This window comes from Ochotona curzoniae, unplaced genomic scaffold (genome assembly GCF_017591425.1).
Source record: "Ochotona curzoniae isolate NIBS_2020 unplaced genomic scaffold, NIBS_Ocur_1.0 contig_2599, whole genome shotgun sequence".
NCBI lineage: Eukaryota > Metazoa > Chordata > Mammalia > Lagomorpha > Ochotonidae > Ochotona > Ochotona curzoniae.
Genome location: NW_024465520.1, coordinates 6,566,451 through 6,710,629, shown reverse-complemented (window position 1 = coordinate 6,710,629; position 144,179 = coordinate 6,566,451). Strand labels below are relative to the sequence as shown.

Here is a 144,179-nt window from a genome sequence, read left to right as displayed (position 1 = left end):
CAACGACTGCGCTTCGTCTATATAGGATTGGGCAGGGGGACAATTTAGAAAAAAAGAACTCATCTGTTTAAAGTCCAGGACAAAAATATTTTAAAGAGAGCAGAGGGAAAAAAAAAAAAAAAAAAAGAGCTGCCATCTCCTGGGATAAGACTGATCTCTGACAGGCGAGCTGGGAAGGACCCAGGCAGAACCTTCTAGGTGTTCTGGCACGTGCTTCACGGGGGAGTCCAGAAGCTGACGCCTCACACCTGTGCCGTCCAGTGAGCGGGGTCCAAGCCGAGCAGTTTGCACGGTCTTCTCATCTGGGGTGCATTTTTGGCAGACTTTTAGGTTTACTTTCAAACAAATGCATTCCTCATACAGACGGCTCCCGGCGGATGACGGCTTGGTTCAGTGGTTTGGATTCTGCCATGGTACAGAAGGGCTACACATTCAGTGGAAGCTTTTGGTTTTGATTTTTGAGTTTTCCTGCAGTGGGCAACGCGCACCAGAGCTGTGTGGCATGCAGCTGAGCAGCCGCAGCTCCTGCTCAGTCCACACTCGGGGAAGCCAGATTCAGTTTCCTGTGCTGCCGCGTGTGTGTCCAATGCACACTCACTTTATGACGCTGTCGGTCTGTCAGGGCTCCTCGTGACGGACTGCCGTGGCAGGCGGAGCAGCACTTGTGTAACTCCAAAGCGTCACGGAAAATGAGATTAAAAGATGAGGTTATGTTGGTGCAAGATATTTTTTTTCTTTTGAAACCCACGCATAATAACTGGTTTTCCTCTATTGGCATTTTTTGTCCCCATGAAATTTTGAAAGAATGCTTGTATTCTTTCACCAGCTTGACTTCAGCTGTTGGTCATAATTAAAATAAAAAAGGAAAGGCAAATTATTCTCTTGCGTTAATTAGAGAATGCTGGTGAGTGTGAGTCCTGGGAGAGACTCAGGCAGTTTGGAACTTTGCAGGCTGGGGAAGTAGCTCCTGGGTGACCATGGGACCCAGCTCCACGGGTCACTCACCTCCCTACATGTAGGCCTCTGCACTGCCATTACGTGGGTGCCAGTGTCAGCATTTAAGGAAATCACTTGAGCGGAGCACTTTCTGCAGAAAAGAAAACAAAACTACAAGGCAACTTGGAGAGACAGACAAGAACAACAGCCTCTTTCTCAGCAAGAAACAGGAACAAATTGCTGATGTGTACAGAAAAAACAAACAAACAAACAAAAACCCTGCATTGTAACAGCAACAGGCCAGAGGAAAGAAGCAACACAACACCTTGGCTATTACACAGCTCCAGAATGTCAGACGTGATGTTCTGGAAAAGGCAAAGCTACGGGGATGAAAAGCAGTTGAGCAGTTGCTGAAGGAAGGTAACAGGAAAGAGAATCGACTACAAAAAGGGCACAAAGGGATTTAGGAGTGATAGAGTTATTTTAGGTCCTCCCAAGAAATTCTATACCTAGAAAGGAGTGTGTTTTCCTATATGTAAATTATGCCTCTATATTAGTTTGCTTCATGTATGTACACACACACACACACACACACACAGAGGATGGTCCCATTAGGGTTATCTAGTAGCAGATCTATAAAGGTGTCATACAAGTAGATACTTAGGGCCCGGTGTGATAGCGTAGTGGTTAAAGTCCTCGCCTTGCACGCCCCGGGATCTCAAATGGTTCAAATCCCAGCAGCTCCACTTCTCATCTAGCTCCCTGCTTGTGGCCTTGGAAAGCAGTTGAGGATGGCCCAAAGCCTTGGGACCCTGCACCCATGTGGGAGACCTGGAGGAAGTTCCTGGCTCCTGGTTTCAGTGGGTGCAGCACTGGCCAGTGTGCTCACTTGGGGAGTGAATCATCGGCCGAAGATCTTTCCTCTCTGTCTCTCCTCCTCTCTGTATATCTGACTTTCCAATAAAAATAAATAAATCTTAAAAAAAGTATATACTTGGGGACTTGGGTGGTGGCCCAGGGGCTAAATCCTTACCTTGCATGTGCTGGGATCCCATATGGGTGCCAGTTTGTGTCCCAGCTGCTCCCCTTCCCATCCAGCTCCCTGCCTGTGACCTGGGAAAGCAATAGAGGATGGCCCAAATCCTTGGGACCCTGCAGCCACATGTATGACCCAGAAGATGCTCCTGGTTCTTACCTTCAGATCAGCTCAACTCTGGCCATTGCAGCCACTTGGGGAGTGAAACAGCAGATGGGAGATCTTTCTCTCTGTTGCTCTTTTTCTCTATAAATCCACCTTTCCACTAAAAGTAAATGAACGTTTTTTTTTTTTTGAATTTTTAAAATTATTTTATGATACAGTTCCATAGGCTCTGGGATTTCCCCTCTATTATTGCAATCGTTGTAGTTTTTCATAAGCAGTCATAAGTCCATCATTCTGCTACTTAAGTGTATCCAGACATCTGACGTTGTGGCCATGGACAATGGCAGAGAGTCCAACATTCTATTGTCAAAATATATTTAACAGTTTTATTGGAAGTCCATCTTTGATCTGGACGTAGAGATGCATACTGCATTTTATCCTCACATCTGGATACATCCAGCCATTGCAGCCAGTTGGGGAGTGAATCAGAGGACAGAAGATCTTTCTCTCTGTATCTCCTCTCTGTAAATCTATCTTTCCAATAACAATAAATGAATCTCAAAAGACTAGTGGCTACTAGGATTCCGCCTGTATTCTACATTAAGAATCTGTGGCAGACTGTGTTTGCAAAAAAAAGTTCTGCTGCTAGAAACATGAGAAACCATGGGCAAAGACTAATACATACCAGTGAGCACCAGTTGAGGGTTCTTAAAGACAGTGATGCTGACTTTGTTGTTGGTCTTTTTCAGCTGTAGTTTACTAAGAGACATTAACCGGAAGAGGAAAGCTAATAAACAAAGGAGACTACGGATACTGAAGTTCCCATAGTCACTCCACAGAAGTGGTCTCTGTCTTAGAAGTCAGTCCCAGCAAGAACTCTGCACCTGATATGGAGGGCATCACCCTTGTCAGCCTGGAAGAATTCACACCCCTGGGGTGAGCAGGTGCATGGCAACACTGCCTTTTGTTAATCCCAAACACATGCCTGATGGGCTGGCCTTGGTCTTCACACGGCGTCGGGAGTGCCACACTCCAAGGAGTTCGGAAGTTCTGCAGAGCTGGCTGGGTAAATCATTCTTGGAGCATCAGCTCAACTCCAGCAAGCAGACAGCTCTCCCAGAATCAGGTTTGCGAGTACTTCTGTCTGAGTGCCCCTCCATGGGGCCAGCCCCCACCAGGTTCCTCCACAGCTTCTTACTGCCTTCCACCTGAGCGTGCCACCGTTTCCTTACTGGGCCTGCATGGTGTTATGTTCATAAGAAGATTTAGGGTTTGCTAACACATTTTTGAGACTATGGGTGCTGGGGTCCTAGCAGTGGGTATGGATGACACAAAGGTGTGAAGAGAACAGCTCCCCTGTGTGGCAAGGCCCAGGAGAGCTTCCGGCTGTTAGGCAAGGCCCAGCAGAAGTCTCTCTGACCACCTTGACGCTGTTTCACCCCCTGGCTGCATGGACACTCAAGCACCCCACTAACAATTCTGTATCCTCTTGAGGCATTGTTGTTTGCCCCTGTGAGACAGTTTTTGCAGGCTTTTGCAACTGATGTGAGCTTGAGAGTTAATGTCACTGATAATGCCTTGGTGAGTGGGCCTTTGACAATTTACACACAGGAGCACATTTAAGCCCATGCCATTTCTGGACACCTTATTGTGTGCTAACTATTGCCTCAGAACCTGGCCCAGACATACAGCATGCCCTCTGCGAAGGGGCTTGATATATATGTCTTAAATACTAATGCAAGGGATGGGAGTGAGAGCTGAAAAATATAGTTATTGTTATCTCAAAGGCTAACTTGTCTTTGCAATTTTTAGGAGTGTAGAAAATGTAATTGTTTTAGCCACTTTTATAATTTTTAGCTAGAGGAATTAAGGATGCTTTTATTAAAGAAAAATGCTTTTGATTGTTGCTTTATTGTTTATGGGGTTGTAGGAGTCTATAGTTGTAGGTAGATTTAACATTTGAAGTTTCTATTTTAGATTTTAGGTTTTTCCCTTATAACCTATTTTCCCATTAAATAATGGGTGAATTGTAGAAATAGAAATGTGGTAGGAATATACTACTGATTAGCAGGTAGTCATATGTGCCTTGGCCTTGGAGTCCCAGCTGTTGCTCCATGGCTACTGTTGAAGAATGAATAATGGCTTGCTTTGAAGAATATGAATACAGTATTTTGCAGAATTATCTTTAGGGGCACCTGCTTAGCCTTGAAGTGCAGACGGAATGACCAAAGTCTGTACATGCCCCCCTAGTCTTGAAGTAAAAATAGAATAGTTGCTTGTGCAGAAGCTTGAGAGGGGTTTTGAGTAAATAAAAAGGACAGCTTTTTCTTGATATGTTGTGGGAACGCACCAAGTGTCTGTGTCTGTGTCTTTCTTTATCGCCGACTCCACGCACCCTTCCTGAGCAGAGCTCGGCTGGAGCTGGACTCCAGCATATGGGGATTTATTCATTCGTTCATCTATTGGATGGTGTGAAAGTTCATGCTTGCAGCTTCTACTTCATATCAAACATGCGGATGGCCTGAAGTCCAGGCCTCCTAAGCCATGCACCCTCACCTGGACTATGGCTCCAGTAGGCTCTGGGCAATCCCTAGTCCAACTCCAACTCCATCCTACCAAAGCTGGCTCATGGATCCATCGACATCACCATCTTACCGCAGCTACTCCAGATTCTGCAATGATTTATCTGTGTCATTGTTGTTGCTGGAAAGGCAGAGATACAGTGAGAGAGATCCTCTATTCTCTGGCCCACTCCCCAGGCAGGGCCGCAATGGCTGGAGCTAAGCCAACCTGAAGCCAGGAGCCAGGAGCTTTTTCTGGGTCTCCTACATACGTACAGGCTTTAGGCATCTTCTACTGTTTTCCCAGGCCACAGGAAAGGAGCTGAATGGGAAGTGAAGCAGCTGGGACATGAACCACACACATATGGGATCTTGGCAGATGCAAAGCGAGGACTTTAATCACTAGGCCATAGTGCTGGGTCCAATTTATCTGTGTCTTTAAGAGAAAATTTAAACTCAACAGTGTGGTATTCCTGGCTGAGTCCTGTGATCCTGACCTCAATGACAGTGTTCCCTTGAAACTCAGTAGGTGGCAGGCACTGCTGAGCAATTTACATTGTCTGTCTTTCCTCCTCCTCACAGCTCTGTGAGGCACAGAAGCAACTCCAGAGCCAGGAAGAAGTGAATGGGATCGTTGTGGTGAGCCCAGAAGGCATGGCCCTCAACAGCATCGTGCACAGCGCCATGACCACGCAGGACACCAACACTGTGTGCAGTCAAACCCCAGAACCAAGGCAACTTTCCTTGAATCTACTCTAAACAAGATGAAATTATGGTTGCACCAAACAAAACAAAACAAACAAACAAAAAAAGAACTAATTCTGAAAGCTAATCAGAATCCAGCTGAATAAGCCATTGTCTCGGTTGCACATCTTTCCTTCATTGAATGCTCGCATGGGTAACAATGTCAATCATGTCAACTGACTAGCAGGTGGAATTACCTGGGAGCCCACTCAGCCCTATTCAGTGACGAAGGGTGGGTGCTCAGTTCTGCCCATCCCAGCCAAGGAGCCTCTCTGCTTCACAGGGGTCCCTGAAGTTCCAAAGAGGGTCCAGTTGGTTCACTTCCAGTATGGGAGCAAGAGTTTGTGAGAAGCCCGTGCCTAGCTTCTTTCTGGCCTTCCGTTCACCTTGTCATCTGTTTTTCTTTAACTGAAAGTACCTAAAATGCATAAAAAATAATTCAAATTGCCTTATGCCCTCTGTCCCTGACCTCATCTCCTATTGCTGTCTCCTTGTCTATTGGACTCCATTCTATTCCACCTTTCTCCCCAGTGGGAGCATTTGCACCTGTTGTTCTGATAGGTCAAAGGTGAGGAGTTGAGTCAAGGAATCAAGGAGAAAGACAAGGCACCAATGGCCTGGTACCATCAGAGAGCTTCCTGGCATGCTGGGGGCACTTCCTACCAGCGGCTGTGGTCTCCAGGAGCAAATCCATGGCAATCTGACAGAGACAGGTTCACTGAACTGCCTGTCCTCTAAGAAGCAGCCCCACTGTCCGTTAGAGAATCGATGCGGTTCACACGTGTCTGGTTCCCACAACCCCAACAGAGGGGAGAAGAGCAAATACTGCATCATGAGGAACACAGCTCTAGCTTCATCAGACCCCAGTCCAGTGCTCAGCAAGGCCCTCCACATTCCACACTCGTGGGAGCGCCATTCAAACTGTGCCTGCATAAGAGGGCAGCCCTGCCTGGCGGCAGGATCTCCAAGAAGGAGGCATTGGAGGTATTCCAATGGGTTCGACTCCAATGTCCCTGATCTGGTTAGAACATTTTCTACCTTCCTATCACAAGGCAATCACGGGACTGATGATTCCCTTCATGGCAGACCTCCCGAAAGAGGCTTCCAAGATCTCAGCCATGGCCCTGTTAGGTAGAAGGGAAGAATTCCCATAACAAGCCAGCTGCGCATTCTGTGCCAAGGACATTTCTGAAGTTGAAGAACAATCTCTATTTATGTGCAGCATGGAAACAGGAGCTTGTTTTGCATTGTGTCTGGAGGCAGAAAGGAGTCAGGTAGCAAGCTGGCAGCACTTCTGATATTTTCCTGGAGCCCAGAGCTCTTTGGGCTTTGAGGGGACAGAAACAAATCCATCCATACAAAGGACTAATGACTGAATGGGGAGGAAGCCAGGCCATTACACACCGCGACCATCTACTTCAAGGTGTGTGTGGAGTTACTATGGCAACACATATGGAATAGGTGTGTCTAAGCAGATCATTCATCAGAAACGCCCCCTTGAGAGTCTGTTAGATATGGGACATGGTGAGAACCCACAGCACTGTGAGGCAAGAAGCCTTTCTTTGAATAACAAGCCAGAGGGATTACAGAGGCATGACCGAGACCCAGTCACATTGGGATGGTGTGGGAACCACTTATCAAAAGGGATTGCACATGAATATTGCTACCGGAACAATTTATTCAACTTCCTGGTTATATGACAGGTTGAAAAAAAGCAGGTGACCAGGAATAGATGTGAAGATAGGGACCCAAGGGAGGCCAGGAGATACTGCCAGGGCATGAAGACCCAGCCAGCCTGCCCATGCCTGATGGCCAGAGTGTCACTCCATAAACAACCAGGTAACAACAGCTGTGTGTTCTGTACTGCTGCCTTCAGCTGGCTAATCTCATTTCCTAACGCACCTTTCAATATGACCCATCCTATACTATTTGGATGATATAAGGTCACTGGTTTCACTTGCTTTGCATTACCTCTGTTGCATACAGAAGGAAAATAAATTTCCAGCACATGTTCATTGCCGGTAGAAGTTCTGGCTCCTTCTAGGGGACGCTACTGCCTGCTTGTTGATTGATGACACAGATCCATCCAAAAAGAATAAACCCCACAAAGACTTGTCATACCTGGGATAGGAACCTTGGCACAAATGACCCTGGAGCACCAGTCATATAAGGGGGTGATAACTGATCATTTGGGGGACTTGCCTATGTGCCAGACACTATACCAAGTCAGGACAGGTAACTCCCTGGAAAGGGAGGTGAGGGCATTGCTGTGTCTGTGAGAATCACGGGGCACAGGGGACCTTCTGGAAGAGGCACACAGCAGCTAAAGGTGATCAAGGGCAGTGTCACCGGTGCCTTCCACAGGCTTCTCCCCTCTACTCTGTGCACTGGAGCTGTGCTGGAGGGGCTGAACTCATCTGTGCCTGCTGCTTCCACTTGGATTTGGCCAATTGGGAGCCCTAGAGGAAGATAAGCCAGGGGGAGGAGACCAAGCTGAGGTGTAGTTCTCTGGGATTCCTCTTTCCAGGGCACGTATGGTGCTGCTTACTGATGCACACAGCTCCTGTTAGGAGTCCCAAGCACTTGACTCATTCCTCTGGGTTCTGGTAGCCTCCTCTCTCATGATCCCTCCCAGCCCTGGAGGACAACAGCACTACCAGGGCACAGTGCTACCACAAGTTGTTTTCTGTGCACCCTATTGCTCCATGTCCAACCTGTCCTCCTTCATCCACTTCCACTTGCTCAGGAGTTCATACCTCAGGCACAGTCCTGAGCAATGGCGAGTCTGTAGACAGATGGAATGTTCTAGAGGTAGATGCAGGGGAGGTTCCCAACACAGGATCCCAGTATGGGCGAGCTCTCTGTGTCAGGAGGAAGATAACACTGCACTGTGGCACCAGATCATTTCTCAACTCAGGATCCTGAAACTGAAGCAACTCTTTCTGAAAATATACAGATGACAGGACACGGAGCAGCAAGATCACAGTTTCTCTTGTTGACATTCGCAACGTACCATGTCAGAATTCATCTTGATTTGTTGGAACATGTGATATATCAGCTCTGAAAGAAAAGGACTCATAATATATGGAATGTGAAGGCTCCAGAGGATTTTATCACTGGGTATCCAGATACAATTTCAACAATAATGGGCAAATAAGAAAATAGAAGAAAATTATCAGACTGTTGCAATAAGTGTGCTATTGCCATCAAAACCTAGCTCCAAGGAAATACCCACCATTGGTACTTTACCATGTTTCCTTAAGCAAGATTGAATTTGATCTGATGATGGAATCATGGTTATTTTTATCTGTGGCTTATCTTAGTTTTGTTTGCTTTTGTTTTTACAATGAACACCTTCAAATTTAGTCTCTCAAATTGATTATCATTTTCCAAATCCAATTAGATAAATTATAATGTCACAGATTTAGAAATTTCCTCCAAGAAAACAACTGGTAATTAAATGATGGGATTCTTTACAGAAATGAAAAATTATAAGTTAGAAGTTCACATAAGATTGATGAAATACATTTTAGTTTATCCTTAATGGTCATTAAAATTATTATTTATATCAGTGCTTACTGACATGGAAGACTGTAACATTGAATATAATATACTAGAGTGTATGAAAGAGTGCATAACTTGTGTGTGTTGTGAATAAACATATTGTCTTCTGAAAGCTGCAAAGAGACCATAGGGACAGGGCTGGGAGGGGAATGGTGGGCCCAGTTGGAAGTCCTTGACTATCAGACTGGGAAATCTTCAAGTGTGCATGAAATTTAGGAAGGCTGTGAGTTTTCAAGCAGCTAAAAAACTCAACATCATTGGAATTTTCAGATGCCTCGTCTGAGGACCCAAAGCAAAGAGATGAGCTTTCCAGCTACTGTTCGCATCTGGGGGAATGACTGCGTCTATGAGGGACAACGAAATGATGAGTGAGAGGCCTTCTCCAAGAAATAAAACATTTGCTATTTGAATTCATGATGTCTACCTGCCAGGAGTAGGCCCACCAGCCTGTTCCAACTGCAGACACAGCCATACCTTCCAGACACTCAACACTCTTCCATGCGCAAGGAGAGTGTCTATGAAGCTGGCCACTGAGCTATTGGCGAGTCACACTGTGGTGACTGTCCCCCCTTGTCCCAGAGCACATGTGTCCAGAGGCACATCAGACACCACAGTGGGCAGGTGTTATTACTGTGCTCTCCTCCTACCCAATGTAAAGATGAACCAAATTCAGGCCAGGCTGTGTAAATGTCCTGTGAAGAGCTTAACAGCTAGTAAATTGCAAAGCCAGAGCCAGGGAAGGAAAAACACGCGGAGCACCCACCAAGGGTTGGGCACTTGGCCAAGTGCTCATTACACTTGTTGGTGCCTCATCATCCAAGTAACTCTAAATGCCACAATCCCAATCCTTTTCCTCTTCCCATTTGATGGACCAGGAATCAAGGCTGAAGCGGATGAAATCTGTCCCGAAGTGGACAGGGAAATTTGAGGATTGAAACTCCTGCTTAACTCCAAAGCCCTATGCTGTAATTCTCTGGGACATCACACAAGAGCAGAGGAAGGGACCAGAATCCAGTGCAGCACAAATGATTGACACAAATGAATCAAAAGATTCTGATTTACTCTCCAGTACAATAAGGATCAAATCTGCTCTCCCATCACTCAGTGCAAGGCCCTCCTAACAGCTTTCCTATCTCTCTCTCCTCCCAACCCCCTTAACTCCACACCCCTGCAATGCTTGGAATCACAGAAGGGCTTGGCTTTTCTGATCACAGTGGGGAAGAACTCCATGTTAACAAACCGTTAACCAGAACCCCAACTGCCAGGGTCAGCACGGTCCCTGAACAGGCTAATTCTCCACCTTCAAGCACTGGTATCCTATATAGCAGCAGTTCATGTCCCAGTTGCTTCACTTCCCATCCAGCTCCCTGCTTGTGGCCTGGGAAAGCAGTAGAGGATGACCCAAAGCCTTGGGACCCTGCACCCCCATGGGATACCCAGAAGAGGCTCCTGGCTCCCAGATTCTGATCAGCTCAGTTTTGGCCACTATGGCCATTTATGGAGTGAATCAGTGGATGGAAGATCTTTCTCTCTCTCTCACACTCTCTGTGACTCTGCTTTTCAAATAAAAATAATATATATGTATAGCTTTTTTTTTTTTTTTTTTTTTAGCAAAAGAATCCCAACTGCCAGAGAGAGACGGTTGTATGATGCCTATTTCCTTAACAATCCTACCATCTGTGGTAGCTAATTAGCAGAAGGACTTATGAACAGAATTCCAAAGCCTCCAATGAAAACGCAGGCTCAGGCCCCATGGAGCTTTTGGCCTCCCTTACAGGCACAGAGGATCTGCACAGCACATTTTGTGGCCGGTTTCCACCAGGGCCTTAGGTCTAGTGTCTTCCATGTGCAGGAAAGTGGAAGAATATACTGCTTGCACACACTGCTTCAGGTGTCTTTCCTGTTAGTTCACAGCTTTCAGGGAAGGGACAAGATGCTAAAGGACAATAGGGTTTGGGAGGCCCTAGTGTCCTCATTGACACTGAAAGAAGAGTTTGATCCATCTCTCAACTACATTTACCTGATTTTCTGAATATTCTTTGTATGATCCCACAGTCCAGCTACCCTCAAAATAACAAAAACCACAGGTAATACTGACAAGATGGGAAAAGAATCTTACCCCCCCCCACAGTGAGAGGCAGCTGTCCCTGAAAGGAACAGCCCTTAGCCCCTAGCTACCTGGCCAACGCGCCAGGTATCTGTACTTTACTGTAAACCCTATTAGAGTCTCTCCGTGAGCCCATTGAAGTCCTGTTCATCTCCCACACATGGTGTCTCTGCTCTGGCGCTTGCATTCACAGGGGCACAGGGAGAGGTGAGAGAATACAAATGCCACGTGAGACAAAGGAACATAGCAAAATGAAGTGTCTTTGAGACAATGTGGCTGATGCTGTTGTGTGAAGTCCTGGAGGGGCAAGACCACCCCTGTGAATCTGGGAGCCCCACCCTCACTCCAGGGGAGGGTAGCTGGTGGGAGATAGTCAATGAAACAGGTACAAGTTATAGGCAGGGAGGAGGCAGCATGGCAGAGAAAGAATAGCCCGGGAGAGACATCTCACACCCCTGAGCCACCTGCTTCTGCAGAGCCTGTGATAACATCGACTTGGACCTGAATTTGCTTCTGAGTTCCAGAGGTTCACAAATGAAGCCCAAAGCGGTATCAGGTGGCTGCAGCAGGGACACGAGGTTGCAGCCAGTTGGCAGCTCCTGAACTGGTCAGAGTGAAATGAGACAAGATGCAAAGTGAGTCTTGCTTGCTGCATCCTGCCAAGACCTGGTGTGCCTTGGAAACAATGGGCGAATTCTCCACACTTCCCAAAAGCCCTCGAGTCCTTGGATATGAGTGACACTGACCTGTGACACAGCCTCTGGGTCTCAGAGGGTGGAAAGGACACTTGCCTGAGCATGGTGAGACTCCTGCATTTAAGATGAGTGCCTCAGCTGCTATTTTGGAAGCGCTTTGTCACAGTGGAACTACAACATCTTCTTTTTCAATACTTCTTTGTCATTGACACTCTATGTTGTAAAAGACAGTTTTTTGTTCTTTGTTTCAAGAGGTAGCCCACCTACCCATTACCCTATGTCTGTAATACTGACTGTAGAGTAGGATTATTTAATAGATATTTAGGAAACAAGCCAGGATCGTTGATCTTTATTTTGAAGGTTGCCAGGCTTGTTGCAAAAGCATGGAGCAGCAGCTGACGTGGTGGAGTGCTATAGTGCCTGTACTGGAGAGGCTCCGTGGGCCAATGTGTCTGGAAATAAAGGGCAAGGGGACTGAAGTGCCCCCAACCACATCTCCCATCGCTTCCATCCCCAAGCCACCATTTATCACGGTTCTCAAGCTCTTCCCAACAACCAGCCTCCCCACCCACTCCAACCCCCCCCCCCCACACACAAATAAAACCTTGTTCAGTTTCAGTGTTTAGCTGATTGTCTATGTTTATTTCAAATTACGATTTCAATAGCAATCTGAGTTATCCTGGACTCCTGTGTTTTGAACCCACCCTCTGTGCTCCATCCCCTACAGTCACAGCCTAAAATCAGGCCCCTGGTAAGTTCTCTCCTACACTATTAGGAAAATCTCCTACCCTTCCTCCCATTCATCCTGCTGCCTAATGGGGTTTTCTTAATGTGTAGTTGAATGTGTCACTCCCCTTCTTTAACAGCACCCTGCAGTATTCAATCTTAACTTTCCTTGCATGGCATTTCCAGGCTTTCATGATCGGACCCCTGCTTGGTATTCTTAGGAAAGGGAGTGGAGTTCTTTCTGCCTCTGTGGAGGGGGAGCGGGAAGCAGAGGTCTTCACACAGGGTTTCAATTGTGGAGCCCATGGCTCCCTGCAGCTGTAGCTTCTCCAGATCACTTCTGCTTTCAGGAATCTTAAAAAATATAGTTCTGTCCAGAAATGCACTCCCTTTATCAACTCGAGCCCAAGGGTGGACCTGTGAGACAGCATGGATTCAAATCTTTATCCTGGCAGAAGTCAAAACGTGATGAACATTTTCTTATCTTCTAAAAGCTTTGAGACACTAAAATAGAACCTATGATTTTTAACTGCTAATCACCAGCACTAATGAGAAGTTGTTGACTTGAGAACAAATCTATTCAACAATAACAACAACAAAAAAAGAATGCCATATAGGCCCAATTGAGTTTAGACCTGCTAAGATTGTGGATTTGAGCTAAGCAATTGCTTGTGTCATTTGCTTTGTACTTTAGAAGGAAGCCCACGGGAGGAATGTTTCCTCTTTGGGCTTTGAGATCCACACTAAGTGCTTATTAACAGTGAGCAGACTTGGTGGCAGGCAAATTCTGATGGGCAGGGAGAGACTCACACTGGTTTCAGAATGAGCCAAGGATCCTTTGACCCAGGTGCAAGTACTTCAGGTTGCCTGCCTGTTCTTTCATGACAAATCACAAAATCCCTGGCACGCTCTGCCTTATACAGATTCCTGCAAAGGATACGCTCTTAGCAAAACACCCAGGGAGGTGAGGTTCACCTGCTGAATTGCAGCTCCCCACTTGGGACCCTCTAGGACATCGTGCCATGGTCATGTGGGAACAGAGTCAACATTGCAAAGTCATCAAACCTGGGTGAAGGCATCAAAGGCCTTATGAAGTGTGGCCTGTATCAGAGGTTGTCAAACTATAGCTTGTCACCTGACTTTGTAAATTGTATGCGCTATTGCTCCTTTGTGCTTCAAAGCAGAGTCAAGTGGTTCCAACAGAGACAGTCAGCTCTCAAAGATGAAAATATTTTCTACCTCACATTTGATGGCAGGAGTATATAGACCCTGGCCTAGAACAAGCAACTTAGCCTTAATCCTATTAACCAGAGAATCTTGATAATACCGATCCAGAAAGTTTTATAGTAATACTATAGGTATCAAACAAAATACGTGAGTGCATTTGGCAAACTCTACTTTAAACAAGGATGTCCTTTACTAAGAGGCCCTACCAGAGCCTTTAAGAGGCCAGGCAGGGAAGCTGGCATGCAGTTTCCAAATTAGTTTAAACTTGGGATTCTACTGTCATAGAATAGTGTAAAGAATTTGCCTTGTTAGATGCATGTGTGTACCTTAGGGGTACACCCCTAGGGATGCAGGCGGTTGAAAAGGAATCAATTTCAAGATCCTAATTCCATACTGACTTTTTAACAAAACTGATCCACATGAGAATAAGACTGCCTTATCAATATGGTGGTCTTCTCCCCTCTGGAAGACAGAGACTCGTACCTCGCTCTCTCCACATCTTACCACATGTATACCTCTTCATGGGGGTCCGAGTACTCTGGATTACCTGGTCCTTAAAAAGACAAATTATGAAATGCCTAGGGCTCCCCATCTTATACAGATTCTATTAAGCCTAAGGCTTTGCATCCACGAGGCGTGTCAGGGCATGCTCTGAATTTAGAACAGTAGCAGTGGGGCAAGTTTGCGATGCAAGCTAGCAGATATATGGAAGGAAATGCATAGGTAAAATTTTTCCTTTATTTTTTTTTCTGATTTGGTGCTTTTAAAACAATAAGCTTCTGCAACTTACTTCTTTGAGTCATACTATGAAATATTGATGCCATTGTGATCATGTTAAATTTTTTATATTTTCCACTCCTATTAATAATAAAAATCCTTAAATTTATGGTGAAAATTTTTAGATGGTAACTCAAAAGTGTGTGAAGGATCTATATATAATTTCTCAAAATTCTTTTAGAAGGGAAGGGAACAAGCACGTTCGGAGACATGTTTTTGTTTGTTTGTTTGTTTTTGCAAGGCATAGAAACGGATCTTATATACATGTTTTCACTCTCAATGATCCAATCAGGGTTGGGCCAGGCTGAAGCCAGGAACCAAAACTCTATGCAGGGCCCCCAAGTGGCTGGCAGTAACCCCAGTGCTTAAGCTGTCCTCTGCTGCCTCCCGGGATGCACATGGAACACAGAGTAGTCAGGCCTCCAACCCAAGCCCTTTGACACGGATGCAGGTGACCCTAGCAGCAACTGAACCAGTAAGCCACATGGCCGCTTCCTCACCCGCTCCTTTATTTGCAGATTTAGGCAGAGTAACAGAGGGAGAAAGAACAGAGAGCTCTTGCATCACTGGTTGGCTCCTGAGGTGCTCCCAGCAGCCAAGCTGGAGCCTCATGGTCTCCCGCAGTCCCCCATGAGTGGCAGGAGCCCAACTAGCTGGGCCATCTTCTGTTACCTCACATGTGCTTTAAGCGGAAAGTGAAACTACTGAGACACAAATGGGTGTGGTATACTTGCATTACAAGTAGCAGGTTAACCTGTAGCCCGACCCCTCCTTCCCTTTTAAATTTACTGGAAAGGTAGACAAGATAGAGATTGTCTCTTTCAGGATCAATTTCTCAGCACTCACCTCAAGGCACACTCAATTAGATGGACCTGTTCAAGAACCCATCCTTAGGGTGCAACATGCAACGGCTACTTGAGTTACTCTCAGCTCTCTCTCTCTCCTCCTGGCATCCTTCTCCAGGCCAGTCTGATCAATGACTCCATGTTCTTGCTTCCCTCTCCAAAATTCCCAACTTGGACCCCTTAGAGAGTTTGATGAAGACATTCACTTGGAGAGATTTTTCCAGCGGGAACCATAGGGGGCAGTAGTGAGAGATGGCCATAGCGGGGAGAGCTGCGGTGCTCCCTGACATCATCACTGGCTGTTGGTGCACCTCTCTCCCACGCAGGCCATTTTTCAGTGAGCAGTGTGTGTTTCAGAAGCTCTACACAAGGAACCTTTCCCAAGAGCTGCCTCACAGCACGGCTCTCTACCCCTGTGCCTCAGGAGACCGAGAGCGCGTACAGTCACTTCCTGTCCCCTGAAGGATTCTAGAACACTGCTGTGCCGTCTGCCTGCACCACCCACGCCCAGCCAGCTTGTGGTATTTGGGGCTCTCTCACTTTTTTCAGAAGTTAACGAACAAGCTGGATGGACTGAGTTTGTGGATTTCCTCTAGGCTCACAGTGAAGTGGAGCCACGTCGCTAGCAGAAAGTGAGAATTCCGACCGCTATCCATCCTGTGAGGGAAGCCCGGGAATCAGGGCCAACCAACTTGCCCTGTTGATTAGGCTGGTGTCCTGCTTCCAAGACAAAGCCGCATCCACAGGGACTGCTCTCAGAAGAGTCCAAACTAAGAGCCAGGAGTTGTTGGCTTCTTGGAGTCTGATTCCTGAAGGCAAAGGCTCTGGAGCACACCAGAACCCCACCTACTGATTTCCTTAACCCACCACTAGTCCACTCAGGTTCCCTTGCTGAAGGGTGGATGTTTGGCACTGCAATGAGGATGCAGATTGGGGAGCCAGCATCCCCTGTCTGAGCGCCTGGGTTCAGGTCCCAGCTACTTCATTTCCAATCCAGCTTCCTGCCAATGCACATCCCTGGAGGCAGCCGATGATGGTGAAGACAGCTGAGTTCTATAGTAGAGATTCCAACTGAGTTTCTAGTCCATGCCTTTGACCTGGCTCAGTTCTACTATCTGGGGACTGAACCTTTGGGTAGAAGGTCTCTGTCTGTCTCTTTCTAATAAAAATTTGAAAAGGTTTTACTTTGAAAAATATGAAAATAATTCCTTCACATCAGCACAAACATGTCACAAGGTAACATTGGCAGAGTTTCTGAAATCAACATACTTCATGATTCTGAAATCCAGTGATAGCCGATGTACTGAGCTGCAGTTCACACAGCTGGCCAGGGAATGGTCCTAATGTCCTCACTGCTGCTTTGCTGCAACACAGGCCGCAAACTCTGATGGGTGACAGCCCGCCTGGGCCCATGGCCTTCGCTCATGACAATAGCACTTGTAGGCCTCACACGAACACCCATCATTGCCAAAGAAAAGAGTCTTGCCAAGTAGAAAAGGAAAAATTTTCTTTCCCGGAAACAACAGCAAGTGTCTCGTTTCACAGACTGGGTTATATGCCAAGAGCCAATCACTGGATTCAGGCTATTGAGGTCGATGCCTACTGTGGCGCCACAGTAAACTTTACCCAAACCAACCACAAGCTCGATGCTTTCCTTCTCTTGAGACACATTCTTTGCTCACTAGGTCCAGACTGGTCCTAAGTATCATACTGAGTAATCTGATGTCTGATTTTGCCTCACCTTCCGTTTTCTCCCTTGAGTTACACGGCACAAGGCCAGATGTAACTGGACAGTCTTGAACTTTCCAGCCTCCAGAAGCCAAAGCCACTTTTTCTGTGTGAATTACCCAGCCTCAGGTCACGTGTCGCAGTAGCAGAAAATGGACCAAGACCAGAGCCATTCATGGTGAGCAGGGGCCTTCTGGATCCAATGGCCTGGCATGTCCTTCAGTATTTATAGCTTCTACACTTCAAATTGCGTTTCAGTCACCCTGGCAGTGGTGTGCTATTTGCATTGCCTGGGTTTTCTTTGCCCTGTTGGTCCACCAACTGCATACTAATTTTCTAAAGAAGATACTAACATTGGAACCGGATCAACATTATTCCCATGGTTCACAGCAGGAAGATACACACAAGCATTTGCACGTTCCTTGGTCCCATGCAGGGGGACCGTCTGTGCGAGCTGATGTTGTTAAGTAGAAAGTCTGAAAGTTTTTTCAAACTCAGTGCTGCGACTTGATGCAGGCTTTTCAGTTGTTTGAGAAAAAAAAAAGAATCAAAACACAGTTTAGAACCATTAAAGTCAAGTTTGAAAGCAACATTCTTGGATTTGTGTGTGAGTTGCTAGCATTTCTGCACCAAGAACCATGATAGTCCATGGCCAGCTCTTCTTTTAATCACAACAAATCTGAAAGATGCATTATAACGGAAGGAAAGTATTCCCCATCATGGGGCCTGGTTGGTTTTAATACTAACTCTTTGCTAAAGAGCAACCAACATGGAATGGCAGGCAGTCTGTAAGAGATTACATGTGCGTCCAGTATTATCGTCAAAGAGTGGGTGACTACATCCCATCTGTACGAAAATCAGAGTTGAAAGGAAGTCAGCTCTGCCCTTCCATTATCCAGAAGGTAAAACTGAGGCTTTAAGAACTATATTCAGAGTCAGTTAGCTTGCTAATGGCAGAGCTGGGGAGGACCTGAGAATCCAGAAGGCAGGTGATGCTGGGGATCACCAGGGCTCTTGCTGTACTGCTCTTGCTGTCTGTCCTGCTTCTAGGGTCTGTCCATTTGTAGCGCTCAGGGAATGCAGCTGAGAACATCAAAGAAGGAAACAAGAGCTTTGTGAGAGCTGCCCTGCCTGGAACTCAGGCTTACACTGAACTGAGACTTTAATGTAGCATATTAATGAGAACTATTATTTGTTGAGGATGTGTTATAGTTTCAAAGGTTGCATTAGGCCTTTTACAAAGCTCATCTCATTTAATCTTAGCCATAACTCCAGGTGGTAGGCATAATTGCCCCAGTTCTACTGATACAGAAGCTGAGGCACAGAGAATTAAAAAGGTTTAAGCTGAGCCACGGAGCTGCATTCAAACCGTTTGTCTGACTTGAAAGTCGCTATGCCTAAGATCTGTAGCATCCTTTATTTATTTAATCTATCTTTCAAGTGTTGACTAGCAGAGAAATATCAGTAAATACAATTAAGAACACTTTCCAGATTGTCTGACCTCAGAACCGGCTTTAATTGCACATTAATAATGAAGCCGTCGTCGGAAGGATGAAGATGTTTATAATTGCATTGATCTGTGAATGTTCAAGTCATCTTTGGCCCCCTCTCTTGTTTAGGTTCTGATTTGTTTGTTGTCTCTGCTAGATTCAAAAGAGCCAAGGGGAACTCAATAAGGGCTCTTGTAAGGTTTGGGGTCCACCCCTGCCGTCCTGCAGGGGGCCTTGACTTGGGGGAGATGGGCAGCAGTTTCTTCGTTCAAGCTGTGAGTTAGGATCTTAAGATACAATGCAAGCAGGACCTGTCTTCGGACTGTAATGAACGACTGGCCTTAGTTCTACTTCCTATGGTTGTGGAACGCCTTGTAAAGCTGACAAGCATGTTGGGAGATGGTTAAACAATGCTCAGGGCTCTGGTCTTGGTGCTTTTCTTCTGCTTCAGCAGACAATCTGAGGCTGGGTAATTCACACACTAAAGTGACTCACGTTTCTGGAGACAGGGGAGTTCAAGAGGCCCAGCTACATTGGGCAGGTGTCTGATGCTGTGTGACTGGGGTAGGAAATGGAGCGCGAGTGGGCACATGCAAGAGAGTGCAATGGCAATAGCCTGGCTTTGCAAGAATCCACTGTGGGAAGAGGCTGCAGGAAATAGGCTCCAGGCTGGTGAGAGTGAGGAATACATACATAAACATATTAATGTTAATACTATTAATATTAATATTTACACACATAGGCATGACTAACTCCTGTGGTTTGGGATCATGGTATTTTTTTTTAAGATTTATTTATTTATGTATTTGAAAGCCCAAATTACAAAGAGAGAAATTTTTCATCCTCTGGTTAACTCCTCAGATGGTCGCAATGGCTACCTGGGTTGAACTAGGCTTCAATGCCCATTGACATGTATGAGAGCTGAAGGGGATGTGGGACAAACTGGACCAGAGTCTGTTGTACATACTGGCAAGCATGGGAAACAGGGCAAGGGGCAGGCATGGTGAGGGTTATTGGGTGTTGCCCAAACTAGGCTGCAGCTTCCACTGGTTTACGTGCCAAGTGTGTGGTGGGCAGGATTGGGATGGGTTCCAACACCCATTGGTTTGTGTTGAAGATGGGGCTAGAGGCAGAACTGACCCAGCAATGGCAACCATCAGCATATGCATAAGCTGACTGGGGCAACAGTCTGTGCCCGACCCTGTACTGGCAAGTACACACAAGAATCTGGTCTGGGATCACTTCAAATGAAGGTTCTTTGGGGATCCACCCAAATGAACTACCGAACTCAGAACCCCAACCATGAAGAAAATTACAGGTTCCGTGGGCTGACCGTGGAGTGCATATGTCAAAGCTGAGCCACCTCAGTGGCTCAGATGGAGCAGTGGAGAGTACATCCAAGTGCACATGGAGGATATGACAGGACATTGGAGCCTGCAGAGGACACCTAGTACCACAACAGAGGACAGAACAAATTGATCAACTACTCCAGCCAAGTGTTGGCAGTGAAGATCTGGGCAAGTGGAGATGCTAAGGTAGACTGTGTCAGCCAGTGCATTCTGAAGACATTTCATCGTGCTTGGGATGGCGAGATCGGCAGCAATTCAGAACAGTTGAACTATCAAAACCACTTGGCAGTGCCCTCAGAGCATGCCCCACATGGGGGATCCTGGGATGTTGGGAAGGTGGGTGGGGCTTCTCCCTTTGTCTCTCCCCTTCCTCCAGATACAGGAAGGAAAAAAAAGAATGTGGAAACAATGGTCTTACCCACTTTCCTGTAGCCCTTGACCCTTTGAGCCCTAATCAACTATGTAAAGATCATCAAAAAAAAAAAAAGAAAGACCTTAAACTCCACGTTAAATAGGATATAGCCAAACTCCCGCCATGAGTGTAATGGTTAAGGTCCTCACCTTGAACACGCTAGGATCCCATGTGGGCGCCTGTTCTAATCCCAGCAGCTTGTCTTCCCATCCAGTTCCCTGCTTGTGACCTGGGAAAGCAGTCGAGGACGGCCCAAAGCCTTGGGACCCGGCACCCACATGGGAGACCTGGAAAGAAGTTCCTGGCTGCTGGCTTCGGATCGTCACAGCACTGGCCATTGCGGTCACTTGTGGAGTGAATCATCGACGGAAGATCTTCTTTTCTGTCTCTCCACCTCTCTGTACACCTGCCTGCCAGAGGCCAGCTCCAGCCGAGCTCGGAGCTCAGGAAGGGTGCGTGGAGTCGGCGATAAAGAAAGACACAGACACAGACACTTGGTGCGTTCCCACAACAGATCAAGAAAAAGCTATCCTTTTTATTTACTCAAAACCCCTCTCAAGCTTCTGCACAAGCAACTATTCTATTTTTACTTCAAGACTAGAGGGGCATGTACAGACATTTGGTCATTCCGTCTGCACTTCAAGGCTAAGCAGGTGCCCCTAAAGATAATTCTGCAAAATACTGTATTCATATTCTTCAAAGCAAGCCATTATTCATTCTTCAACAGTAGCCATGGAGCAACAGCCGGGACTCCAAGGCCAAGGCACATGTGATTACCTGCTAATCAGTAGTACATTTCCCACCACATTTCTATTTCTACAATTCACCCATTATTTAATGGGAAAATAGGTTACAAGGGAAAAACCTAAAATCTAAAACAGAAACTTCAAATGTTAAATCTACCTACAACTATAGACTCCTACAACCCCATAAACAATAAAGCAACAATCAAAAGCATTTTTCTTTAATAAAAGCATCCTTAATTCCTCTAGCTAAAAATTATAAAAGTGGCTAAAACAATTACATTTTCTACACTCCTAAAAATTGCAAAGACAAGCTAGCCTTTGAGATAACAATAACTATATTTATTTTTCAGCTCTCACTCCCATCCCTTGCATTAGTATTTAAGACATATATATCAAGCCCCTTCGCAGAGGGCATGCTGTATGTCTGGGCCAGGTTCTGAGGCAATAGTTAGCACACAATAAGGTGTCCAGAAATGGCATGGGCTTAAATGTGCTCCTGTGTGTAAACTGTCAAAGGCCCACTCACCAAGGCATTATCAGTGACATTAACTCTCAAGCTCACATCAGTTGCAAAAACCTGCAAAAACTGTCTCACAGGGGCAAACAACAATGCCTCAAGAGGATACAGAATTGTTAGTGGGGTGCTTGAGTGTCCATGCAGCCAGGGGGTGAAACAGCGTCAAGGTGGTCAGAGAGACTTCTGCTGGGCCTTGCCTAACAGCCGGAAGCTCTCCTGGGCCTTGCCACACAGGGGAGCTGTTCTCTTCACACCTCTGTGTCATTCATACCCACTGCACGGACCCCAGCATCTGCCTTTCCAATAAAATAAAATAAATCTTAAAAAAAAAAAAAAGTGTAGTAGGAACTTCTGTTTTTTTAGGTGAAACAAATGGCAGAATTATTCTTGGATACACCCACTTGACCATGACATCAGTAGTCTGTGCCAGAGCTTGTGAAGGCTTCTGTATAAATAAAGTAGACAGCTTTCTCGCATTGTCCATTATGATCCTGAAATTGTAGTAGTTCATTTCTTTTCTACACCTAATCCACGCACCCTTCTCGAGCTCCCAACTCAGCCTGAGCTGGACTCCGGCATTTTCCTTTTATTTTGTTTCTTTTATTCTCTTTCCCTCCTCCCTTACTTTTCTCCAGATTTCTTTATTTTTATTTGAAAGGCAGATTTACAGAGAGGAGAGGCAGAGAAACTTCTTCCATCTACGAAATCACACTCCCTCCGCACTCCCTCCTCAAAACATGGTTCTAACAGTCAGAGCTGAGATAATCCAAAGCTAGAAGCCAGGATCCCCTTCCAGGCCTCCCACATGGGTTGAGTATCCCAAGGATTTGGGCAACCCTCACTATTTTCCCAGGCCGTAAGGAGAGAATTGGACCAGAAGTAGAGCAGCCAGAACACAAACCAGCGTCCATATAGGATACCAACATCGCAGGGTAGAAGAGTCGCTTGCTGTACCACCATACCAGCCTCCCTCCTTCCATCTTTTTTGAAGATGTATTGATAATTTGAAAGTCAAAGTTATATAGAAAGAAGGCGATAGAGGGAGATCTTTCCAGACGGCTGCAATGGTCTGGGCTAGGGCAGGCCAAAGCCAGGGGCCAGGGCTTTTATCTGGGTCTCCTACATGGGTGCAGGAGTCTGGGCCATCTTTGGCTGATTTTTCCTAGTTGGGAGCTGACATGAACGCACACCCATATGGAATGCCAACATCGCAGATTGGCTTCCCTCCACAATGTCTGCCACTCTTCCACCTTTCTTACAGAAGATTAGGGAAAAGAAAAGAAGTGAAGTGAGAGAAGAGTTGCAAAGAAAGAAAGTAAAGACTAGAGAGAGAGTACTTGCTTTGTACCTGGCACTATTCTGAGAGCTCTGCATGTGTTAACCTGTACATGTTTTAAGTAGTGAAGGCATGCCTGCTCTTTTTCCATCACAAGAAGAAACAAATGGTTAATTAGTTGATCAGGTAAAGCGGAAGCCTGCATGCTTCCACCCCTTGGTAAAATCACACTCAAAAAAATTTTTTTGTGTTTTACTGAGTAGCTTTTTTTAAAAAAAGAAAAAAAGACTTACATATTTGAAAGAGCGGGGATGATAGTGATAAAGATAAATGGGAGAGAGAGAGAGATCTTCCATCATTGGTCCACTCCACAGTGGGCTGCAATGGCCAGGGCTGAGCAGGTCAAAACCAAGAGCCTTGAACTTCCATCTGTGTCTCCAGCTCGGCTGGCCAGGGCCCAGCACACGGGCCATCTTCTGCTGCTTTCCTCGATGCAATATGAAAAAGATGTGCCTGAAGCAGAGCAGCTAGGACTTTAACTGGAGCTTCGATACAGGATTCTAGCCTCGCTAACAGTGCCTTCTTCTGCAGTGTCACAATGCCAGTCCAACTGTGTGAGCCCTTAGAAGCATGGACTTTGTATCTGCTCTCATTAAAATCGTCTGGCCTCTCTTAGCATTGGTTTTCAACTGATCCAAATCCAACTCAAACTTTCTCAAGCCAAAAGGGCTTCTATTGAGTCCCTTGTCACTAAGGCATGGCTGGATCAAGGCCCATTCGAGATACAACTGAGCTTTGAGTGTGTTCTTCTGTCCACCTCTTGGCTCTGGTTTCTGCTGTGCAAGGGTTTTGTTCCCCAGAAGGCTTCCTCCCCACTGTTAGGAAAAACTGCTTCCAGTAGTTCCAAGCTCACCTAGGTCCTGCAAGCAGAGAGAGTCATACAGACATCCTCTGTGTCCCAGTGACCACAGATTGTGCCAGAGGGAAGTCCAGGACGGCAAAAGATGGGGACCTCTGTTGGCAAGATAGTGCAATAGGGGCTGGGGAAGGTCAAGGGGGGAACTCAGGCCCTCCAGAACTACATAGGGGATGAAAGCCTGGTGCCCCAAATAGAAAAACAGAGCTGTTACGCGGCAAGTGGAAAGAACAGAAACTTGGCAGAACCAACCGGCATCCAAGACATTGTCAGACAGCACCACTCTCTTCCCGCCGCTGTCATCCAGAAGCCACCACCCCTAGCCCTCTGCCTCTGCATCAGTTCTGCCAAGTGTTCTCTGCAGCTTTCATTTCTGCTTTGCCACTCCCCTCTCTCATGGCCCCTTCCCCACTTAGACTTGCATGCCAATCATTCACATTTTAATTTGATTTTTTTTTTTGCTAATGTACCATGTCTCCCAAATAATATTTGTATTTAAAGCCTAAGTGAGCCATTACAGCATTTATTCCCAGCTTAAATTAATTTTAGTGCAGGCATGCAGGGGAAGGGACGGCCCTTCCCCCACAACGCACCAGAGGCGACCAGATGTGGGTCTTTCTCTATGCAAGCTGTTGTCTCAGCCTTCCACTGCTTCCCCCTTGCCACAGCCAAGAGAAGAGCATCTGATTGCAGCCCATATCCAGAGAATTCCTTCCACAAGCAGTCATAGAGTTTCTTTTAGGCATGAGACACATGGGCAGCCACTTTCCTTCAAGGGGATTTACTGGTTTAGGTTCTCTGGTTACCCAAACCAGTTGATGCAGCCATAGTCATCTGACATCACCATATCCGAGCAGTCCTTTTGCAGTCTTGCCTAACACTTCATACTTGTTTACACCTGCTCTCGTAATCTCAGCAAAAACACAGCCCCTCACCCTGAGACATTTGGACCACTTCAAGCCTCTTCTTCAATCTGGGAAGTTAATCTTCCGGATGAGCACTGCCCGCAGCAATAAAGGAGGGCAAAGCAGTGTAGACAGGATGACAGAGCAGCCTCTCAGATGCTATACGTGGCTGGAGTTCACGGAAGATAACATCTCTTCCCCAGCGTTGGACAGAGGTGGCACTCACAAAATCGACTGAGAGCTTCCACCTGGGGACCTCTGCTGCTGGGTCCACCTTTGGTTCTTAACTACATTCTGCCCACAGGTGGCTCACTGTTGCCCCGGCAGTACTTCTTGATGACAAAAGGGGACACTCCCTACCTCTATGCCAAAGCAATACAGGCTAAGCCTCTATCCTTCATGCCAAGCAATCACGTGACATGCCCAGGGAAGGGGACTGTGTGACCCCTGCCTCTGTTGCTTCCACATTCTTCCGGCTGAATTTGCATTAATTCATGTAACCTACATAAACCCTCAGGAAAAGGCTCTACAAATATAGGAATACTAAACAACACACACATCACCAGAGCTATTTTCCCTCATTTTATTGGCGGCATTGATCCCCATGATCTGGTAATCAAGAGCAGCTTTCTAATGCTTCACTGTAAAACACTTTGTTAGAAAATATTGCCTTGCTTGGGCCTGGCGTGATAGCCTAGTGGCTAAATCTTTGCCTGGCACATGCGTGATTCCATGTGGATGCCGGTTCATGTTCTGGCTGCTCCACTTCCCATCCAGCTCCCTGCTTGTGACCTGGGAAAGCAGTAGAGCACAACCCAAAGCCTTGAGACCCTGCACCTGTGTGAGACACATGGAAGAAGCTCCTGGCCCCTGGCTTTGGATCAGCTCAGCTCTGGCCATTGTGGCTACTTGGGAAGTGAACTAGCAGACAGATGATCTTCCTCTGTCTCTCCTCCTCTCTGTAAATCTGACTTTCCAATAAAAAATAAATAAATCTCTTTAAAAAATAGCACCTTGCTTTCCTTTCTTCTTAGGGCATTCTCTGTTGACCAACAGTATGGTAGGTGCGACTTCAAGGCACTAAGTTTATGCTTCCAGGTCTGCACAGATCCTTCTAGAACCCTCTACCAGCAAAGAGTCCATTACAGCGTGTGTTGGCATGAGGGTCAAATAAGCTTTGGGGGAGAAATGTTTACAAGAAGATTTAGTACCCGTGCACAAGTGAGAGTAAAGCGATGACTCTGCAAATTGGGGCTCACACTCAAAGTTGGCCCCCTGCTGCCGACCCCCTTGGCTTTCCCCTGCACTCTCAATCCCCAGGGCTCCGGCTAGAGTTGGGGAAGGAGGCTGAAGCAATAAAACAAAGGAGAAAGGCTTCAGGAATACCTTTGTTAAGCTTTAAAAGCAGCAAGAAGTACTCCCTTGTGGCTCTTATTGCAGAGCACGGCACAAACTAAAAACACATGACTAGCCCCATTTCGGAAGGGCACTGTGTGAGCCGGGCATCATTGTCCAGGGCAGCACAAAGCCAAGTCCCTGAGCTCGGAGACAGGCCCAGGGCCATCTGGGCGGGCAACAGGCAGGGAGCAAGTGCAGAACCACACAGACTAGGAAAGCGCATACTCCTCTAGCCCCCTGACTAGTAACTCGCTTGGAGGGGGAGGAGCAGGAAAGATGTGCTGCGAGAATTTCTGTAATTCTGTGAATAGAGCCAAGTCCACTTCTAACCATCCCTTGATTAGTATTTCTGTGACCCTGCTCCCATCCCTCCAGGTCTGATGGAGAAGTGAGAGGTTCACAGTTGTGATAAAAGGCATGCATTAATTGTCTGTGGGGTAAACGTAACTTGACTCTTCATTGCCCTGTTTTTCTCTCAAATCGGCAGGCATTTGGAATCAGACTGGTTTGGGGGGTTGGTCTCACAACATACACCTTTCTCAAGAAACCCCTCGAAGCATGGAATGCCACAGCAGTTTCAGAGGTTATAATATTGGTTTCAAACCACAGTGGGAAATGGGACAGGCCAAATGTGTAGCCAAGCTTCTACTGGCTGCCCTTCTTTTAAGACAACGATTTGAATGCCTGCAATTATTTGCATTTTTGATACTAATTGCTCCTGCCATTGGTGCAAGCAGCCACTTTTGGGTGCAATTAGCCCCTCCTGGGAACAATTACATATAAAAACAGTACTGCACGTGCAGCTAATTGTGACAAAACAAAAGGAGGCTGAGGAGGACAATTTGGCTCATCAAGTCATAACTCAGGCTTCACACAACGCGCTACAAGAGGGTGGGGACACGAGAGTGACACCTCTGGGTGTTATGGGCTGGAGCTCCCTGCCACTGTTCACCAAGGTTCTTTAAGAGGATTAAGTTATGCACTCATTTTTTAAAAAAGATTTATTTATTTATTGGAAAGTCAGATATACAGAGAGGAGGAGAGACAGAGAGAAAGATCTTCCGTCCAATGATTCACTCCCCAAGTGACCGCAACGGCCAATGCTGTGCCGATCAGAAGCCAGGATCCAGGAGCTTCTTCCGGGTATCCCATGCTGGTGCAGGGTCCCAAGGCTTTGGGTTGTGCTCTACTGCTTTCCCAGGTCACAAGCAGGGAGCTGGATGGGAAATGGAGCTGCCGGGATTAGAACCGGCACCCATATGGGATCCCGGGCGTGTTCAAGGCGAGGACTTTAGCTGTTAGGCCATGCTGCCGGGCCCAAGTTATGCACTAATTGAATTAGGAAAAAGCACCTCACCACACTGCTGCTTGACGTTTTGCTGAAGTGAGTTCCAGGCAGCCTGTCAAGCAGAGCCCCCGAAGGAAGAAACCAAACCTTCAGAAAAATACCAGATTCTAAGGAAACTATGGTGCGTTTCTTTTCAAGAAATAGCAATTAAAAACATTTTTTTTTGAAAGGCAGAGTTACAGAGAGAAAAAGAGAGAAAGAGAGAGGAGATCCTCCATCCGCTGGTTCACTCTCCAGATGGCTGCAATGAGCACTGCAGGACCAGGCCAAGCTAGGAGCCAGGGGCTCCATCCCGGTCTCTCAGTGTGTAGCAGGGGCCCAGGCAGCTGAGCCATCCTTTGCTACTTTTCGCAGGGCATTAGCAGGGAGCTGGATTGCAAGTGGAGCAGCTATGACTCAAATTGGACTCCACATTGGATGCTGGCCTCATAGGTGCTAGCTTTATCTGCTACATCGGAACAATTGCCCCCGGTGGCTTTTTGTTTGTCTACAACAAACACTGTCACACCCAGTGCAGTAAATTCTAACACACAACTAACTCCCTCTTCCTTTCTCTACTAGTCAGAAACAGAAAGGCAATGCAGCTGCTGCAGCTGATGCTGTTATGAACTGTTGTTTGGAGTCCAATCTCAATTGGTAGAAGGCATCCTACACAATCCATTTCATGATTTCCGGGCAGCCCACGTAACAGACAATCGTCATATTACCCTCCTCTGCCTGGTTCACATTTAAGATGGGAGTGCGTGTAAGTCCACCATCAGCCTATTTCAATTGAAATCAATCTCTCTCTCTCTCTGACACACTAACATGTACATACACACACACACACACACCACCACACTGCTAACCAATTCTTTTCAGGGAAGGCAATTGACCGCATAGGCCCTACAGCCAGAGTGTCAGAGATGAGAGTGCAGCTCAGCCACTCACTGAGCAACTTATTTAGCCTCATTGTGCCTCAATTTCCACCTCTGCAAACAGGGAGATTAATAGCTCCTAACAGGGCTGCCACAGCCCCTGAAAGGACCAGCTCACTAAACACCCAGAAAGGGGTCTAAGCAGCCCCCTGTGTGTTAGCTACTTTTGTCATCACTGACAACCTGTTGCTGCAATTATTCTTTTTTTACATTTATTTATTTTTATTTGCTAGGTAGATTTACAGATAAGAGAGAGAAAGATGTCTTCCATCTGCTGGCTTGCTCCCCAAAAGGTCACAATGACAAAAGATAAGCAGATTGGGCACCAGGAGCCTGCAGCTTTTCCCAGATCTCCCACATGGGTGCAGCGTCCCAAGGACTTGGGCCGTGTTCCACTGCATTCTCAGACCACAAGCAGAGGGAGCTGGATCCAGAAGTGGAGCAATTAAGTCATGATGCCAGCAATTGCAAAGGATTAGCTTGCTACACCACCATGCCGACCCCACGATTACTTACTCTGCTATGCCACAACATCAACCTCATAACTCTTTAACTCAAGAACAAGAATGTAAAACAAAAGAATGTCCAACTTTTCAAGTCATCTCAAGCAGCATTTAAAATACATGCTAAGAGCAAGTGACTGATTCTCCTTGCTGTTGATTGTAGATCAGATTCTGCATAATGAGATATTAATCTGAAAAAGATTGATAAATTACAAATGATTTTTACACTACTTGGAATACCCACATTCTATATTGGAGTACCTGGTTGGGGTCTCAGTTACTCCACGTTCTAGCCAGGTTTTGCTGATGTGTACCCTGCAAGGCAGAAGGGGAAGGTCCAAGGACTTGGACCCCAGCCATCCACGTGGGAAGTCAGGATGAAATTCTGTCCTTGGCTTTGCCATTGGCCAACGCTGCCTGTTGCAGACATCTCGGGAATGAACTAGCAGATAGATCAATCACCGTCTCCCGCTTGTTCTGGCTTTCAAATAAATGGGAAAAGCAAATAGAAACAATGGAAGAATTCTAAAGGTCAAGGTGTAGGAAGAAATTAACCAGTTTTGCGCCAAATAAATCCAGCTTATTTCTACATTTTATTTCTTCTTCCATTGACTGTGTCTGTCTCTTTTACCATTCCTCCTCTGATCCAATCTTGCAATTTTGCTGGTATCCTCAGCAATAAGTTAAATAGATCTTTGACACATGCTCATCATATTTTGTCCAGAGTGAATTTTGCTTCTTTAAATTGTAAATTATTTGCAAGAATTCGTGAGCTCCCTGCAGGTAGGGCTCTGTCTTAGTCACTGCGGGGTGTACATTCAGTGTTTCACCCATTTCAACCTGCATCCAAATGAGCTTTCCTGGGGAGAGGTGCACCGTTGGGAGTTTCTAGCAGCTGCTGGCTCCAGTCCTGAGTACGAAGACTGAACCTGAGAAAGGAAGGTACTTAAAATGTCTACATAACATTTATCGATGTCTCTCACTCCCCACCACACACACACACACACACACACACACACACATCATTTATACAGAGGATGTGATTTGGATGGGGCCACAGTTAGCCAATCTTGCTCATCACAGTGACCTAGTTAAACAAGAGAAGAGATGAAGAGTGAAGAGATGAGAAGAGATGAGAGTGCATCCAACAAGAAGGAAACAGTCAGTTAGGATATTCAAACTAAGCCACCTGCAATGACCCTTAGCTAGAGTCCCGCTTGCAAGAGCCCAGTCTGGGAGGGTGGCACTGTCTATTCCCAAAGGCCCTGGGGACTCCCGCTAGACAATCTGCAGCTTCAGAGAAATGAATCATTGTTGGCTCGATGGCATACAGACCGCTGTAACCGAGGAAGTCAGACTTCGCAATCTATCTTCACATGTCTATAGTCAGCAGGCAAGTTCTCCAAGCAGTGTAATCATGCTGCCTGCATATGAATTTATGTAACTTTGGAAAGGCTTCCCCAGTGGTTCTCCTTAGAATTGGAAACTTGAAACAACACATGCAGTTGCTAGCCCTGGGTCATCTACACTTCATCTTGCGTAGAACCGGAATAACAGCCTTTTGGCTAGTAGCCCCACAGGCATGTTACCATTTAGGTGAGTCGAAACCATCAATGTGGATTCCTTAAGCCATTCCAGAAATATTAAGCTGTCTATACTCTTTTTGGGGGCCCTGCAAACTTTCAAAGATAGCAGGTTGATTTTTTTTTCTTGTTTTTAAGATCTATTTATTTGGAGCTCAATTGGCTAATCCTATACCACCAGGCGCCAGCACCCTTATAGGTTCTAGTTCACATTCTGACCGTTTCACTTTCCAATCAGTTCCCTGCTTACGGCCTGGGAAAGAATCAGAGGACAGCCCAAAGCCTTGGAACCCTGCACCGACTAGATACCCAGAAGTGGTTCCTGGTTCCCAGCTTTGGATCAGCTCAGCTTCAGCTATTGTAGCCATTTGGGGAGTGAACAAGCAGATGGAAGCTCTTTCCCTTTCTGTCTCTCCTTCTGTATAAATTTGCCTTTCCAATAAAAATAAGTCAGTCAGATTCATTTATTTATTTCAAAAGCAGTTACAAAGAAAGGAACAGAGAGAGAGAGAGAGAGAGAGAAATCTTCCATTTGCTGGTTCACCCTCCAGACAGCCTCAAGGCAGGAGTTGGTCCAGGCCCAAGCCAGGATCTTAGTTCTGGTCTCCCACATGTGTACAGCAGCCTAAACCCTTAGGCCATCCTCCACTGCTTTCCCAAACACATTAACAGAGAGCAGGCTTGAAAGTGGAAGAGCTGGGTCTCAAACTCACGCCCATATTGGCTGCCAATATTATAGGTGGTGACTTAACCTGATATGCCACAGTGCTGGCCAAAGCAGTAGTTTCAGTTCTTTGTAATTACAGCATCAACATATGAGAACTGCTTTTCAAGGAAAAGTGCTGGCTATTGCAAAGTATCCATGCATCCTGCCCCTTTTCCAGTCGCTTGGACCTAAGTTGGGCAATGTTGCCTCCAAGGTTAAAAATAACAAAATACACACCTAATGGCTATAATTAAGCAATCAAAACATTATCAGTGGACGATTATGGGGTCAAGTATTGTGGCTCAGCTGGTTAAGAGGCCACTTAGGATGCTGACATCCCTTAGCAGAGTGCCTAGGGTTGGGTCTTGCCTTTGTTTCCTAGTCAGCTTTTTGTTAATACACCAGGGGGCAGCCAACGATAATGCTTGGGCTCCTGCCACCCACACAGGAGACCCAGATGACATTTCTGGTTCCTAGATTCCACCTTACCAGTTCCTGGCTGTTTGGGACAACGGGGGAAGGAAGCAGCAGGTGTAAGTGGTCTCTATTGTTCTATGTCTCTCTCCACAATAAACAAATGACAGTGAGGTTTCCTTTGGTGTTTTATAAAATACTTATTATTAAAATGATAAATGACTTCAAAAAATGAAATTTCTTGCAAAAAAATTTCCTTAGGTAAGGATAACACTTTTGCTTCTGCCATCTGTTTGCTCCCTGTCCTAAGACCCCACCTTATCCTCCCAACCTGGCTCCTGCTCCTCCTTTCTCAAAGGGAACCACTATTGAGTACAGCACCTTTCCTTCCGGCTCTCTTCTGAATGTATGTATGTAGCTTTGTCCTTTGTGCAAGGTATTCTAAGTCTTCCCTACCACTCTCCTAGTTGTGGTCCAGCGACATAAGCCAATGCCTGCAATACCCACATCTCCTCTGGGGTCCCGTTTGTGACCTGGCTGCTTCACTGCTGATCCAGCTTGCTGCTAATGGTCTGGAAAAACAGATGAACATGGCCAACCACTTAGACCCCTGCACCCATGTAGGAGATCCACTGAAGCTCCCAGCCCAGCACTAGACATTGTAGCCATCTAAAGAGTAAACCAGCAGATGGAAGATCTGTGTGTGTGTGTGTGTGTAACTCTGATTTCCAAAATTTAAAATGAAATAAAAAAGCTACATGGTGCCAGATATGATGGCAGAATGGCAGATCTTCGCGACTCTGTGGCTTGCCCACGTGTAGGGCACTTTCCTGGCTTCCTTGCTCCCCTCCAGCTATTCCTTCCTTTTCAGTTTCCTTTGCAGGCTTTTCACCTCCCAGACCTCTGAACTCACACCCCTTCCAACTGCTTCCATCTCCATGTTCCCTCCCTTGGTTATCTCATGCTTTCCCATGGTTTTAAACACCACCGAGGTGCTAAGGTATCTAAGCCAGATCTTCCCCTAACTTCAGATTTGGCATTTGGCTTTATGCACTGTAAGCATTTCTGAGCTGTAGTGGAACTAAGAGAGAGGAAGCTTTTTAGAATGATCGGTACTGCAACCAAGATGATGGAAGCTTACTTTCTTGGATTTGATTGATGAGCTCTTAATCAACTTTATCATGGGATAGTGAGATTAGAACACAGAAAGGGAAACCCCAATTAGAAGCAGGACAGTGTTGTTCTGCACTCTTAGTCTGAAAGTATTAACTGACTGTGTGTTGTAAGGCAGGCCTGTGCAGAGAGCAGGGTGTTGCTGACACAAGGAAGGCAGTCTAAGAGAGAGGAGTCACTGTCCACCTGTTGCTCTCCCCATCCTGCTGGGCAGGTGTCGTCTCCACCAAGCATTGGGATCTGTGCTCTGATACCTGTACGTTATACACAAACCTTGCAGGCCTCTCAAAGAACACCTGTCAATCAACAGCCACATACAGAATCATCAGAGCAACAACACCGTTCACTGTGCACCTGGCAGTCAAGAATGCCTTGGGGACAATCAACTTAGTCTTTAGCTCTTCTGTTGGGGCGAGTAGTACGAGTTCCATTTTCCAGAGGAAGGAACTGAAGCTCAGTAAGGTTCAATGACTTGCTCCAGAAAGAGGCAGAGATAAGACAAAGAGGCACAACTCACAGCCTCAGCTGTCCTCCAAGCCTGGATCAAGTTAAAACAAATCAGTCTTTTGATGCCAGTCAACGCTGAGGAATTGAATAAGTTAAATTTGTGTCCAGCCAGGTTGAAGACAAGGCCCTGTCCTGAGATGACCAAAATGGGTGGTACCATGGCAAAGGGCTTTGTTGGGAACCAGCAAATGTTATATCTGTCCCAGTTTGTCCTTCCCACCCCAAAGCAGACATGCAGCAACAATAGGGAGCACAGTGTTTAGGTGACAGGTCTGAAAGACGCAAAGGATTCACAAATTTGCTGGAGATGTTGGCTTTCTTCTCCTTGTTTGTTCTGTATCCGTTGCCAGGAATTGGGCTGCTGGAAACATACCCAGGATTTGGTCTCCAGGATGACCTGCAGCAGTATATCTGTTAGTAAAGAGAATACCTCTGGCCTTTTCAGCCATCCTTATTCAGAGGTTTCTGCCAGGGGCCCAAACTGTTGAGAGTTGGGGGACATTTTAAAAAGCAAGACATCACATATCAATGAAAATGGCATCAAATTCATGCACCTAGGCTGGGAAAAGCAGGAAGTGATCGTCTCAGAAGGGCAATGAAAATACCCAATATGGCAAATGAATAGTGGCTGCTGAGTGTTGGCACTGTGTGCCAGGAACTTGGTATGTGCACTTTTAGATCCTTCTCCCCTGGACCCAAAGAGGTGTGAGTCATGCAGTGCCACTCTCCTCTGTGATGGCTGCTGAGTCAGGATCTTTCTCCTTGTAGCCAAGTTGAGATCACTTCTAATTCTGATGTCAGGCTAGTGTTGCTGCAGCGATGGCTGTGCCCTGACAGCAGAGCAGAGACCCAAGATGGAAGGAAAATGAAGGAGCCCAGGGCAAGCTGCCATACCAGGAACAGATGCCCTGGAAGTCAAGCAAGAAACATGGATTTGTTCATTCACCCACTTATTCCTCATTCACCAGCTACTTTGTGTCAGGCGCTATACTAAGAACCTTAAACATATTTCACTTGCTTAGATAGGAGGCAGAGAGACCAACAAAGTTCGTATCAATTGATTCATTTCCACAAATGCCCATGGCTGCTGGGACTGGACTGGGCAGGGCTGGAGCTCAGAGCCAGGATCTTAATGTAGCTTTCCACACGGGTAGAGGAGACCCAGGAACTTGAGCAATTACCTGCTGTCTCCCCGGATTGGCATTAGCAGGCAGCACAGGCAAGACTTCACCCCAGGCATATCAATGCTGGATGCGGTACTCACTAGCTTCACAGTGTGGACACTCATATTGAGATATAAAGGACCAATTTTTCTAAGAACTTTCCCAGAAGAGTGACTTCAAAGACATTGGAATGGGATTCAGAAGACATTTCACATGTTGATGTAGTCCATTTCAAAACATGTATGACAAGGATGCATTTGTTTTAATGGTACAAGGAAGGCTCATGCTGACTACCCAGTTTTATCTGTAAGAATCTCTTGTGAAATTCAGTCTTCTAAACAGAAGGAGTAAAATCACCCCTAGGTCCTCATACCTGTGTTCTGTTAAATGAAGGGTAGAGACTGACCAGCTAAGACCTTCAGCATCAGCATTCTAGACTGGCTAAAGGTGCAATTTCAACTTCACCTGGAAGGAACTGCCTTGTCACAGGTAGCTCCCACACCCTGTACCACATCCGGGCCACCGACTCCAGTCTTCACTCTGAGCTCGGAGCAGAAGATAGAAAGTGTCTGGTTAGGCGTGGTCACATTGGCAGACAACAGTTAATATGAAAGGAGCCCAACTCCGCATTCCTTTAGCTGTTGCTTTTCTAGTTTTTTTTTTTTTTCATTCCATGACTTGTGTGATTGTATCATATACTAGGTGATTAAGTGGAATATTTTCCTTGGTGCAAAGAAAAAAACAGTTACTGCTACACCCTGCAAAGTTTTCTCAAAGAACATACCAGATCTGCTGAGCTGACATGGCTTCCCCTCCTTCAGTCATTTTCTATTCCTTTCTGTTCTCTCCTTGGAGCACCGCCTTATTACAGCTCCTGGCTCTCTCATTGTGCAGTTCAACCTTTTGATATTGAACTCACCTTTCCTTCTGATAGGACCTGCAGCCTCTTCTTTTCTCTTTTCCAACTCTGCAAAGATAAAAATCTCAGCCCTCAATGAAAATTGAGACTCCGATATATAGTACACCCAGGAACTAGCTTAATTGGCAAAAATTACTTAATTACCGAATGGGCCAGATAACTGACCCCAGCCCAAATCCAAGATGAGATCCAATCGAATTATTTTCTCTTTGTGATCTCAGTATGGCACCATGGGCACTGCCTTTTGAAGGCGGTAAGAAATGCAGCTCAGCACATTTCATGGGGCAACAACTATTTTAACCAAGAGCTGATTGACCATTTCAAACTTTTAACATGTCTTCCCCTGTGCTGACTCTACACTTATGACTTTTCCCATTTTCCATTGAGGAAAAAAAAAAAAACAAACAAACCAATAATTCTAGAGGAACTCTGATCGACCTAGGATACAGACTCCTTACCCCGCAGCACCTTATCTGCCTTTGCCCCCGTTAGCATTAGTATGAGAAAGACTATTTGCAAAGATGTTCACAAAGCTACCTCAGCATCTTGGGCTTCATTTGTTAAAGAATTATTAACACATTTAAAAGAGAGAAGAGGTTTAAGTATTATAGAGAAAGACACAGAGAGAGAGAGAGAGCTATTTGATGACTGTCTCTCCCAGATTGCCCCAGTGGCCAGCACTGGACCAGGTTAAAGCCAGGAGTCAGGAGCTTTCCCTGGGTCCCCCACATAGGTAGCAGAGGCATGGGTTATATTCCACTGCCGTTAGCATGGTGCTGGACCTGAAGTGGGGCAGCTGAGACATGAACCAGCACGCATATGGGATGCTAGCAAGACAGGCAGTGACTTCACGTGCTACATACACCAAAATGTCAGTGCCAGCCTGAGCTTCATTTTCGTAATATTTTTCAGCTGTTGATTAAATGAGTCACTGGTCTGACAGCCCATTGATTCACAAACAGAGACATATAAAATTGGCAATGACTCAAACAACATTTGTCATTGGTCACTGTCAGAGCTTGTGGCTAACAGACAGCTTGGTACAGTTCTTTGTCTGGGTGCCTCTCACTTTTTTTCCTACCTTGTTCTACAGGCTTACAGATGGTCAGAGTCTAAGAAGGAATCCTGAAATTTTCCTCTGCTTTTCAAAATATATTTTTAGTTCATTTTAACCTAGCAGAGATGCCAAGCAGCACATGGAGCGGTAGGCTGTGTGTCCCTGAATGGGAATGGAGTGTTACAAAGCTGGAGAGACTCAGAGCTATTCCTGATATTGTCAGCACTAAATGAACCGAGTTATGTTGGAGCAGTGGTAGGCAAGCAACAACCTGGGGGCCGAATCTGGCCTGCAACCTGCTTTTGTACAGCTCAAAAAGAAGAATAGCTTTTACATTTTTAAATGATCGTAGAAAGGACAAGAGAAGACTAATAGTATTTTGCGAGGTAAAAGTGATGTGGAATTCAAATTCCATGGTAAGATTTAATGAAGAACTCAAACTGCCAATTCATTTAAAGAATATCCAAGGCTGTTTTCATGTTCAGTGACATACTGAATGGTTGCAACAGACACAATATGGTCCATATGGCCTAAAATATTGACTTTCAAGTTCTTTACCAAAAATATTTTACCACTGCCTTAAAGTATAAGAATGCCTACACGTGTTGGAAGCTAAATTTCTTTTAGTAATCCCATGATGGGAACTGTTATCTGTGAAAGATGTATGGATGGTATTGCTAGTTAACCTTTGTTGATATTTTACTATCTCCTGGAGCTCCTGTTGGATGTGCTCAAGCATTCTCTCACCTAATCCTCACCATCTTGGCAGGCAAATCATGTCCTGGCCTCCATGGTACGGATGAGAAAGAAGGTTAGGGAGAGTCACTAATTTGCTTAAAGTCACTCTTAGCAAATTTTCCAACTGGGATTCAGAACCAAGACTATCTCGTCTTAATGTCTATAGCCCTAACTGTGGTGTCACTTCTCAGATGCCCATTGGCAGGGACCACTGCCTTGCAGATCTGGGTTTCAGCACAGGAATTTTACAGAGAAACACACCTTTAAGCCATTGCGTGTACTGCCATATGAACTGAATTCTCTTTTTATTTGTCCAAGTTAGCTTGTGCTTAATAAGTCTGTAAATCCCCCCAAGGTTTCTTCCACGTTGCTTGGAATTCAGTCCCAACCCTCTTGTGAACTGTTTTTGAGGCAGGGGGCGTTACTGTGCTCTGTAGATGGAAATATCCCCAACTCTTGGTCTAGCTTGCTTTTAAATGCAGTGACCAGAAAAGAATTCCTAGGCAGGATAGTTCTCTCTTTCAGTTCCCATGTCTTTCCTAATGGTTTTCAGCCTCTTATTGTTATCTTGGCTTATCTTGCTGGGGGCTGCAGACGCAAAAGGGGGCAATGTTTTCCATTTACAGTGACCGCCCAAGCATAGCCCTGAAACAACTTGGTCAGCTCCGAGCCAAGGATCCTGTTACATTGCTCATGTTAGTTTCCTCTGAGTAGTTTGGACAGCATTGTCCTGCAGAATTCAAAGACGTTAGGTAGTTTGCATTCTACTGTGCAAAAGTCATGCACAAGCGCTCTGTGTGTGTGTGTGTGTGTGTCCTCGCTCTGGGAAAACTGCCCAGTGAAGCAGGCAAGACCTACAGTGCTTTGCAGTAACTGAAGCCGCCAGACGTCTTTCCAGGAATCCCGGATGCCACCTCCTCTCTCAACTGGAAGTCAGGAGACTTTGTTCCACACTTGTGACTCCAGATACATCTCTCACCAATCAGGCCATCACTCCTTGGGGAGAGCATCACCTGGGCAGGCGGAGAGCACGTGTCTGTGAAGGACCCCTATCTTCCCTAGGAAGAAAAACAACATTTTGAATTAAATACATTTTATTCCTGTCTTCTTCTCTCCCGCCCTCAAACATAATGGAAACCCATGGGAGAGAAGTCACCGTGCAGGTTTTCTAGCAAATGTCCCTGGCATTTCTCAGCCTCATAGCCTGAAGGATGCATTTCTAAAAATCATCTCTGAATCACCAGAGTTCACAATCCCATCATTTTCACTGTTCACTGTTGCTTAGCCTGAAGATGAGAAATGAAAAATGAGAACAGCTCTCTGATTGATGCCGCTTCTGTGATAACCAAGACAAGGCTCACTGGCTTTTAAAAGAGAACGTTCAAGACCAAATATTTCATTTGGGCATATTTGAAGAGCTAAAATATTTCTATTGCAACTCTTTGTGAGAAAACATTGTAGATATGAAACATCTGTTTTTGGTTATGTCAGTTCAAGACTAATATTTGCACAGGGCAGGGAGGCCCAGTGAGGCTGTGTTGTTTTAAGTACAATGATGTCTACATGATGGGTTTGGGTAGAAATAGTCACCTTATTAGCCTAGTTGAAACATTCCTAACATATTTGGGAATGTATATATTTGTAACATGGACTTCCTCCTTTTATTCTGGGGGGACAGACAACGTGTGTGGGCGATGAGCGCAGCGACAGACACACCCTGCAGGCTTGAGGTCAGGGCAAAGTGCCTGGGAATAGACAAGAGAGCCAGAAGTGCTGAATGGAATACTCTGCAGGAGGGCTCATGCACAGGCCCCTGGGGCCCTCAGCAAGGATGACCATGGCTCCTGCCACTGCCTTTGCTGTGGGGATTGTTCACTGTTATCTATGCCATTGCGTCCAACTTGCTAGTGAGTAATTCATGCATGTATACTCACCAATATACCCATGTACCCCTATTTATTTTTGTTCCATCCGTGTACACACCAATGTAAGTTCATGCTGATATTTATGATGCTAAACTGGCACCATATGGTTCCTTCTGGCCTTTCATCCTTGCTGATTTGCAACTGCTTTTTCTGATAGACAAACCTAGCTCTCGGTATTTGTGATATACTTTCTTATTCCATTGTATGTGCATGCATATTGGGTGATTGGCACATCTTAAATACATGACCATGTCTTAACCACTGGAAGTTGCAAATGTAATGCTATTTGGCAAAACAGACTTTAAAACAAACAAGCACAACAGTTCATTGTCAATTACAAACAGGGGCTGGCATTGTGGCACAGTGGGTTAAGCCACTTCCTGTGATGCTAGCATCCTGGTGCTCTGCTTCTGATCTAGCTCCTGGATAATACACCTGGGAAAGAGGAAGACGGCCCAAGCACTTGGGCGAACAGAATGGAACTCCCAGTCCCTGGCTTTGGCCTAGCCCAGCCCTGCTTGTTGTGATCATTTGTCAAATTGGCCAGGCAGATGGAAGATCTCTCCCTTTCTGGTTCATCTTCCTTTCTCTCTCTGCCTTTCAAACAAGTAAATAATTTAACAAGTTTAAAAAGGGTCTTTATGGTATAATTAAGGACTTTAGTAGCCTTGCTTTGGGCTATCCAGGTGAGCCCTAAAACCAATGACAAAGATCCCCCTGGACACACGAGCGTGCAGAGGAGAGCTTCTCAGAGGGGAGAAGCAGAGAGCCTGCCGAAAGACAGAGATGCGAAGGAGTCCTCCGCGGGACTCAGAGTCCACAGCCCTGATAACATCTTGATGCGGGCCATCTGGTTTTCAAACAAGTGGGAGAACAAGCTTTTCTTGTTTTAATCTGTTAGGCCTATGATAATGTATTACCACAGTCTTAGGAAATTAATACGACATGTAAAGAGTTTCAAAGTTTTTAACCATTTCCTTGTGAGAAACAGATATAGCCGTTGCTCCTGCCGGGCCATGAACCAGCCCTCACATGGGATGCCGGCTGTTGAGGAGCGGTGGTTAGCCAGCTGTGCCACTGTGCATTGCCCTTTTTCCTAGATGTTATATACCTCTGGCTCAAAGCCTCTTTCAAGCTAATTTTCTTACACTGAAATGGAAGGAGAGAAGTTAATTTTCTTCAGAGACGCGCACTTATTCCAATAGTATAAATATATTTTAAGATTGTCTTTATGCCTGACACAGTTAATTATCTTCACATGCATGTTGCAAAACTGGCCACTCGGGGCCAGTGTGATAGCTCAATTGGCTAATCTTCCATCTCCAAGAGCCAGCAGCCTTACTGCTCCACTTCCCATCCAGCTCCCTGGCCAGGGAACGCAGCAGAAGATGGCCCAAACCTTGTAACCCTGCACCCACCTGGAGACCTAGCAGAAGCTCCTGGTTTTGGATCAGCTCAGCTCTGGCCACTCAGCAAGTGGACCAGTGGATGGAAGATATTTCTTTCTGTCTCTCCTCTCTGTAAATCTGCCTTTCCAATAAAAGTGAATAAATCTTTTAAAAAAGCAAAACCTCACCACTTACTGATGTATTACTAGATTCATAGTTGGTTCTATTATTCCTTGTGCCAAACTTGAATCCAGTGTGATCCTGATAACCAATGGGAAACGCTCCCCAGTGCATCCTCTCAGGATTTTCTTTATTATTTTTGGTACTTTGCATTTATCTACAAATTTTATAATTAGTTTGTCAATTCTCTGTCTTGTTCTTGCTCACTCTGACACACACACATCTCTGCCAGCTTTTAGTTTTTTTTCTTTTGAAAAGTAGCAAAAACACAGAAAAATGCCAATAGCTAGTATACAACTTGATACATTTTTTCTGAGTTAACACACCACATTAACCAGCACATAATGAGTACTTTGCGCTAATCCGTGTAAGCTAGACACAAAAGACACTGTGTGACTTCCATTTCCACAATAAGGTTAGACAAATATAGAGACCAAGAGTAGAACAGTGGACATAAAGTACCAACAGGACAGCAGGAGCACCTCAGGGAATCCTTCCGACAAAGCACCTCAAAGGTGCCACCTGCAATCCTGGCATCCCACATTACTGACACAGATACTCCACTGCCAATCTGGTTCCCTACTAAGGGTCTGAGAAAAGCAATGGTCCAAGCGTTGGGCCCCTGAACCCATGTGGGAGACCTGGATTAAGCTCTCAGCTGCTGGCTTCAGCTAGTCCCACACAGTTATTGCAGCCATCTATGGAATAAACCAGCAGATAAGATCTCTCTCCTCTTCCCTCTGCAACACTGACTTCCAAATAAATAGCTATATATTAATATACTAAGTTAAATAATATATTAAATATACATACATTTAAAAATATACCTGTGGGCCTAGTGCCATAGCATAATGGTTAAAGTCCTCACCTTGAATGTGCCGGAATCCCAAGCGGGCGCCAGTTCTAATCCCAGCAGCCCCACTTCCCATCAAGTTTCCTGCCTGTGGCCTGGGAAAGCAGTCAAAAATGGCCCAAAGCTTTGGGACCCTGCACCCATGTGGGAGACCTGGAAGAAGCTCCTGGCTCCTGGCTTCGGACTGGCTCAGTTCCAACCTTGCGGCCGCTTGGGGAGTGAACCATTGCACGGAAGATCTTTCTTCTCTGTCTCTCCTCCTTTCTGTATATCTGCCTTTCCAGTAAAAATTAATACATCTTTCCAAAAGAAGTATACCTTTTATCTGGTTTCTTTTTCTTCATTATGTTTGTGGAGTTCATCCATGTTGCTGACAATAGTTCTATTCATTCACATTGCTGCCTTTATATTTTGCTGTGTGACTATAGCAATGTATTCATTCATTCTTTGGCTGGTAGACATTTGGGCAGTTCTGTTTCAGGATATGACGAATTTTTCGGTGTTTTAATAGACACACACACAAGTATTTTCACTTGTATAAACACCTAGGATTACGTGGTGTTTTGAGATCTGTGCATGTGTAGTTTTAGTAGATGGTGCAGAGAGCATTCCAAAATGATTGCATTATTTTACACTTTTAATTGGCGGTGTAGTGCTGCTGATCTCATTAGTAGCACTTGGCATTTCCTGTCTTTTTCCTTCTTTGCTATTCTGATAGGTATGTAGTAATAGCGCATTGTGGTTTATTGTTTAAAATTGCACTAAAGTACAAATAAGGCTTGTCATCCCGACCCTTTTTAAAGGTATAGCTCAGTATCATTATGCCTGAGTCCCTGCTGGCCTGCAGAGGGCTGCTCGGGGCCGTGTAAAGCGTGCAGGCATAGGTTTATTTCGCATCCTACAGGCTGGGGGCCAAAGGGAAGATGCCCACTGCTTCACTGCATGGTGGAAGGGCTTGCTGCTTCCTCCCTTGGTGGCAGGGCAAAGGAGGACACATCAGAGAGAGCAGCAGATCAAACTACAAGCCTTAAGCCCTCCCCCACTTTTAAAGACTTATTTATTTTTTATTGGAAAGGCAGATACACAGAGAGGAGGAGACACAGAAAGATCTTCCACCTGCTGATTCACTCCCTAAGTGGCTGCAATGACCAAAGCTCAGCTGATCTGAAGCTAGGAGCCAGGAGCCTCTTTCGGGTCTCCCACATGGGTGCAGGGTTCCAAGGCTTTGAGCCGTCCTCTACTGCTTTCCTGGGCCACAAGCAGGGAGCTGGATGAGAAGCAGAGCTGTCAGGTTTAGAACCAATAGCCGTATGGGATCTTGGAGGGTTCAAGGGGAGGACTTTAGCCACTAGGCTAGTGCATCAGGCCCAACCTCAAGCCCTTTTATAACCAACATTATTCATGGAGGTGAATTAAACATGGGCCATCAGGTGCCACTTTCAGGCCACTGCTGCTCTGGGGGTTACTTCCAACGCATGCCATTGACAGCACACAGCCAACACACAGCTCCATCACCAGCTTCCAGACCCAGGACCCTTTTTAACTTGTCAAATGGAAACTCCATAGCCATCAAATAACTCATTTCCTCACACTCCAGCCACGGTATAGACATTCGACTTTCTGTCTCTGCGGATTTGATCAGGTATACACGCACACAGTACTCGTCTTCTGGGACCGGGTTATTCCGCTCGTCACAATGTCAGGCAGGTATATCATGTTTTAGTATGTGTCAGCCTTTACCTCCCTTTCTAAGGTGAAAACATCGCGTGCACACGACTCGCAGATCTGCTGCTTGGTCAGCGGAGAGCCGAGCCGCTTACAGCTTCTGAGTCTGCTCTGAAGATGGGTAAACACCTACTTGAGTTTTTGCATTGAATTCATACTGGATCCCAGGATGATCCCAGGATGGGATACAGTATGGTGGTACAGTATCCCAAAATGGCTGCACCATTTTTCCCTCTCCCCAACAGTGTAAAAGGATTCTATTGCCGCATGCCATTACCCACATTTTCCTGATCTTTTTGTTTGTTTTTTAATAGAAGTGTGATAGTAAATTGTGATCTTAATTCTCCTTTCTTTTCCCTTGTAATCAGCGAAAATGAGTGTGTTCTCCGGTGACCACTGAGCTTGGGATTTTTTTTTTATGAAGTGTCTGTTCAAGTCCTTGTCTCTGCTTCGTGCACGCTGTCATTCTTTCTCAGCATAGGCCGAGGTTTATCTTTATAGCCTTAATGAGTATTTTGTCAGGTGTGTTTTGCAAGTATTGTCTTTTTCTGTGGAGTGTCTTCTCCAACGGTAGGAGGAATCCATGGTTTATGATGCATTTCCCAACATTTGCAGATGTTTGTCTTTTCTATGAAACATCTGTATTATTTTCCTCTAGCTTTTTCATGAATTTCTCTATCTCTGCCCTTAACATCTGGCGTTGTGACCTAACGGTGATACCAACAGATCGCGTCCCTCTCTCGCACGTGTTCTACACCAGCTCATGCCACTGGAGCTTGGCTCCCTGCCTACACGGACAGTGTAAGAACTCAGTGTGACCTGATTCCAAAACGTCAGTCCTGTAAGGAAGGTTTCCCATCCACTGGGAACTGACAGCAAATAAATGCTGAACTCAGTTGCAGAAGTCATCCCATGAATCGAATCTCTAAGGAACAGCATCAGGAAAGCTTCACTTTAACCTCCCAGATTCCACCTGGAATCCCACGTAGCAGTCCTGAGGACCACCTCTGTTGGCTGCTTAGTGTTGTTTACTTACCTCTAACGTGTGTATTTTTAAAGGTTTATCTATTTTTATTGGAAAGGCAGACATACAGAGAGGAGAGAGATCTTCCATCCACTGATTCACTCCCCAAGTGGCTGCAATGGTTGAAGCTGAGCTGATCTGAAGCCGGGAGTCAGGAGCCTCTTCCAGATCTCCCATGTGGGTGCAGGTCCCAAGACCTTGGGCCATCCATAACCACTTTTCCAGGCCAGAAGGAGGGAGCTACAAGGGAAGTAGGGTAGCCGGGATATGAACTGGTACGTATATGGGATCCTGGTGCATGCAACGTGAGAACTTTAGCCACTAGGCCATTGTGCCGGGCCCACTAATAATATTTTTGACCTGCAATGAAAGTACCCGATGGCAGATCTCTTTGCGCTTTCATCCTGTGGCTGGCCTCTTTAGTACTCATTGATATGAATCTTCACCAGCCTGAAACTGGCAGGTAAAATGAAGCATCAGAGGCATGGTCTGTGAGGAACCTGCTATGCACACAGTCACCTCCCGAGCCCTGAGTCGGGATGCGGGAATGGTGGCCGTGATGTTAACTCTTCAAACAGCACCTACGTGTGAATCCGTACTTTAAAAACCACTTCAGATAGAACACACCCACTGCCGAACTTACACTTTTAGTTCTGTAATCAGTATGTTTCTAGGCTTACAGATCATTTTTTTCCTAGAAGTTATATCTCAGCCCTACTGAAGAAAAACGAAGCATTTTAAAGCCACTTTTGAATACTATTTGGAGCAGGGGGAGGCAGCCAGTTACCTACATTAAATTTCATCGCTGGTCATTGGTCCTGAGATGAAGAGTAGCTGCACCGTGTCTGGGGGTGTCCCGACGGAGTGTCTGTACACCTCCCAGGTATCAACAAGAAGGAAAGCAGTCTTTTTTTGTTAACAACCATGTTCCCTTTCCTCTTGAAATTCTAGCAAACCACAAAACAGCAAGCTCTCTCAAGCGTAAATTTCCTGGAATGAAATGTACTACATGTGACTCCAGAAACCTCTTTCTGCATCTGGTGAAACAGAGAGGAGTGAAAACACGCAGGGAATTGTCGGCGTGTGAGTGGGACACGCAGGGAGGTATGAGAAATCCCTGCAGCCCCCAGGGCACTGTGTAACGTGTTACTGCTACACACCTGGCAGAGCAGTTCCCTGCGATGCGGCCGATTCGGTCATTATTACAACAGCGATATAATAAGACATAAAGTGAGTCCTTAAGTGCTTATCTCACTATCAGTGAACCAGAAAGCTTAGGACCCGAGGGGCAGCCCGACTGCTGGTGAAGGTACAGTCTGCAGGGCCAGCACTGTGGTGTAGCATGTTAAACTGCTGCCTGTGGGCACTGCATCCCGTTTGCAACTCAGGTCCTGGCTGCTCCACTTCCAATCCAGTTCTCTGTCAATGGTTTTGGAAAAGAGCAGAGAGCGGCTCAAGGAATTGGGCCCCTGAACGCACATGGGAGACCCACATGCAGCTCCTGGGTTGGGTTTGGTCTAGCCCTGGCCACTGTAGCCATTTGTGGAGCGCACTAGCAGCTGGAGGACTTCTGGGTCTCTCCTTTTGTAATTCTGCCTTTCCAAGAAAGAAAAAAAAAAAAAAAGATACAGTTTGCCCTTACCGGAGGCTGGTAGTAGCAGCTTAACCAAATGAGGTGTGTACTTGCCTTGTCTAATGGGAGTCTGGGGGCAGGCTAGTGAAGCCCCTACAGCAAACACGTCCTTTTTGTTCCTGCTGCACCACAGTCCTTAGCGCAGACCCAAAGAGCTCTCTCCATCCCCACTTTCACAGTGCACAGGAAGGATCCCGACGAGGAGGAGGACAGGCCAGGGGCAGAGCATCCAGGGACCTGCCCTTTCCCTCTGCACTGTGCGGACAAAGATACAGAACCAAACTACTTCCTGTGAGGTGATGCCTGTCCCTGCACAGTGGCCAACTGGGCCCCTCGCCGAAGGGCAGGCGGAAGCATTTTCAATCACAGCTGTTACTCCAAGCAACTTCATGATTCTGTTGGCAGTCCCTCTTCCGCACATGCAGCCCGCCTTCAAGGCAGGGGTCCTCAGCTTGAGTCACGAAACTTCCCACATATTAAGATAAAAACGAAATAACAGCTCACAGTCTATGACCACCAAGGACGTCAGAAGGCAAACCAGTATGGGAGACAACGCTGAACAGCACACAGTGTATTTAGAGATTGGAACACATACATGGCACACGGCAACAGGTCTGGAATGTTTAAGGAAATATTTGCAGCCACAAAGAGTGGTAAGCAACAGAGATAGATGCCCAGGAGCAATGCAGAACAACAAGGCAAGACTTTTAAAAATGAGCAACAGATTTGTAGCAATCAAAAACAACATACATATTTAATTCCAGTGGAATCTAGAAGCATGAACTGGAACACGCAGCTGAAGCATAGACGTTTTCAAATCAACAAGAAGGACATTTACCAAGAGACCTCCATCAGTGTCACCGGAAGGACGGATGTTAGGAACACCGAGAGTGATCACAGAATGGTGACAAACAGGAAACACACGAGCATCTACGAGAAACGGTCTAGAGAGGAATAGCCTAAAGTGTTCCAAGCTCCTTGGCGTGTCCGGATGTAGAGTTTAACATATCATTTAATTTAAAACTTTGATGTATTAAATATGTGAGATAAAATTTTAAGGGGAACACGGAATAATCACTGAACATATATATCCCCCCAAAAAAGGGGGAAAAAAAACTGGGAGAAGAATAATACATTTTTTTTTTTCAAAGCAAGGATTAAAAAAAAAAAAACCACTGAAAACTAATACTAATAAAGTATGTTTAAACAAGTTTAAATAATGTCAGTAATTAAAATGAATTATAAGTGGCATAGACCTGTCAAGTGAATAGATCTTTTGCCATGTTGGATAAAAAGTCAAAAATCCAAATGCAAGTACATGAACTTCGTAAGATATACAGCTAAAACGGGAAGACATGGAAAAGTCGGAAAAGAGGTACAGGGTGGAGAAAGCTATGTTAATTAGCTACTCAAAAAAAAAGAAGAAGATATGTAATAACCACTTAATATCTGATTTAAAAAGTTCAGACAAAAAGTTACACTAGTGATAGAGGGAACATATAGTGCTTTTAGTTTTCTTTCTAATTAACAGCTCAAGTCCTCGCACCAGGATCCCAAGCGGGCGCCAGTTCTAATCCCGGCAGCCCCACTTCCCATCTAGTTCCCTGCCTGTGGCCTGGGAAAGCAGCTGAGGACAGCCCAAAGCCTTGGGACCCTGCACCCGCATGGGAGAGCTGGAGGAAGTTCCTGGCTCCTGGCTTCGGATCAGCTCAGTTTCAGCCATTGTGGCTGCCTGGGGAGTGAATCATTGGACAGAAGATCTTCCTCTCTGTATATCTGACTTTCCAATAAAAAGAAATAAATCTTTTAAAAAAGAAATTCATAACATTTCACTGTTAAATGGGCAAATCTAGAATAAGAACCCCTAGTTCTTTACTGTAGAAGCTGAAGGGAAGCAATGAGTGGATATGTTCAGAAGATAATACTGTATTACTTTCTGCAATCAAAAGTAACTTTGCTATCTTAATTAGCCTAAGAATTACTTTCACAATTAATATACTATTTCTAAAAAAGATGGGATAAAAGTGAAAATTTTAGATGCCTGAGGTACTGGGAGGACTTAAGTCAGGTTTCACTCTATTTGAGGCTAAGTCAATCTGCATTTTGTTCCTACCACAGTGTTTACCAAGTTGTACACTTTTTTAAAAAAAGATTTTTTAATTGGAAATTCAGATACACAGAGAGGAGAGACAGTAGGTTGCATACATTTTTTAAAAAAGATTTATTTTTTATTATTTTTTTTATTGGAAAAGTGGATATACAAAGAGGAGAGACAGAGAGGAAGATCTTCCGTCCGATGATTCACTCCCCAAGTGAGCGCAACGGGCTGATGCTATGCCGATCCGAAGCCAGGAGCCTCTTCCGGGTCTCCCACACGAGTGCAGGGTCCCAAAGCTTTGGGGTCTCCCACGCGGGTGCAGGGTCCCAAAGCTTTGGGCCATCCTTGACTGCTTTCCCGGGCCACAGGCAGGAAGCTGGAAGGGAAGTGGGGCCGCCGGGATAGAACCGGCGCCCATATGGGATCCCGGGCGTTCAAGGCAAGGACCTTAACCATTGCGCCACCGTGCCAGGCCCCATAGGTTGCATACATTTTAACAACTTCTCATTTTTGTTTCACTCCAAGCCAACTGACTTACTCCCAGCTTCCAAGGCTTACAGGTCCAAGGCTGTGGTTTGCCACACATTCCTATTTTATTCAATAAGAATGGAAGAATTTTTAAAAGAATGAACGATGGCATCCCAACTGTAATATGCTACTAACAGCCTCGCGGTGCTATCATTCTGGATGCTTGCATCAACACAGGTACTGCTGGGCTTTTGATGACACTGCTCTCACTACTCTGGTGATTAGGTACCCTCAAAAAAGTAAAAAAAAAAGCAACAAGCTTGTAATTCTTATTTTTCTACTGTTGAGAAGCCTTTGGATTCAGGTTCAAATACATTGTTATTCCTAAAACTCGATATTCTCCCCCTACATACATATTTTTTTCTCTTTGAAATAATTTTGTTGTGCGGTAAGCAGTGTGTAGATGAAACAGCAATAGGTCATTATGTGTGTGTTTATATAGATATGGAAACTAAGGCACTGGCTGTAAAGCAAACAAGCACAGGCTAAGTTGACCAGAGCTCTGAAAACAGACAGTGAATGCAATACATAACAATCTAAAGTGTAAAGTCCAGCTCATTATGCAAAACACAGTTTTCACTGTTGTTTCAATTTTGGAAAAAGAGTACTACTGTGTTGGAAAAGTAGGAGTAATTTAAGATTTATTTTATTTTTAAAAATGTGGAAAAAGGCAGGAATTCTGAATTCTTGTGAATTTATATACTCAACAGATGCATTTCAGAACTGTTTGCTTCTTGACTGTCCCAAATATTCACTTGGTTGGCCTGTCTAGTTCTTCCACGTGCTGAAGCCAACAGCAAAAGAGTAAGCATTGAATGCGGTTATTTCTAACTGTGCCGAACCATGATAATCAAAGTCTACAAAAGGAAACTTAAAAAAAAAAATATGACAGTATATCGATGAAGCTCCATGTTAAGGTCCTTCTTAAAATTTTCATTTTTTAAGGTTTTATTTTATTTTTATTAGAAAGTCAGAAACACAGAGAGGAGGAGAGACAGAGAAGATCTTTCATCCGATGATTCACCCTCAAGTGATTACAAGGCCCAGAGCTGTGCCGATCTGAAGCCAGGAGCCTGGTACATCTTCCAGGTCTCCCATGTGGGTGTAGCGTCCCAAGGCACTGGGTCATCCTCGACTGCTTTCTGAGGCCACAAGCAGGGAAGTGGATGGGAAGCGGGTTGCTGGGATTAGAACGGGCGCCTATTTGGGATCCTGGCACATTCAAGGTGAGGACTTTAGCCACCAGGCGTTCGCGCCAGGCTCTTTTCTGTTTTCAGTTTAAACGCATTGAATCATAACACATGTAAAGAAAAGCACAGGGCCTGGTGCCATAGCATAGCAGTTAAAAGTCCTCGCCTTGAACGCACTGGGATCCCATATGGACCCCAGCTCTAACCCCGGCGAGCCCATTTCCCATCCAGCACCCTGCCTGTGGCCTGGGAAGGCAGTGGAGGATGGCCCAAAGCTTTGGGTCCCTGCACCCGCGTGGGAGAGCCAGCAGAAGCTCCTGGCTTCGGATGGGCGCAACGCCGGCCATTGCGGCTGCTTGGGGAGTGAACCATTGGATGGAAGATCTTCCTGTCTCTCCTCCTTTCTCTATATCCTCCTCTCCAATAAAAATAAATCAATCAATCTTTAAAAAAGGAAAAGCACAAACTACATGTGAACAGTAAGATTCCATGTGCACAGTTTGCATCCGCGTACCCAGCACGCTGGAACTCCTGCTCACTCACAAAACGCTGAAACTGAAGGATGAAAACCATCACCAACATCTACCCGAATGCAGAGCAGTGGACAAGGACAAGCGGTGGAGCTGGGCCAGGTAGCAGGCACTTGGGGCTCCCATCCGGTGCCACGCGGGTATTATTAGGACTTGAGAAGAGGCTTGGTATCAACCTGGCAGGTCCCTAACACTCTCTCCTACAGAAATTTCCAACCCCGCCCCTCTGGGCTTGTGCATTTCAAAACAAACAGCAGGAAAGCACAGGAAACTTCAGAACCCATTAGATTGTTTAGCCACGCTGGTTTTTTCCACACGAGTACATCTCTGCCATTCTTTGACCTCACACGGTAACTTTCACCTTGCTCCGTAACCGTAACGTGCAAAAACAAATTTTCGATGTTTTTCCTCCTTTCCCTGAATTGCCAGATTGTTGTCAATGTATAACGGAAGGCACTGCTGTGGGACATCTCCAAGTCCGTGCCTTAGTCTCCGCCTAAGAGGCTACTAAGACCCGAGAAGGTTCCTTGGCCACCCAAGTTCACCTTGTACAAATTGTGTTCATACTTGGGTTCTCCACTTTCTCTTTATTTTCGCATAAATGTTATGATTTTCATTCAGTGAACCCTTTTCTAAGTCCGATGCTTTATATTTTCCACGATTTTTTTTTTTGCCCCATTAGTAACTTTCCCATTTCCTATCAAGCAGCTTGCACAGGTCTCCCTTGGTTTTGTTCGAGAATTTAGTCACACAAAGTGATTCACGGCTCTGGGCGAGTTCCTTCGGGCGGCGAATCCAGAATTCCAGGCCCCTGGTACCCAAACGAGGCAACAATGGAAGATCTGCACAGCTCAGCAACATTCCCGAGAGCTGCGGGGCGCCCGCTCTGATTTCAGGAGCGCGCCGGCCAGGAAGCCCTTTGTGGCCCAGGGGAAACGGGGGAGAGGGAGAGTCAGGGCAGGGCACCCCGACGGAGGACGACACCTCCACTGGGCGTGGGCAGCTCCGTGCCCCTCGCCGCCCTCGGCCTCCAACAGTCAGCGCTCGGCATCCCGTCTCCAAGGCAACCCCAGCACCCGACTCCGAGGCTCAGGATCCCGCATCCCCAGCCACCGCGCCCCGGCCGCTCGGAGGCGTCCCAGCCGCCGCCGCCCCGGCTCCCCGGGATGTCCGGGGCGTCGTGAGGAGAAGCCCCCCCGGGGCCCACCCGCACGCTGAGGGGCCGCCACGCCCCGCCGCTCCCGGGCCGGCGCCGCACGTGGCAAGCGGCCGTGATTGTCTCGGCGGCGGCGGCGGCGGCGGCGCCGTATCCCTCCGCGCCCCCGCCCCAGCCGCCCGCCTTGCCGGGACCCTGTCGGAGTCGGGGGCCGCGGAAGGATCGCACGCACGCGCGCGCGCGCACGTCCCGCCGCGGCGGCGGAGAGCTGAGGGCGACGCGGTGAGGAGCGGGCGACGCGGCAGGCGCCTCGGCTCCCTCAGCTCCCTCAGCCGCTCGGCCGCCTCAGGCCCGCAGCCGCCCCGCAGCCGCCCCGCAGCCCCGCGTCCGCGCCGCCGGCTCGGCCGGCACCTGGCTCGGCGCGCCCGCCGCTCGTCCCTCGGCGCCGTCCCCGCGTCCTCCCGCCGCAGCTCCGCGGGGAGGGGGCGGTCGGTGCCTGCGCAGAGCCGCCTCCCGCCCGCCCCCGCCCCGCCTCCCGCCGCCCGCCGCGCCTGCTGCTGCTCGCCGTCCGCGCTGCAGTGCGAAGGGCTCGAAGATGGCCGGTTGGCAGAGCTACGTGGATAACCTGATGTGCGATGGCTGCTGCCAGGAGGCCGCCATTGTCGGCTACTGCGACGCCAAATACGTCTGGGCAGCCACGGCTGGGGGCGTCTTCCAGAGCATAACGGTGAGGACCGGTGGCGGCGGCGGCTCGGGGAGCGAGGGCCGAGGCCGGCAGGTGTGCGGGGCGCCCGGGGATGCGGCAGCGGGGGGCGGCGGCCGGCTCGGAGCTGACCGCCCGGGCACCCGGGGGGCTCCGGCCGCTGCCCGGGAGCCCCGAGGTTTGCACGGCCCGAGGTCGAGGGGCAGCAGGCGGGGAGGATGGGAAGCGGGGGGCCCGGGCGGGGGGTCCCCCGGGGTCGCGGGGGTGTGGGAGGCGGTGGCGGCTGCCCGGCCCCCGGGATTCTCGAGGCGACTTTGCGTAGGCTGGCCGCTGTCTCGGCCTCCGCGGCAGGCGAGCAGTGTACGCGGACCACGTAGGTGGATTCGTGAATCTCGACTTCAGCTTCGGCTCTATAGGGCTTGCTTTAAAAAAAAAAAAAAAAAAAAAATCTCCAAGATGGCGAACTGCCATTGATTTCTCTGCTCCTCCTATGGAGATTCATCGATATACCGTTATTCCCCGTTACGCAACCTAGCTCTAAGAAAAGGAGAGTGGTTTTAATGGGCTTTCGGTAAATCGGTGAGGACCGAGGGACGCTTCACTTCTGCGAGTCCCTCCTCCCTCTGCACTGATGGGAGTGGAGACACTGGTGCGCGTTTCTGCCCCACGTTGCATGCTTGTCCCGGGACTGGATCGTTTTTTTTAACTTGCTGGCCACATGTGCGGGAATATTTGTCACCTTATTGTTCGGCCCGTTTCTCCCCAAAGCTCTCTCTGAAATTGTGACAGTCCTGTCCAATACGAGATCGCGTGGTGAACCATCTTATTCCCGAGCGCTCTTGCTGTCAGCCGGCAAAGCACCGGTCCCCCGTTAGGAGTGCTCATTGTGCCTTTGCCTCTCGGCACAGTATCAGATGGAACTGCAGAACTAGGCTCCTCATCCTAGCACTTGCAGGCCTTCTGTGCCCGCAGCAGACTGCAGTTCTTGCAGAGAATTGGCATCTGGCGATGAACTTTTTCCCCTGCAGTCCCCTTGTCTTTGTGTGCGAGTTCCCGCTGTCTGGCTGGAAGGTTGCTGGAGTGTGCTTGCAGAAGGCTGGGGCCTGCTATGACTCGGCAGTTCTGATGGGGGCGACGCCTTTCTCATTCGGGGAATGTTAGCATGCACGTTTTTCTGCTTTCCGGTCCTCGGGGGGCTGCCTCAGTTTCTTTACCTCGCCCTCCGTTTTCTCTGTTCGCTCCCTGCTTGCAGCCAGCATCCTCTTTGCATTTGCCCAGCAAGAAAACTGACGACTAAGATGGGAGGGGAGGGAGAGTTGGAGATAGAAAGGGGGGAAAAAAAGAGCAGTGACTAGAAAAATAGGAGGCAGATAGGAATATGGAAATGTGCTGATGTTGTAGGGAGTGGAGTTCGGGGGGTGTTCAGGCTCCTCCGAGCAGAGGAGCAAAGTGATCTGCTAAAACACGCTCCTTACTGTGCGAGACTCTGGAACAACTTTCAAATTTGATGCGACTGACTGCAGCGTAACCAAACACAGGAGACAAGCTGTTGCTGAAAAAGTATCGGCTGTTTGCTGATAGCCAAATCTGGACAATTACATAAGCACCTTCAGGCCCCACCTGATTTGCTGTACCTTAGTGTGTGGTGTCACTGCCAGATATTTAGGGCTCCTTTGTATGGCCTGGCCTTCGGGTAGCTGACCACAGGTTGTACCCTGCAGGAGGGCACTGAGTGGTGATCGCACTGAGCTGTCCCGCAGCATCAGGACAGACCGAACCCATCCTGTGGAGCCTTGAAAGGAATTAACTAGAACTTCATGTGTTTCCTTCCCTTGTTTTTTCTTTTGTTTTCTGTGGAGGCAGCCGGTAGAAATAGATATGATTGTAGGAAAGGACCGAGAAGGTTTCTTTACCAACGGTTTGACTCTTGGCGCCAAGAAGTGCTCAGTGATCAGAGATAGCCTATACGTGGACGGCGACTGCACCATGGACATCCGGACGAAGAGCCAAGGCGGGGAGCCGACGTACAACGTGGCTGTGGGCAGAGCTGGCAGAGGTAAGCGACGTGGCCCTCCGGGCAGAGCTGCATGCAGGTGGACGCAGGGAACAGTTGCTTTAACATTTTGAGTACAGTTAGTCCATAATGGCTATTAAGGTAGTTTCTGTGAACTGCCCAGCACTGAAGGGAGTCATGCTTCAGGGTCTCCCACCCGGTGGGAGCTGTTCAGACAGCTGGCCCCTGCCTCCTGGCTTTCTTCTTAGAACGTTCCTATCAATTCCTCATTTGCTGCTGTGCACTTCGAATGATGATCCTGTGGTGAATCAAATGGTCGATTGTTCACATTCTTTGATTCTGTTCGTGTTTTTTCAATCTTTGACTTTGAAATCCCTTTCCGGTTTTTTTCCGTGTTTGCATTTTCATTTCGCTGCCCAGCATAAAGAAGCAAAGTTAATAGTGGTTCATTTTCCTGTTGGAAACTTTGCCATTAGGTGAGCATATTGAAGGAAAGTGCTCACTTACTAAAATATTTTCGAAGTCTAAATGTGTCTGACATTCAGATTTGAAAAGTAGAAAATTATGTTTATATTACTTGGTCCAAAAACTGCTGAGTCCAGATTCTTGTCTTACTGCACTAAAAATCTTCCTGCTTTTTCAGAAGAAACACTGAAATTGGGGTTCATCACAATATTTAGCTGATTTAGAAATACACTTTATAAAGTGTGTTAACCTGGATAAGCATTTTGAAGAGGACTCCTGTGTAGCTTCGTGTAGCTGACTTGGCACATCTAATTTTAAGACTAGCTCTACCACGTGAAGAGATTTGTGAAGCATGGTGAGCTAGAATTTAATTTTGGGCTTCTATCATCATCTTTGATTGTTCCAATGGGTACATTTATTCAGGTGTGAGTTTATGGTCAAATTTATCTATACGAAAAATGAATGACTTTGAAATAGTAGAGATTTTCTCAACATGAGCTGTTCTGAGATTAGACACATGATTTTTTTTTTACTAAAGAGCACGACTGACATCTAGTGGTTGTGAATAGAAAATGACATACTTGTGCATCTTCTGCAGATTGTTGAATTTGCATCAGAGAAGCACCTGTTGTTAGAAATAACATGCCCGTTTCAGAATTTTAGAGCCAGTTGAAACCAAGGCTACCTGATTGGGGAATGTTAGTAACAAGCACAAGGTTTAAACTATTTTAACTTGGCTTTTTCTGAGTGACCCATGACATGCTGTTTGAAATTTGGTCTTAATTTTCCTCTGGACGTGATAGACACATTTAACTTTAATGGTAAGACATAATAGTTTGTACTTCCCAAACGTATTAAATCTGGGGAGCATATGTAAGTAAGCATTCACATTTTTTAAGATTATAATTTTTTTGGGCCAATATATATTCTAACAACTAGAATTGTTTTTGTTCTAAAATGGAAGGTAAATGAGCACTTTCCCCCCATCCCCGATGTGAAGGTGCCTGTGTAGAACTCGCTCTTGCCTTGATTTGGCCAAGGGCCACCCCGGCGGTGGCTCCTGCTTCTAGTGTGTTACTGGTTTGGAAGCTTTCCACTTTGGACACTCAGTTGACTTCAGTGCTCGACAGTTTATGGAAAACTAACTTAATGTTAACTTATTAATCGGGGTTCTGTCTGCTAAAACTTATGTGACTTCCTTGATTAACACTTCTTTTGAAATACTTTTCTTCTTTCTCTTTCAGTCTTGGTCTTTGTAATGGGAAAAGAAGGGGTCCATGGAGGCGGATTGAATAAGAAGGCATACTCAATGGCAAAATACTTGAGAGACTCTGGGTTCTAGCTGCTAGGCAGACTGTTAAGTATTAGGGGAAAATTGCTCTTAAACTTTCCTAGCCGTAAGCTTAAGTCTTAATTCTGGAAATTTTATTAGCAATGCAGGGTGATGGGGTATGAACCTGTGTCTCCTTTGTATCCCTCTGTTGGTGGGGAAAGGTGTCTTTCTTTCTGCCCTCCCCCCCTTAAATAATTCTGTTCACTTTTGTTTTGTTTCCTTGTGTACTCCAGCATTGGTTATAGTCATGGGAAAGGAAGGTGTCCACGGAGGCACACTTAACAAGAAAGCATATGAACTCGCTTTATACCTGAGGAGGTCTGATGTGTAAGCAGCCTCTCCCCATCTACCTAGCAGCTGTCTTCATCACCACCCCAATTATGGCCACAGTGCTACCAGACTGTAGATGGTAGCTAACTTTTCTTTACCTGTTTTCCGAAGTCATGATTCCTGTTTGCCCAACGAATCACTTGTATGTTAACCACTGTATGTAACCAGCCCTTCCCTGGCAGCGTAATTGCAGCACAATAATGATTTGCATGATACCTTGAAATTGGGGGGAGGGGGCATGCCAAGTTGGGCATTACATTGTCTTAGCAATTAAGGGATATTGATTACTGAAATAAGTTACTATTGAGCAAGGTGCCGGTTGTACAATCTGATTTGGTCACTGTCTTTTCAGCACTTTGAGCATTAACTTGGCTCGTTTAGTCTTCCTTTTGTAGCGCATGGTTGGGAGGGAAAAGTGCATGCGTCTTTCCTTCACTCCTCTTCCCGCTCCTTCGCACAGGAGGCCTTTGGTTTGCTTCCATCCTCATTCATGCAGTGCCTGGTTGATGTAAGCGATTGCTATCCCTTTCGTTGACGAGCTGTTGAGAGCTGCAGTAGCTTGCTTTGGTATTGTTGTTGCACTTAAGTAGGGACAGACCTTTTCCAGTAGTGTCTAAAGGATGTGTGAAGAGTGCAACTACAAACCAAGAGCAAAAGGCACTTCCTCCCGTGACCTTACCAGACGGATTGAGCCCCCAGGGACAGTGTGTCATTGCAGTAGCTCAGATTTTGTTCCTTTTTCTTTGCACACCAGTTCTACTCTTTGAGTAAAATGTTAGGAGGCTGCATTATGGACATTAGATATCCCAGCATAACCATCTGGAGTGTGTCCACTTTGTTCTTCATAGGACCAATTTTGATTTGCAGCTTGAGTTTTTATATGAAGTTGCATTATTGTGGACTTGGCTGTCTTGTGACTTTTTTCATATGTACTCTGTGCCATACAATTGTTAAAATGAACTGTTGCTGTTGTGAGATGATTTTAACTGACCTATTAAGGGTATCTCTTGAATGGCACTAATTTAGGGACATTCTAGTATTTGCTTCTGTTGTTTGGGCCTTGTGGATAATGTACAGATTTAAAAACAAATCTTGTTGCTGATTTGTCCATTTCTTTCCCTGCACTTTGTTACATCTGGGATACAGTCTAACTCATCTGATTTAATATGCATTTAAACAAATGCCATAACTATTAAAACACCTTGTTTACAGACAGATGAAATAAATTTATTCCAACCAAATATTCCAGACTCCTGTTGTTTATGTAAACCGCTGACTTGCTGTTACCATTGCTTATTGACACAAGGCGGGGAATGGAGAAAATACCCCCAAATCTGCTGCAGGCACAACATTGCTAGCGAGCCCCTTGTGTTAGCTGACTCCCGCATGCCCACAAGAGCTGGCACTGGGCCACGCAGGACGCTAACCCATGCCTCTTGGGATCTGCATTGGCCACAGGCAGGAAAAGAACCCAGGCATCTGAGGGTGGGATGTGGGCATTTTGACCAGTAGGCCAAATACTGTCTAAATTTAATAACCTTTGGCCTATTAAAAATGACTCCAGGTCATTTCAGGCTTCTCTTCAGCCTTAGGTGAGAAAAAAACGACTTACCTCCTAGGAAATAAATACTGTGCCCTGTTCCTGGCTGTGGATGTGAGATCTGATTGTAAGCAGTAAGCATGGCCATCGTAGGTTCTCAGTTTTGAACCATCACATTCCCTTAGCTGTAGAGGCTGTACTGGCAGGTGATGCAGCCAGCGGGGGCCCTCCTCTGTCAGAGGTGACAGTCCTCTTCACAGAAGAGTAATGAGATGCTCCTAGGTTTTCTGGTTGTTGGAGTAACCTGTGCCTATGGGGTGAGTATGTAAATTTCAGACTATTTCGGTAATACACATCACTTCTGCAACGAACCGACAGGCAGACACGCGGAGCAGTCAGGGCAATAGGCGTTCTCAAACTGATGGCTCTGAATGCTAGCTGTGCCAACTCTGAACTTGGGGAAATGCAGATAAGAAAGCTTAGGTATTACATTTCTAGGAACAGTCTCCTAGTTTGATTCATTTTAACTGTATGCTACCCTTTGAGAAAAACAGCCTCTTCCTTTTTCCCTTACTGAGAATATATATGGATGCCAGGATTTAAAAAACTTACATGCCAAAATACAAACTTCTAATTCTACTTTCCGTGAGAGCTTTAAGTTTAAAGTACCCATGTCTGCTGTACATAGCAAAGTTTTTGTATATCTGTGTAGGGAGGTAAAAATACGGGAGACATGGGATTTGGGACTGCTTTGGTAGTTAGGCATAGCCTAGAAATTGTGTATTAATCATAAGCTAGAATCAGTTTAACCTTCTAAAATTGCTGGCAGAGGATTTGGCAAAAAAGTTTTGAAGTTAGGTTGTAATTTGAGCTTTCATAGTAACGGCATATTCACACATCAGTTGTCGAACTATTAGAGTGAAGTTAGAGGGAACAATGGCCAAAATTATGGAATCCTCCATAAATGAACCTGCAAGTGAGCAATCTATGTGTTGAAGGTACGGATGGATGTACGACTAATTCAGATGGTAGAAGGTTGAGTTTATCAATAAAATAGTAAAATATGAAACTAGTTATCCCCCACTAGCAATTTAAATAGAAAAGCATGGGAAACACATGCATTGCATTTCTATAAATTAAGCCTAAGGAAATGGAACTACACAGATGACTACGCCAAAATGTCCATCTGCCGGCACTATGTACAATGATCAGTCTGGGAAAACTTCAAGGGCGACAGGCTAAATGAGTAACTGTCATAGGGAAGAAAATCCCCGAGTGAAAGTGCTCATTAATCAATGTTAAGTAGTATGAAGACAAACCAGAAATAGATGTTTGAGTAAACATAAGCATTTTTTTTTTAAGATTTACTTATTTCCATTGGAAAGGCAATTTACAGAGAAAGATTTTCCGTCCACTGGTTCACTTCCCAACTGGCCGCAACAGCTGGAACTCAGCCAATCCGAAGCCAGGAACCTCTTCCAGGTCTCCCACGCGGGTCCAAGGACCCAAAGCTTGGGCTGTCCTAAACTGCCTTCCCAGGCCACAAGCAGGGAGCTGGATGGGAAATGGGGCCACTGAGATAAAGGTTTTACAAGATTTTTAAAAATACACATTTTTTTGTATATAAAAATTTGGATTTTTGCTTATTTACTTCGTCTTTATTCACGAAGGTGATTGCTTCTACTATAAAGCCACAAAAGATTTCAAGTGAATATTAAGTAAACCAGTGATAATCCTAGCCAGTGCTGTTGGTACTTTGTAAATTTTGTCATACTCAAAAGTAACTTGAGTTTCAGTAAAAATTTCTGTTTCAGAAACATGCCTAAAAGAATTAGATCACTGTTTTTCTACTCTATCCTGAAAGAGTTCCAACGAGTGGGTGGAAAAGTGTCCACACTCTGCAAATGACTGCAACAGCCAGGGCCACGCCGGGCCAGGCTGAAACGAGGAACTTCCCCCAGGTTTCCTATGTGGAGGCGAGGCGGGGCCCATCGGACCCCTCTATGCTGCCTGCCCCATGCCCACGTGCCCCGTGCCCACGGGGGAGGCTGGCTACCTCACAGTGGTGGCCCCAGACCAGAACAGTGATCAAAACTTGAATAAAGGCTGAGGAATAAGCATGCAATAAACAGCCTCATGTCACAGTGACTTTCAGCTTTTTCCTTTTCTAAAATATCCAATTTTGGGTAATGTTTTTTTTTTATTTTTAAAGCCAGCTATTGGACACTTGTTTCAAAATGGTGGGCTTTGTGTTTTACATATTTGAAATACAGAGCAATTAAAAAATCTTGAGTTTGCTAGGTCACTCGGCAGGCAGGGCTGGGCCAGGCCAAGCCAGGAGCCTGGAGCTCTGGGTCTCTGGGTGGTGCTTGAGGTATCACGTGCTGCTTCGCAGGGTGCCCCCGGGAGAAAGCTGAATGTGAAGGGCAGTAGGCAGGCCTTTACGAGCTGTGAGATCCGCTGTGGTGTCACAGAATCACATTGAGCTCTCTTTTTTTTCTTTATACTCGCTTTTGTTAAATCAAAGTCAATAAATGACCAAACGGGTTTTAAAACCTTAGGGGCACACCATAAGTCAAATTTCAACCTCTATAACTACCGTGGTAAATGGACATCCCATTTCTTAGATTGTTATTTTATGGGGGTCGGAAGGATAAAGAAGTAGACCTAACAGATGTTGGATACAATCTTGATTTTTTTCAAAGTGGAACTACCTATTTGTGTAATTATAAAAATTTCTTGGAACCAGTGTGGTGGTGTAGCAAGCTAATCCTACTTTTGCAGCACTGGCATCCCATATGGGTGCTACCTCGATTCTTGGTGGTTCCACTTCTCATCTGGCTGTCTGCTTTTGGCCTGGGCAAGCAGTAGAGGATGGCCCAAAACCCTGCACCCACGTGGGAGACCTAGAAGAGGCTCCTGGCTTCAGATCAGCTCAGCTCCGGCCATTGTTGCCATTTGAGGACTGAGCCAGCGGACAGATCTTTCTCTTTCTGTAAATTTGCTGTTCAACTAAAAAAAATTTCATAAAAGCAATTCAGAAAGTAAAATTTCCCTTCATAATGTCACATGTTTTTAAGTGCATTACTTTTTTTCACAACAAAAAACTCATACCTATTATACATGTTATTGTATAATATGCTTTTATTCATTAACATTGACCCAGGTCAACACCAATGTAGATATACAAAAAGTGTCTTCGAGGCGTTTCTGTACATTATATAAAGAAAAACTGCATAGATTTCAATTTTTTTTGCACAAAAATAAACACCTTTTAATTTCTTTACTTAATTCTCCCAAGGCAGCGTGGCAGTCTCAAGATGCGCTGTGATGTGCAGCAGGTGCCAGGGTACCGTGTTTGCAATGATTTGAATTACAGCCAGCTTCTTCAGGGATTCACCTGTCAGCAGTTACTGTTACAGAGTTCCAAGCTGCAGTGTGTGTGAGCTCAGCCATGTCTGCATAGTGTCATGCATATAAATAAGGCTAATATGCAAAGTAAGTCTCGAGCACAAACTCATTCATAAAGTGAAAAACATGTTTATTAACTTCCCAACTCCATTCAAACAAGGCCATATAAAAATTCTTAGCATTTTGGTTATACATATCTTCTACATAGTTACAACAGTGTATAATATAATTTAGCTATTCATAATACATTGTTTTAATACATCATTAGTTCTGTTAAATGTAAGCACTTTCAAATACTTGAACAATTTCCTCTGAACACACTTTAGCAGGGCTAGATAGCATAAGATGCTCCTTATTAAGAGGTATATGATCTGAGTATTAATAGTTGCTAAAGTTTGGTATTTTATGCAGCATTTTCTTTTTTACTTTGATCATAAACAACAACAACAAAAAATCCTTAAGGATACTGAAATTCAGTGAGTCAATCCAGAGACGTGACTAACTGCTGAATCAAATTCATAGATAACACTATAGTGCTACTATAGACCTTATGAGGTCAAGATTGCCGGGAATTCAAAGGTGCCAGCTTTGAGTTTCTCTGGGGGTGCTGATAAGGAAGATGCTAGAATGCCTTGTTGCCTCTCATCTGGAGAAATACCAGAACCCACATACTCTAACTCGGCCATTCTAGGTAACTCAGTGGAGGCAAAGCGACTTAGCTCTTGCTGGTTGCTGCAGCACTGACTGGGTGCAAAACAGAAAATTTGCATACGTTGATCTGCATCTTAATTACAAGCTGTATTAAAGGTTTTTATAAAAATGTTTTGGCTATATTTCATCCCCAAAGAGCTCATTTGATGCTTGAGTTACAGCACCAATGTGTTAATTACTTATTAGTGAAATGAACGTATACTCCTGAAGATAACTACTGGGTCAAAAGGTTGTTTCAGTAATTTGATTAAACTAGAATACTAAAAAATAAGTTACCTCTACAGAGATCTCTGAAGGGATCAAAAATGAAATTATGTACCTAAAAAATGTTACGGGAAACAAACCCATCACCCGTAAGATTAGACAGTGTTTGCTATGTTGTAATCCCATTCATTAGGCTGCAGCTGGACCACAACACTACGCTCGTTGACCTCGTTTTCCGCATCGCTGCTGTCGCTCCCCTCGTTGTCTTCCTCCTCGTAGTCTGAAGACTCGGTCCCGTTCTGATGGGAGCGGGATTCCGACAGCGCTCCAAAGGACTGGGCGCTGCCGGAAGCTAGAGGTCTAAGTAAAGGGGTGTGCTCTGACACCTCGTTTTCCTCTTGACTGCTGTCTGTGTCTGAGTCGGAGTCTCCTTGGGAAGGAACAACTTTCTGCTTGCACACTGGACAGGTTTTTTTGGTTTTAGTCAGCCAAGGGTCCACACATTTGCAGTGATAAGCTGTGGAGGCAAAGGAGACATCTCCGTTAGCACGTGGTTCAGTGTTTGCCATGCTTGGTCAGTGTTCTGAAAGGCATCACGCAGGAGCAGTAGAAAAGCCTGAGAACATTTATAAATACACCTTCCTCCTTTGAGGGACCATTAGTCCGCAGGCCGGATGATGCCGGCTTGTTGATATTTTGGCTCACCTCCTACAATATCCAAGCTAAATACAACGTAATCTATTCGTAAATGCAAAGCAGCATATAATTAGTCATACCATGGGAACAGGGAAGGATTCGCAGCTTGTCTCCATCTTCATATTCATCTAAACAAATAGCACATACATCATACTCATCTCCTGTAACATAAAATGATAGTGATTAAAACTACAGAAATATTGCTAACTTCCCAAACTTAGTTAAATCATCAATTTATTTAAATACTTTTTGGTTGATTAATCACTTTTAAACAAAACCTTTTGTCTGTTTTCAAGAAGCTGTTCTAGGGCCCAATGTGGTGGCCTAGTGGCTAAAGTCCTTGCCTTCAACGTGCCGGGATCCCATATGGTCGCTGGTTTTAATCCCGGCAGCCCCACTTCCCATCCAGCTCCCTGCTGTGGCCTGGGAGAGCAGTCGAGGACGGCCAAAGCCTTGGGACCCTGCACCTATGTGGGAGACCCAGAAGAGCTCCTGGCTCCCGGCTTTGGATCGGCACAGCACCAGCCATTGTGGTCACCTGGAGAGTGAACCATTGGACGTAAGATTTTCCTCTCTGTTTCTCTTCCTCTCTGTATATCTGACTTTGCAACAAAAATAAATAAATCTTAAAAAAAAAAAAAAGCTGTTCAAGGTCATAGGCCTAAAGTTTCAACTTTAACATAGACTGAGCGGATTTAAAATAGGTTTATCTTGTTTTGCTTTGTGAAAGATTCCAATAGAATGATACTTTTATTAGATTTTTTTAAAAAAAGATGTATTTATGTTTTAACTGGAAAATTAAATATACAGAGAGGAGAGACAAAGATCTCCTGTCCGCTGGTTCACTCCCCAAGTGGCTGCAACGGCCAGAGCTGAGCCAGTCCAAAGCCAGTTTCGAAATATTTCTTGCCACAGGACAAAATCTCCCTATTGCGATTTCTCAAAGAAAACATACCAACATGTACTCAAAACGTATTTAGTATATTAATGAATGAAAGCAGATGTACAAGAGGAGCGAGCTTCAATCCTCAGCAGTTGGCAGGTCCGAGGCACTGGGCAAGTGGCTCGGCCTGTGAACACGCTGCCTGCTCCTGCCCGCGGCGAGGATGGCGTGAGACCCCAGGCGCAAACCGCATGCGCAAACCGCTCAGCAAGTGATATGTGTTACTAGTACCTGTCTTTCTTACTATTGAGCTTATCATTTTTACAATCATGAGTTTATTTATACATTTTTTAGGATTCAAATAATTACAAGGTTTTTAACAAGATTTATTTTACTTATACATTTACTTAAAAGGCAGAGTTATAAGGGAAAGGATGAGACAGAGATCTTCATTTGCTGGCTCATTCCCCAAGTAACTGCAACAGCTGCAGCTGGGCCAGTCTGAAGCCAGGAGCCAGGAGCTTCTTCTGGATCTCCCTCATAAGTGCAGGGGTCTAAACAGTTGGACCATCCTCTGCTCCCTTTCCAAGCACAGCAGCGGGGAGTTGGATCAGAAGTGCAGCAGCGGGGACTCAACCAGCACCCATATGGGACGCAGGTGCCCAAGGCAGCTCAATGCTGGCCCTGACAAGTTTGTAAAGGAACTGTCAGTCTTTTAAATGGAGCAGCTTTTTCAGGTTCTGATCAGACTCAACTGGAGGCTAGCACTCCACAGCAAATTAACTCACATGCTTTTTTTGTCAGGAATGAAACGATAAAGCATGTATTAGAATCCTGGAGTTTGTAATCCTGGTCCTTTTTATTTATTAGCTATGAGACATGTTTAAATTTCTCAAAAGCTAAACAAATATTAACATACCTATGTCTTAAGGTTGTAGGCATCTTTTTCTTTAAAAAAAAAAAAGATTTATTTTTATTAGAAAGTCAGATATGCAGAGATGAGGAGAGACAGAGGAGATCTTCCATCTGTTTGTTCACTCCCCAAGCGGCTGCAATGGCCGGAACTGAGCCGATCCAAAGCCAGGAGCCCAGAGCCTCTTTCAGGTCTCCCGCACAGGTGCAGGATTCCAAAGCTTTGGGCCATCCTTTCTGCTTTCCCAGACCAAAAGCAGGGAGCTGGATGGGAAGTAGGGCTGCTGGAACATGAACGGGCACTCATATGGGATCCCAGTGCGTGCAAGATAAGGACTAGCCATTAGACTATGATGCCAGGCCCAACTGCAGGCATCTAATAGACAAAATGCTAAAGGAGAATACTGAAAATTGCACTTAGCATAGACAGTATCTCCTAAGCGCTTTTCATGTGCTACAAGCAGCCTGGTAGGCAAGCTGGCTTCTCAGATGCTGTACTGAAGGCTGGGGCTCATAGGCTTCTCTCGAAAGCCTCCTGTTCTGTCCCACTAGATGAACTAGCTTACAAAGAGCCAGACCTTGGCAGTGGTCACTGAATCTGCTTGTTGTACTTACGGCAATTATGTAATTTACTTAAATATTTAGCAGCTCTTGAGCTGTGAACACAAAAAAACTTCTGGTTGTATTTGAAAGCAAGGTTAAATGCATTACAAACATTTAAAAAGCTAACTGTTCCCTACAAACACCTTACTGCATAATGTGCTTAAACTGGGAATAGCTAAGAAAACTGCAAGAATAGGTTAAATCTATGTATCAATATAAAGCAAGAATGAAAGCAGAATCCACTACTTTTTCCATTTTTAAATACCTGAAACTAAAATTTTAGAAGATGCTTCATACACCTTGACAAATTCAAATTCAGGGAACAGTGGGTTAAGCCGCTTCCCAATTCTGGTGACGCATATAGGCACCTGTTTGAGTCCCTGCCATCCACTTGGGAGACCCAGAAGAGACTCCTGGCTTGAGCCTGGCCCAGTGCCAGCAGAGTAAAGAAGCAGATGAAGATTTCTATCATGTGTCTGCCTCTGTAAATCTGACCTTCAAAACAAAACAACTCTTAGGAATCCAATCTGTGTGTTCTCACTGAAGATGATACTGTTCTACGTCAAACAATCCTATGGATTTACAGTTCACGTAAGATAAGTTTAAGGTTTTACATTTTTATAATCTTTGATTACAAAACATCTGATTATGGTAATAAAGATGAAAGTGCTTTCACAAGTGCTTATTATCGGAACCAACTAGGAAACTATTACTGAAAACCAGTGTTTCTCAAAGCGTACAAATTTGCCCCTCCCCACTCCAATCCCAAGGACATTTGATGGTACCTGGAGATATTTCCATTTTGCACAACTGGGTGTTAATGCTACTTGCATTTAATAGATCAGGAATGCCGCTAAATGACCTCCAATGCACTAGGAAGTCCCTGAAACATAACTATCCCATCTAAAATGCCAGAGTGCCGAAATCTAAACATCCTGATATAAATCCTTCCCAGCTGCTACAACCTGCTAGAAACTGTTAAGTGCAGGCATTGGGGACAAGAGTGGGATTCATGTCCAGTGTGTGAGACAATATGGAAATGCCTTTATCTGGAATGCTTTGGCATTTAACATATTTTTGTAACTGAGCTAGCATTGTGGTGCAGTGGGTTAAGTCCGAGAGGCCAGCATCCGGTTTCCGCACTTGCGACCCACTCCCTGCTAATGTTCCTGGGAGAGCAGCAGGAGGACGGCCACTTGGGCTTCTGCCATCCACAGGAGAGACCCTCTTGAAGCTCCTGGCTCCCAGCTTTAGCCTCACTGAGTCCCAGCCAGTGTGGACATTTGGGAAATGAACCACCAAATCAAAGATTCATTCTCTCTCTTCCTCTCTAATACTGCCTTACAAATAAATAACTAAACCTTAGAACACTATAATTGCAATGAAACTGATTTAAAATTTTGTTTGAGAAGCAGACAGCGAGCCCCAGCTCTTGGTTCACTCCTCAAATACCCTCAATGACCGGGGAGGGGGCTGCGCTGGGCTAAAGTTGGAGCCAGGAACTAACTCAGATTTCCCATGTTGATGGCATGAACCCAGTTCCAGGATTCCTCACGGCAGTTTCCGGGGCCTGGATCAGCAGGAAGCTGGAAGCAGGAATTGAACCCAAATCCACAGGGGTGTCACGTGACTGTTGTAAATGGAGGCTTAGCCACTATTTGAGAATGTTATACCAGTGTTCCTCTGGTTATTCCCCATATAGCTCAAGCCCCTAATGATATACTGACCCATCACCATAGAAGCCGCACAAGGACGCAGGCAGGCACTACAGCCTGGGCACGGCCTCAATGTCTTCTTCCCTCGCACAGGCTGGGAATATCCACCCCACGGGCTGTATAAGCCTTGCAAAATCATTTGGTCTGGCTCTACCAAGGCAACTGCCGGCAGGACTTGAAGTTCAACAAACTTACAGCACACTAATTTTAAACTACATAATCCTGTATGGCCAGAGGTATCCAGGGAGGAGGGGCTTGAGCCATTCACATTTCCACAGCAAGGTACAATTTCCCAATCCTCTAGCAGGTCCTTGATCTAGATCTGAGAACCAGGTTTCCTGCTTATTCATCTCCGCATCAACTGCTCCTGGCGCCTTCTGCAGGAATTGCCCCTAGTTCCGATTTTGCACAGCAAAAGATTCTCAATGTTCTTTACAGTTAGCTATACGTAGAGGGTCCACCAGCTCCAGAGACAATTCAAACCAGTATCTAGTCAGTGCGGCTTATTTACAAAAAACATTTACACTGCAGAAAAATAGAGCAGTGCTTGATTTTTATAATCTTTAGTTATTAAGAATGTTTAGGGTCCGGTGTGATAGTATAGTGGTTAAAGTCCTCGACTTGCACGCCCAGCATCCCATACAGTCGCCTGTTCTAATCCCGGTGGCCCCACTTCCCAACCAGCTCCCTGCTTGTGGCCTGGGAAAGCAGTCGAGGACGGCCCAAAGCCTTGGGACCCTGCACTGGCGTGGGAGACCCAGAAAAGCTCCTGGCTCCGGGCTTTAGATTGGCTCAGCTCCAGCCATTGCAGTCTCTTGTGGAGTGAACCATTGGGTGGAAGATCTTCCTCTCTGTCTCTCCTCCTCTCTATATGTCTGCCTTTCAACAAAAATTAATAAATCTTAAAAGGATGTTTAAATATTTTAACTGCATTTAACCTTAAAAGTAAATATATATTCCTTGCCCAGAGCTTGTAAATAATCAAAAGAATTCTCAAGCAAACTTGGCTTTAAAAATATTTTACCCAGTGCTTTTTGTTCAGATTCTCTGGGGGTTGGTATGGAGGAGTGAAGAATAGAAGGCAACATTTAAAGTTTTTATTTGCGAGAAAAAGCTGCTATGTTTCCTTTACCAGCAGTACAGGGAATCGCAAGGCCAAGTTTTACTTTGAAGCCCAGCCCTGGGCAGACTGATTGTAATGCCCATAGATTTCTTGTGAAATCTATATTTAACCCTGGACAGCCAATGTCTTTTAGATTTTGTGTCAGGGAAACCTATTCATAGTTCATTTAATGTGTGGGCTAGTTTGTTACACAATTAAACAATTAAGTTGGGCCCAGCGCAGTGGCCTAGCGGCTAAAAGTCCTCGCCTTGAACGCCCGGGATCCCATATGGGCACCAGTTCTAATCCCGGCGGCCCCGCTTCCTATCCAACTCCCTGCCTGTGGCCTGGGAAAGCAGTCGAGGACGGCCCAAAGCTTTGGGACCCTGCACCCACATGGGAGACCCAGAAGAGGTTCTTGGCTTCAGATCGGCATAGCATCGGCCGTTGCGCTCACTTGGGGAGTGAATCATTGGATGGAAGATCTTCCTCTCTGTCTCTCCTCTCTGTATATCCGCCTTTCCAAAAATAAAATAAATCTTTAAAAAAAGATTTAAGTTTTTCCCCCTACATTATTATCATGAAAATATCAATAATCTATAAAGAAAACAATTGCCTGTTACCTTAAAATATCAATCATTTTTTATCATTTATATTTTGGGGATCCAGCTGCTTCACATACTTTTAGAGCAAGCCCCAGACGCTCTGCCTTAAAGGCTTAGTAGGACTATTAAATGATAGTATCAGGGTTTTCCAGCAGATGCTGTGGGATAACCAGTCCCAATGTTCCAACTTGCAGAAATACATTAATTGAAGGATGCAGGAAAATGTAATTTCAACTGAAAAGTAGTTTTGAAGACAATAATGAGTAATGGAAATATTTATAAGGAAGCTGGTTACTTCAGTAGCAAGAAAACAACTAAGAAGTTACTTTGCTTTCTACCTGCTAGTAATCAGCAAGCCGACATGTTAAGACTTTTATGTATCGATCAGCACAACTATTGCTAATGGAGTTGATGATGAAGAGGAGGAAGATTTAAAATGATCACGTCGGGGCCCGGCGCGGTGGCGCAAGTGGTTAAGTCCTCGCCTTGCACGCCCGGGATCCCATATGGGCGCCGGTTCTAATCCCGGCAGCCCCGCTTCCCTTCCAGCTCCCTGCCTGTGGCCTGGGAAAGCAGCAGAGGACGGCCCAAAGCTTTGGGAACCTGCACCCGCGTGGGAGACCTGGAAGAGGCTCCTGGCTTCGGATCGGCATAGTATCGACCCGTTGCGGCTCACTTGGGGAGTGAATCACCGGATGGAAGATCTTCCTCTCTGTATCTCCTCTCTGTATATCCACCTTTCCAATAAAAAATAATAAAAAAAAAAAAAAATGAAATGATCACATCTCTAAAGTGCAGCCATCAGGAGAGTGCCAACCTTTACATATATGAAGGCATGTCAAAAGTACAGGGAAAATGGGAACATTGGGCTTTTTTTTTTTCTTTTTTTGGTTTGTCGGGGCCAGCACCACCTGGCCTGGGGGAACAGGGTTCCAATTCTGACATATATGTATATGAGGGGCTTTAACAAGTTCATGGAAAATACACACTTATGGGGAAAAAAGAAAAAAGCTACGTTCAGATTTCATAGCAACTTTTCTACAGATCTGTTTAATTGAAAAAGGGAGTGTGGTGCGGGGGAGGAAAGAAGAAAGAGACGGACGGACTCATTTTCCATCCCCGGTTCATCCCCCAGAGGGCTGCCATGACGAGGGTAGGGTCAGATTCAAGTCAGGAACCTGGAGTTCCATGTTAGTCTCCTATGAGGGTGGCACTACTGCTGCATAGCCTAAGTGTCTTCTGCTTTTGTGGTTTCTGCCCTGCTTGCTTGGCTGGGGGCTGTGTGAACTCCAGGCCTGACAGTCTGTGTGACACCCGGCAGGACACCTGCAGGTCAGGGAGGCAGAGCACTCCTCAGGAAAGAGGCCCCTGGTGCTAAATAAGACACAACGCCCATACAGGTTGAACATCCATAATCCAAAAAATCTGAAATCCCAAATACCATGTTTTCCAAAAGTTTCGGATTGTGGAGTATTTTGGAATTCAGGTATTTAGAGTTGGGATGTTCAATCCATAGATGCTATGTAAATATTCCAAGAGGAAAGCAGAGATGGTCCCCCAAGAAACCATTGAATTTATCTGGACAATAAGATGCTGGACTCTATGCTTAATATATGCTTGCAATGAAAGAATCTTCACTGAATTTGAACTGTAATACTGCAACAAGGTGGAGGAATCCACCACAGGGGGAGGGCACGGGGAGGGGTTGGGGGAATCCCAGAGCCTATGAAACTGTGTCACATAATGCAATGTAATTAATGAAAAAAAAATAATAAAAAGAACTACTGAAATATGGTGGCATTCAGAAGTGTTGCTGTCATTTTTGTAACTATTTTAAATTCTCTGTAGCGCACATACCCCCCTTTCCCTCCTGCATCTCGGCACCAAGCGAAGGACTGCGCTGCCTTCTCCAGGTCCATAGTAACCAACTCCTCAGTGGCTGCAGCGACGCAGAGGTAAGCTCAGCGTGCGGCTGCCAGGCATGCCTAAATCCACCAGGGGGGATCATTCCAAGAATAATATTCACTCACCTTTCTTGAATTTATGTATAGGGAGTTTCTTAAGCTGATCTTTACGAAGTCTGTTTCTTCTGGCTCTATGTCTGTCCTGAACAAATTTCGTAATCTAAAAATAAAAGAAAAAATAATACATTCAGATACTAAATACATAAGTACAAAATGGTCACTTAATAAATAACAAATTTAAGATTCTGGGAAACTGCTATAAACCAGTACATTATGCTTAATTCACAATCACACTGACCCTTAATTAAATCATTAAATCACATTAGTGAATATTTAATCCATAAAGTATCCTTGGAATTTTTTATTCACTGACCTTGGTTATATTTTATTTACTAACAGACATTATTATAAGTAATATGGAACTATTTGTTTGCATAACTATAAATGTCAGACTATAGACTCCAAAGATTGAAACTTATCAAGAACAGAAGGTTATGACTATAATAAATTATAAGTCAATACATTTCTACTAGTCATTGTAATTTTAGTTCTAGCAGTATAATGGACAAAACACCTGCACTACAAATACACAGAAATGCTAATAAAATAGATAAAATGCTTTAAACTTTAACTGGTATATCTGCAAGAATAAAAGCAAAGTCCACTGAGGCAGAATCAAGTAACAAAGACACTATTCATAAAATAAAATTAGGATGAATATAACTATCAAGTTAAGAACTACATCCTCAAAAACAAAAAAACAAACAAACAAAAAACACTGTTAAAAAGATAAAACAATTCATGAAACTGGGACTTTTGCTTTTAAAGATGTATTTATTTATTGGAAAGTCAGATATACAGAGAGGAGGAGAGATAGGAAAGATCATCCATCCGATGATTCACTCCCCAAGTGAGCACAATGGCCGATGCTATGCCGATCCGAAGCCAGGATCCAGGAACTTCTTCCGGGTCTCCCACGTGGGTGCAGGGTCCCAAAGCTTTGGGCCGTCCTTGACTGATTTCCCAGGCCACAAGCAGGGAGCTGGATGGGAAGTGGAGCTGCTGGGATTAGAATTGGTACCCATATGGGATCCCGGGCGCATTCAAGGCGAGGACTTTTAGCCGCTAGGCCATGGCGCTGGGCCCAAAAAGTAAATGCTTTCTTAAAAAAAAAAAAAAACCTCCCAAGGAGCCACAATGGTGGAAACTGAGCCGATTCAAAGCCAAGAGCCAGGAGTCTCTTCTGGGTGTCCCACGTGAGTGCAGAGTTCAAAGGCTCTGGGCTGTCCCCGAAGGCTGGATGGAAAGTGGGGCTGCCAGGATTAGAACTGGCGCCCATATGGGATCCTGGCATGTGCAGGTGAGGAATGCATCCGCTAGGTTACTATGCCGGGCCCTAAATGCTTTCTTTATGCACATGAATAGTAACTCCTAAGAGAAGGCCAACCAAGAAAGACAAAACTACAATTTAAATAAATAAATAAATAAAAAATAAATAAATTTAAATAAATAGGAATTACTCCAACTATATGACTATAATAAATGTAATGAGTCAATTCAAATAAAATTTTAAGGACTTATTTATTTGAAAGGCAAAATAACAAAATGAAAGGGAGGGCAGGAGAGAGATCTGTGCTGGTTACTGCCCCAAGGCCCAGGCCCGGGCTCCCTCGGGGGCGGCGACAGCCAATGCACTCACGTCACCAGCTGCTGCTTTTCCAGCTGTGTTATCTGCAGGAAGCCAGGTCAGAAGTGACGCTTCGGGGACTCACACAGCACTCACATTTGGGATGAGAATACTCCATACAGTGGTTTAAACCACTGTGCCACAGTGCCCACTTCTAAATTCACTTTTATAAGGAAAAAATGCAACTGTATGCTATTTGGAAGGTTAAACTGAATGACACAAATAAAAAAAGTGGAGGACTAAAGTTATGCCACGAAAATCCGAAGCAAAAGAAAAGTTGGTGCATCAGTTAAAATATATTTAAGGCAAAATTTATCATTAGGGAGACACTTTACCTAGGAAAAAAACTATGGGAAAACCCCAAAAATCCCAGGATCAGCAACTTGAAACGCTGGTATTTCCTATCAGAGTGCCACTTTGAATCCCAGTTCCTGGTTTCTTATCCCACTTCCTACTAATATGCCTGGGAAGGCAGCAGAAGATGGCCCAGGTATTCCTTGGTATTCCCAGGTATTCAGGATGGAATTTCAGGCTTATAGTTCCTGGCTCTGGCCCGGCCCAGATCTGATTATTGCAGCCACTTGGAGAGTGAACCAGCAGGTGGAAGATACATCTGTTTGTCTGCTTCAAATGAATATATACACCTTTTAAAAAATTAAAAATTAAATACATTATTAAACATTAAGACACCGATTGGGATGCTTGCCCTTACCCAAGTGCCTGGGTTCAAGCCCAGCTCTGCTCCTGGTTCTGGGACCTGTCCAACGAGCACCCAGGCAGGCAGCCGGTGAGGTCTCCAGTGGCTGCATGTCTGGCCTCCAAGGGAGAGAACTGGACTGCTTCCGGCTCCACCCACCCCAAACAGGATGAACTCGTATAGAAGGCTTTCTTCATTTAATGAAATATTTTAGATCCATCCATGCTATCTTTAAAAAGAATTCTGTAAGCTTGGTTACCCACCATGAAAATCACGATGAGGATGAGGCAGATGCCTACGATGATGAGGAAGGGGATCAGGTAGTACTCCAGAGGAAGACTGAATTCTGGAACCAAGACAATGTGGCCTCTAGAAGAAAGCCAGAAACAACAGTTAAGAGCTGGCAATTAAACTGCTTTAAAAGCATGTACACATTAAACTACCACACATAGCTCTTTTTCCAACACATGATGTTTGATAATTTCAATCTATTTCACATAGTTTTCAAAACAACCTGCTGTAAAATTAAAAGAATCTCTTAAGAGTGCTTAAAGGAAAACAGCCAAATAACATTTACTGAGTCTCTCCGAAAGAGACATCGTTTGCTGGATTTAGTGTTCTGGGCAAAGGTCACATTTTTTATCCAACACAGGATTACAAGTCGTCGTGGTACCTTGGGCAGCACCTTGGCAGCAAGTCAACAACAACTTCCACCTCAACCAAATTAAGTCCTCCCGTGGCAAAATTCTACAACCCTTTCCGATCAAAATACACTCATTTCTCCCAACTGTTTTACACGATGCTGTTTCACCAGATAAAAAGAACAAAGCCCCTGGAACATTCATTCAACTCTGGAAAGTGAAATGAAAAACCGGTTAGTTAAGAAATTTCCAAGCTGTGGCTTCCTCTCTGTTCTCCACCGTTTGAAATGTGCATTGTGTGCGGGTGAGGAGCCGCAAGCCGCACCTCTGTTATCAGCCATTATGGTTACTGACCACGTCATCAGTGTGTGGCTTCATCACACAAACGGATAGAGACCCCGAGATGAAACCGTGTGAGAAGGAAGTACACACTTTGTGTTGCATGAGCAAATTTTACCTGACATAAAACTCTGTACTAAACATTTCCTGATTTAGGAAAGGATCTCTATAATGTTCATTAATATGATTTATCCATCCATAGGTCTACTGTGCCACTGCAGGATGGTGCCGGCAGTGCCACTTTGTGACCCACCGTGGAGTGCCACAATACGAAGTTAAAACAGCAATTTGCAATATAAATGGGGCTAAGAAACCAGGTTGACTCTTAGTATTCCTAGAATACCACAGACTTTAAGAAAAATAGCATGAAAGCACATTTTTTTTTTACTTTGAAACTGTTCTGCACTCTTCCTTCCGTTATTTATTATGCTAGTATTTAAGAAGCTCAAGCAAACTGAACCAAAAACAAAAAGAAAATACCAGAAATTCCCCCTCAAAATTTAAACACTTTCAAAAACCTATCACAATTGCTAAAATATAAGTTGCTTTTTATTTCAATCGCTTCCCAGGAGTCTCGGGGATGACAAGGAATTTCACATACATTTCTGTACACTGACTGACATGTGGTGGGGGGGGGGGGGCTTCAAAACATCTGTGGAAATTGTACATTATGGAAAAAAACTATAGATTTCAAAAGTTTTGCACAATATATATATTTGTATTCATATATTCATTTTTCACAAACTTTTTCAGGTGTCCTTGCATTATCAGAAAAATCACAGCAGCAGCAGGCTTGGGCTGATCAATTCAATGCCACCACCTTCAGACTGAGGCCAGCTCCTTGGCGCAAAGCTTCTGCAAGTGCTGAAGCCAATGGCACCACTTGTACCTGTCGTGGCTTTTCCATGAGTTGCTAATCCTCTACCACATCTCAAACCCCCATCCCACCAACCTGCTGTGCAGCAACATTGTGAGAGTTAAAGCAAGACTACAATATGTCCTGACTTTAACCCACTGCAGTTTGATATCTCGGTAGCAAAAAGGCCTAGAACCTCTTACATTCTGGTCTTTTTCTCCCTTCTCTTCATATGTTTAGGACTTTCTACGGCACACTTTGCCTGGCTGAGATGAATAGTGTACTATGAAACAAGCTCCAGCGTTCCTCATAAATGAACAGAGCTACTAGGTGGGAATAAATAAACCAAAAGAACAAATCAGGGACTCCAGGCAAACTAGAAATTAAGAGTCTTTACTAGAAACTAGAAATGTAATCAGTTTCACATTTTTCTAGAAGCTCTGTGTAGGATCAGCCTTGGTTCTACATTTAATTTTCTAAATATCCCATTACTAATCACTTGCTCTATCTCAAATCATTTTAGTCAAAACACATTGTTATAATTTTAAATGCTCTAAAATTGGCAAAAAGTTGTAAGCATTTTCAGTGAAAAGCTCAATTCAAGCTCAAAACACATTCAAGATACCAGTTTTTCTTAAATCAATATTGCTAGTGGTGGACATGGTGGCATGGATGACACAGGGTGAAAACTACAACAGAACATCACTCATTTGGCTTCATTTCAATTTCCTTGATCTGCCCAGGTTTCCCACAGCTGAGCCTGCAGAATCATCTCTGTCCCAGAGCTGGGTTTATGTGCTTTTGAGAAGTAGGTAGGTTGAACATCTTGCCAATCTTCATGTCCACCTCTAAATACTGTGCAGCCCAGCTAAGACTTCATTCCAGAGTCCTAAGCAACCTGAGTACAGGGCCTACATTTCAAACCAATAACCCATCAAATCCCTCACTTCCTTGGTTGACACAGAAGTTCTATCTCACTGTTCTTTCCAACATCCAACTCTCAACCATGAATCCTAAGTGGCTTTCCATCCCTGCCATCTGTGCTACAGATCATGTCAAAAAGCACTGCAAAGTTGCTCTACAGGACAGAGGCATGGTGGTTATTTTCTTAATACTTTTTTTTTTTTTGAAAATCTAGAATCTTACTTTAAAAAGGACATGAGAAGCTTTCTCAGTAAAGTAAGGAACAAGACAACAACATTTATTATCTTCAACACTATGTAGCATGATATCAGAAATATTACAAATGCAGTTGGTTAAAAGGAAGCAATGTGAAATTTAAAAAGAAAATGATGATTATGTTTGTGCCTTGTAGCACAGAAAAATAAGATGCATACTTAAAAACAATTAAGTGAAAACTCTATGGTCCTCAATTTAAAAATAGAAGCAAAACAATATACACTAATGATTTGTTGTATCTTTAAAAAAACCCCATGCATTTCCTAGCTTTGTCCGATAAAAGACAGGAAAGAGGGACATTTAAATGTGGAGTACATTGGGGACCCCGAGATGACATCAGGTGGCCATCCCCACTCCCGGGTATTGACTGGGTTGACATGGAGGGGGTGGCTTCTCCCCGTCTCTCCCTCTTTCCCTAGATGGAGGAGGAAGAAGGAGAGCACTGAAAACAATGGTCTCACCCCAAGCAGCGGTCCACATGGGCACGCACCCTTCTCAACCACGTAAACACCAAAAGATGGTAAAAAGAGCGGAGTAGGCAGTAGACAATTATTAACATTTTTGTTATAGTTCTCAGTCAAAACAAAGTGCATTTTTGGAAGAAACACTGAAGGGTTCACTAAACTGTTTTCTATAGTATTAAACGAGAAATTTTTGTCTTAGGTTAATTTCAGTTCCTTCTATATTACAGTTTTTTTTTTAAAGAAGTTTCATATAGAAGTTTTTATTCCAAATCAAACTTTTAAATCTTAAAAACTGATTTCTTGTCTTTGCAGAGTTAGTCAGTCACTGCTACTACTTCTGGAGTCTGCTTACAAAATAACAAATTTCCTTTTAATAAAATAGAAACATTTCTTCAAAGAGAATGTCATCTAAATGTGAACTGTATAAGAATATATAAAGGTTTGACTAAAAAATGGCAGATTCTGTTATCGTTTTAGCAAATGGCTACCTTTCCCTCAACATGCTTTCAATACACTATATAACCACACACAGGATAGCACAGTTAAATCTTTAAATCAAAGACATAGAAAGACAGAATTAAGCAAAATAGTTCACTCAGAGACACAATCTTGATTATATCTAATATCACAGAATTCTCCCCTCATATAAAAAATTTAAGTTACATGACTCTTTTATATTACTTACCCTTTTTCATATGTAAATTCATCTTTTAGGGAATTGGCTGACGATTCACCAATAAAGACAGATGGAATGTCAATTTTCTTTAATACATCAACTATATAAAAGAATAATAAAATTAATATTAAAAGCCCATATTTACAATGCAGTTTTACCTCTTTCATAAGAGCAGCAACTGCAAACAATTACAATCATCTTAGACTTTCCATTGCTGATTTTCTAGATCACAGATTTGTACTCATCATCGAAGTGATTCAGAAACACTGTAACATCTACAATCACAAAGACTTGCATATACATACTGCCTCATCTATTCTCTCAATAGTCCTACAGCAGCAACACAATTGTACTTTTAATATTTCTATTTCCTTTTTCCCTCTTCAGATATGCCTTTTAAGAAATATTTGACAGGTAGACAGAAAGACATCTGTTGATTCATTCCTCAAATGCCCACACGGCTAAGACAGGAACAAATGGAAGCCAAGCACCAGGAACTCAATGGAATTACTTGGGGCGTTACTGCTGCATGCCGGGGTCTGCACTAGTAGGATGCTGACATCAGCAGCCAGAGCACAGTGCTGAACCCAGGGAGTACAATAAGAGAGCAAGGTCATTCAATCACGAGGCTAATTATCTGCCCCACAGACAAAACAAAGAGAAGGAGAGAGGGGAGGAGAGAAGGGGAGAAGGGGAGAAGAGGAGGGGAGAGGAGGGAAGGGAAGGGAAAGGAAGAGAAAGGAAGGGAAAGGGAGGGGAGGGAATAAAGCTTCCACATACCCATTTCCAAGAGAGGTTTAATCCAGGTAGTGATCACTTTATAACAGCTTTAGAAATAACACCACTTACATCTAGCTTTCCAGAGCTAAAGGCTGGGAGGAGTTAATAAAGATATAAGGAGAGGAAAGCTGAGTAAATGTCTACTTCCTCCTATTCCTGGAGGCTATGATAAAGCTTTGTGTTTTGAGTGGTGCTTTCTCAAAAAGTTTGACTTACACTCATATTCAAATCCAAACTGAAATGTCATCAAAAAATAATCTGGAGAAAATTAGGCATTACTCAGACATAAAAACAATTCTCTTAATGTTAACAATAAGAAAAAGCAGTTCTATTATTAGCTGTGAACTAAATAACAGATTTGGCTTTAGTTAAATTCCCCTTTTTATACTACAATCTTCAAAATAACTTTGTTCTACATTCTAAATAGCAACGCAATATACATTATGCATTTAAAAGGGGTGGCAGGGCTGGGCACGGTAGCCTAGCGGTTAAAGTCCTCGCCTTGAATGCACTGGAATCCCATATAGGTGCTGGTTCTAATCCTGGCACCCCGTTTCCCATCCAGCTCCCTGTTTGCGGCCTGGGAAAGCAGTCGAGGACAGCCCAATGCCTTGGGACCCTGCACCCGCGTGGGAGACCTGGAAGAGGCTCCTGGCTTTGGATTGGCTCTGCTCTGACTGTTGTGGCCACTTGGGGAGTGAATCATTGGATGGAAGATCTTCCTCTCTGTCTCTCTTCCTCCTCTCTGTGTACCTGACTTCAATAAAAAAAATTTTTTTTTTTAATTTAAGAAGGGGGTTGCAAGAAAATAAAAATAGCCATTTCTATCCAAAAACAAATGTTGTATTAGAAGTAGAAAGAATTGTTCTTGTTTTCCATTCTTGGAAAATACTACTACTATGATTATATTGATAAAACAAGAAAATGAAGATTTCTTTTGCATGTATTCCTGGTTAACGGAAGGCGCCAGGCTGGTGTGTGTATCAGCCTGCCTGAGTAAACCCACACTGCATGTCCTGGTTCGGCTGCAGGTGTTCTTCCTGGAGCTAAAGAATGTTATCAGCTCGCTAAGGAAACCACTCTGTACCTGGCTCAGACTCGGGCACTTCCCACACGTGAAGTGTTAGAAGCAGGGGGCTTTTAAGCTTCCTTTGCCTTTCACCTGTTGGATGTGCTATTCAGGAAAACACCCACATTGGAACTAAGACTTGGAAAGACAGATGCAGGCCCTTTCTGACAAATTCATGGTTTGCTTTCCTCTCGTGAGCAGCAGAAAAGATGAAAATGGATAAGACCTTTACAACAATTTCATTTGGATATATGACATGTTTATAACATACTTCCACACACAAGGATGGAGCAAAATAATATAAAATGTAATCCAAGCAATAAGCCAAAATCCAAAATTCTGATCTATTTTTGAAACGTAACAACTCATACCATTTCCATGGCAATGGCAGAATTGGACAATTATGTGCTACTCTGTATAGTGGACACATTCTCCTTGCGAACATGATTATGATTATCACAAAAAGATGTTGAGGTATTACAAAGATTAATTAGGTGCCTAAAAGGAACTGACACCCCTGCCTTGCAAATTTTTTTTTTTAACTGAAAGTCTTTCTAAATAGTTTATAAAGAATGAGCAATTGGGCCCGGCGCGGTGGCGCAAGTGGTTAAAGGTCCTCGCCTTGCACGCCCGGGATCCCATATGGGCGCCGGTTCTAATCCCGGCAGCCCCGCTTCCCTTCCAGCTCCCTGCCTGTGGCCTGGGAAAGCAGCAGAGGATTGCCCAAAGCTTTGGGACCCTGCACCCGCGTGGGAGACCCGGAAGAGGCTCCTGGCTTCGGATCGGCATAGCATCGGCCCGTTGCGCTCACTTGGGGAGCGAACCATCGGATGGAAGATCTTCCTCTCTGTCTCTCCTCTCTGTATATCCGCCTTTCCAATAAAAAAAAATAATAAAAATAAATCTTTAAAAAAAAAAAAGAATGAGCAATTTGTTCAACTTGAAGCGTATCTAACCCTTGCTAAATCACGGGCCCATGCCTTTAGCAACACAGAGTAAATAGCTTGCTTAGTAATTCTACTGATCTAAGCGAAGCTTGAATTAGTACTCGTGGTCATTTCCAGAATATCCGCGCTTTCTGTTCTACCAGTAATATCTACAGATCTACCATGTTATCAGTTGGGACAAATTTTTTTCTTTGTGAACTGGAGGCAGTTAAATTAGAAGAGAAAGGTGTCCACCCTGCAGTACCAGCAGTCCTAGCTTAAGTGATGCATGGACTCCCTTCACCAAGCAGTCCGGGAGTTCCCACTCAGTGCTTGTCAAACAGTTCCTGAAACTCTAGAACTTCTTAAGGGCACTTCAAGGGTCTGTAATCAAGAAAATTGAATCATCTAGAAAACTGAAAAAGTAATTTAAAATATGTGAAACTATGGGACTAATTTCTACTTTTATGTATTATAATCTTACCCCATTCAGAGTTAGAAGGACAAACCAACCCCTTGTGGATCAAGGAATGCAAGACATTTGCTACTGAGGATGTAGCTGCTCCAAGCCCTAACCACTGTGCCGTGGACTGTATCAGTCCACAGCGTTCTGTCCACTCTGCGTTCCAAGCTGTGCCTTGCATACATGAATCAAGAGATTCTACGGTTATACACTAGGAGTAAAAAAAATAAATAAAGGTTTTCACAAAACACATACTGCTCCGGATTTATAGAATTTCACTCAAGTGAAACACAACTTAAAAGTCACTGTCTGCTTAAAGGCACTTATTTCACTAAAATTGCCTCCCTTCCCTAAAAGCTAATAAACAGTAGAGAATAAGAAACAAGAAGTTTCTAGTACACTGGGAGGTGAAGGTACATTGCAGCCCACATTGTCACTGCCGAATACAAGGAGGACTCCCAATGAAACAATTATATAAACCTTGACACTTTGCTTATATCCACAATGCCAAGAAACACTTAAATAGCAGACAGTTAAACACGTAACTGTTCCTGAAGGACTGCAGCGCTGTGACAGCACAGGGAAACGGTGTGAGGGACACCTGGAAGGAAGAAGAAAGGAAGGAAGGAAGAAAGGGGAGGGGGCGAATCCTTGTATCTACAAAACTGTAACATGGAAAATAATAACAATAAGAAGCTAAATGTCATTTAAGTGAACAACTATAGAAATGCTAAATGCAATATCAAGGGACTAATACTTAAACCGGCAGAAGAAAACACCAGAATATAGCAGCCTTAGAATGCCACCCCCATGGAGAGGTTCCCTGTGGACCTATATTCTAAAACTTAATGTTGTAAGTCTCCATTAAATCACAGAAATTAGTTGTTAGAAATCTTAACTCAGGGCCCAAGTGGCCTAGTGGCTAAAGTCCTCGCCTTGGAACGCGCCAGAAACCCACATGGGCACCGGTTCTAATCCTAACAGCTCCACTTCCCATCCAGCTCCCTGCCTGTGGCCTGGGAGAGCAGTTGAGGACGGCCCAAAGCCTTGGGACCCTGCAGCCACGTGGGAGACCCGGAAGAGGTTCCTGGATCCTGGCTCCAGATCGGCATAGCATTGGCCGTTGCACTCACTTGGGGAATGAATCATCAGACAGAAGATCTTCCTCTCTGTCTCTCCTCTCTCTATATCTGACTTTGTAATAAAATTAAATAAATCTTCTAACAAAAAGAAATATTTAACTCAGAGATTTAATTAAAACTTTGACTCTGGTTTTAATCAAAACATAAATTTCAAAACACAAAGATTTAAAAAAAAACTGTAAAAAGAATAATTCCATCGACTAAAAATAGAATTATCCCAAAAGGGTTAAGAATTGAGAATCATCTATAGAAAAGAAATTTCCCTTTTTAAGCAGAAAACCAGAGGAGGAAAACCTACTAATTTTTAGTTTCAAATGCTCTTCAAACAGGAGAGAAGAAAAGTGATACCTGTACTTACTGTCGTTGGATCCCATGCTAATGAGGTCGTCAGAGTCAACATTGTGAACTATGGCTGCTTTGTACCCTGCTCGCTGGGCATTTAAAACCTGCAAGTGACCAACAATCATGTTAGGATAGGGACAGTGTCTTGTCATTATGTGCTTAAAGTTCAATAAACATCATTAAGCCTACACTACATCTATCAACAATATATATTATATATCCAGGAATGCTTCATACACACACACACACACACACACACACACACACACACACACGCACGCACATGCACACAGGATTAAGCCTCAAGTGGTCAAGAATGTATAGTTTCCTGATTTTATTCACGGCAGTAACTGATACTAGAAACACAGGATAGGAATACCAGCTGAAACCCTGACAGGATCGAGTGTAAGAAGCCTGATTTTGGACTCTTGTGGTGACGCAGGAGACGAACCCAGTGCCTGCACCAGTTCAGTCTCCGTAAATCCAGCTCCCTGCTAAATAGCCTGGAAAACACAGTGGCTCCAGTGCTTGAGCCGCTGCTACCCACGTGAGAAATCTGGAGGAAGCTCCCGACTCCTGGCTTGAGCCCGGCCTACGCCTGGCTGTTTACGGCCATCTAGAGAGTGAACCAGAGGATGCAAGATACGTGTGATTGAGTGTGTGTGTATCTGTGTGTGTATCCCTCTCTCTGTAATTCTGACTTTCAAATAAACAAGGCTTTTTTTTTTAAAATAAACTGATACATTGATCATTTGGTAGCATGTTATTTAACTTCGTGTTGTTGTAAATTTTCTATTTTTCTCTCTGTTGTTGATTTTGTGTAATAGAGACTATCACACAGAGATGTGAAGATACAATGCAGTGTGCACCTCTACTTCCAAACCAAAGATGCACTCCCAATGAATCTGCTTCATGTATCTTGACAACAGGATGCTGCACTCTGCCACTGTCCATACCTACAATGTCAGGTTACACTGAAATGGCAGAATGAGGGGCTTATGGCTGATTGTAAAGGCTATACTGCTGTGATGATATGGAGGAAATGGGGGGTAGGTACTTGGGGAGGGGGAGAGGAAGCTCTCACAGCCTATGGAACTGTATCACGAACAATAAAATATTTTTTAAAGTAAAAAAAATAAATTCTCAAATTAAAAAATAAAAATAAAAAAACCAAACAATCCTATCGAGCACGGAAGGGCTAGAGGCCTATTGTGATCAGGACACATCACAACTCGGGCACGCAAACCCCATCTCTGCTACGTATCAGTGGAATACATCTAAGCAAATTACTTCTTTCTTTCAGAAAAAAAATCTCCACTCTCTTAAATTTCACAATATTTTTCTCATACGTAAAATAATACTTTTAAGATAACGAATGCCATGCCGAATAGAAATTAGTCAAGTAAAAACATTTATTAGCTTTTAATATTTTTACATTCTTTTTAGAAGTTTCAACAACAGTGCGAAGTTGCTTACTGTGGTTCTACTTAGCTATTTCGTCTTCCTAAAGTTCACTTCCAAAACAGAAACATTTGCACCAAAAGAAACCAGCTTGCTCCTCAGTTGCTGAGGATGGTGCAGTAGATGGCATGCCCAGCAGCCATGGGGATGACAGTGCATTGGGGCGTGCAGAGGACATCTACCCCACAGCACAGGATGGAAGGCAGAACAAATTGGACAGTTTTCCTGGCTGTGTTGACAAGTATCTGGGCGAATGGAGAATCTAAGGTGGACTATGTCAGCCAATGGACCTTGAAAGGGTTTCCTCAGCTCTGGAACAATGAAATCAATAGCATCCCAGAATTATCAAAACCACCTGAACAGTAAGTACCCTTGGAGCATGTTCCACATTAGGGCCCTGGGATGACATTGGGTGGCTGTCCCCCATTCCCTGGTACTGATGTGGCTGGAATGCTGCGTATGGCTTTTCTCCTCTCTTCCTCTAGATATAGGAAGAAAAAAAAAATGGAAATGATGAGGCCCCAGCACCTTAGCCTAGCAGCTAAAGTCCTCACCTTGCACGCACCAGGATCTCATCTGGGTGCCAGTTCTAATCCTGGCTGCCCCACTTCCCATCCAGCTCCCTGCCTGTGGCCTGGGAAAGCAGTCGAGGACGGCCCAAAGTTGGGACCCTGCACCCATGTGGGAGACCCGGAAGAAGTTCCTGGCTCCTGGCTTTGGATTGGCTCAGCTGCAGCTATTGCTGCTGCTTGGGGAGTGAATCATTGGACAGAAGATCCTCCTCTCTGTATATCTGACTTTGCAATAAAATAAATTAATCTTTTTATAAAAATTAGGAATGATCTCATCTACTTTCCCGTGTTCCCTGATCTTTCTCATCCTAACCAGTGATCCACACGGGCAGGCATCCTTCTCAACAATGCTAACCATCATCAAAAATAAAATGTTTTAATGGCCTGATTTTATTACATGAAAGACGTGAAAACTACCCAAATGTATTACTATGCCTTCTATTAAAAATGATATTCTGTTACAAATAAACACAGACCTAAATAACCTTATATTTATACACCACTCATAAAAATATTTCCATATTACATGAAACAAAGAATGGTAGGCAAGCATTTGTGTGAATGTGTGCTCATATTATATATATAAAATCTTCAATATATGGAATGCAGTTAAATATTTTTGAATACATATTTGAAGCATGTAGGTATACATTTAAACTATAAAACTATGAGCTATGATAGTTATAGCAACTTGAGATACTTATGAATATATATAAAGTTCTTGACACTAAATATGGTAGGACAATCCTGAAATACATTGCCTTATGATCACGGATCATAATGTGTCTCTCAAAGAGATTAGTTAACACTTTTAAGAAACAGTAGAATTAAATTTTCAAAAAGTTTAGGTCTAACACGAGCATTAGTTCTATTTTGATCATCCATCCTGGATGACTCAAAGCTCTGCTGTGATCCAATAGAAACAAAACCCGAGTCAAGTTCAAGAGTCAGGAAAAGCCAGAACTAGCAAATTCACACGATGGAAGAGATTCTTCAGCCATTCTGAAGGCGGCTAACGGACGAGCACTGCAGCCAACGGCGGCTGCTACGGCGCCCTGGGTTAACTCAACCACCTCACTGATCCAAGCTGCATCTCGGAAAGGAACGATGGTGTGGAAACTCCGAATCCTTTTATTTATTATCCCTGAACGCCAAACATGTAAAAGATAGCAGTGCCTTTGTGATTTCATATTTTGTTTATCTTTATCGCGCCATGGCAGCTCAGCAAATATAACTTGAAGTAGTTAAATGTAAAACACATGTGTTAAATTAACAGTTCACATTGTAGCATTTAAACACAAGGGAAGAAATGACTAATTCTCCACCTCCAAGTGGAGACATCTCACTTCCAATATGGGCACCAGTTCATGTCCTGGCTGCTCCACTTCCAATGCAGCTCCCAGCTTCTGGCCAAACTGTCACATTCCCAGGTCCAAAATCAAGATGTGGGCAAACACACTGCTCTCAGCCTACGGTAGGAGCAGCTGAAGATTCTATTGCAAAGCTCAGTGTGCCTGGGACAGCAGTGGAAGATGGCTTAGGAGCGTGGAGACTGAGAAGACATTTTGGCTTTGGGCTGGCCCAGTTCCTACTGCAAAAGCCACTTCTGCTCTGTAATTTTTTTGAAAAGATTTATTTATTTATTTTTAGTCAAAAGGCAGATTCACGGAGAAGAACAGAGAGGAAGCTCTTCCGTCCAATGATTCGCTCCCCAAGTGGCCGTAATAGCCATAGCTGCACCAAACCAAAGCCAGGAGCCAGGAGCTTCTTCCAGGTCTCCCATGTGGGTGCAGGGTCCTAAGGCATTGGGCTGACCTCAACTGCTTTCCCAGGCCACAGGCAGGGAGCTGAATGGGAAATGGGGCCGGTGAGATTAGATCCCAGCACAGGCAAGGTGAGGACTTAGCTGTTAGGCTACCGCACCGGGCCCAAATTACATTTTTTTCAAGTTCAGCTCTTTGCTGATGCACATAGCAGAGGAATGCCTACGTTATTAGCACTCTGCCCCTCTGATGGAGTTCTAGCATCCTGGTTTCAGCCTGGCCCAATCCTACGCACTGTGGTGATTTGGGAAGTAAGCCAGTGGATGAAAGATCTCCCTCCTCCTCTTTCAGTAATTCTTTTAAAAAGTTAGTTTAACTAACCCACATAATCATTGAAATTACATATTTTCCGTGCATAAGGAGGTGTGAAAGACAGAACAGTTTGAGACAGAGAAGGGGGATCTGAAAACCAGAGAGTAAAAGCTGCTCTTCATTTCAGTATTCGTGGAGCTTATACAAGAGCATGGCAGGGTGTACACTGAGCACAACGCAGAGCGCAGAGGTTAAGCAAAAACAGACGATCCTGGCGGGGATTTAACACGCAGACACCCAGCAGGTCGGGTGCCTTCCTGCCTCGGTGTCCCTGCCTGAGTGTCCCCTGCATGCCCGTCTGGTCTTCATTTCCATCATCTCCATGAGGCTTTCTGTGGTCCATGCCCTGTTGCACATGCTGTCTGCAAGTACCTGTAAGAACTGCTCCCTGATTGCAGTATGCAGGGTTCATCTGTTTATATCCTCCCAGATCTCTAACAATGCCTTTCACCATACTTACACCTATGTATGTAGCGGCCTACTTCCAAACGCATGCTCTGATGGCCTTAAATCTCCTGCAGTTATTTACATATCAAGGTTTTTGCTTAGAGGAGACAAAGTAATCACCAGTTTGCAAACGACTTTATATCTCACATACTATTAGGTCTCGTCAGTACAAATGGATTTATACCAGCTGGCTATGGGATTATTTCCTAGTAATTAATTTCTTAAAACATTACCATGCAGCTGGGGAGAAGTATTTCTTTCATGCACTCAAAATCCAACTGTTTCCATAAACACCATAACAAATGACAGCAATATCAAAAATTGTTCTCCACTAAATTTACAATGATTAAAATGGAAAGCTTAGAGAAACATTAAAATAGGAAGGAATTCTGTTATTCTAAATGTGAACTCCAAAGAACAGAAGCATGTTTTCACACTTTAACAAATACGAAGGCTTCCCAAGGGTTTTGTTGCTGTTTTTAGTGTTTTTTAAAGTAAATAAGGGAAATTAAATCAAGGAACACATTAACACATGCACCAACAGGCTTATGAATACAAGCAAGGAAAATTCATCCATGTTTATGAACTACAAAACTCGTGTCAGTCAAATAAAATTACATTTTGAATGAAGCAGCAGCTGGTATTTTTAAGAACACAAGGCAGAAATAAAACTTAAACCATTTAGTAATCATGTGCAAGGTTTTGTATTCAGAAAATGCAACCTCAAACACATGGTGTCACATGGAAGTAAAGAACTCAAAGATTCATGCATAAAGAGACTGCATGGTGAACAAACCGAAATCCAAAACAGCTATCGAAGCTGAAACTTTCATCAAAAAGTCATCTGAACATACTTGCCAATCAACTCTCTTAAAATTGTGCTTAATATTGTACTAAATATTTGACTCCAAATACACTGGATATAATTAAATTACAAAGACTAGTTGGCACCTAACCAAAAGTTCTAAAGAAATACAGAGCTGCTTGTTTACTGCTTATAGACAATAAGCCAGAATAGCAGGCAGATACTATTAGAATTGTCAAAAGGCAGGTTCTGAGGCTGGCACCAACCTAGAGTGGGCTGGACTTCGACCTGCAGTGTTGGTATCCCATAAGGGAACCAGTTCATGTTTTAGCTGTTTCACTTCTCATCCAGCACCCTACTTGTGGCCCCAGCATTCACATGAGACACTCAGGGGAGACTCCTGGTTTTGGATCAGCTCACTCCCAGAATGACCACAGCAGCTAGAGCTGTGTTGGTCTGAAGCCAAGAGCTAGGAGCTTCTTCCAGGACTCCAACGTGAGTACAGGCGACCAAGCACTTGGCCATCTTCTGCTACTTCCACAAGCACACCAGCAGGGAGCTGGGCCAGAAGTGGAACATCTAGGACATTAACCAACACTCATATGGGATTAACATACCCAGGCCCCTGCTTTACTCTGAATCAGTAGTGAGGAGTAACATACTTTGCCACGGTTCTGGCCCCCATAACCAATGTTTGAACTTAGGAAAATTGAGGAATGACTTTGACCAAACCTTAGAGAAGCAGCAGGGATGGGCATTGAGCACAGCAAATTAGAAGGGCAGCAGGGTCTCCTCGGGAGGTAAAACACAGCAAGGACCCGAGAAAAAAGTTCAAGGGATTTTTCAGTACGTTAATTCATTTATTCATTCCATAAACATTTAGAAAAAATTTAGCTATGCTGCTGAAAACAAACCTCTAAGAAAACAGAATCCATTTACATTTTCTATAATCTTCCATTTATTTTTTCACACTGGTGAAGCCAACACAGCCTGGCAAGTTAAGGTGCTGATTGTAACGCCAGCATCCCGTGTGGGAGTGCTGCTTTAGTCCCACGGTTGTGCCGCAGATGCAGCTCCCTGCTAACGCGCTGAGGACAGCAGCACAGCACGGCGTGCGCCCGAGCCTGCCATGGGGGACACTGCGATGGAGTTGCAGGATCCTCACTTGGACCTGGCTCAGCCTGGCTGTTGCAGCCATCTGGGGAGCAAGCCAACAACAGGAAGACCTCTCTGTCTTTTCCGCTCGCTCTGTAACTCTGCCTTTCAAATAAATAAATAAATCATTAAGAAAAAAAAATAACAAAACCCTACTTCACTCACAGATACTGAAAACATTCAAACACTACATTTCTAATAATTTCTATTTTGGAATATTCTCTTAAAATTAATCAAAGGTTATTTTTTCATATTGCTTATAGTTACTAGAAAATTAACCCATTTCTACCCTGAAAAACAGATTTGATAAAACACTGGTACCATTTTAAATGTTTAAGTGTATGCTTCTTGAGGAAAGGAACAGTTAAAAAAAATAGGATATATTTCTTTCTTTGAAAGACCAAGTGACCGAGAGAATGGCTGCCACCAGCCTGTTCACTCCCCGGACGGCTGCAAAAGGCCAGGGCTGGGACAAGTCAGAGTCGGCAGCCCAAGCATGCTGCTGCTTGCCCAGGAGCATGAGCAGGGAGCAGTGTACCTGTGGGACATGGTCTGGCAGGCAGCATTTTAACCTGCTGCACTACAGTGTGGCCCAGAAGAAAGGAACAATTTCATCTGTACAGATCTCAAGCCTGGGAGAGTATCATTCACATATGTAATCGTTCAACATAAACTGCAACTCAGTCTGATCCACCAAGATACAAACCACAAAGGGGCAGTTTCCATACATCTGTTTCTTAGTTCCCCTTTTAAAAAAACACACAAAGTTTTCTTCTAGACATTACAGTAAAAATATGCCTCATAGATTTTTTTTTTTTGTTTTTTCCCAGATTTTCCAAATAAAAGGGCATCAAATACGATCTGATTCTCTTAGTCACTGTGAACAAGCATGAACATGAGCACTGGTTTTCTCTGTAATATGCGCAGTGGCTAGTCCCCCTTTTCCCTTGATTTCCGTTCCAGACTCTCCTATCCTTACATTCTTTCCTCTAGTACATGATCAAAGAATTAAACTTAATTAGAACTCTGTTCTTTAAAAAAAAACACACACAGCAGATGCGAGCCGCTGACCGAGCCCTGCAGGAGCCCTGCAGGAGCGCCCTGCAGGCCGTGGTGGAGCCGCTCAAGCTGGAGGCCTGCACGGAGGGGGCAAGGTCTCCCAGGCCTTAGCCGAGCTACAGTGGGTGCTGCCTGCAGACTGCCTGCAAGGATGCCCACTGGTGGGCGGGCCAGCCGGAAGCAAGCCCTTCGGGGAGCCCAGGCCCCTGCTTTACTCCGAATTAGGGAAGAAGCTCACTGAGGAAGGTCTTCAACAGAAAGCAAAAACATTGCACAGCCTAATGCCTTGTAGACATCTCAGACTTTCCCCGGGGCTCGGTCTTGTCACCAATGGTCTACAGAAATTCATGAATAATAATGGCCCAATGCATTTGGTAACGTGTTTAATATTAAGAAAAACCGAACTCTTACCAACCAACGCAGCAGTGACATGTTTTTCATAAGTGAATGACAGGTGTTTCTAAGTCTGGACTATGTTTTATACACTGGATGTTTATTTACATCACAGAAATAAAAACATTTTTGTTTTAAAAAAATAAGTAGGATTTGTATACCATAACAAAATGCTTATAAATCATAGTCACTAAGTTAGCAAAGTATAAAAATAAGGGATACAATAGGCTTTACGCAGCCAAGTCTGGACTTTCTAGATGACAAAATTGTTACATTTTTAACCACTACACATGGGAGCCGTAACACAGCAAACGTGTCACATGTGGTAGGTTGCCCCATTCTGGGTATGACACACATTATTTTTGTCTTCTTAAATCTACTTTGTAGTTGTACTTTTAAAAAATGCATTACTCCATGCCTTTAAAAATGTTTAAGTTTGGCCTATGTATAGAGCACTGAAAATTGCTAAAAGCCAAATTAATGTGAAAATATCATAACCTAAAGTAATTCTTCATGTTACAAATGTTCTACTTTGGTGATGTGCCTTTGATTTAATGCGGGACACTTCTGGGATACTTGTGCTTGTAATTATGTTTGAAGAGGTTGGCAGTAAAACTTTCTGCTTAATTAGTCATTTTTTATGACAGCAGAAAAAAAAATTAGATGCACAGTAATTCAGAGGAAAGCTTTCAGGAAAAAGTGCAGTTTTTACGTGGAGGCTTTTTGATATAAGTTCATGCAGACACACTCCCCTCTCTTACTTGAGGTGCTGGCCAAGGGAAGCTGGTATTCCGCTAACAGACACATCACCACTGCACATGTTGATTTAGGCTTACAGAGAAGTTGAATTTATTTTGGTAGATAATATTTCGTGTAGGATTGGCAAATGTCTTCTGTGTTGTATGAAAACCCATACTTACTCATTTCAAGATTACTAGCAAACAAACCCAAATGCTTGGAACTTTGAAAAGCTTATGGTATGTCCCAGTGACATCATTTTAAAGTATTTGGGCAAGCAATTTTTAAATACTGGGAAATACACAGACACCAGCATACATTATTGGCAATGCTGATTTTCTCTACCATAAAGAAAAGCACGGCACAGATCTGTACTTTTCAAAATACAGGTTGTTGGATGTGAGGGCGATCTGGCTGCGACATCTGTCACCCCATTGATCACCAGGGTTGATTCGGCGATCTGGCTGGCTGGGCGGGTGTCCCCTTCCTCCCTCACCGCTCCATGTGCGTCCCTCCCGGAGCTGCGCGCTCGGTCGAAGAGGACGACCATCCCCGCTAGAGAAGGACCGGTCTTCGGTCAAGGGTATGTGAGTAGCTGTGCTCCACTTCCAAACAAGCTCTCAAAATACAGGTTGTGATCTATTTCTGAGTAGTAAAACTACTTACTGTGCACAACTTAAATTTATGCCTTAATAAAAATGAATTTTATATATTAAAGCATTATAGGCAGTGTAGTAAGTAAAGCACTATTTCACAAAAGTTTATTGTAAGGCTATCAGAAGTCAATGAAGTTTGAAACCGGGGCCAGTGGTGTAGTGGGTAAAGCCGCGGCCTGTAGCACTGCTATCCCCTGGGGGAACCAGTTTGAGTCCTCGCTGCTCCACCTCAAATCCAGCTCCCTGCTAGTGCATATAAGAAAGCAATGGAGGATGGCCCAAGTCCTTGGGCCCCTGCGGCCCAAGAGAAGTTCCTGGATCCTGGCTCATGGCTTCAGAGCAGCCCAGTTCTAGCCACTTGGGGAATGAATCAGCAGAAGGAATATCTCTCTATTTTTCTTTATCTTTCCCTTTCTAGCTCTACTTTTCAAATAAGTATATAAATAAATAAATCTTTAAAAAAAAAAATCAACTCACAGAGAAAATTCTTAATGTTCTGTAGGAGGTCTGCAACCAGAAAAGAGATTAATACCTTTTCCAATATTGTAACCATTATATTCTGCAACATAGTATTCATCACAAAATCAAAGTCATTAACTCACAGGTCTTGGAATGTTGCTGCTTCCAGTTAGGTTTAACATGGTATCTGGTGCAGAATTAGCACAAAAAAGACCCATTCAGAAAGTAAATTTAAACTAATTTTAATAATTAAATTATCCTCTTTCCCCAGTGACATTAAGAAAACCTGAGTAACTTGAGTAATCGTTGCACACATCTATTTCTCCTGCTTGCTATCAATTTGAAGTAAAAATACTTTAGAAAAAACTTTGCTTTGTAATAAAGTACAGCAGTTTAAACTAGTTAAACACTATCTAAATACTTAATTATTAAGGTTTAAATTTAAATATAAAAAGGCTATTCACAAAAGACAGATATCCCTTAATTGTCTAAGTGAAAGATCCAAGTTTATATTTATTGGTACTGATGACTCATATTCCAATCAAATCTTAATTACTTCTTATACTAACACAGCAAATGCTCCATTTCATTCCATCCACCACTAAAAATGGAGCTTTTAAAAGACTTCATGAAACAAAAAGGTGACATTCTGTACTTGGGATCAGCCTGCTAGAGATTTTCTTTTTTAAGATTTATCTTATTATTTTTATTGGAAAGGCAGATATACAGAGAGGAGAGACAGAGAGGAAGATCTTCCGTCCGATGATTCACTCCCTAAGTGAGCGCAACGGTCGATGCTATGCCGATCCGAAGCCAGGAGCCTCTTCCGGGTCTCCCACGTGGGTGCAGGGTCCCAAAGCTTTGGACCGTCCTCCACTGCTTTCCCAGGCCACAGGCGGGGAGCTGGATGGGAAGCGGGGCTGCCGGGATTAGAACCGGCGCCCATATGGGATCCCGGGTGTGCAAGGTGAGGACCTTAACCACTGCGCCACCGTGCCGGGCCCATTGCTAGGGATTTCACAAAATGATTCGGAGTCATGCTGCTCTTGAAAAAGCTGTGAGGCCAACATCAAGCTGTTGTCTGCAAAGATGGCATCCCACCTGAGAACCAACTTGAAACCCAGCTCCCTGCCAATGGCCTAGCAAGAGCAACAGAAGCAACCTAAGTGTGTGTGCATCTGCCTTCCACGTGGATGACCCAGATGAAACTCCTGGCTTTGGCCAGTTGCAGCCATCTGGGAAGTGAAGCAGCAGACAGAGGATCTCCATCTCTCTCTGTGCTAACTCCTCCTGTAACTCCTTCAAAGTAAACATAAAATCTTTTTAAAAAGCAGAAAAAGAATTGTAACACAGTGACAAGGAGAAATTGTCCGCCCAGTGGGACCCCATGACCATCTCGAGGACATTTCTGCCATTCTGCCTGCTGATGGTTTCTGGCGTTCTAAGCAGTGTACTGCTCAGTACAATGAACTGCATGCAATATAGGCTCTGTTCCCAACAAGCTAAAGTTAGAAAAGATTTACCCATAGATTTTTAGTCAAGCATCAAGAAAGAAGGGAAGAAGATAATATTATGACCCTATTCTATTGCTGGTAGCATTGCAGGCTAGTGCAGCCACCATGAATGTCAGTATGGAGAATACTCAGACAACTGAAAATTCGCCCACCGTATGACCTGGCAACCCCACTCCTGGGAATATATCCAAGGACCTGATAGATGAGAAAGCAGCATGCAGCATGCATCCCTGTATCCACCGCAGTTGCAAAAACATGGAAACAACCTAGATGCCCACCTACAGAGGACTGGATAAAGAAACTGTGGTTCATCTACTCTATGGAATACTACTCAGCTATTAAAAAGAACGAAAGTCTATCATTTGCATCCCAATGGGCTGAAATGTTGAGCAAATATGCTAAGGAAAATGAGCCAATCCCCAAAGGACAGATAGCATATGTTCACTCTAATATAAGACAAACCCGATCACAAAAACACTACAACCAAAAAAGGTGGGCCAATTTAAGCCTCCTGCTCAGAATGCTTCTAAGTCACTTTTCTCATTAAAAGATCTAGTCAAATAATTTATCATAAAATCAATGATGGTTTTTAACCTGAAATGGTCACCAAAAGCTAACTAATTATGTCACTAAAAATTACAGCATTGCCCAGAGACAAAACAATTATTTTGCTTTTATTCTAAAAAAACTACTTTTATTAGAGGATGGATACAGTTCTTGTAAGTGAGGGTGTGACTGTTTTCTAACTAGCTGAATGTAATCATTAGTTTTTCTTATAGCCTTCTCCCATACACCAGGGACACCAACTCTGAGCATGGAGTTTGCTACATTGCTTCAGAGCAAGAACGACCAAAAAGCTCAAATGTGCTTTTCTCAACAGGGGCTGAAAATGAAAACATTTTCATTTGGAACAAAACTCTCTACCCTCCAAGAATTGTTCACTGTATGTCTGCTGTTTTTAATGGCTAAGTCTGAGTCCAAAGTGGGATGATTAGTATGAGAAAGTCTGCTACTCGACTGCGACACAGACATTCTACCTCATGTATTTCAAAAGAAGAAATGAGAAAAGTATGTGTTTCTTTAATCATAGTAAGCATTCATCTTTAAAAAAAAAATCTATAGCACTACAAAAACCTGAAATACGAACCACCATTAATCATCTGAAATATCCTATTGGCATATGTACACATATAAGGCCCCTTTCTTGAATATAAACTTTAGGAGCTAGAGGAATTCTCATGCAAGATCACTTGGATTCCTTTTTTGATAGGAAAAATACCCTTAAATTTTTACAATGGCTATTAACACACCAGTATTACATACGGTACTAAATTAATCCCGCCTCAGTATTGGTTCCAGTGAGCTATATAAGGAATAAGGAAATAAGTTATTCTTCTCACCACTTTTTTTAAGTCACTGTATATAAACAAAATTTTGCAACTATGTAAATTAAGCAGTATTATCTACAGAAATATTTTTTGCAATTTTCAGAAAAAAATTGCACAAATTATTAAATTCCCTAATAACCTAATACAGACTGCACATAACCACTAATTTTGTCCTTACCAATTTACATTACCTTGATAGCTGATCCATAATTCTTACTCTTACAAATTTATGAAACTCCTATTCTATATATACACTGAGCAGGGCTGGCCTGCCCTTTGCAAGCCAAATTATACATTTTCCACATAACTCACTAAGTCACTAGATCACAGTGTGACTCAGTGGCCAAGCATTTCGGAAGAGCAGTCAGTGTCTGTCATCTCTCACTCTATTGAACTCCAACAGTGAAAAGTACAAGAGATGAACAGCTGACACCTACTGCATTATTTCTGTGTGTAGTAGGTATTAAGGATGATCTTTTTATTTAAAGAAAAAAAAACAATCTCTTTATTTGAAGTACAGTGAGGGAGAGGCTGAGGGAAGGAAGAGAGAGAGGGAGAGGAAGAGATTGCTCATCTGTTGGTTCTCTCCTGGAGACAGCTGCAACAGCTGGGGCTGGGCCAGACGGAAGCTACAAACTCCAGCCCAGTCTCCCACACGAGCAGCAGGAACTCCTACATCCTTCATCTACTGCCTCCCAAGCACACTACAAGGGAGCTAGATCAGAGCAGAAACAGCCTGGATTCTAACTGGCACGCTGATACAAAGATATGCAACCCAGCTACTCCAAGCAGCTGATTAACCCACTGTACCACCACACCGGTACTGTCATTGCTCAATGGGCATTTAACATTAATTATTTCATTTGCTCTGTACAACAATCCCATGATGTAGAGAACACCATAATTCCTATCTTACAGATTGAAAAGAACCAAAGCAAGAAGAGATAAAATAATATGACGAAGATAACAAAGCTAGAAAAATGATAAAGATGGGATTCAAACATATGCACTCTATCTCCAGACTCAATCAATTTAGTACAACTAAGGCGAATTCAGAAATCAGCGGGAATGACATAAGTAAGCAAGCTTTATCCTTAAACGGCCACATATATTCCACTGTGAATTGAGAACAAGTACAGCACTGCAGCTTTACGTGTGTGCCCACAGCCTTCTAGCAAGATGACGGCTGACTAAGACCGTCTGGTGAACATCTTCCCAGAGAGACACCAATTGTGCCTTCACACAAATTGATGGAAGCCAAGTAAAAGGTTGTAGTGTCTAGTTCTATGTAACAATAAGAAAAAATCCAAGGAATCAACACATTAGTGTTGACACCACAGGAAGAGCTGGGTTCAATCCCCAGCACCAACTCTGAAGAAAGCAGGAAGACAAGAGCCAAATACAAACAGTGCCTCACCTCTTACTCAGCAGTGGGAACATGAACTGAATCCGTATCAGGCAGGCCATGATAAAAAAGGAGGGGGAAAAAAGTGTCCTAGGAGTGGGCATTGTGGCACAGTGGTTTAAACTTCTCTTTAGGACACAAATATCCCATCTTGAACTGCCAGTTAATCACAGTCCAGATCTAGATATGGATATGACTCAAGTGCTTGGCTCCTGCCACCTAGTGGGCAAGCACCGCCATGTGAGTCAACTTGCAATGACCACAGGCTGTGAGTTCATCTCAGCAGCAGACAGACCATGGCAATATCTCACCCTTTTGCAATACTACCCTGGGTAAGCCAGAGGCACCGACATGAGCTAACATTTCAGGACTGGTGGCCAAAGGTCTGGGCATGTGGGCCATCCTCCTCTTCAGGGGAGGGCTGATGGAGACTAATCTTTATGACTGCTTCCTTGGTTCATTCTGGTCGGCACATACAGTGCGGATCTCAGGTCATCACTGAAGCAGTGATGGTAAACGCGCAGCAGATTTGTTGCAAAATTCAACTTTGAGAGCCACCTAGTGCTAAAGTGGTAGAAGTGTCCATACAGGCTCAAGGAAAGTAAGTGGAGTACTTAAACTTCCCAGGACAGGCACGGACAAAGCTAAATCCTAAGGACTGGAAAAACTAATTAATCCTTCAATGTTCAGATGCCCACTAGGGTCAAGAATTCTCAGGTGGGAGTGAGAGTTGGGCCTAGTGGCTGAGCCATCAGCTGGGACACCTCTGTACCTGGATTCCTGCTACAGCTCTAATCGCAGTTCCAGCTTTCTGCTAACAAACATCTTAGCTGGCAGGAGATGCACTGAGGGTTGAAGTGACTGGGTCCCTGCTACCCATGTGGGAGGCCTGAATTAAGCTCCTGGACCTCGGCGTCAGGCTAGGGTGGCTGAGGCCATAGAGGGCACACGTAGCAACCTTGCGGATGGGAACTCTGTGTGCGTGTGTATCTTTCCCTCCTGCACTCTCTGTTCCTCTCCCTCTCAAAGAAATAATAGCCAACTGCAGTAGATTTAAACTGACATTTTTTCAAGGGAAGACTCACAAATGAACAAGTACAAGAAACATGCTCAACGTCACTAATCATCAAGGACATACAAATCAAAAGTACAATTAGATATCACCTCAACCAGTTACATTAGCTCTTATCAAAAATACAAACGATAACAAGTACAGTAGGGAACTCTTGCACGTTGCTGGAAAAAAGTATGGAGCGTGCTCAAAATAAATAAATAAATAAAAATATAACGACCCTGTGATCCAGCAATCCCAGCACTGGGAATACATTCAAGGGCAATGAAATCAGCTAGTTAGGGAGACACCTGCTCCCCTGTGTTTACTCCTGCACTATTCACAATAAGCCAAGAACTGGAAGCAAGCAAAGTATCTACCAGCTGAAGAGAAAAGAAAATGTGATGCATGTAAGCAATGAAATATTATTCAGCCATAAAAGGGGAAATCTTGTCATCTGCAACAGCACGGATCTAACTAGAGGTCATTAGGACAACTACCACATGCTCTCACTCAGATGTGGAATAAAAAAAAGCTGATCTCACAAAAATTAAAATAGAAAGGTTGTCACCAGAAGTTGGTGAGAATATGAGGAGAGGTTGACTAAGAGGTACTAAATTATAGCCAGAGAGCAGAAGTTCTGTGATTCTGTGCAAAGTGGGGTGACCACAGGTGATGACAATGTATACTATATCTCTAAAAAGGAAAAAACCCACAAGAAAGGATTTTCAATGTTTCATCATGAAGAAACTCCGAATGTCTGAGGAGACGGGTGATTATGCCATGTGCGCATGCACAAGAACATCAAAGGTGTCCACAAACACGCACTTCTAAGTCAGATAAAATTACTTAAAATAAGAAACACTGCATATATGGCGGAGTACAGTGAGATTTTTTTAAACATTTTCCTAACATATGATTGGCTCAATTTAAATCTTTCTACATGCACATAATGATGTATTTTTAAATACTTCACATAAGTAAGCACATAGCTATTAACATAGTTTGATCTAATAAACCTTTATCAATCTCCTAATAATCACTAGGATTAAAGCAGATACATAAATATGATGAAAACTAAACAGTTAAAAAAAACTAAACAGTAAAAGTTCACAAATAAGTGATATTACAATGTGATAGAAGGCAATTAAAGAAATATTTGCAAAATTAAAAAGGTGATGTACTGATAATTTACTCTACCAAAGAGGGAATAGAATGAAAATTAAGGCATCCAAAGAAAGTGACATTTTCAGGCAACATGTAAATGACGAAACAGAGAAAGGTGGTACAGTTCATCCTGGACAGAGTTAACCATCTCCCCAAAACAGGTTACCAAAGGCTGTACTAAGTCAGAAATCACATAGCCTAATAGTGTACTAAACCTTGTAATCAACAAGATAAGCTTTAATTTATCGACAGCAAGAAATTACTTAAACATCATAATAATACTTTCTTCTAGCCAGATAAATCTATTATAGTTTAGTTCTGGATAAACGCCTGAAAATTCTGCACACAGTAGCTTATATAATAACTATTTACATCCTTACATGCTCCTTTTCAATCTTACTAAAATCATGAATGATAAAACAGATACAGCCTTGCACCTCTATGTCCACTAAAAGCTTCCAGAACGATTTGTTATCATTGTGTGAGATAAGTAAATCTGTTTTTCTTGCTTTCTTCATCTAATTTTCCTTTACTTTATTCTAATCCCTTCATTTTTAACCTGAATAATTGTGAAAACTGCCTTTAACATTTTTGAAACATGAGAGAACTTAAATTACTAATAACCAGCAAACAAAAATACAAAAAAGTACCTTTATATCAAAATTACAGTCAAATCTTCTAATCAACACAATAAACGCGCTGGACGAATTGTCCCTTAGTGGTGGAGGCCCTATGGGTTCACAGGCATTCTCCGGCTTGGAGTTTATCAAAAAACCCTGAAAGAGAATGGATAATAGTTGTCACTCCAATTTCATTTCACTCAATAAATCTTTTTATTTAATGAGTATTGCATTACATTAGATTATCCAACTGTAATTGTTTACAATCCCAGAATTCTAAAAACAGTATTTTATTTCAAAAGCATTTTGTTTTAAAAAGTAACTCCCATCTTAGTAATAACGTTTAAAACACATAAGTCAATTACCTCAAACACAACCACTGTTAACATGTGAATATATGCCATCCAACAATGTTTGACCTTTCTACATCAACATAATATCTTTAAAATTAACATCTAGTTTTTATCAAACAATGAGAATACACATAATAAATGCTTGTCTACAAATTTATTTCCAGAACGACTAGCCTGAGAATATAAAGACAGGTGTAACAAAGATGTTCACGACTATGTTGTTTTTAATAGCAACAACTGGAAAGCATGCGCACATCAGTAAGGCAGCTATTACATTCACACAGCACCAAGATAATACACCCATTCTAAACATGAGGCATAAATATATACATCACTTGAAAAGATATCTGTAACATAACTGTGAGCTGAAAAAAGCAAACAGTAAATTGTTTTCCCGGGAATACAAGACAGCCTGACATCAGAAAACATGTTAATGTAAAATGTTATACCAAGGCATTAAAAATTTTAAAACCAAATTATTATCTGAAGAGATATAAAAATAAAACCACATAGATGATCTAATTCATATAAGAGAAATAATAAGCAATTAAAGCTATTATGCAATGATGTAATATTATTTCAATATATTTGGGTTGGACACACCAACTGTCAAAATATGGCAATTCCTCTTGACTTAAATGACATTGGTTGTGATAGGGAAGGTTTTGGGAAAAGAATACAAGTCTCCTTCCTTTACTCATAGGATAGCTCTTCTTCTTAACCCCATAAAGGATAGGTTCTTCAGGGAAAAAGGAACTGTTGTCATCCTTCCACTAGAGTATCTATTTCTCTCTTCTTAAATTTACACACTGCTTTTTATTCTGGTCCCTCTGCACACAAAAATTTTGCTTTAATGCCAAGTCACAAACTGCAGTAAAGCTTTTTCAACATGCTTATAATACCAATGCATCGCAGGCCATAAAATATCAAGAAGGCATAAAGACAGTATGAACCATGGCCAAATTCCCCATGTCTAGATGACAACTTCATCATGAACGCCATCTGTCTGAAAGCCATTTAAACACACATCCCAATTTCAGAGATGCTAAAGTGTGTAGTAGTAACATGCATCTTAGAATCAATGAAACATGGTATGCACAGAAATCCAAATAAAAAAGGAAAACAGCACATTCACATGAAAAGTAAAACAATTGACGTAAACAGAATCATACATTATACTAAGTCCTCTTGCAGACGTTTTTTTCTCAGTTTATATTGCAAGACACATTCACACTGCTAAAATATGATTATCAAATCTTTCACTTTTTTCTCTCAGATATTCCATTGTGTGAATGCCTTTTTTAAACTATTGATGAGCACTTGGAAATCTTATAATTTGTGGTTATTGCAAATGATATCATTAACATATTCTAGAACAAGTGTTTTTGTGAACACAGGTACACATGTACTAAATATATACACAGATGTATAATCATATAATATCAGGTCAGAGTATCAAATTTAAATCAATATTGCCAAGTAGTTTACCAAAGTAGATTAGATTATCCTTTTATTGGAATAGCCAAATAACATTATCATAAAGCTCATAGTAAGTTTATTCATATTTGAGTGCTTCAAAAAAACAGAACTACAATATTTCAACATGTTATAGAACCAACTGCTTTTGCTGAGATCATTTAAAATGGTATTTCTTACAAAGAGCCTTAGATTTTCATTTCATTCCGATAGTACTTAATGGCAAGTGCTACACTGAGTAAATCAATAATATAATGACAGTACTTAAAAAAAACTGGAGGCAAGCATGGTGGCACAGCAAGCTAATGCTCTAATCTGTGGTACTAGCACCCAATATGGTGCTGGTTTGTATCCTGGTTGCTCCACTTTCCATCCAGTTCCCTGCTCCTGACCTGGAAAAAGAGAAGAAAATAGCCAAAGTCCTCGGAGACCTTCACCCAAACAGGAAATCCAGAAGAAACTCCTGACTCCCAGCTTTGAATCAGCTGTTTGCAGAAGCAACCAGTAGATGGAAGGCCTTCTCTCTCTCCCCCCGTTCTATAAGACTTCCCTTTCCAATAAAAATAAATATATTTTTAAAGTTGGAAGCAAGGCAGCAGAGGATCTTGTGTGGACCCCTGCTACCTGGAACAAGAAGCTCCTGGCACCTGGCTTTGGCCTTGACCCAGCCCAGCCATTGCACCAACTTTGGTAGTGAATCCAGAGGATGAAAGATCCCTCTCTTTCTCTGTTTCACTGTCTCTTTCTCTCCCTCTGTCTTTCCCTCTCCTCTTTCTAACTCATTCAAATAAATAAGCCTTAAAAAAAAAAAGGCTAAATGTGCAAGTGGGAAGTGGGGCAGAGTGGTAACTGGAATTGTCTTCTTAATGAAAACCTAACATTATGAGTTGATTATTAATAACTGTAGTAATAGCAAGCAGTTAACAAATCTCACATTTGTTAAAGCCATGGCCCTCAACACTGTGTGTCAGTACTATACCCTTAAATACACACATTTCAACTCATTTTGGCAATAATTCTACTAAGTAACCACGATTACCATCATCTCCATTTCATGGATAACATAAATTAAACGTCAGAAAGGTTAGGAAACAGGTCCAGGGCTAAACACAGCAGCCATGCAAGCCCAGATATCTGACTCCAGACCTGTGTATTCAAGAAGTACTCAGTACTACCCACCAAACTAACAAACACAATGAACAGCAAGAAGAGAAACACACACTTACAAAATCAAGCCAACATATGACTCCAAAGTTTGACACAAACAACTGAAATCATGATGTCAGTGGAGCCTCTGTCACAACTTTCACACTCAGGTATAGACCAAAAAGAGTTACACAACCAGAGTGCCTTAGTTTTCCTAATCTGAAACAGACTGTTTATTTCAACAACTTCCTAGAATATTAAACATACCATATAAGCACTGGTTCAATTCTGGCTGCTTCACTTCAATCTAGCTAGGAACATTTGTGGGACACAGCTGAAACAGCACTCAGGGCAGAAAATACCTTTATTAACATACATCAAAGAACACAGAAAAGAATACATTTAAATTCAAAATAAAATTTTCTTCCTCTCCCTTCAGTTTCTTATTTTCGTCTATGATGTCAGCTTGTTTCATTAGGTTGTGTAAGTCTGTGAAGTAACTTACGGAAATCTCTATTTCAAGTCACTTGACATTGTGGAAGCCAACTATCACGTAATCAGACCAAAGTGTAATAAAGGCAGATATTAGTTTTACAAAAGACTCTTTAATTCTTAAGATGCTGATGTGCATTCCACTGGTGATTGATGACGCCATTGGGTCAAACCCATAGGTGAAAAAAAACGATGCTTCTTTTCCCTATAACACACTGTCTCCTCAAATTTCAGATATGTGCCATTACAAAGCAAATCTTCTTAGCAACTATTGCATAATAATCTGGACCAAAACCCACAAGCAACATATCTGACATAAAAGCATTAGAGTTTGACTTCAGAGAGAAAGGTCAGGGAGTACCAGTCAGCACAAAAATGCACACGGCCAGGAGAAGCAGCTAATAATCATGAACACGTGAGCTTCATGGTTCTGTCTGAACAAAACAACTGTTGGCTTTGCATCTCCAGTCAGATGACTAGCTCCAAAGGGACAGTTAGTGCATGGAATAAGCTAGCCCTGAAAGTCTGCGTACTGACAAAGAGGCTGGTTGTTCTCCAATCTACTTTCTCCTGTCAGCAAAATAAATCCTGAAGCCATTGGATCTTTCTCCCTCAGCTTTTCTCCACATGGTCTTCCTGGCCAAGTGGAAAACAGATGATATAAAAGTAACTGCAGGCAGAAAAGTTCAGCTATTGGGTTCTTAAATGGGGCTTTTCATGCTCATTAAAGCAATGAACAGCCTGAGGAACATACTGTTCAACACATTCAATTGTTCAGTATCTCCAAGATACTTCCGCCATTTCCATCTCAGAACTTTTGGCTAATGCAACTTACACTTTACTAAATTCCAGGCCAATTACTGCTAAGAGTTAGAGATCAAGATTGTGTCCTTAAGAGACAGATCCCCTGGGGTGGGCACTGTGGTAACACAGTTGGTTTGGCTGCCGCCTGGGGCACCAGAATTCATAAGCATGACTTTTCAAGCCCTGGCTTTCTGCTGATATGCTTGGGAAGACAGCACACTACAGCCCTAGTGCTTGGACCCAGGCCGCTCCTGTGGGAGACTTGGATGGAGTTCAACTTAGCCAAGCCCAAACTGTTGTGACCATGTGGGCATGAACCAGTGGATGGACAGTATCTCTCATTCTCAATCTCTCTGTAATGTTCTGTCTTTCAAATAAAGAAACACATGTTTAAAGTATAGGATGGGGAGGACAAGATTCTTCCTGAAAAATTCTTCCGGGTCTCCCATGCCGGTGCAGGGTCCCAAGGCTTTGGGCCATCCTCAATTGCTTTCCCAGGTGACAAGCAGGGAGCTGAATGGGAAGCAGGACCACTGGGGTAGAATCGGCGCCCATATGGGATCCCGGCATGTAGGAGGTGAGAATTATGACCGCTAGGCTATCGCACCAGACCTGCTTAATCTTACTGATAATCAAACAAACACCAAACACCAAACAAACAATAAGACATCAAGTCACATCCATCAGGATAGTCAAAGTTTAATTCTCAGCGAAGATGTGACAAAACAGCAGCAATTGAGTTTAATTTTATTTATACAGGGAGGGGAAAAATATAAGGTTATAAAAGCAAATGCAAAAACCTTCTGGAAGGTCTAATGAAGACTCAGTGATGGATAATCACAGAAAAAGGAACTCACACACCAACCACAGCAGCCTTTCCACACGAATACCTTGAAAACAACACCTCAGGTAGGACTTGTTTCATACCATCAAAGTCTTGCTCAAGGAACGACTGGTTTATTTGTCTCCTGTTTGATCTGAGGTTAAAAAAGAACCTTAGCCCTTGGTGCACATCGAGCATATGGCAGCCCATCGGGCATCTGGTACCATAGCAGAGAATGGAGAACAGAACGTACTGGACAACTACCCCAGCCAAATGATGACAGCAAATGGAGACACTGAAGTAGGCCATGTCAGCCCATGGACACTGGAAGAGTTTGCTGATCCACCAATCAGTGAGAGTGACAGTTTTCATAGTTATCACATCCACCTGGGCAGAGCTCTTAGCGCATGCACCACATCGGGACCCTGGGTTGACACTTGGTGGTAGTTCCCATCCCCAGGTACTGGGAGGCTTGGTACAGCTTCTGCCCTTATCTCCTCCCTACCCCAGAAACGGGAAGAAGAAATAGAAAATCTGGGAACAATAATCGCACCCACTTTTGCCTAACCCTGGATCCTTCCCACCCTGATCAACTGTGTAAACATCATGTAAAATTTTAAAAAGAATAATTATAAAATAATAAAAAAAGACCCTAAGCATACTTAAGGTGACTTCTATAAGTAAGAAGTACAGAGGTAAAACACCCAAGTCTATTAGCACATTAACATATATTACATTATTTACAAGGTTTTCAAAGCATATAAATCCCCTTTTCACTTTTATATATTTATTTTAGTAACATAAAAAGATTTCATGTAGCTCATAGATAAAATTCTAGGAATACAATGATAGTTCCCTCCCTCTTCCTTTCTTAATTTTGATTTATTCTATAGTCATAGGCTTAAAGAGTTCCACAAGTAGAAAGCAGAAAGACTATTATCCAACAGGAATATAGATGAGGGAAGTGTTATTAATTTACATAGGTAAAGAGGAGAAAATGGTTTTTCTTACATATACTTCTTCTCTGGTTAAGAATTTTTAATTTTTTTTTTTTTTTTTACTTATTTTCCATCATACAGTTTTACAGGTATAGGGCTTGCTCTACTTTCCCTCTCTTCCCCATCCTCAGGGTCCCCTGCATTTTGCAATAATATACTCCTTCAGCTATAACCACACCTCCAACATTCTGCTCTACAGGTGTGTCATGACATTGTAGAAGTAGGCAACGGTGCAAACCCTCACATCTTGTTGTTAGGCTTATTAACTGTTTTATTGGGAGTCTTTGTTTCTCAGTACTCCAGTCTTCATCACACTGTTCATTTATGACAATATATGTGTGAGCTTATTTACATAAATATCTTGCTTTATATTTTGTATGAAGGTTATCTTGTATCAGAGGGAACATATGATATGTGTCCTTTTGAGATTGGCTTATTTCATTGTGCATAATATTGTCCAGTTGGGATCACTCTGTTTCATATGGTAGAATTTTACTCTTTTTAATGGCCGAGTTGTATTCCATAGAGCAGATGTATTACAGTTTCTTTATCCAACCCTCTTTCAATCGCAATCTAGGTTGCTTCCATGTCTTTACTGTTGTAGATTGTGCTGTTACAAATATAGAGGTGCAGGTTGCTTTCTCATATGTAAATTTCCCTTCTTTTGGATATACTCCGAGGAGTAGGATTGCTGGGAGACCATCTGGTAGGTCAATTTTCAATTGTCTGAGCACTCTGAATATTGTCTTCTGTAGTGGCTGCATTAGCCTACACTTCCACCGACAGTGACATAGGATACCTTCCCCCCTCATCCTTGCAAGCAGGTGTTATTCAAAGAATTCTGCATGTACGCCATTCTCATTACAGTTAAGTGGAACCTCTACATTGTCTTCCACAATGGTTGTAACATTGTATTTTTATTTGTATTTCCCTTATTGCTAGAGGACCCGAGCATTTTTCATTTCTATCAGCCAACTGAATCTGTTCTTTTGGAAAAAAAGCCTGTTCACTTCCTTCATCCATTTACTAATGAGTTTGTTTAATTGTAGTGTTTCTGGAGCTCTTTGTAAAGCCTGGATATTATTCCTCTAACCATTGTGTAATGTGCAAACATTTTCTCCCATTCTGTTTGTTGACTTTTCATGTTGTTGATTGTTTCCTTTGCTTTACAGAAGCTTCTTGGTTTGATGTAGTTCCATTTGTTTACTTTAACTTTGACTGCCTGTGTTTTTGGTGACCTTTCCAGGAAGTCTTCGCCTACACCTGTATCTAGCAGAGTGCTTCCTTAGCTTTCTTCTAATACTTTGATGGTTTCCGGGTATAGATAGAAGTCTTTTACTCATTTAGATTTGAACTTGTATACTGTGAAAGGTGGGAGTCTTATTTCTAACTTCTACATGCAGCTCCAATTGTTCCAACATTTGCTGAAGGGACCAACTTTTTCCCTGGGTTATTCTTCCATTCTCTTGTTGAAGATAAGTTGGCTCTTCTGGGAGTTGTATTCTGTGTCATTGGTCTTCCTCTCTGTTTCTGCACCAGTACCAGATTATTTTGATTACCACTGCCCTGTAATATGTCTTAAAATTTTTTATTCTTCAGAATTGTTTTGGATTTTTGTGGTCTCTTGTGTTTCGAGATGAACTTTTGAATCATTTTTTCTAGCTCTGACAAGAATGTTGTTAAATTGAGATCACATTTAATCTGTATATTACTTTCAGTAATACATTTTAATAATGTTGATTTTACCAATTCATGTTTACGTGTTTAACAATGAAAAGCAGTAATACAATGCAAAAAGTTTTAAAATAATTTTAAATTTTTAAAAAAAATTATGGGATGGCGTTATGGCAAAGTGAACTAGGCCACTATCTGTGATAACCTACACGCATTGTCTAAACAGGGTTGAATCACCACTGCTCTGTTTCCAATCCAGCTTTGCTATATGTTTCTATCAAAATAGCAAAATCTGGGCCCGTGGCGTGGCCTAGCGGCTAAAGTCCTCGCCTTGAATGTGCCCGGGATCCAATATGGGCACCAGTTCTAATCCCAGCAGCTCCACTTCCCATCCAGCTCCCTGCTTGTGGCCTGGGAAAGCAGTCAAAAATGGCCCAAAGCTTTGGGACCCTGCACCATGTGGGAGACCCGGAAGAAGTTCCTGGATCCTGGCTTAGGATCGGCATAGCATCGGCCGTTGTGGTCACTTGGGGAGTGAATCATCGGACGGAAGACCTTTCTCTCTGTCTCTCCTCCTCTCTCCATACTTTACTTTGCAATAAAAATAAACAAATCTTAAAAAAAAAGATTTATTTATTCGCATGAAAGGCACAAAGAAAGAGGGAAAGACAAAATTATCTTCCAGCCTCTATCTCACTCCCCAGATGGTCACAATAACTAGACCTGGGTCAGCCCCAAGCTAGGAACTTCACCTTGGTCTCCCTGCAGGGTGGCAGGGCCCAAGCCCTGGGGCCAAACTCTGCTACACTGCCAAGTGCACTAGCAGGAAGCCTGATTGGAAGCGAGGTAGCCAGTACTGAACCTGGTGTTCTGACACAGACGTCAGCATTACAAGTGGCAGCTTATTAAGCTTTTATGCCACAACACTAGCACGACAAAATTCTAAATGTGCACTCCACAAACATAATCTTAAATTTTGAAAGGCATCCTATAGGAAACATTCCTTACAGTACTGTTCACAACAGTAAAAAGCGGACAATGTGAATAGCTGTGTAAAAACTGCTCAAAATCTGTAGTATTCCATGCTACTGTAAACATTATGCAATGAATAAAAATAATAATAGAGATCTTTGCCATTTCAACATGAAAAACTAATATAGATACACAATTAAAAGTCAGGTAACCAAGTAGCATGTTAGTGTTATGGTCTCCCTGCATATGCAAGTGTTCACATAATATATATACGTAAGTAAACACCTACAAACACAGTCACATGCACACTACACATAACCTAGGAAACAGTTCTGAAATATATACTAAAATGTTAACTGTGGCTAATTCACAAGATAGAAATCCCAGGTGATTTTTTCTTATTTTCTATCTTCTGAAGAGTCTGTACCTTTAGAAATGGCAACACATGGACTTTACAATAGTAAACTGTAAGAAAGGTTTTCACTTGTTAATCAAGATGACCTAAAACTTAGGGAATACCTTGTGACTTTGTCATGGATCATTATTTTCTTACCTTTAAACCTTCCGTTGGAAGTCTATAACCAAATCTTGCTGGGAGATCATCAAATGTCTGAGATGCATTTTCAGAACTATACTAAATAGAAAATTGAAAAGAACCAAGTTAAAAGCCATTTTACACATAACACTAAAGACAATTCTTAAAAGTATACAAAATTCCACCTTTATATTCTTATTTACTATCAGCGTATAACAAAATGAAAACCGAAGCTATGCATCCAATAAAGCAGCAAGGAATATAAACAAGGGACAACATATACAACTGCGGGAATCTGACCCTGGTTTCATAGATTATATTTGAGCAACAATAATTCTACAACATCAAAAAAAAACCTAATGTTTTCTGACTTTTCCTTCAGACAATTCCTTAAGGAATTTTCTAAACAAATCATTGCCTGGTAAGACAATTCAATTTTTTTTTTCTCTATGTTATAAGAGTCTCATATAATTGAAGAGATGTATAAATTTCCTGCTCAAGTCATAAATAATGTTCCCAAAGGGAAAAGAAACAGCATCAAATTATACTCTTAGCCATTATCAGTTTTGAGATAATGTGAATCTTTTTACCCAGAGCTGAAAAAAGGAATCACTAATCTCCATGAAATCAATATATAAATACTGGTGTGGAATAGTAGGTAACAATGCTGTCTGCTATGCCAGCATGCCATGTGGGAGTTGGTTTGTGTTCTGACAAGCCGACTCCCTGCTAACGGCCTAGGAAAAGCAGCACCAGATGGTCCACGTAATTCAGCCTCCGCTGCTCCTGGTTCTGGCCTGGCCCAGCTCTGGACACTGCAAACCGCGTTGAGAATACTGCAGAAGAGAATCAGCGGACAGAAGATCACTCTGTCTCTCCTCTAAGCATAAATCTGCCTTTCCAACACAAATAAATAAATTTGTACTTAGAGGAAGATGAACGCTTAATCAACATTCTGCCTTTCATAACAGAGTTTTCATCAATCCTCCACTAAAACAAATCAAAAATATGTTCTATGTATTAGAAGATAACAGGAAAGATATAATTGTGGCTTTTGTTGCATCATTTAATTAGAATATTCGGTCTAGGAAGGTAAACAGAACCAAGCATAGAAAGTAACTTTGAGACCAAGTAAAAAAGTTTAAAAAGATGTTCACAACTTACAGACCATAAATAGAAAACATCTGTTTGTGAGAACAAGTAAAAAAGTTGAAACCAAGCAAGAATATTTTAAATGGGACCACACAAGCTCCAGAACAGCTAAAGTGATCCTGAAAAAGAATGGTCAGGCAAGAGGAATCACAATACTTGATTTCAAAGCATACTACAAAATTATAATTAAAATGAATATGGTTCTGATATAAAAACTGATACACAGATCAATGGAACAAAACAGTCCAGAAATTAAATCACTTAAATACAGCCAATTGATTTTTGTCAAAAGTGCTTAGACAATACAGTGAAAAAGAGATAATCTCTTCAAGAAATGGTGCCGGCAAGGCTGGAGATGTACACACACACACAGAGATGAAATTAGATCCATACTATCACCACATATAAAAATCAACTCCTCAAAACCCCCAAAGCACAGGCAACAAAACCAAAACTAAACAAACATCCCAAAATCTGCTAAGTTCAGCAAAATTAAACTTCAACACTATAAACTGCTGAATGCTAAAATGAAACTAGACACGAGATAGCTGAATAGTACCCTATAGCCATTTTAAGGTTATAGCAGCCGGATCTGTGCATAAATTAAAATTGAAATGTCAATGAAGTAGTCACAGGATGTGGTTAATAACTTGCATTTTTTTAACATATTTGTTACTCAATACCATGTCAATTAACTCCATAATGTTGTAAATTGATGTTGATGTTATGTTGTGGTTTTTAATTGATTGGGATGATATTCTGCCAGCTCTACTTTCAGACCAGAGATGGTCTCCCCAAGAAACCATTAAATTTATCTGGGCAATAAGATGCTGGACTCTATGCTTGCAATGAAAGAATCTTGACTGAATTTGAACTGCAATATGGCAACAAAGTGGAGCAATCCACCATGGGAGGAGGGGTTGGGGAGGGAATGGGGGAATCCCATAGCCTATCAGACAGTGTCACATAATGCAATGTATTCGATAAAAAAAAAAATCAGAAGATTCTGCACAGCAAAGGAAATGTTCAACAGAGCAAAGAATATAACAAAGGATTAACATCCCAGGTATACCAGCAACTTGGAAAAAAACAACTATAGGGCCCAGCATGGTAGCCTAGTGGCTAAAGTCCTTGTCTTGCACATGCCAGGATCCCATATGGGTGCTGGTTCTAATCCCAGTAGCCCTGCTTGCAATCCAGTTCCCTCTTGTAGCCTGGAAAAGCAGTTCAGGACAGCCCAAAGCCTTAGGATTCTGCACCCTTGTGGGAGACCCAGAAGAAGCTCCTGGCTCCTGGCTTCAGATTGGTTCAGTTCTGGCCGTTGCAGCTGCTTGGGGAGTGAATCAAAGGACAGAAGATCTTCATCTCTGTCTCTCTTTCTCTGTATATATTGGACTTTCCAAAAAAATAAAATAAATATTTTTTAAAAGCCAATAATAATAAATGAACAAAGGAATTCAATATACAATTATCAAAAAAGAAATGCTAAGAAATAACAATAATATGAAAAAATACTTTACATCACTAGCCATCAGTGAAACGCAAATAAAAACCACAGTGCGACAGGGTGTTTTACACCTCTAACAAATCAATAGTACAAAAGATATAATACTATAATCTTAATGATCTGTGATTACATTACACTCTACTGTACAGGAGTGAAATGGTCATTTTTCTATCCAGTTACTGTTTATAGCCACTATCTGTATTCCAACTGAATTAAGGTCTTTCTGTTTAAAAAGAAAAGAGGGAAAAAAAGAACATAAAAGAAAAAAAAGGTGGCACTAGTGTTATGGCATAGTAAGCTAAGCTTCCACCTCCAGTGCCACTCTCCCATTTGGGAAGTGGGTCAAGACCCAGGTGCTCCACTTCTCATCTAGCTCTCTCTGCATATGGCCTAGGAAAGCAAAGGAGCATGGATCAAGGCCTTCACCCCTAGAACACATGTGGGAGACCTGGAACAAGTTCCAGACTACTGTGTTCCGAGAAGCTCACTTCTGGCCGCTGCTGGCATTTGGAGGAGTGAATCACTAGATGGAAGCCCTTCCGGCCCTCTTCCTCCTCTCTCTAACTGCTCTTCAATAAATAAAATAAATCTTTAAGAAAAAATAAAAAGAGCAAGACTTACATAAAACTCATAACACTGAAAAGGATAGAAGGACCAGGTAAACTTTAAATAAATATTCACACAACACTGATTTGGCTAAACATCCAGATAGCATTTCATTCCTAAATCAAATATCCACGGATGAATCTGTCAGGCCTCCTACGCCATCCATGAGATGTGCACAGAAACACCTTTGCAGTTTACCAGCAAATAACGGCCTAGATGCCTTGTATGTCTCCCATAGAGGTAGCATGTGTTGGATCAGATCACCTTCCACTTGTCAAGGCCCCTTGACTCACCCTTAGTTCAGGTGCTGCCAAGCATATCTTCCACAAAGCAAGACGAGGCAGCACAGAGAGAAACAGCTAGGCAAGAGAGAGTTCAACTAATATGGTTCTTGCATATCATTAAAATCACATCAGGAGTGTCAACATACACATCTTTCGCCTTCGCTTGTTCTTTGTTTGTTTTTAAGGTCTTTTTATTTTTTATTTTAAAGTCAGAATCAGAGAAAGAGATAAAACGATCTTGCCTTCAATGGCTCACCCCCAAATGGCCCAATGATCAGAGCTGAGTCAGTCTGAAGCTGAGAGCCAGCAGCCTCTTTCAGGTATCTCATCGATATATTGCAGAGCTCCAATGCTTTTGGCCATGCTCTCCCAGTCCACAAGCAGGAAAGTGGATCAGAAGTTGAGCCAGCAGGACTAGAAATAAGGCCTATAGGCAATGCTGGCACTCCAGGTGGAGGATTAACTTGCTAAGCCACCACCCCCAGCCCTTCCCTGCACCTTTGTTTCTTATTATTTACTTTGAATTAATCCAGTAAAGTAAAGTTTAGGCATCTGAGTTGGGCCACTGAATGAAACCATTGTCTTGTCCGGGATTATCAGTCCAACAGGCCTCCTACTATAAGATACTACAAAATGTTTACAGAAAAACAGAAAAGTTAAGTTTATTCTTTGCAAAACTTGAAATGCATGCATAAAGGTATTTTCAAAATGTTCATATAAATACATACCATGAAAATTGTATAGATTTTAACTATTTCTACAGATATTAACTTATTTTTTAATTCCACTTTTGCACATTCTGAGGTATCCCCTTTACATGGTGACCACTTCAGGGTCCCTATACGTGCAACAATAATTCACATTTGAAGAGTGCTTAGTAACTTACAAAATCATTTAAAATCCATGATCACAAATCACCTTTGATTTCGTTCAGTACGATCAGCTCTATGTTGAATGTGAGAAAGTCATTAAATTGTTATAAAGACGTCCCTATAAAATAATCTAATCTACATCAATAGAGACAGAGCAAAAAATTCACATTTTATGTAAATGTGCACTAACACTACTTTCTTAAACAGTACTTTCTTAAACTGGGATTTTTAATTCAGAAAATGGAAGCTCTATAAATGTATATTCCTTTAGCATTTTTTGCTTACTGAAGAATTACATTTTTATGCTGAACATTGGAGAAATAAAATACCTAGCTTGAACAATGGTACTTCTAACTCAGACCGGATGTCAAGTGTGTGCTGAGATCCCTTTTGGAACTACCGTTTTTCCATAAGAGCAAACAAGGATGTGGCATACCGCAGCAGCAGCAACTCCTCCTGCAAACACCACCTCACAAATAGGCTGCACTTCACCTCCTCAGCATGGGAGAAGTGGAGGGTAGGCGTGGGTAGAGGCAACACACAATACTCAGAAAAATAAAGCCTCAAGTGTCGGGGCAATAGCGTAGTGGTTAACGTCCACAACTTGCACGTGCCGGGAACCCATATGGGTACAAGTTCATATCCCAGATGCACTTCCCATCCAGCTCCCTGCTTGTAGCCTGGGAAAGCAGTCCAGGACGGCCCAAGGCCTTGGGACCCTGCACCCATGTGGGAGAACCGGAAGAGGCTTGGCTCCAGCCGTTGAGGTCACTTGGGGAGTGAACCATCAGATGGAAGATCTTCTTCCCCTCTGTCTCTCCTCCTCTATGTATATCTGACTTTGTAATAAAAATGCATAAATCAGCAGGAAGAAAAACATAAATTTACGAGGCCATGAAGTTAAACATGCTACTAGATACCATAGTCTCCATTACACAGATACTATACAAAACAAAATCAACAACAGGAAGAAAAAAGACATTAACAAACATCATGAAGTTAAATCATATGCTACTGAATGGCTAACATGTCACTGAAGAAATGAAAAAGAAAATCAAGAACCTTCTCGAAGAAAATGATGTTGTTGTATGATCTATGAGTCATTGAAATGTAAGAATGTATTTTGAAGAGATGAAACTAACAAAAAAACTATCAAAATCCATGAGATACAGTTTCCACTAATCTTTGTTGGTGAGATATGTCTTCTGTAGGTAATAAATAGATGGATTTTGTTTTTTTTTATTCCAGTCTACTAATCTATGATGTTTGATTGATAAGTTTAAGCCATTTACATTCAGGGTTAATATGCATAGGTGGCAATTTGGTTCTCTCATTTTAGCAAAGGGTTGTTACCGAGTCTTCTGCTGTTATTTTACTAGTATATAGTTCACTTTACCTTTGGTTTTGGTGAGTGCTACTCCTTTTGTCTGCCAAGAGAACATTCTAAGCCACGACTATTAATTCCAATTTACTGAACTCCTACTGTGTAACTGACATTTGTGTCAGCAACAATATAAAGTTTAGTAATGAGACATAATCCTGCCTTCCAGGTACCCAATAGTCTACGAAGTTGACTAACTAGTCAGCAACATGCTATAGCAACATCTCCAACCAGGGGGATAAGCATTGGGGAATTCAGTCAAGCAGCAACCAAGGAAAAACAAACCTTAAGATTCAAGACATATGGCTAGAATCAACATGATGTTGATCATACAGGCCAACGTACTTCAACCTGTATTATTGTAAGCTCCGACTTCAGGGATGCTTTTAGTCAATATTTTCTACAGTTTACTCATTTCCTTTGAATGCTTGTGTCATAGCCAATTCCCCTCTCTTCATTTTTAGTTCCCCTTTTTATCAGTAATACGCCCTTACAACCCACTTCCCTCCAGCCACCTCTGCAGCCATCAGGAGCCTAACATTTATCTCAGCCTACGGATCGTATTTAAGCAGCTCCCATGCTGATGATTTCTGCAATGGATGACGTCAACAGCCAGCAACCCCTACTATATGAAGCACAAGGAACAATACAGTACAAACTTATTGTTCTTCTAAACATTTGGTTTTTCCTCCATAATAAAAAATACTGCTGGAACAGTCTTAGATCTTTTGAGGGAATGAGTGAAATCTAATTCGAATGATAATTATAAAGAAACAATTACAATGTGTCAGAGACTATTAAGTTTGTCTTATTTAATTACCACAACACTGCAGTTTACAAATAAAGAAACTTAAACACTTGTAGCAGCTAAGTAATTTGATCAAAGTCACATAACTGGTAAAGCCTCCCAAAGCAGCCCATCAAAAACAATTTGACCCATAACACAGCTGAACTAGAAATAGCAATTCACTTTAAATACCTAAATAAAATTAAAAAGGAGTTCAAACATGCCAGAGGATAAGAAATATCCTAGGGACTATTTTGAGGTGCTCTGCTTTCAACAGTTGTTGTAGATTGTAGAACAAGTCTGGCTCCCTCAAGCTCTCTGATAACACTGAGATGTTTCTTTCTTTTTTTTTTTTTTAACTTATTTAATGTTTTATTAGAAAGTCAGATTTACAAATTTACAGATAGGAAGTGAAGTAGCTGGGATACAAACCAGCACCCCCATGGGATCCCACCATAAAGACATGGATTTATATACTAAGCCACCGTGTCAGACTGGAGATCGAAATATATCACAAGTGCCACAATACTACTCTGAAGCAGCTACTCTGAAGCAAAGTCAGGGACCACATAAACTTTGGTCTGAAAATTCTTGCCTTTCTTTTTCTCTTCTAGTATCTTTAGGCAAGTTAGTTGCAGGCTTGAAAGCAAAAAGCAGTAAGTCCTTACCACAGACCTGAAATACAGGTGCATCGAGAGCACGGACACATGCAGGCCTGAACACACACATAGTTCTGTGGGGAGCCATGCAGTTGGGTCAGATGGCATGGGTGTATGATGAGCACTGCTCCTCAGCTAGCAAGGCTGCGAGGAGTTTCTGGCTGCATGGCAAGGCCCGGCAGAATGTCTCTGGTCACCTCATTGCTGCCTCACCCCATTGTATGGAACTCAATCACCTCTCTGATGTTTCATAGAATTCTTCTGAGGGTGTTGTTGTTGTTTTTTTGTTAATGTGAAGTGATTCCTGTAACTGGTATGACACCTCAAATTGATCAATCATGTTATGATAAAAACACCTTTAGTAATGTAAAGCTATGACACACAGTTAAAAGTATACAATAGTACAATTGAGCCCACTATGTTTCCAAATCCTGTTATGTGCCCACTTTTTGTCCTAAAGTTTGCCCTAGTATAAGTAATGTTTTCCTTAAGAAATGGCTTGATAATATCTTGGAACAGATGGCAATCACGGAGGTACAAAGAGTTTGTTTACCATACACCTTGAACTGTTACAACACATGATATGACGCATTTTAGTTTCTTACCACAAGAAAGCAAAAATATATGGGGCATCTTCTAAAAGGAAACAAAACAAAACCCCCTCAAAATGGTTTAAAATCTCAATCTTACATTGGCACTTACATTTAGGGAAAGAAAACAGTTTATAAAGATAAAGAAAGTTTCTTGCAAAGCCCTCTGTTTGTAGATTGACTGAGCTGCCTTGATGATCCCTTTCACTGCCCTTTAACAAAAGAATGAAAAACAATTGAATCAGCACTAAGTGAAGGTGATGGTAATTAATGCATGATTTGATTATAAGAATTAGCAAAGAATCCATGTTTTATTCTTTTATAAATTCCTTTCATTTAGGATCTTTTAATTCTGTACTTCTTAATATTTTAAGTAATATTAATTAGTTTGTGTTTAGTAAAAATTGATTTTGAGTATAAGTAAACCACTTGTCACTATGTAATCACATGCGCTGCCAACTGTGGAGTTCCTGGCTTCAGCCAGGTGACTGCAGGTTTCAATGAGTAATGGTTTGTTGAAAATATTTTGTTTTTGTATTCTCTTAACCACGAAGTAAAAATGAAACAATTGGATGTTGTACAAAAGCTTGTGATGATTTGTGTATAAATAAAGAAGGCAACTTTTCTGAGTTGTCCATTATGAGCATCACGTCATAGTGGCCCGTGTCTTATCTCTTCCTATCATCTCGCTGATCCATGCATCCTTTGCAAGCTCTCAGTCAGCTGGAGCTGGTCTCTGGCATAGTTCCTTTTTTTCAACCTTCAAAGCAGTGTAGAAGGGGAAATACATACATGTTCGCTTGTAGAGGACAGCAAAGAAGGAGCCTGGTAACAATAACTAAGAGCAATCTTCTCCAAAAAGGTTCATGTCCACCATTAAAGATAGGCCCTCCCTGTGAATGCGTTCAGACTCATCACAGCTAGCCTCCAGCTGAAATTTCTTTGGACTTCTTGTGGAGTGTCTTATAATGCCACCAAAAGAGATAGCACTGAGATCTTGCAGCCATTGAAGATACAGTAGAATTCAAGAGAAACAATGAGCTTCAGCAAAAATACACAGCTTGTAGCAGGAATACGTGCACATACCTTCTCACATATGCATTTACATTCTCAAGAACATTACTCAACAGATATTCAATATCTGAGATCATAACTAGATCCTGAGCAATAAAAACAATGTGCTTAGTTACGTTTATATGTAAATATCTATGATTCCATCATTCAGAATTGATGGGAGGATTTTCTTTTAAGGTATTTTTGAGATATGAATAAATTTTGTTATACTTACTGCTAAAATGTCTGCTTCTACAGGCAGAAGGTTCAAGAACGCAAAGAGCTGGACAGTCAGGATGGTATAGACCTGCGTGGCCGACAGCATGAGCACTCCTATGGAGAGCAGCATCTCGCCAAACCACCTGGAAGACAACGAGGATGTTAACGAGAGCTGGGCTTGGTCCCGAAGAACAAATCACTTGTATGTTATTTCCTAATACTCCAAAATTTCCCTTCAACTTTAAATTTCAAAAGATTGAGCTATTGAACCGATGTGGACATAAACACCCAAGATTAGCCAACACAGGCACCCACATAGTCCACATAACTCATGGCAACTCAAGTTCTGTTTTGTCCGCAAAACGAACATCCTCCTACAGTGCTCGTTTTACAACACAGATGTCGTAAGGCGATGTCCAGGGAAGTGACTTTCAATTTAAAAAGCTAAAATACAAAAGACTTTATTTTAATTTTTACCCTCTTGCTCAATATAAAATCACGTTAAGATTACTTTTTCTGGGCCCGGCACTGTAGCGTAATGGTTAAGGTCCTTGCCTTGAATGCGCCCGGGATCCCATATGGGCACCAGTTCTGATCCCAACGGCCCTGCTTCCCATCCAGCTCCCTGCTTGTGGCCTGGGAAACCAGTCGAGGATGGCCCAAAGCCTTGGGACCCTGCACCCATGTGGGAGACCCGGAAAGAATTTCTAGGCTCCTGGCTTCGGATCAGTGCAGCTCCAGCCATTGCAGTCACTTGGGGAGTGAATCATTGGATCCTGTCTCTGTCTCTCCTCCTCTATGTATATCCACCTTTCCAATAAAAATAAATAAAAATCTCTAAAAAAAAAAAAAAAGATTACTGTTCACCTACTTATGTATGATATATTGATAATAAAGTATGAAAATGAATAAATAAAAGTGACTTAAGGTGCAGGTTGAGCATCCCTAACAAAATTCCATGTTGTGAAATCTGAAATGCTCAGGAAATTTGAATTTTTGGTTTAGTAGCAAGAGAGGGCAATGCAGTAAGTCACTGGAATAAACACTGGAGAAGAGACAAGAATCTAAACTTTTTCACAACAAAACTTTATCTAACACAAACAGCTAAAGTCACTGTGTTCTAACAGTGACTCCTGCTGTGATAAGCTGTTTCTAGAAACACACTTCCTCACCCTATATTTCATTATCCAGGAACTAAAACACATCCTTCCTGTGCGTTCAAAAGATAATTTGGGAAACACAAGAATCACAGAAAATTACACAAACTTTTGTGTATGTATAATTATAAGTAGTTTCCGTAAAAAGGTCCTTGGGATTTTTTTTTATTATTATTGGAAAGTCAGATTTACTGAGAGGAGGAGAGACAGAGAGGAAGATCTTCTGTCCGATGATTCACTCTCCAAGAGGCTGCAACGGCCAGAGCTGAGCTAACCCAAAGCCAGGAGCCAGGGCATCTGATTCCAGGAGCCAGAAGCTTCTTCTGGGTTTCTTGTGCAGGTGCTGGGTCCCAAGGCCTTGGGCCAGCCTGCTTTCCCAGGCCACAGGCAGGGAGCTAGATGGGAAGCGTGGCCACCAGGATTAGAACTGTTGCCCAAATAGATCCAGGTGCACGCAAGGTGAGAACTTTGGCCACTAGGCTACTGTGCCCAAATAGATCCAGGTCCATGGTTGTTAACACATTCGTACAAAACCACAGAAGTGTTTGTCATTTTTGGATTTTTCAGATTTCAGGTTAAATCTTCCTCCTCTGGGAAGCATTCAAGTACCAACAGCAAGCTTAAAAGGGCTCATATTGTGCTCACTTCAGCAGCACATATACTAAAAACCACTCATACCATCTCCCCTTGCCGAGTTAACATGCAGATTGTCCAATTAGTAGGACTTAGTAGGTAACATTATTTGTTCAAAAAAACATCTTTTATTTGGTAAAAAGCACTTTTTAAAAAAGATCTACTTATTGTTACTGCAAAGTCAGATATACAGAGAGGAGGAGAGACAAAGAGGAAGATCTTCCATCTGATGATTCACTTCCCAAGTGACTGCAATGGCTGGTGCAGTGCCAATCCGAAGCCAAGAGCCAGGAACCTCTTCTAAGTCTTCCACGCGGGTCAGGGTCCCAAGGCTTTGGGCCGTCCTCCACTGCTTTCCCAGGCCACAAGCAGGGAGCTGGATGGGAAGTGGAGCAGCCAGGGATATGGACCTGCACCCATATGTGATCCCAGCATGTGCAGGGCAAGAACTTTAGTCACTGGGCTATCACACTGTGCCAAGCTTTTTTGTTTGGTTTGGTTTGGTTTATTCCTGTTGTTGGTGGTGTTGTTGTTGTTTGTTTGTTGGATTTTTTTTTAAGATACATGAGGAAAGTAGGAAATTTTGGGCTGTGACATATCACCATCACCTACAAGCAGAGGGGCTGCCAATTGTCGGGGAAGAAGATATGGGGACTTACTAGAGCAACTAATGGCATGTTTGACAAGGGAGGAATGATCCCTGAGGTCTTCCACAGACTGGGGCACTGCAATGGCAGGTAGGTGAGTGAGCTAGCACGGCGATTCAGATGGAGAAGCCAGAGGGCATTTGTAGGGTCAGGTCAAGACACCTGCCATGTGGGAGACCTGGGCTGGGCAAAAGGTCACCAGTCACAGTCACAGGCAAAACGGGCTCTGGGGCATGCCTTGTTGTGCTGGGCCTCACAACCCACCTGCAAGTGTTGTGGCAGGAGGTGGGTCATGTGTGGCTGGGCTGCAGTACCCACAATAACGTAAGAGAAACTGATCTGGGGCAAATTCTGTAGGAGACTGGGGGCTCACCTGTGGGACTGCAACACCCAGAAGTTTACTCAGAGAGCTGGGAGTGGTGACACGCCTAACCAGGTGGGACAACAGAGTTTACCTGACAGGAACCCACCTGACACTCACAGGAACTGGGGCTGAAAGGAGGCCCGTCACGGCCAGGCTGCAGCACCCACTGGCACATGCAGACAGAACTGAGGGCAGACCACGCCAAGTGGGGCTACTGTACCCGCTGACACGTGTGACATCTAGGGCTGTCAGAAGCCCTGGTAGGAAAACTTCGGGAACTCCCATTCTAAGCTGCAGGTTTCCAAATTCTTTTGGTAGCAAAAGGAATTGCTTTATATATTTAAAGTTTTCATAGAAAAATTATATTAAAGCATATTTTTTTGTGCAAAACTTTGTGCGATATGTGGAAATCATGTACTATAAAAAGGCAAAGCACTCCCCTTCCAGGTCACAGCTCCCAACAGGGAGCACAAGAGCCAATCTGAAGGTGAGCCAGGCCAGGCAGGGCTGCAACATTAATCAGCATTTGTGTGGGACAGGTCTGGAGACAGGCTGGGTTGGGCCAGGCCGGGCTGGGCCAGGCCGCAGAACCTGCTGGCATTCATGACAGCCATTATTGGGTATGGACTGTACCTGGCTAGGCTGGGCTGGGCTGCAACACTCGCCAGCAACAGTGGAGACTGCTAATGGACTCTGCCAAGCTGGGTTAAAGCACCTACCAGCACATTCAAGATTTGGTCTTGGGAACAAATCTGGTAAGGGAACTCTGGGGACTCACCTGCTGGGTTGTAGTTCCCACTGCTAAGACAGGGCTATAGGCAGACCAGGCTGGGCAAGGATAGGTTAGGTCTGAGGGTGGGCAAGGCTGCACTAGGCTATAGCAACCACCAGTGAGAGCCAGAATGGGCACAGGTCAGTTGGGCCATGCCATAGTACCTGCCAGTGAGTGCCAGGACTGGGGGCATCCATGTTAGACTGGGTAGCAGTATCCATGGGCACACCAGAGATTGACTGCTGGGAGTAAGCCTAGTAGGGGAACCTCCAGGATTCTCCTAATGGGCCACTGCTTTCAACAGTGAGCATGAGAGCTGGGACTAGGGGCCAAGAGGAACATAAGCATCTCAAGGCAGTATCTTTAGAGCCATGCGTGCAAGCAGAGCACAGGGCAAACACCTCATAAAACCCTGCTGATTAACAAGCACTCATCTCTTTCCCTTCTTCCAGTCCCATTTCTCCTCCTCATTTTTATTCTTTCTTCACTTCCCTTTCGCTCTCATACTACAAAAAAAAAAAAAAAAAAGAAAAGAAAAAACTGCTTTCCCTTAATTCTGAGTTTGCCTACAATCAGAAGAAAGTTAAACTTCTTCAAAGTTCAAAGTAGAGAAGTTTCAAGAAATCCTTTAAAACTATCTAGCAGGCTAGGCCTAGCACAATGACTCCATTAACTAATCCTCCCGCCTTTTAAGAAGCGGGATCCCATGAGTACCGGTTCATGCCCCAGCTGTTCCACTTCCCATCCAGCTCCCTGCCTGTGGCCTGGGAAAGCCATGGAAATTGGCCCATAGCCTTGAGAACCCTCTATCCACATGGGAGACTTGGAAGAAGCACTTGGCTCCTGGCTTCGGATTGGCTCTGCTTTGGTTTTGCAACCAATTAGGGAGTGAACCAGTTTTTGGAAGATCTTTCTGTTTCTCCTTTTCTCTGTAGATCTATCTTTGAAAAATATGTATATGAACATACACATATTTAAAAAGAACTATCAAGCAGGTTTCTAAATATGTGTCTACTGCTATAATCCTTAATCACATCTAGTTTGCCCACTGGCAGAATTTAGTTTGTACCAGCTGCTCCACTTACCATCCTGTTCCCTGTTTATGGGCTGGGAAAGCAGTGAAGGATGGCCTAAAGCCTTGGGACCCTGCACCCACATAGGACACTCGGAAGAAGCTCCTGGCTCTGGATCAGCTCAGCTCGGAATATTTGCAGTCATTTGGCGAGTGAACCAGCAGATGGAAGATTCTTCTGTGTCTCCTCTCCACAAATCTGACTTTCCAATAAAAAAATTTAAAAGCATTTAAATAAAAAATAATAGTAATACTTTTATGTACATGATAGTATTGTGGCTATATTTTTGGAAATATCTGGTTGGGTGTTTCGAAGTAAAAAGGCGTAACAACTGTAATTTAAAATATCTCAAGAAAAAAAAAAACACATGTTAAATCTAGATGAAGGATGGGGATTCATTATCCTATTTACCTACTTTTCTATGTTTGAAACATTTGTGTAACAGAAAGGTTTCCTTCTCATGGTAAGTAGGTCATATTAACTCCTCAATGATCATTTTCAATTTTTTATATATTTTCATTTTATTTAAAAGACAGAGCCAGGTACAGAAAGACCTTCCATCCACTGGCTCACTCCCTCCATGTCCACAACAGGCAGAGTAGAGCCAGCCAAAGGCAGGCAGCCAGGACCCAACCTGAGTTACCCGGCAGGTACCAGGGATCCAAGCATCTGAACACCTGCTGCCTCCCAAGATGCAAGGAGCAGACCACCGGAATCCGAAGGCGAGCCAGGACCCAAACACTCACACCACAGTGATACTTTCAGAAGACCTGCAGCCTTTAGTGTAGTATAAGAGTATATCTATCACAAAATTCACTATATAAAGCATTTTCTTCCCAAATTGAAACTCAATATCCATTAAACACTAATGATCCTTTCTTTCTCCCATTGACCTTTGGACACAACCACTATTCTACTTTCTTTCTTTATAATTTGACTACTCTAGGTAATAGAAGTAGAATCATAAAGTATTTTTGTTTTCCTTTAAATTTATTTTTTATTCGAAGAGCAGATTTTATGGAGGAGAGATATAGAAAGGTTTTCCATCCCCTAGTCCAAGATGGTCCCAAACCTAGAGCTAAGCTGACTCGAAGCTGGGAGCCAGGAGCTTTTTCCAGGTCTCCCACACGGTTGCAGGGTCCCAAGAACTTGGGCCATTTTCTGCTGCTTTCCCAGGCCATAAGCAGGGAGCTGGATGGGAAGTGAGCAGGCAGACACAAACTGGTGCCCGTATGGGCTGCTGGCGTTGAGTTGGTGCTATCACATTTTTACAGGGGTGATTTCTTTACAATGCTATCAGCAATGCCCAATGACTCATTTATTCACATGCTTAATGACACTTATATTCTGTCTCACATATGTATCTTCATACTAATGGAAACTAAAATGATAACTTATTGTGATGCTGATCGATATTTCCCTAGTGATTGATAATGCTGGCTGTATCTTCCTGTACTTATCGCTCATTTCTATACTTCTTTGGAGAATTTTCTGTTCAGGTCCATTGCTGATTTACTCACAATGTTTTCTGTACTTTGACTTTTAAGCTACAAGAGTTCCTCAATTACTCTAACGTCGGTTGTATGATTACAAACATTTTCTCCTATTCTGTAGACTGGTCTTTGTTTTTCACTTTGTTGACAGTGTTTATTTGTGACTGATGTGATGGCTGGATTGGAGAATCCTCCCCCTGAAAGTGCCAGCATCCTTTATGGGCACCAGTTCCTGCCCAGCTGCTCCACTTCCCATCCAGCCCCACTTGTGGCCTGGGAAAGCAGCAGATGGCCTAATGCCTTGGGATGCTGCACTCTTGTAGGAAGAGGTTGCTGGCTCCTACCTTCAGGTCAGTTTAGCTCTGGACAATGTGGCCACTTAGTGAGTGAATCATCATATGGAAGGTCTTTCCCTCCTATTCTCTCTGTAAATCTTTCCAATAAAAATAAATAAATCTAAAAAAAAGTTTCTAAAAGCATGTAAGTTTTCAATTCTCATAGAAATCCAACTCATCTACTGTTTCTTTTGTTACCTACATTTTTGATGTCATGGTAAAAAAATTATTGCCAAACCCAATGTCATCTGTATTTTCTCTTAGAGTTTCTATATGACCTCCTTCGTTTAGCTATTTGATCTACATTGATCTACATTGGATGCAACGTTTTCCCGATGCTACTCATTGACTATAACCCCTGAATTTCCCACAGGTTGAACCATCCTTATACCCTAGGAAAAAATCCCAAGTGGTCATGGTATATAGTAAATTCAGTGTCGGGCGAGTTCAGTTTCCTAGTATTCTATTAACGATTTTAGCAACAATAATCAAAAGATACACCAGTCCACGGTTTTCTTTCTTCTACTTTTTTTTTTTTTGAAGAATTATTTTATTGCAAAGTCAGATATAGAGAGTGGAGGAGAGACAGAGAGGGAGATCTTCCATCCACTGATTCACTCCCCAAGTGACCACAATGGCCAGTGCTGCACCAACCTGAAGCCAGGAGCCAGGAACCTCCTCCAGGTCTCCTATGTGGGTGCAGGGTCCCAAGCCTTTGGACCAACCTCAACTGCTTTCCCAGGTCACAGGCAGGGAGCTGGATGGGAAGTGGAGCAGTCAGGATTAGAACCAGTGCCCTAATGGGATCCTTGTGTGTTCAAGGCAAGGATTTCGACAGCTATGCTACCACACCAGGCCCTCTTTCTCCTACTTTTTAAGTGTCATTGTCTGTGTCTAATCTAGCATCAGATTAAATTAAGCCCCTTAGAATGCATTAGAAAATGTTCTCCTTCCTTCAGCTGTTTGGAAAAGTTTGAAGTAATACTGATATTGGGTCCGGCACAGTGGCCTGGCGGCTGAGGTCCTCATCTGGTCACCGGTTCTAATCCTGGGAGCCCCGCTTCCCATCCAGCTCCCTGCTTGTGGCCTGGGAGGGTGGTCAGGGACGGCCCAAAGCCTTGGGACCCTGCACCTGCGTGGGAGACCGGAAGAGCTCCTGGCTCTGTATATCTCCTTTCCAATAAAAAATAAATCTTAAAAACTGCTTACCCTAACTCCAACTCTCATTTTTAAAAAAAATACTAATGTTAATTCTTTAAGTATTTGAAAGAACTTCCCATTCAGATCACCTGGTCCTGAAATTATCCTTCTTGGGAAGTCTTTCATCATTCATTCAATTTATTCTGTTTTCATGATTCAGTCTTGGCAGGTTTCTGCATTTGAGTCGTCCCCTTCATCTAGGCCATGCATTTCCTATGCATGCAGCACTTCATACTATTGTTTCCTAACTCATGACACTGGCAGTTACAGCTACACTTAGAGTTATTTGCGCACTCTCGCTCTTCCCCTCCCTGCTCTCTCCCCTCGGCCTCTCCCAAGTCCTTTTTAATTAATTAGCTGAAAGCTTGTTACAAGTGCCTGTATTTCCAAAGAACTATCTCTGGGTTTAGCTGAGAGCCCGAGCACCCAGCTGACACACGTGACTGCTGGTACAGCTTCAGAGCAGATGACAGTTACTCAGCTAAGGCTGGGACCGTAACTGCAAGATGACAAGATTTCCCAAGCATCCCTATAAATACTAACTTTACAGTGAAATTTGTGACAATACTATGCAATATATAAATGTTATACATATTCATACAAAATTACATTTGAACAGTGGAGGCGGGATTCAGAAATTGTTTATACCAACATTCCTTTCAGAAGCTTCTTTCCAAACAACTTAATTTTGAATGACTCAAGCATCTCTGACATCAGCTACTTTACTGTCAAATAACACTCACAAGATACCCAACCAATTCCACAAGTAAACTCCTCTGCATAAAGTTCATATTCCACTGGTTTTATATTGTCTTCCTTATCATTATCTCAAAAACTGGTCTCCAATGCTAAATTATCATATCTATAGAAACCACAGAGAGCAATTTCAAATTCCAATAAGTGTCCCTGAATTGACAATACACTGCAAAAGGAATGTGTTCTATACCAAGAATTAATAGAAAAAAAGAATAACTGAACAATTAGTTAACCATTTCAATGCAAATTTAAAAATAATCAATTATATTGCCACAAACATTATCGTGTTCACATTTGTAGCAGACATGTACAAACATATGGTACCATAAAATTTCCTACAAAATAGTGTCTTCGGGCCCGGCAGCGTGGCCTAGTGCCTTTAAGTCCTCTCCTTGAACACACCGGGATCCCATATGGGCACCAGTTCTAATCCTGGCTGCTCCACTTCACATCCAGCTCCCTGCTTGCGGCCTGGAAAAACAGCTGAGGACGGCCCAAAGCTTTGCGCTCCTGCACCTGAGTGCACCCGGAAGAGGTTCCTGGCACCTGGCTCCAGATCGGCGTAGTACCTTCCATTGTGACCACTTGGGGGAATGAATCATCAGACAGAAGATCTTCCTCTCTGTCTCTCCTCCTCTCTCTATATCTGACTTTGTAATGAAAATAAATAAATCTTCAAAACAAACAAAACAAACAAAAAAACCAAAATAAAATAGTGTTTTCAATTCATACGATACCAAGATTTATCCTTAACTCCAACAGGCTCCTCATAAAGCATCATAGATCAAGAATCCTTGAAACTAGAATTACTAGTCCATTCTAGAGTTAAATTCCTGTGAAACATAGGAATTTTTGCACTGACAAACTAAGTCATTATTCATAGATTTCTTCTAAGCCTTTGGGTGATGGGTAGTCCATTAAACTAGGAAGACAAAAAAGAATTACAAAGTGCTAACAAAGGCACACTTCATAATTCTCCCCCCCAGCACGGTTACAGCAGCGCCACAGGTGCCAACCCCAGCAACAAACCGCATAACAAGGAAAAACCAATCAGTGAAACTGCTTTTGCAAATACTAGAATTTCAAGAAATATTTATAGAAACAGAATAGAAAATTCTGGTTTCACTGTTCATTAGAATTGTTATGCCCAGTGTGCTAAAATAAAGTATCAATTAATGCCCTGAATTAGAATACTTCTTTAAAATCAGGTTTCATACAATTGTCATCACTATCTCTATGGTCAACATTGACAGAAAACTTAATTTTGTCCTAGGTACTGTATTAAGTACCTAACACGAGGACCCGGTGCAATGGTTCCGTAGCCAAATACTCATCTTTCAACAAGCCCCAGGATCCCCTATGGGGTCCAGTTCTATCCCAGCTGCTCCACTTCCCATCCAGCTCCCTGCTTGTGGCCTGGGAAAGCAGTTGAAGACGGCCCAAAGCCTTGGGACCCTGCACCGACCTGGAAGAGGTTTCTGGCTCCTGGCTTCAGATCAGCTCAGCCCTGGACATTGCAGCCACTGGGGAGTGAACCAGCAGACAAAAGATCTTTCTCTCCGTCTCCCTTTCTCTTTGTAAGTCTGCCTTTTCAATAAAAAAATAAAATACATCTTTTTTATAAAAATGTACCTTACATGTTTTTTCTTCTGATCCTCAAAACAATCTTGTAAAATAAAACACACACATCACAGGGAAAAAGAAACATACACTGTCATTCCAATGTTAATATTTTAAGGAACTGTTTCTTCATGTAAGCCCTAGAGTCTGAACAAACCGAGCAACAGCCTACCGATCACACCAAATCACTCCTTCTTTATGTACAACTTCCAAATGAAAAGCTGAGCCCGCCCAATGACTCACACAGCACGCAGGAAATGCGGCCTATTATGCTAATGGCAGAATATGGGGCACCACACCAAGGTATCCCATTACAACTGACTGTAACCACTGTCTCTTTACGTGCTCATCCACTGCTGAGCTCCCGGCCTTCCTTATGTAGACCACGGGCCCCCCTTGTCTGCAGCCTGAGGAGGCCCATACCTACCCAGTCTCACTTTTTTCAACCTTTGGGTTTTTTTTATAATAATAATTACTTTCTAACACACAAAAATTTTAATTGTTATATATACTGCTTAATTTGCTAGAATATGTACTCAGAAATACAAGTCTTTATTTTATGGAACAGTGTCTGGTATGGATATATATTAGGTGTTTAATATCAGTATAATAAATCCATGTGCAACCTCTTCTGGATAGCATTTTTTGCAGAACCCCTTAGTTCCCCTACCTGTTAACAACACCCCAGGAGCTGATACTCTGTAGCCCTTATTATTTTTCTTACATTTACCTGTATGCTTCAGAATAAAAAACTAAAATCCTTTCACTGATTTTATTTGGTATAATATATACTGAACAAAAGACCAGAAGAAAATACAAAAATCTGTTCTACACTAAGTTTTCTAAGTACATGTTGCTTTTCCCCATACAACCACAAAAAAGTTTTGCAACAAGGCTATTAATTCATGCACTTACTCATAATCTGGAGGAAATGGAATTATTTCTTCGAAGGAAAATATGCAATTAAAAAGAGAATGAAAAAAAGACAGATATTGAGGAAATAATTAACAAAATTGAATAGCCATTTTTCTCTCTGATTCCACTCCACACTACAGTACTTACACTTACCATTACTGACACAGAGATCACATCTGGCAGTAGGATGGGCTCCAGAAACACACGCCTTGGCTTGGCAAACGTCACGGTCCATCCCAGGTGATGGTTACCTGCCTGTAGCTTCCCAGCATCCCATTCTCCCCGACAAGGTATTGAGCACCACATACACTCCCCAAATCAAAGCTAAAGCAGCATCAAAATCTCAAATTTTTAAGATTTATGTCCCTGAGTCATTCCAGCCACCAATCCTTTGCCAGGAGGGGTTTAATTAGGAGACAAAATCTATACAGTAAATTCAACAGGGCTTAATATAATCCTCATTATACTATGACAAGGTAATAAAGATGTAAGAAGTTGGAAACAGACAGAAGAAAGTGATCCCAAAGGGGAATGAAGAGACTGCTTCAAGTGATGGCGCTACGGTTTGAATATTGGATCCAAGGTACAAGTTCCCCAAAGGTCTAAACGTTCTGCTCCCCCAAAGTCTTAAATAAGGAAAACAAAAACCAAAACCACCCTCCTTCAGCAATTCTCTCAAGCACCTTGCCCCCTCCCGCACCTGCTAACACTGAACTGTATGAGCTTGTCCCATCCAGTGTCTCAGAGCAGCCTGGGCAAACAGCAGGACGACTGGAGTCACAGGGCCCTGGCACGCATGGGGGGACCTGGACCAAGTTCCTGAGTCCAAGTTTCAGGATCGGCCCAGCAGGGGTTGTTGTGGCCAATTGCGGGAATGCGCCAGCAGATGCAGGATATCTCCCTTTCCCTCTTTCTACCCGTGAAATAATGAACAAAAACTGGGCCAAACACCATAGTGTAGTGGTTAAAGTCCTCGTCTCGAGCACCAGGATCCCATACAGGAAGCAGCCCTGCTTCCCATCCAGCTGGGATGGGAATGGCTTAGGAATGCAGTCAAGGTCGACTCAAAGTTTTGGGATCCTACACCGTGTGGGAGACCTGGAAGAGGCTCCAGGCTCCTGCCTTCAGATTAGCTCAGCTCCAGCTGCTGTGGCTGCTTGGGAAGTGAACCATCGAACAGAAGATTTTCCTCTCTGTCTCTCCTCCTCTCTTTATATCTGCCTTTCCAATAAAAATAAAGAAATCTTTAAAAAAATTAAATAAATGAACAAAAATTAATAAATTTCAGTATAGTACAAATGCCTGAAAATTTGCCACATATCAAAGTCACTATGTTAAAAAATAATTAAAATAAATTTTAAAAAGTCACTATACATCTCAAAAACTGAATTTAGCTTTTAAATTGTGTAGTAATATAGGAATTAGGATTTCAATCCTGACTCATCATTTGAGCCTTAAATTAGTACTACTGTAATCAGCCTCCAATCTTCATAAATTCATTGTATCTAACAAATTCTTACTTTCTTTTCTAATACTAAAAACTATAGCTATTGAAAGGAGGAAGGAAATTAACTTCATAAATTTAAAGTTCCATCATTCTATAAAGATATAGGAAACAAAAGCATCAATAAAAACAGTAGCAGGCCCGGCATGATGGCTCAGTGTTTAAATCCTCACCTTGAAAGCACCAGGACCCCTTATGAGCACTGGTTTATGCCCCAGCTGCTCCACGTCCCATCCAGCTCCCTGCTTGTGGCCTGGGAAAGCAGTGGAGGACGGCCCAAAGCCTTGGGGCCCTGCACTTGTGTGGGAAACCAAGAAGAAGCCCTTGGCTTCAGATCAGCTCAGCTCTGCCTGATGTGGCCATGTGAAGAGTAAACCAGCAGACTGAACATCTTTCTGTCTCTCCTTCTCTCCATAAATCTGATCTGCCTTTCCAAGAAAAACTTTCAAAAAATATCTCCAAAAAAATAAATAAAAACAACAACACTTTGCTGTTATTCTTAAGAAACTTGTTCAGTAACACTTATTTCTTAAAAGAGTAGAGTCAGGATTCAAAAAAATTATATGTCATGAAATATCACCCTTCCAAAATTACTCAACAAATAAATTTACACTGGGCCCGAAATGCTTCTATCTTCTATTACAATGCTCAAGTATATGTAATATAATACCAGAAATGCAATAATACAAGTACAGCAAAATATCAAACAATACTATACCAAAAGCAGACCTCATAATCTTCACGTTCAGGACAATCACATACAATGCATACCAGACACTTCAGTGTTGTACCTTCTATTGTTTCACTTATGCATGTGATCCAACTTACACAATAAAAAGCAATTACCGCCACAGTAATTTAAACAGAGTGGTAATAGCACAAGGGTAAATCTATAGTCCAAAAGAGTTGGAATGAGAATCCAGTAATCTAGTAATATATACGTTATGGCCAAATGATTCTAAACAAAGGTGCCAAGATCATTCAATGAGAGAAAAATGGTCTCTTCAGTAAACGGTATTTGAACAAGTGGATACTACATGTAAAACAATGAAGTTGTAGCTTTAGCTCAAACTGCAATGAAAAATTGGCACAGAGTAGATGAGTGACCTAAATATAAGAGCTAAAGTTACTAACTTTTGGACTAAAACATAGGAGTAAATCTTCATGAACTTGGATTTGGCAACTGACATTTAACTAGGCCACTAAACGAAGGAGCAACAACAACAACAATAAAACTAGAATTCAACAAAATTTAAAAAATTCTATGCAGCAAAGGAAACTGTCGAGATAATAAAGACAACCTACAGAACAGAAGAAAACCTTTGCACCTTATGTACCTGTTTTGTAAAGGTGACCTGTTTGGGGTCCAGCACGATAGAGTCCAGCAGCTAAAATCCCTGCCTTGAACGCACCTGATCCCATATGGGTGCCGGTTCTAAGGCAGCCCCACTTCCCATCCAACTCCCTGCTTGTGGCCTGGGAAAGCAGTCAGGAATAGCCCAAAGCCTTGGGACCCTGCACTGGCATGGGAGACCTTTAATTGGCTCCTGGCCTTGGATTGGCTCAGCTCCAGGTATTGTGGCCACTGGGGGAGTGAATCATAGGATAAAAGATCTTCCTGTCTCTCCTCCTCTCTGTATATCTGCCTTTCCAATAAAAATAAACCTTTAAAACAATAATAAATAAAAAATAAAAGTGATGTATTCTGAATATACAACTCAATAATATTCCAATTTAAAAGAGATCCATATTCAAAGAAAGTATGTTTCACCAATGAAATTATAAAAATGACAAAAATATTTTAAAGATGTAGGGGCCCGGCGCGGTGGCGCAAGTGGTTAAAGGTCCTCGCCTTGCACCGGGATCCCATATGGGCACCGGTTCTAATCCCGGCAGCCCCGCTTCCCTTCCAGCTCCCTGCCTGTGGCCGGGGAAAGCAGTCGAGGACGGCCCAAAGCTTTGGGAACCTGCACCCGCGTGGGAGACCCGGAAGAGGCTCCTGGCTTCGGACCGGCATAGCATCGGCCCGTTGCGCTCACTTGGGGAGTGAATCATCGGATGGAAGATCTTCCTCTCTGTCTCTCCTCTCTGTACATCCGCCTTTCCAATAACAAAATAATAAAAATAAATCTTTAAAAAAAAAAAAAATATTTTAAAGATGTAGAGTATCTTTAGTCTCACAGAAATATAAAGCACAGCCACTTCATACCTTCAAGGCCAACTATCACAATTTTTTAATAGTTTTTCTTTTTTTAAAAACTATACCCCTCCAACACTGCCAGTGGGAATGTAACAGGGCTGAGCCACTGTGGAAAACAGTTCGGCAAATTCTCAAAAAGCTAGACAGGATTATTTTAAGTCGCAGCAATTCCACTCTTCGCATATACTCAAAACAAGGAAAAGCCAACACTCAAATATGGCACCTAAATGCTCACAATCCCTCTGCTTCATTACAGCTAAAACAGAAACAACCCAACAGCCATCACTAGACAAATGAATAACCACACTGACATCACATCCACGGAATACTATTCAATTGTACAAAGGAAAGTACTAACGCGTGCCACATGTAGATAAAACATTCACTAAACGGAAGAAGCCACACATAAGAATGCTATCACACACTGGATGCTTTTTTTTAATACGGAATATCCAGAATAATTACTTCCATAGACACAGAAAACAGAGTGGTGATTGCGATGGGCTGGAGACATCAGGGAATTAGGAATAACTGCTAACTGCTTAATGGGACTGTAGTTTGTCTGAAGTGATAAAAATGTTTTGAAACTAGACAGGGTAAATGCCCTTACATTGCTTGCTTTAAGATACTCAATTTTATGTGACTTTCACCTCAAAGATTTTTTTTTCAAAAAAAAAAAAAATCAATGCTTATGCAAATCAATGTTTATAATTCATCTTGAACAAATGCATACAAATACAAGTATTACAAACACAAGTATTCCACTTTTAAGGTCGAACATATAAATTCCAAGCACAGTAACTACCCAGCAGTCTTCAACATTTAGTAAGCTTTTGTATTTAAAAGTTCAATTCCTACTCTCATAAGTTCATTCAGAAATAATCATCAGCCCACAGTTCCTCAGCAGGGTCATTTAAAAGTGGAAATTCTACCCTCTATAGTTTAGTTAGATATCCTATTCATTAGAAACTAGGCATTCGTTCAGCATGGTAGCCTAGTGGCTTAAGTCCTCGCCTTGCATGCAGTGGGATCCCATATGGGTACAGGTTCTAAACCCGGTGGCCCTGCTTCCCATCCAGCTCCCTGCTTGTGGCCTGGGGAAGCAGTCGAGGACGGCCCAAAGCTTTGGGATTCTGCACCCGCGTGGGAGACCCCAGAACAGGTTCCTGGCTCCAGGCTTCAGACTGCCTCAGCTCCAGCCATTGCAGCCTCATGGGGAGTAAATCAAGGGACGAACTTCCTCTCTGTCTCTCCACCTTTCTGTATATCTGACTTTCCAATAAAAATAAATAAATAAACAATAAATAAATAAAGAAACCAGGCCTGAAGCACAACCCCTTACTTCAGAGGATCCAAGTACTGTTTTCAACCATGGTGTAACAGAACACATACACATCCAACATGCTTAAAAATGCTTGGCAAAACATGGAAGCCACAGCTTCTTTCAAAGTCCTGTGTGTGTGGATCCCTAGCTTCCACTCTCTGACTCTTTTGAAATAATAAATGGAGCCTTGTTAAGTTTACAAAATTTTCCCTCCCTTCTGTTCTCCAAGCAAAGAAATCAAAATATGTTACAGGGAGAAATAACCGGCAAAATATTATTATTCAAGAAATTTCATTTCTGGGCCCGAAACGATACTGTAGCAATTAAAGTCCTTGCCTTGAACGCACCGGGATCCCATATGGGCACCGGTTCTAATCCCAGCAACCCTGCTTCCCATCCAGCTCCCTGCCTGTGGCCTGGGAAAGCAGTCAAGGACGGCCCAAAGCCTTGGGACACTGCACTTGTGTGGGAGACCTGAAGAGGCTCTGAGCTCCTGGCTTCGGATTAGCTCAGCTCTGACCTTTGTGGCCGCTTGGGAATAAATCAATGGACAGAAGATGTTCCTCTCTGTCTCTCCTCTCTGTATATCTGCCTTTCCAATAAAAAATAAATAAATATTTTTAAAAATTTTTCATTTCTAAGGAAGTTTAGAGCCATATCTATCTTGTGATCCACAATGACATGATTGCTTATAGTTCATTTTCTCACAATGGATCTGGATGCTTCTTCATGTAGAGAACAGAGAGGTTTTCATTTTCATTCTTTTACAAATAAACAAACCTTACCTCCAAAACTAAACTCTGTAACATTCTCTCACCACCCAAATCCCTTCCTCCAAGACCTGTTGTCCTCCGTGATGTCAGAATCTAGGCTCATGGAACTACTCTCCTCTCAAGGTCCAAACGCATGTCAGTTCCCGATGTCAGCGCCAACATTTTCCAAGCTACATCCTTCTCTGTAATCATCACCTGTTGTCTCAACTACTATAATTACCTTTATAGCCAGCTCTAACCCTCCTCTGTACCTATATTCCCAGATCAATACTCCTAAGGAGGGGTTCTTCTCAACCTCAAAACTTATATAAAACCCTTAGTGGGACAGTTAAGAATCTCCATAATCTATATCCAACTATCTTTACTAGCCTATTCCTTTAACACATTGACACAACAACCTTGCTTTCCCTACCTCGATGCCTTTGCTAGGACAGTATTCTTAAGATGGCACCATCTTTCTTGGTTCCTTCATCCACCCTTCCAACTACCAACAATATTTGATATGGCCCCAACCTCAATGAGAATAAAAGGTCTGAGACATATCGTTTACTGAGCTTACATTTAGTGCTTGATTCCCAAAGATGCTATGAGAAAGGAGTTAAGAGAACCAAGGAGGCATTTACCCAAGGTCACCAGCAAGAGAGAATCCAAACGGCCCCTGCACTACTCTCATGACTCAGTTTCTCTATCTATACAGAAGAAGACACTGCATTAACTACCAAAGATGGTGAGAATTACATGAGGTCACATACAGGGCTTAGTTAACTGTATTTTGCAGGTAGTAAGAAATCAGTGTTAACTATTACTAGTGTTGTGACGTACATGGTATGATAAATGAACTTAGAAAACATCGATTATATGCTTTTATTGTTTCCATATCAGTTTGAGTGTAAACACTTAATGTCATATTTTATATCTGTTTAATAAATATATGCAGAACACATGAATTTTTAAAGAATATTCCATTACGCTTTCTTAAAAGGAACTCACTTGTCCAATCTGATGCCCTCCTATATTAGCAACTGTGTTCCCCTTTCATGTCATATGAAATACCATATGCAATGCCATATGGCCGTGAGATGTCAAAAGATGCACGACACTATTTTAATTTAAATTGCTTCCTGCTAACTTATTATTAATTCCCAGATTTCCTAAGTCCCAAATCATACCTTTCATTTAAGAAAGAAATATTTTTAGGTAGCACCCACATGAAATAAGCATACCTAGCTAATTCAACAACAACCGAAAAGCATCAAATGGATTCCTATTCAATTTAACTCAAAGACAAAAACCTATCCCTCTAGTGTAATCTCCTATCCTAAAATTAGGGCCTGAAACACTTGTGATGAATGTGTTATCCTGGGAGGCAGTCAAGGGAAAGGAACTGAATGTTAGCAACAGTTTAAGTCCCTCCAGAATGTCTGCGAGAAAGGAGCTTTAAGCAAGAATAGATGAACAGCACCCCTCCTCCTCCTACATTAAACCGCCCAGAACACGCTGTTCTTACGTGCGGAGACGTTAGGCTGGTGACTTTAACAACGGCAGAAGTAAAAAATGTATCAACCAAAACAGTTGCCATTCCTTATAGAAAGAATTAACTATGTTTCTATTCAACTGTTTCAGAAACAAATAGGCCAAAAAAAAAAAAAAAAAGTTAAGGTTTAAACATGTAACAAACCGGTTTTATGTCATTTAATCTTCACCACAGCCCTGTCTTCGTGGGGATAACCTTAGAACCTGTGAGTAGCAGCAGCTGCACCCCAGCCTGCTTGGCAAATGAGAGACTCAGCAGGATTTTCAAACACTTGGGTCTGCCCTAATCCACAATCACACACTTCACATCTTCCTCCTGAAACACGCTCATTAAAAAAGAAGAGAAAAACAGAGTCGAAGTCACCAGAAATACCTTCTTATCCCACACAATGTCCTCAAACAGTCGCTTTTTTCTCTGTGTTTTGTAAATGTTCTTATCAAGCCACGAAATTGATTTCAGACTCCATTAATGAATCCCTATGGGGCCGGTACTCCAGCAAGCCCGCAGTTCTTATCTCTTGTTTAAAGTTCTTTTTAACTATCGCCACGGTCCAATTGGGTAACTCTGAAATGGAGTTAATCCCATCGATCCATTAAAACGGGTCCTTTAATAGAAGAAGCCCTTGACCCCACTGCCCGAAGCTTCATCTGTTTCTCCACTAGAACTCTTCCCAAGGTCCTCCCACCTTACTTATTTGCATTGTATCCAAACTGCAGATGTCCCCCCCCCGCACCCCCCACGAGAACAAGGCATCATTGTGGAAAGGAATGCATTGGTTTTTCACTGTTCCTGCCGCCTCACTGACCAAGAGCTAAGCAGGTGGGGGGTTGGAGGGAAACAAGGCAGGGGACCCGAGCACCTGCCCACGGTACTGAAACGGACCACAGGAGACAATTTTGGAAATGTACTATTACCAGACAAGCACAGAGTGAAGCACTTTACCAAAAGCTGAGGGGAGGGGGTCGGGGGGGGGGGGGAAACACCAAAGTGGCGTGAGTGGTTCTGCCGTACCCTGGCTCGGCTTCAGGTCGGCCCGCGGCCTCTCGGGCACAGAGTTCTCTCATTAGCGCAGGTCAGCGCCGTCAGCGTCCTGGCACGGCCGCCGCCTTTCAGAAGGCAGGGACGTGGGACCGAGGGCCTGCGATCTGAGCTCCGGGGAAACGAGGGGGCGCGGGCTAAGAAAGCCAGCCAGCCACTGCCCTGTTTTCTCCTGCAAAGACTGCTCAGTGCCCCGCCGGAGGGCTCTAGAGCCAGAGTCCGGACCCAGAGAAGCCTTGCAGCCTGCGAGCCAAGCGCATAACCCAACAACTCCGGGCACACATTTGCGCGATGGCGGTGCAGGACAAGGCTCGATCCCTCGAAGCCCAGGCTGGTTTGTATTTCTTTTCTAAATAAATATATCCGTTTTCCCTCGGGAGGCGCAGCCAACACCTCGGCAGCGGGGCCGGCTCCCGGCTCCCGGGACGGCGAGGGGGGTGTGTTCTCTCGGCCAGGCCCCAATGCTGAAGACCGCCGCCCTGCCATCCGACAGGCTCTTACCTGGAAGCCCGGGCCCCGGAACACTGTCAGGCTTGCGGGTCGCGTCGCTGCGGGAGATGCCCCTATCCTGAACGCATGACTGAAGCTCCGCGCCGACCCCGCGCCGGGAGTCGGAGCGCGGACGACAACACCAAGGCGAGGCGGAAGTCCCGCCCCCGCGCGCCTCACTGGCCCGCAGCTGGAGAGCGCGCTCAGCCATTGGACCACGCGACTGCCTGTTAAGACCCCTTGGCACTCCACACGCTGGGTCTGGGTGCTTGCTCCTGCCCCGCTGGGAGAAATGCCCGGTTCGCCCATCTCGTTCTTGGCCGCGTGATCGGTCTTCCCTGGATGGGAGGAGAAGGGAAGAGCAGGGTGGGGCGGGCTTCTGAGGAGCTGGACCGCGGTTGAAGAAACTGCTCTTGCCCCGGGAGAGGACGGGCTGGTAGAGGGACTGGCTCCGGGAGCCTGCCGCCAGCCATTTGCCTTCCGCCGTGGAGGCTTGTGAGGTCGGCAGACTCCAGCGACTCCTGCTACTGGGACTGAGTTCCCCGAGACCCTGCTGGGCAGCTCGGCCTTGGGCAGGCCTGGCAGGGGCGCCGGAGGTATGAGCGCAGAGGCCTGGACCCGGAGCCGGCTGACATCAGCACTGTGTGGACTGACACATGCCATCCCCAGGGCTCAGCCAAAGCCAGACCATGTGATTCATTTCCTGGGTTAGCCTTTTTCAAACCCCTGCCTCCCTCTGAGAAACCCCAACCTCATCTCTTACCACCTTCCCCTTCCTGCTTGTTTCAGTTTCAATCCTCTGCTAGCTGCCTTGAAATTCCAGTTTCCAGGGAACCATCCCCACGGATTAACCCGCGGCCCAACTCCCCACCTTAAAAAGGCAGTGAGGCTGAGGGCAAAGAAAGCCAAATACTGGACTCGGGCGTCCGAGACAAATTTCAGTTTCTACATCCGCTTCGAAGACCCTTACACGCTTCACCTCCTTCAACATCCTTTAAAATGTTATCATAGAATGTCTGTAGGATTCCATTACAAGCAATTTAGGATGTTGCTTGGGGACTCCCTGAGTAGCTGGGACACAGACAGGAGAGAACACCTACAGGATACTTTTGTGCCTTTTAAATTGGAAAACTATTCAATATGTAAATGCCACACAAGAAATATAAAAGTCAAATTTAGAAAATTCATAAAGACAATCAAAGGTACTTTTGTCCTCTTTGTATCCCGTGATCATATACAGGATACATCTTCTGTTTATGCAGTTTCCATTGGTTGTGAAGACATTCCCTATTTAAACAAAACAGAATTCTGCCTTTAACAAAGTCCCAAGCGCTGCGGGAGCAAGCAACGGCCTGGGTTGGCTGGTGTTTAGAGGCCAGTGGTACATGATTGAGAAAAAAACTAAACAAGCCAAAAGCCCTGAATACGATTTTCCCACTGATACACATGAAAGGGGATTAAAGAGAACACAGCTCCTCAATAAAAGGCCCAGAATGCAAGAAAGAAGCAGCAAAGCAGAGATGCTGTGGAGGGCAGTTTCAGAATAGGATGGAAGTGGTGTCAGCAACACAGCACAATACAGATCCCCGCACTCATTGGTCCATAGACCCATCAGCCTTGGAAGCTTCGCAGAGAGGAGAGTAACTCTGTGGAAGTCCAGGAGTCCAGCAAAGAACTTCCAGCACACTGTTGGAATTTTAAAAGATCAGTAACGATAAAAAAAAAAGTTAGAGACTGGCTTTGCCCACATCATGCCTTCCCCTAGGTGGCACCACTCAGTGCCAAGAGACTTCCCTAGCCTGCAGTGTTTTCTACGGAGAGAACTGAGAGCTTAGTGAGAGAGCACCTGGCTCTGCCAGCCATGGGGAACACTGGCCCAGAGGCCCACAGCCAAAAAACAATTAACAAAATGACAACAGCCCTTGCTGTGATAATTACTGTGAATTGGAAAGGATAAGAGTCTCCAATCAAAAGACAAATAGGTGAATGGATAAGGGGGAAAAATAGAACCATTATATGCTGGTACAAGAGCCTCAAGTCAGCTTTAAGAAAACATAGAGGGGGCCCAGGCGCGGTGGCGCAGTGGTTAAGGTCCTCGCCTTGCACGCCCGGGATCCCATATGGGCGCCGGTTCTATCCCGGCAGCCCCGCTTCCCATCCAGCTCCCTGCCTGTGGCCCGGGAAAGCAGATTAGGACAGCCCAAAGCTTTGGGACCCTGCACCCGCGTGGGAGACCCGGAAGAGGCTCCTGGCTTTGGATCGGCATAGCATCGGCCGTACAGCCCAAAGCTTTGGGACCCTGCACCCGCGTGGGAGACCCGGAAGAGGCTCCTGGCTTTGGATCGGCATAGCATCGGCCGTTGCGCTCACTTGGGGAGTGAATCATCGGATGGAAGATCTTCCTGTCTCTCCTCTCTGTATATCCTTTCCAATTAAAAAAAAAAAGAAAAAAACAAATAAAAAACACATAGAGGGCCCAGCGCAGTAGCCTAGTAGCTAAAGTCTTCACCTTGAACACCTGGAATCCCACATGGGCACCGGTTCTAATTCCGGTGGTCCCGCTTCCCATCCAGCTCCCTGCCTGTGGCCTGGGAAAACATTCGAGGCCGGCCCAAAGCCTTGGGACCCTGCACCTGCATAGGAGACACAGAAGCTGCTCCTGGCTTTGGATTGGCTCAGCTTCAGTCACTGCAGCCACTTGAGGAGTAAATCAACCAATGGAATAACTTCATCTCTGTCTCTCCTCCTCTCTGTATATCTGACTTTCCAATAAAAATAAAATTAAAAGAAAACATATATAAACTAAAAGCAGAGCAGGTATATGGCTCAAAGGTTGATACCATGCCTGGGACAAAAAAATATAATAATCAAACACTGGTAAAACTGAAGCTGGCAATAGCAACACAGTAATTCAATATCTATTCGTAATATAAAAGATGTGTCCCAATATAATAGAGACCATATATGACAAGGTAGTGTGGCATAGCAGGCTGAAACACAATGTAGAGTATTAGCGTCCCATCCCACTACCCGGAATGAAGCCTTGTCTCTGTCTTGAACTGCAGCCTCCTGCCTGGCAGGTGGTGGAGGATGCTTCCAACCTGGCAGAGGCCCCAGTCCTGGCGTTGGCTTGGCCGAGCCCTGGATGTTACAGGCACTTGGGAGACGGAAGTGGGAACAGAGCTCTGTCACAGCGCCTTCCAGACAAATGAATAAACCTAAGAATGAAACCTATGTGTAGCTCAAAGCTATCAGTTTACTGAATATTTTTATCTGAGATCAAAAACAGCGATCTTATTCAACTTATAGTACTGAAAGTTCTAGTCAGAGTAATTAAGCAAGAAAAAAAAAGTAAATAAAAAGCATCCACTTCAGAAATAAGAAACTAAACTACCTCTGTTTGGAGAAGATATGATTTCAAACCAGAAAATCCTAAACTACCCACCAGCAAACTGTAAGAATAAACAAACCCAGTAAGATTTCAGCATATAAAATAAACAAAACATAGTAGCATTTCTTTTTTTTTTTTTAAGATTTTTATTTTATTTTTATTGGAAAGGCGGATATACAGAGAGGAGAGACAGAGAGGAAGATCTTCCGTCCGATGATTCACTCCCCAAGTGAGCACAACGGCCGATGCTATGCCGATCCGAAGCCAGGAGCCTCTTCCGGGTCTCCCACGCGGGTGCAGGGTCCTAAAGCCTTGGGCCGTCCTGGACTGCTTTCCCAGGCCACAGGCAGGGAGCTGGAAGGGAAGCGGGGCTGCTGGGATTAGAACCGGCGCCCATATGGGATCCCGGGCGTGCAAGGCGAGGACCTTAACCACTGCGCCACCGCGCCTGGGCCCAATAGTAGCATTTCTAACATAAATCCTACACAAAGAATAATTTGACAAAGAAACTTTAAAAATAAGCCCATTTATTATAGTATCAAAAAGAAAAAAAAATGTTTTAGGAATGAATTTAAGCAAAAGGGAATATAAATATAAGCAGTATAAAGCATTGATAAAAATATTGAAGACATAAATAAATTGGCAGCTACATATGCCCTGGGGTCAGAAAAATCAATGTTAAAATGCTCATTCCAGCCCGAGCAATCTCCAGCTGCAGTGTGGTCTGTTTGAAAATTCCACGGCATCTTCCACAGAAGTTCATTTTAAACTCCAAATTTGTCTGGCACCACAAAAAACCCTCAAATAACTGAAGCAATATAACCAGGAGCAAAGCTAGAGGCATCACAATTCCTGACTTCAAATTACACGAGAATGCTTTAGGAATGAAAACATTATGAGAATGACGGAAACATAGACCAATAAAACTTTTTAGAATGTAACTTCATAAATACATGCATATAGGATCAACTAATCTATCAAAAGCACCAAGAATACACCATATATTGTATTAAAGTGTAGAAAACTGGATATTCAGAAACTGATGGAACTGGATCCTGACCTTATAGCATAACACCCAAATCAACCCAAAATGGATTAGACTTAAAGGTAAGACGTGAAAGCATTCTTGGAATACTTGAAAAATCCTAGAAGAAAACACAAAGGAATATGACAATGATTTCTTTTGGCTGTGATGCTAAAAGCACTTGATCAAACTAAAATGTTAACTCATGGAATGGTAAAAAAAAAAAAAATTAGCAAAGTAAGTATCTGCTAAGAAGTTACTTCACAAAGTAATTAATGAACATACATTAGCACTGAAGAACCTCGGTATCAAAATCCCAACCATTTGTTCATGGTTCATTGCTACTAAGAAACTGTGAGCTTGCAGGCTACAAGGCCTATGTGACCTTTAGCAGCCTGTGTGATCTTTAGCACTGATGGGTCCCAATTCTTATGAATCAAGGCCCACCTAAGTCTGGTTATCTCACACCTGATTCCAAGTAATTAAGTGGGTACTTCCCTCAGTTGCTGGAGGCATGGGCTGTCCAGCCAAGATAGGTAGGGAATCTGTCATATTTCCCCTCACCTTGCAGGCTCTTGTGAAGAGCCCCTTTTCAAACTATTGTAGACTGCCCCTATAAAAACCCTATGAACGTGCTATTCGGGGACACACTCCCGGTAAGGGGATCCATCCGTGCTAAAGGTCGGGAGGATCATTATGCAGCACAGACTATAATAGTGCATCATGTACTTGAGTACTTTAACACTAGATCTGAAATGTACTTCTCTCAGAAGGAAAAGAGGAAAAAGAAAGGAAGGAAGAAGGGAAGGAGGGTAGGAAGAAAAAGGAGGGAAGGGAAAAAGGGAAGGAAGGAAGGGAGGGAGGAAATAAAAGAAAAAAGCAATTTTACAAGGTGATAGGTGTCCTGATTAGCTTGAGCTTGGCTGCCATTCTGCGTACCTTAAATATAATGAAGAGCTAACAGAAGTACAGCCAGTAGAAGAGGATGGGAGAAACATGATAACCATCTATCAAAAGTTATTAGATAGGGCCCGGCACGATAGCATAGTGGTTAAGGTCCTCACCTTGCACGTGCCAGGATCCCATATGGGCACTGGTTCTAATCCCAGCGGCTCTGCTTCCCACCCAGCTCCCTGCCTGTGGCTTGGGAAAGCAGATGAGGACGGCCCAAAGCCTTGGGACCCTGCACCCACGTGGGAGACCTGGAGGAGGCTCCTGGCTTCGGATAGGCTCATCTCCAGCCATTGCGGCCGCGAGCTTCCTCACTGTCTCTCCTCCTCTATGTATATCCGCCTTTCCAATAAAAATAAATACATAAATCGTAAAAAAAAAAAGTTACTGGGTAAATTCGAGAGTTAACCAGCAGATTATCAGCTACATTTTTAAGCAAAAAATAATCCTAAAGCTTACGGGGCATCAACAAAAGGAGGATCAAAGCCAATAGCCAAAAAGAGGCTGGTTTATTTGTGTTTCTATTGGGATAGGGATGGTGTGGCTAGGGGTGGGAACAGACTTAAGTAGAGAACATTGCTGCTATGTAAATAAGACTGTTACACAACAGTAAAGGGGAAAAAACAAAAAAAGTTGCAATAATCTTGAAGCAATACCCATCTAGAAAATATATTTAACATAAGAACTTGAAAGGTTGTAAGGAAAAGTTGGCAGATCCACAATCATAACAGAATTTCACAAGACATTTTCAGCAACTGGATACATTCTGCAGATATAACATTGATCAGAATGTAGAACCCTTGGAGAATATCCAGAATATATATGGAATCCTGAGGATATTTTTTTCCTTCTATTGTTGATTTTGTATTATGACTTTTCATTTAAGGGCATATACAGTAACTATGAAATGGAGACTAACATATCCAGATGTGAGGATACAATGTAGAATGCATTTCTACTTCCAAAGATGGATTTACAAAGAAACTGCTTACTATGTCTTGACAATAGGATGCTGGACTCTCTGCCATTGTCCATGCCCGCAATGATGGACATATGACTGTGTATGAAGAACTATACTATAGTAATGATATAGAGGAACTAGGTGGGTGGGAGGGGGGAAATTGGGGCTGGGATAAGAGAAATACCAGGAGCCTATGGAACTGTATCATAAAATGATAATAATAATAATAACAATAATAAAATGTAAAATGTGAAAAAAAAGACTTTGGGGTTTCAGTATTTGCATAACATGATATGAAACTTTATATGTTCTTCTGTGTATATCACGCTATATATGTGTATATGCTATATGCATAAATATACATATACATGCTCATACAAACACACACATATATATGTGCATCATATACCACACATTGGGAAATATTTAAAAATCAAAATAGCCATGTAATTATTTTAGAGATTTCTTAAGGTTTTGTTCTTATTTGAGACACAGAGAAAGCTCCCATCTTCGGGTTCATTTCCCAGATGCCCACAGCAGCTGGCCCTGGGCAGGGAATAAAGCTGGGAGCTGAAAATCAATTCAGTTTTCCCCACGTGAGTGGCAGGAACCCAGTTACTCGAGCCATCACTTCCTCTGAAAGGCCACGATGGCAGGAGGCTGCAGTAAGGACACAGGAATCCAACTCAGGTCTTTCAATAGAGGCTGAGAGCCACTAGAGCTTTTTAAAGGAATCCAACTGAAAGGACTAAGCTGCAATAGGAAGGATGCCACATGGTCAACACAGATGTAAGAATTAAGTCACTGATTTCCATCTCTTCAAAAATTTATTTATTTTTATTGGAAA

General features: G+C 43.4%; 2 protein-coding genes across 6 annotated transcripts; one reads left to right on the top strand and one right to left on the bottom strand.

Moving 5' to 3' along the window:
• Positions 1 to 51,859: 51,859 nt before the first annotated feature.
• Positions 51,860 to 57,404, top strand: PFN2 (profilin 2). 3 transcript variants are annotated; one of them, XM_040974778.1, is made up of 4 exons: positions 51,860 to 52,045; positions 53,885 to 54,077; positions 56,067 to 56,151; positions 56,965 to 57,404. In XM_040974778.1, the coding sequence occupies exons 1-4, from the start codon at positions 51,914 to 51,916 to the stop codon at positions 57,182 to 57,184; spliced, it is 630 nt and encodes a 209-aa protein (XP_040830712.1). In that variant the 5' UTR covers positions 51,860 to 51,913; the 3' UTR covers positions 57,185 to 57,404. The 3 variants fall into 3 exon arrangements, with proteins under 3 accessions (XP_040830712.1, XP_040830714.1, XP_040830713.1); XM_040974780.1 differs by having other exon boundaries at positions 55,745 to 57,404; XM_040974779.1 differs by having other exon boundaries at positions 51,872 to 52,045; positions 56,067 to 57,404.
• A 3,656-nt stretch (positions 57,405 to 61,060) lies between these two features.
• RNF13 (ring finger protein 13) lies at positions 61,061 to 137,149 on the bottom strand. 3 transcript variants are annotated; one of them, XM_040974775.1, is made up of 10 exons: positions 137,018 to 137,149; positions 117,195 to 117,321; positions 108,087 to 108,167; positions 98,826 to 98,951; positions 81,787 to 81,874; positions 77,058 to 77,148; positions 73,157 to 73,262; positions 70,576 to 70,669; positions 62,806 to 62,883; positions 61,061 to 62,546 (listed from the first exon to the last, which is right to left on the bottom strand). In XM_040974775.1, exons 2-10 carry the CDS (start codon positions 117,306 to 117,308, stop codon positions 62,185 to 62,187), a joined length of 1,140 nt encoding a protein of 379 aa, XP_040830709.1. In that variant the 5' UTR covers positions 117,309 to 117,321; positions 137,018 to 137,149; the 3' UTR covers positions 61,061 to 62,184. The 3 variants fall into 3 exon arrangements, with proteins under 3 accessions (XP_040830709.1, XP_040830708.1, XP_040830710.1); XM_040974774.1 differs by having other exon boundaries at positions 62,806 to 62,886; positions 137,018 to 137,148; XM_040974776.1 differs by lacking the exon at positions 137,018 to 137,149 and having other exon boundaries at positions 62,806 to 62,886; positions 81,777 to 81,874; positions 117,195 to 117,293.
• Between the last annotated feature and the right edge of the window lie 7,030 nt (positions 137,150 to 144,179).

Bases quoted from the DNA above. Each gene is read 5' to 3' on its own strand.
- PFN2 (XM_040974778.1), top strand. From the start codon at position 51,914: ATGGCCGGTTGGCAGAGCTACGTGGATAACCTGATGTGCGATGGCTGC. The intron at 52,046-53,884 runs GTGAGGACCGGT...CTGTGGAGGCAG, and splicing joins GCGTCTTCCAGAGCATAACG to CCGGTAGAAATAGATATGAT. The intron at 54,078-56,066 runs GTAAGCGACGTG...TGTGTACTCCAG, and splicing joins TGTGGGCAGAGCTGGCAGAG to CATTGGTTATAGTCATGGGA.
- RNF13 (XM_040974774.1), bottom strand. From the start codon at position 117,308: ATGCTGCTCTCCATAGGAGTGCTCATGCTGTCGGCCACGCAGGTCTAT. The intron at 98,952-108,086 runs GTAAGAAAATAA...ATTCTCTTTCAG, and splicing joins TTCCAACGGAAGGTTTAAAG to GGTTTTTTGATAAACTCCAA. The intron at 73,263-77,057 runs GTAAGTAATATA...GCTTTCTTCTAG, and splicing joins GAATTTACATATGAAAAAGG to AGGCCACATTGTCTTGGTTC.